The 144,179-nt window shown below is 42.2% G+C and overlaps 1 protein-coding gene across 1 annotated transcript; it reads right to left on the reverse strand.

The window, feature by feature from the left end:
• Positions 1 to 25,133: 25,133 nt before the first annotated feature.
• LOC126195635 (odorant receptor Or2-like) lies at positions 25,134 to 85,695 on the reverse strand. The gene is made up of 6 exons (XM_049934259.1): positions 85,369 to 85,695; positions 63,922 to 64,370; positions 50,856 to 50,955; positions 30,221 to 30,325; positions 29,337 to 29,498; positions 25,134 to 25,196 (listed from the first exon to the last, which is right to left on the reverse strand). Exons 1-6 carry the CDS (start codon positions 85,693 to 85,695, stop codon positions 25,134 to 25,136), a joined length of 1,206 nt encoding a protein of 401 aa, XP_049790216.1.
• Positions 85,696 to 144,179: the final 58,484 nt, after the last annotated feature.

The following is a 144,179-nucleotide window of genomic DNA, read 5'->3' on the forward strand; positions in this document are numbered from 1 at the left end:
AATTTGACGAATAGAACACAGATGTCCGGTCCTTTGCAGATGTATTAAGTCGACGTACAATGTGGATCATGTGTCAGTGAGGAGGTATAATGATCAAACTTGTATCCGCGGTCGACGTGTTGCTATTCTTTGAGGATGGACTTTGCCCGATATGCCAGGGTTAATAATCTACGAATGGGTGAACTCTTCTAAAGGTAATCACAATCGATTCAGGTTACATTATGTTCTTGGACGTTAACAATTTGTACGACAGCAATTTCTTTCTATGGTGTCTGACCCGATGATATACATTATTTTGCCATGTTTCTGGTGTAGAATATGTCATGACGTTTTCTTATAGATCGCTGCTGTCTATTTATGTGCTGCTTTCTCTCATAGAATATCAAAAACATCTGTTTATTAAAGAAATTTGGTTTCGTATATTTATAAAAGTATATTTATTTTACTGTAGCGTGATCTTACTGTTTTAAGAGCTAGTATTTAATCGTTACTTCGATCCATGTACTTCATAATTGGATGTACAGCTTAGATTGTTCTGTCTTTCCCATTTTGTAAATATTTCACTACATCGGTGCTACCACAAGGTGTTATAGAGCTGATGACCATTCCACGGCACAATTCAATAGAACACCCTGCATTAGTACAAGTGTGAGGGTCACTTTCTACATTGCAGTCCAGTTTGGGTTTCTGGTCATGGAGCTATAGCAGCTTCCTTGATGTTTTTTTTTCTACGTGTACCTGTGATACATATTTCGCCTAAATCAAGTCAATGTCCCTTAAACATTAATAAAGAAAGCTCGCGGCTGTCGCTAGTTAGTTAATGTTAATGACGTTTTTGTTTCCACTGCAGCCCACTCTGATGCCTCACGGCCGATTGCCGAAGCTATGGCTATGGCTGCATGTGTTGATAAGCCGTTCGTATTGTTTCCTTCATGCCGCTATTATACACTCCGATGGCAGACATCAAATGAAGATATACTATCTCGAAACGTTTTATTGCAATATTGTTATCCTTAGCTAAAACAACGATTGAAATTTAGAATGAGAGCGTTTGGAGAAGCCATTATCAGTTGTATTAAATATTTTATCCAGTTTTCTGTCTCTTGTGGATGTCGTGTGCGTACAAAATTGCATTATGTACTGGTGCCCTTATGTTATTAGCTTTGGTTTAGATATGTGTTTGTATTTGTAGCAACTTGTGATTTGCATCCTTCTTGTGTAATGATGTTACTGTACACGTTTTTGATTATATCTGTGGATCTTTGCTTTTGGGTGGTGTTGTTATATCTAGTTCCTTATCACAGTAGTGGTTCTCTACAGGCACTGAGTTTCATCTACAGAGCATTATATATAAGAGATGATGGTTATGGAGACTGGAGATGGTTCGATGTTCAATGCAGGTCTATGTCTGTTGTGCTGGTTTCCTGTAAAGGCTCAGAGGGTGTTATTTACTTGTCTTTGTATATCTGTATGTAGGAAGCTTCTTTGTCCTGCACGCCTTTTTCTAATGTGGACATTTGTTTTTATGAACCAGCTACCTACAAATCGAGTACTGCTGTACAGCTGTGTTGTATAACATACTTTACTTATATAACTATTTCCTTTAATCGTTTGAAATTAGCTGTGGCTACTCTAATGTACAATTTTTTTCATATTAGTGGTGGACATTCATGAGTGCATGCATGCAGGCACGTCCATTGGGCGATTAGTGGTGAGAAAGGTTCTCTGTCTCCTGCCCACTCCAGGTGAAAATTGAGCACAGCTGGTTAACCATGACTGCTTCATTAGCAGAAGAAAAATTATCATATTTGCTGTAAGCTTTTCGTTGGTCGCAATTCAGATCGTATACTGCTACTGTATACTGAGATTCTAATGCCGAAAAAACCAGCTAGATTTTACTGGGGAGAGCTGAAAAATACTTTGATTTAGGGCATGAGATACTACATGCTTCGTTGCAGGATCAGCTGACTTCATTTTAGAGCTGAACAGAGACAACGGGGCTGAACTAAGAATTCTCAGCCACTACTGCAGCCATCCTCCATACATTACTATCAGCAGAGTGTTAAAATGAACCGTACATGCATACATCGAGGCAAGCGGACCGTTAAGTTAGTCGTTTGAAGTCAAAAATTGGTTCGCGTACACTGAGTCTTAGCCGACTATCCGTACTCAGTTAGCGCTTCGGAGAGAGAACTGCTGCATCTTCGTACTTTTATGAGTCTTATCTTTAGGTGATCAACTTATCAGCAATCATTGGTGATATTTGTGGACTCAGTTTTTGTAGAAATCTATATCAAACACACTCACCAGTACCAAGACCTTCATACATGTTTTGCATTCTTGTGGCCTTTTGTAATTATCTGAAATGTTTATTCAGTGACTATAATCACATTAATGCATCTAGCAATGAACCAAACTACCTTAGAGAGTCTATATTTCGTTAAGTAGTTTGACTGAAACTGTGATCAGTATTTCTATGTGAGTTGTGGTACTCAGATTTCATATTCATTTTCAGCATCCATGTTCAATTCAGTCAATGAGTTATCTGTTGCGCAAATTTGCGTTTTGTTTCACACAATCTTATGGGGGACGATCAGTTCACTGATCTCATAGCTTATGCTAAGTTGCCTCCACACGTTGCCGGTAGCCATGTAATTTGACGTGGTGATGGTAAGTACGATTTCCAAATTCTTCCAAATTGAATAAGTTTAAAGTTATGTCTTAATTTCAACTGTACATTGCCTGATTGTAAGGCTTTATGGTAAAACTATCAATGCTATGTAGCAAAAACTTATACATTTACGCATTATTTTACATATTTTTTTATTTACTCGTCATGTTCCGTAGGGACAAATTGAAGAGCAAATCTCTAAGGTCACGGAATGTGTCAGTACGTGCAATTATAACATAAAAGTAATTACAGATAAAAATAAAATGTTTATGAAACCGAAAATAGTTTACTTTAGAAAGATTTAGGATTTCCCGCAATTGCTATTATTGTTGACAATGAACCTCAATGTATCATTGACGCCTGAGAGAAAGCACCCGAATCCCTTAAACCATATCCCTATAGTTTCACAATGTTTTGTGTTACGAGAATCATTCATTTTTAGAGACTATTGAAAGATAACTTCAACATTCGTTTGTGTACGCTACTTCTACTGAAAAATCAGAATTATGTCGTTTCCTGTTCGTTCCATCTTCTTGGTCTGTAGACGTACAACAACAGTGAGAAATTCCTCATTAACTAACACTCTACTTTTATACTGAAGCAAACGGCTTTGTCAAAGAGGGCGGAGGACCGGACAGAGGTACAGGGCACTCACCCGCCTTTAGAGTGTGAAACTGCCACTAAGATGGAAGAATCGTCAAAGATCAACCAAATTAGGACGCAGAAGACAATAGAAACCACTGATTTAAGATACACAACGCGTAACCACACGACATGTGGCTTGTAACTGATAATGTGTCGTGATGATCTCTCCATTGGCAAAAGATCCTGTAGTAGTCCCCAATTCGTATCTCTGGGAAGAGATGCCAAAGGGAAGGTGACCATGAAGAAAAGATCGAATAACGAACGGGGCCTGGAATGTCAGAAGCTTGAATATCGTAGGGAAATTATAAAATTAGAAAACGGAAATGCAAAGGCTTAATCTAGATATAGTAGAAGTCAGTGAAGTGAAACGGAAAGAAGACGAGGATTTCTGGTCAGATGAGTCTAGGAGTCATATCAACAGTAGTAGAAGAATGTATAACCGTAGGAGGATTCGTTATGAATAGCAACGCAGTGCTGAGAGTGTGTTACTGTGAACAGTTCAGTGATAGGGTTGTTCTTTTCAGAATCCACAGCAAACTAATACAGTTCAGCTACACAAGCCGACGTCGCACGCTGAAGATGAAGATATAGAGAAAGTATATGAGGATACTGACAGGGTAATACAGTACATAAAGGGAAATGAAAATCTAATAATCATGGGGGACTGGAATGCAGTTGTAGGGAAACGAGGACAAGAAAAAGTTGTTGGAGAATATGGGCTCCGAACAAAGAACGAGATACAATAAAGACTGATTGAGTTATCTAATACATAGGTAGTAATAGCGAATATTCTGTTCAAGAATCACAAAAGAAGGAGGTATACTTGGAAAATTCTGTGTGATACAAAAAGATTTCGGTTAGATTACATCATAGTCAGGCAGAGTTTCGGAAATCAGATACTGGATTGTAAGGCTTGCCCAGGAGCAGGTATAGACTCAGATCACATTGCCGTAGTGATTGAAGAACAGGTTGAAGTTTAATAAATTAGTTATGAAGAATATATACGCAGATAAATGAGATGCGAAAGTACTGAGGAATGACGAGATAGGCTTGAAGTTCTCTAGGGAAACTGATACAGCAACAAGAAATAGCTCCGTAAGTAGAACAGTTGAAGGAATGGACATCAGTAGAAAGGTCAATTACAGAATCTGAAAAGAGAAACATAGATACACAGATGGTAACTGCGACGAAACCGTGGGTAAGAGTTTAAATACATCAGTTGATCGATGACAGAATGAATACAAACATGTTCAGAGAAATTCAGGAATACAGAAATACAAGTCACATAGGAATGAAATAAAAATGAAGTGCATGGAGGAAAAGATGAAACGGCCGCATGAAATATGTGAAGAAATCAAAAAGGAAATGATTGTGGATAGGAAAAGTATCATCCAGTCAGTTTATCAGCTCAGGCATCCAAGTAGCTGACGAGGAGAGTATTCATAACAGTGGAAAAGACAATATAAAATGGTGCAATGTGTTCGAAATTCTTCGGAAAATATATGTAACCGGTAGGGAGAGACGGGTATTATTCAATACGTACAAGAGCTAAGAGAGAATAATAAAAGCGGACGTCCAAGTGCGAAGTGCTCGGATTAAAAACGATGTGAGACATGCATATACACTTTTGCCCCAGCTGCTCAAACCGTATTTCGAAGAAGCAATAATGGAAATAAAAGGAAGGTGAAAGGATATTAATGATACGATTCGGCGATGACATTGCTATCCTGAGCGAAAGTGAAGAAGAACTGCATGATCTGCTGAATGGAGTGAACAGTCTAATGAGTAACAATATGGATTGACAGTAAAACGAAGAAAGATGAAAATAATGAGAACTGACAGAAACGAGAAGAGCGACATACATAACATTGAGATTGGAAGTCAGGAAGTGGATCTAGGCAGCAAAATAACCAAACATAGGCCTTAACTGATGAAGAAATTTCTGAGAGTGTACGTTTAGAGCTCATCATTATATAGTAAACAAACTGGTCTCTGAGGAAACCGGAACAGAATAAAATCGAAGCATTTGACACGTGATGCTACAGACGAATGTTGAAAATTGGGTGGACTGATAAGATAAGGAATTAGGATGTTCTGTGCCGACTCGGAATGGAAAGTAATATGTGGAAAATAGTGTCAAGGAGAAGTGACAAGATGACAGGACACGTGTTAAGACATCAGGGAATAACTTTCATGGTACTAGAGGGAGATGTAGAGGGTAAAAACTGTAAGAGGACGACAGAGATTGGAACACATCCAGAAATTATTTGAGGACATAGCTTGCAAGTGCTATTCAGAAATGAAGAGATTGACACAGGAGAAGAGTTCGTGGCAGGCCGCATCAGACCAGTCAGAAGAATGATGATGAAAAAAAATTAAAAAAGTAACTACAATACATGATCGGACGTCAATATGAGCTGCATTAGGGGTGCAAAATTAATGATTGAGAGAACGACTGTAAATAAATATTTTCTGTGCCACATGTTTGTCGAGTCGTAATTATTTCTCTTAATTCATGCCATTGACTCTTGAATAGGGTCTTCACAAATTACCTTCATTACCACCTTGTGGTTTGTGGCAGATGTAACGTAGAATTCATATTCCATCTCTTTACTCCATTCCCGAATAGTACATGGGAACATCGTCACTTGGCACACACCGAAGTGTTCATAATTTCTGAACTGTCAGAACTGTGCTCGTTGTAAAAGAAACATACATGTTTGGTGGTTGTTAATAGTAAGACTCTCATCTCACCCACTTGGAGCTGTATTTGGATAATTGTGTATTACTTTATCGTGGTGAATAGTTATCCTGATAGGCTCAAACATTTAGTGATAAGCTCACCATATAACATAGGATAAAAAACTGGTGACCAAGAAATACACAACTGCGTATATTATTAGTACTATGACAACAGTTCATTCCCCAGCACAATGTAGGTGCCGAGATTTCTAAACATTAAAACATTTTTAGTTTAGTAATACACCCAGTATAATAGTAATTAAGAAGTGAAGTAGATGTAAGTACATTTTTGAAGAGTACAGTAATGTAATAGATTAAGAAATTAACATAACTATCAGTAGCCCCAAAGGCACAGCTATAAGGAATTCATACACTCATTTCATGATAGCCTATAACAAGCAAGAAAAATACCTTGTCTTATGTTTTGTTTCAATTTGAGCTCACCATATCCAGGTTAAATTAGCATCTTATGTAACGCACTGACAATATAATATTAGTAGGATAAAGAATACACGTAGAGAACTAAAGGACAAATAAACCTACAACAGGTAAGCAGAGGACTCTTAAAGGTATATAATCTATACTCCCTTTACATTCATCATAAAGTGTATGGGATAGATGGTTCATAATTATGCAGTATTGAAGATATAGTCAAATGAGTACATGCTCCAAGAATATTTATGAGTGGAGTGACTTCCTAAAACCAAACGTAACTGCATGATCGGTCAAGTGCAAAGTCCTACAAGCAGAACCATCTTGGAACACATAGTGACCAAGGCAATTGTGTTATCACATGAACTGGGGAGTACTGGATGCCACAACTCTCATAGTTAAAGGGAATACAAAGTAAAAGGAAATATGAGTATGCATGGGAGGAACCATTTATCTCAAAAAAAGGGAACAAAAGAATTTTACAATATTCTTATAATTTCATGGAAATGATTGAAGAAAACTTTTCCAAAATGTTTCTGCTCTGTCAGCGCTTTCTCCGGGTGTGTAATCAAGTTTGATAAAGTTTCTCTCCTTCCCAACAAACTGATTCCAACCCCGTTGCCTAACATTATCAGGTTATGTTCCATACTGACAAAGCAGTGTCAAAAGTGTTCTTGTGCATCTAAAGCAGATGAGTTACTTGTGTGAAAATAGTCTTTGTACATTGTGCCAAGTTTTCTGCCCGTTTGGACTACATAACACTTGTCACACTGCAAGCATTCTGTTTCGTACGTGCCAGATGGATCCACCCTGTAAACTATGCCTTAGACTAGCACCAACATTATTCAGTATCTGAAATGATACCATGACATTACTTTTCCAGAACAGTTGGCTAAGTTTCTCGAAAAAAGTACCACAATAAAGAAGTTCTCTTTTCTTCTTCTATGCAATGTGATTTCAAGGTGTAAGGTCTTCTGGTTTACTTTGATTCTCTTAGTGCCTAATGTATATATGAGCAAAAGATTTTAACCATTCTGCAGTGTGTCATAGCATACAAGATTCAGCATTGGTATTATCTTCTGACAGTGGCACCCAATCAATCTACACAAAATTGTGTTTAGAAAAACTTGCTTATACATAATGGGGTAGCAAGAATTTTAATGTATTATGACGTAAGTGGTCGATGGCTATTTAAATTTATTGAAGTTATGTCTGTTTTCTTTTTTTAAAGTTGTTTGCTCCACGAAATTAACACTTCCATTGTGTTCTACCTCAACAGTACAGTTAATATTTGGATGTACACTGTTAAATAATTGATGTTATCAATGTATGTCAGAATGGTCCCCATGCAAAAGTATAATGGTGACATCAGCATACCTTTTGTAATGGACCAGGGCGCCAGCCAGACAACATCCAGTTCTTAACCATTACGATGTATCTAATTATCCCCCTTAAAAAAGTAACTGGAACAATATTACAGTAAGCAATTAAACATGTCCCATTACTGGTCGCACACTCTTCCTCTGGTACTTACTAATATTTTGCTTCCTACACTGAATGGATTCACTAATGCAGATTCACAGATTCACTGTGAAAAAAGAGCAAAGGGTGGTACCGTCTGGGATCTGGATGTCTTTTCCATAAGAAATCAACTAACTGGAACTTTTTATTGTGTTCTTCCCTTTATTGATATAATTGTATTTAATGGTTTGATTTCGTTTCAGGCGGTGAGTAGCCCAGGGTTTCAATATAACTGACAATGGTTCTCAGAGGAACACTTGATTTGTGGGTTTTCGGCTGGCCTTAAAGTGTGAGGGTCTCAGCATTTGTAACTAAACAATCTCTCTTCTGAGGGTCATCAAATAGGAACTGACAGTTATGCAAACTTCCTTTGACATTTTTCTGAAGACTTCTGTAGGATAGTTCGGTTATTTGTATATGTTGTTAGAGTCAAAGAACTCAAAAGTTCTCCTAATATATTCCTGGCTCTTCATGGTAATAACAGAGCTACTCATATCCGCTTTAAGAATCAGAGCCTGTTCTTCAGACGAACTGAAAATAAAACACTAATTGGAAACAATCCTAAAAAAGGGAGTAATGTAAACTTTATGTTTTGTACATCGTTAGATATTAAAAAAATTCTCAAGGACCCTTTCACTTGACCTGTCGTATAAGTATGTTCAACCCTAGGATGAGACACAGTAAGCCATAGTAAATGTGATGGGAATATAAATTTAATTTTTTTTTGTCTAGTCTGTTCTACTGTGCTTGGAATTTTGTCTGTTAGTTACTTTAGGATATACATATTTCTTAGCAATAGCATATCTAGAAAATACTAGTTTATTCTGAACGTTGGTTAGTATACAAATTGAAACAAAAAATAAGACAGAGTACCCGTAAGGCTTGGCGTGTTGATATCAGGTCAATTTTCATATTTATGCAGATAACTACGTCGACTACGAAGTTTCTCTATAACAGGATTCCAAGCAGAGTTTAGCTGATAACCACTATGTCGATTGATAAGAGTCTCGTTGTCAGACAATCTTATTTCTACAGATTCATTGAAAATCGAGCTCCAAAAGTTTGATGTATGGGCCAAAATTTTTGTGCCGTTGAAATTCATGGAATTGTCTGTGGAAATACAATGTTCGTCGATTGCGGACTTGGTGGGTTGGAGAAGGCGAGTATGCCGTTGGTGTTCCACAATACGTTCCTGCACAGTTCGTGTTGTTTGCCATGTATATGATTTGCCGCATTCACACGGAATTTTGTAAACACATGATTTACGCAGGCCCAGGTCGTCTTTAACGGATCCCAGCAGTGATGAAATTTTGGAAGGAGGGCGAAAGATGACTCTCACTTGAAACTTCCCAATAAATGATAGACCTGAAGGCCTCTTCCTCTTCCTTATTCCGTCGTTTTTAGGTTTGCGTCACTCTGTTCACTTGCCTAGTTGAAAATCCATTCTTCAGAAATACTTTTTGCAGGTGTTCCAGTTCCGCTTGAAGACTGTCGGCGTCAGAGATGGTATGGGCCCGGTGGATCAAGGTTTTGATAACGCCCATTGTTTGTGCCGGATGGTGGCAACTGGTAGCTTGTAGATACAGGTCGGTATGAGTGGGCTTTCTGTACACCGAGTGACCAAGTGTGCCATCACTCTTACGTCGCACCAAGACGTCTAAAAATGGCAAACAACCGTCTTTCTCTATCTCCATGGTAAGTTTTATGTTTTCATGTATGGAGTTCATGTGACGTAAAAATTCTAGGATACGGACCAGACCATGAGGCTACACTATAAAAGCGTCGTCAACGTATCGCCAAAATACTGTCGGTTTAAAAGTGGCAGAATCGAGTGCTCTGTCCTCAAAATCTCCCATAAAAAGAATGGCCACCAGGGGACACAAAGGACTCCTCATGGCGACACCGTCAGATTGTTCGTAAAATTTATTGTTAAATGCAAAATATGTAAAGGAGAGAGTGTGCTCAAACAACGCTGCCAATGAGGTATAGTGAGTCCATAAGAGGCACCTTTATGAAAAGAGAAACCACATCAAGACTGACCAATAAGTCGTTACTTAGTACGCCGGGATAGCTTTAAACATCACAAAACTGCAGTGGTTTGCGTGTCGTTGAAGATGAAATGATGATAATGGCAACACAGCACCCAGTACCCAAGCTGAGAAGATCTCTGAGACCGTCAGGAATAGAACCCAGGCCCCTATGCATGGAGTTCTGCCTTGTTGACGACTCTACTATGGAGCCAGACTTGTTCCTATAATAATGGGAATGAAGTGTCAGTTACGTTTATTATTTATGAAATAATCCCATTTGAGTATGAAGTAGTCCAACTGCAGGAAGGAAACAGAGAATTATTTTCACGTAACATATAGTTAGTCGATTTAAGACACACTTTTCAAAACGAATCTATGAAACAGTTGGTATCTTTCTATTATGCACAATTTAAAAAAAATAACCGGAGTTATGTTGTGCGTCTTTTATATTGAGACAAAGTGTAAATTAATGAGTAGACAGCTGAAGGGATGCTTAAGTGTTTGCTATTACCAGATGGTGATCTGTCTACTGACATTGTTAATGTGACGTGATGCCTGTGCTGCTTCTTGTAGGTAGGACCTATTGCTGGAAGTGAGGACTGTGTGTTGCAGTGAAGGTTGCTTTGGACTGAGAGAGATGGCTACTGGCCATCTCTCTCACAGGTTCATATCCCCCATAGAATTCCCAAAAAATTTATATCTGCATCCTGCATCTCATTAACTAACACAGTTTTTTCATCTTGGTAGTTAAATTATTTTGGAACAGTGTTTACACATGTTCCATGATAAACTCTTTTTTTCATGCTTAAGTACACAAAGTCAACAAGAATGCTTGTATCTAACCATTAATGTGTTATCTCGAGTTTATTTTATATTACATAAACGAGTTACAAGTCCTACGGAATCAGCAATGTGGCATATTCCTTTTTCATTCTCCATTGTATTATTATCACTGCTATGGAACAACAAGCTGTGGTTCTGTTACCTTGGAGATACAACTTCAATAGTGTTCTGGTAGGTGCGTGCAGCGACATTGTGCAACGATGTGATTTGAACTTTGTCGGCAAAGTCAGATGCGAACACTCACTCTCTTACTCTCTCTGAGCACATGGGATACCTTCTTCATTGCATATGACTATAGGACTATACTGAAATGAAACATTAAACTTAGCGTTAAATATCCCACTGCAAAAAAAAGATCATTTGGTATTGTTGGCTGGGAGGCCCCATTCGGGGGAGTTCGGCTGCCGTATTGCAAGTCCATTTTAGGTGACGCGACGTCGGCGACTTGCGAGCCAATGATGATGAAAATGATGGACACACAACACTCAGTCCCCTGCCGGGAATCCAACCCGGGCCCCCTGCATGGTAGGCGGTAACGCTACCGCTACGCTACGGATGCGATTCACTGATTTATTGACAGACGATCATACAAATACATCTCACATGTGTCGTGCAAGTTTCCCACAACATGCATGTACTGTTATAGATTCATACATACAAATCATGCGCTCATGAATGAACTTCTTACTAAGTTTTCACATTTATTATGATGTTTACTAAATGTGTTTACTGGGTGTTCCCCATTTCTACGAATTATGATTTTCATCGGTTATACACGATTCTCGCAATGAAATGAATGCATTGAGACACATTTCACCCTGGATCAAATCGCATCTACTATCTCTATGATAGTTACGCAACTTACTACCCATTTGGTCTCGCACTAATCTACAGAGTGTATCAAAAAGAAGCAGCCATTTTGGCACATCTATATTTCTGAAACTAATAAACATATACGTTGAATTTAATTATTTGATGAACGGGAAACTCAAAGTGCTTTCTGTAACAGCATTCTCGGCTTAGAAAAATTGATGATACACATGTTTCTGTGAAACTGCACAATACGCAATAAATGTAGGAGAGTCCCTCTCAAGTTGTAAAGCTTCATGTGGCTGTTTCGTAGCCCATATTCTCACATTATATCGGTTCCGCTTTCCATTTAAATGGAATGTGTCTCCTCACTAAAACTAGGCATGGAAGGAAACTGGCATCCTCCATCTTGCGAAGAATGAAATTATGGAACTTTACACGTTGTTGTTTGTCACCTTCATGAGGAGTTTGCAGTAGCTGAATTTTGTACGGTTTCATGCGTAAGCATCGATGCATCACAGGCCAGACGGACATCGATGATATGTTGAGGCGTCGAGCTGCATGGCGAACGGATTTCTGCGGACTTCTTGTAAAAATATGAAAGATGCATTCGACGTCTGTGTGAGATACTCGGGGACAGCCTGGCGATTTGTCTTTACACGAACAACCTTTTTCTCGGAATTGTTCATGCCATCGTCTAATCCTCTGTGCTGTAGGAGAATCCATACCATACCTAGTACTATAATCACGCTGTCCAGCTATTACTGACCCGCACTACGCAAACCGTAAAACAGTAAACGCCTTCTTTTGTCCCGACACCCTTTTTACTAGTACGGAACTGATCCCACACACCTCAAATAACACAATAGTAAGGTTTCTTTTATTTAGATGGTTTCATTTGACACACCTTTTATATTATGACCTATTTGACCGTATTTAAGTTTTTGATCAGTTACCTCCCTCTTCCAAGAATGACTTTAGAAGATATTGTAAATCGATCATGACTTCATCCATGCTTCATTTCTCTGAATAATTAATGTATCCTGTTATAATTGTGTTATTCCTTCTATGCCCAGGTTAAAACCTCTTTTAGGAACAATTGTTACTTAGCGTTTTGGTATATGTTTCTTCCATTTAAGATTACGTGTGGTTCTTTCTTCGGTCACTGCCGTGGCGAATTCGCATTTTATATTCTATGCAGCCCAATGTGTCTGTTTTCTGTGTTATCGTCCTTATTTTAAAATCTCCACTTCACATGTTAACTGATATATTTTTAAATGTGTTTTTCGGCCTGTTGACTTTGCAACTGCTGCAGTGAATGCTTCTGTCGTCTGTCCGTCTTTTTCCTGTATCCTAGCGTCACATGTGTGCTGTACTTCGCTTCTTTGTAGCGTAGGAGCACTAGTGTCTTTACAGTGTTTGCGGTGGCTCGATGGGCTGTGGCAAAATCGTTTACAACAGAAAATCGATGATATTCATTTCCAAAGCACTATATACATCTTCTTTTTTTAAAAAATCTGCCTGTGACAGTTTGTTTCTTTGGTCGTCCTTTCGTATGGCCATGACATTTTGCTCCATATTTCATGGGATATGGCTGTACTTTATAAGGTTCCCAGTGAATGCAGTATGATTTTTCGCATTTCCAGCTTCTTACGTGCTATTAGCATTTAGGAATTTCTAGCTCACAACCTGCAGGTACACTGACCTTCATTTTTGACCCTCGAAAACTAGTTTTAGTAATCTGTTTGATTTTCTATGTTAATGACCAGAGTGTGTTTCCCTTTCGGTGTGATACATGAATGATTTGTTTCTTTAAGGTATTAACGTAATTTTTTAATAAGGCTTTAGAAGGGACAGTTGTATCATTAGAGTATTACTGTTGGTGAATGAAGTAGATTACTTTTTACTGACAATCAGAAGCAAAAATATTTAAAATGATCCTGCTTAGTGACAGTGATAAAAATTACAAATGATAATTCTTCATTTCGTACTTTGTTCCTCCATACATGCGAGCCATGATACCTGCCGCTGTTTACTTGTGATTCAGTAATCAAAGGTAGCTTTTAGCAAATAGTTCTCTGTAATTGACATTCGTTTCTACCTTATGCCAAACAGCAGACAGTTAAATATCCTTGTAGCTTTTTCATGCACAATAAAAACTGTCAACTTACCTCCCATACTAATGAGCAACACCACCTAACATGCTGTTCGTATGTCATATAATGCACCGTTAAAATTCTTACGTACGGTGTACTAGACACCCATATTCTGCTGAAGGAGCGTGTGTTCTTTGCCGCTACCCAATCGTGTCCCACGAGAGTACTAAAGGGCTAGAAAAGAGACGGTAAAACGCTTCCAACATATACACTCCTGGAAATGGAAAAAAGAACACATTGACAACGGTGTGTCAGACCCACCATACTTGCTCCGGACACTGCGAGAGGGCTGTACAAGCAATGATCACACGCACGGCACAGCGGACACACCAGGAACCGCGGTGTTGGCCGTCGAATGGCGCTAGCTGCGCAGCATTTGTGCACCGCCGCCGTCAGTGTCAGCCAGTTTGCGGTGGCATACGGAGCTCCATCGCAGTCTTTAACACTGGTAGCATGCCGCGACAGCGTGGACGTGAACCGTATGTGCAGTTGACGGACTTTGAGCGAGGGCGTATAGTGGGCATGCGGGAGGCCGGGTGGACGTACCGCCGAATTGCGCAACACGTGGGGCGTGAGGTCTCCACAGTACATCGATGTTGTCGCCAGTGGTCGGCGGAAGGTGCACGTGCCCGTCGACCTGGGACCGGACCGCAGCGACGCACGGATGCACGCCAAGACCGTAGGATCCTACGCAGTGCCGTAGGGGACCGCACCGCCACTTCCCAGCAAATTAGGGACACTGTTGCTCCTGGGGTATCGGCGAGGACCATTCGCAACCGTCTCCATGAAGCTGGGCTACGGTCCCGCACACCGTTAGGCCGTCTTCCGCTCACGCCCCAACATCGTGCAGCCCGCCTCCAGTGGTGTCGCGACAGGCGTGAATGGAGGGACGAATGGAGACGTGTCGTCTTCAGCGATGAGAGTCGCTTCTGCCTTGGTGCCAATGATGGTCGTATGCGTGTTTGGCGCCGTGCAGGTGAGCGCCACAATCAGGACTGCATACGACCGAGGCACACAGGGCGAACACCTGGCATCATGGTGTGGGGAGCGATCTCCTACACTGGCCGTACACCACTGGTGATCGTCGAGGGGACACTGAATAGTGCACAGTACATCCAAACCGTCATCGAACCCATCGTTCTACCATTCCTAGACCGGCAAGGGAACTTGCTGTTCCAACAGGACAATGCACGTCCGCATGTATCCCGTGCCACCCAACGTGCTCTAGAAGGTGTAAGTCAACTACCCTGGCCAGCAAGATCTCCGGATCTGTCCCCCATTGAGCATGTTTGGGACTGGATGAAGCGTCGTCTCACGCGGTCTGCACGTCCAGCACGAACGCTGGTCCAACTGAGGCGCCAGGTGGAAATGGCATGGCAAGCCGTTCCACAGGACTACATCCAGCATCTCTACGATCGTCTCCATGGGAGAATAGCAGCCTGCATTGCTGCGAAAGGTGGATATACACTGTACTAGTGCCGGCATTGTGCATGCTCTGTTGCCTGTGTCTATGTGCCTGTGGTTGTGTCAGTGTGATCATGTGATGTATCTGACCCCAGGAATGTGTCAATAAAGTTTCCCCTTCCTGGGACAATGAATTCACGGTGTTCTTATTTCAATTTCCAGGAGTGTACATTATGTTCTAGTTCCCGTTAAGTTTGAGGACCAGCTATACCTTCCTACAGATTAATGTAACAATATTTTTCATAGGCTGCTATAGAAGAAATATGCGACATGGATGAATTAACCATTCGTCAGTTTCCTTGTAATAAATAGCAGTGACGATAGGAATGTGTAACGGAATAACTGTAAACTCATGGTGAGTTGTGTCGCTCACCAGTATCTGTACTACAGAAGGGCTCTTATTTTTCACATTTCGAATAGTTCAGCTCCCACACATTCATTTTGGTCGAATCCACAATCAAGGTATCTGCATCAAATATTAGCGTCATCAAACAAGTGTACGGCAGCCCCAGCAACATTGATGTTCTGAAACTTTTAGTTGGCAGGCGGTTACTCAGTAAATTCTTTTTTCCAGGTTTTCCATTCACAATAATCTTAGCATCAGTTACGGAAATTAATGTAAGCAGCAATTAATTTAGTTGAATGTGATCTTAATTTCCAGTAGTAAGTGGATTGCTATTCTAACACATCAAAAATAGTTTTGCATCACCTCGGTTCCGAGAGTTTCAGATCCTGTACAGAAAATTGGAATAGAGATCAACATCAACATCATTTCCGCCCTTTTTATTGCTCATAAACACCACACATTCTATGTTGTACCACCGTACAGCGAGACCTTCAGAGGTGGTGGTCCAGACTGCTGTACACACCCGTATCTCTCATTCGCAGTAGCTAGTCGTCTTGCATTGTGCATGCTTGTGTTCGTCGTGGAATACTATCCACAATTTCATCAAGGCACTGTTGGTCCAGATTATCGCACTCCTCAATGGCGATTCCGCGTAGATCCCGCAGAGTGGTTGGTGGGACACGTCGTCCATAAACAGCCCTTTTAAATCTATCCCATTCATGTTCCATTGAGTTCATGTCTGGATAACATGTTGGCAACTCTAGTCGCGGGATGTCGTTATCCTGAAGGAGGTCATTCACAAGATGTTCACGACAGGGGGGCGAACTGTCGTCCATGAAGCCGAATAACTCGCCAATATGCTGCCGATATGATTGTACTCTCTGTCGGAGGATGACATTCATGTATCGTACAGCCGTTACGGCGCCTTCTATAGTCCCCAGCGGCTTACGTCGGCCCCACATAATGCCACCCCGAAACAGCAGGGAACCTTCACCTTGCTGCACTCGCTGTACAGTGTCTCTAAGGAGTTCAGCCTGACCAGATAGCCTCCAAACATGTCTCCAACAATTGTCTGGTTGATAGCACATGCGACACTCATCGGTGAATAGAACCTGATGTGAATCCTGAATGGTCCATTCGACATTTTGTTGGGCTCATCTGTACCGCACTGTATGGTGTCGTGGTTGCAAATATGGAAATCGCCATGGACGTCGGGAGTGAAGTTGCGCATCAAATAGCCTATTGCGCACAGTTTGAGTCGTAAGACGACGTCCTGTGGCTGCACGAAAAGCATTATTCAACATGGTGGCGTTGTTCTCAGGGTTCCTCCAAGCCATAATCCGTAGGTAACGGTCATTCACTGCCTTGGGCGCCATGAGCGAAGCACGTTATCGACAGTTCCTGGCTGTTTGAATCTCCTCCATGTCCTATCAACATATCTTTGGTTCACTGCGAGACGATCGGACACTTCCCTTGTTGACAGCCCTACGTGGCACAAAGTAACAATGCTGAGCGATAGAACCGCGATATTTACCGTCTAGGCATGGTTGAACTACAGAAAACACCAGCCGTGTACCTCCTTCCTGGTGGAATGACTGGAACTGATCGGCTGTCGGATCCCCTCCGTCTAATAGGCGCTGATCATGCTTGGTTGTTTATATCATTGGGCGGGTTTAGTCACATCTCCGAACAGTCGAAGGGTCTGTGTCTGTGATACAATATCCACAGTCAACGTCTATCTTCAGGAGTTCCGGGACCGGAGTTGATGCAAAACTTTTGGTGATGGGTGTATATGAAACAAAACAGAAAGTTTCTGATGTGAATTACCTTACATGAGTTTCCTGAAAAAGAATCATTCGATTTAAATAAAAATCATAACTACTTGTTATTTAAGATATGTGCATGAACAATGTACTGTTGAAAAGAGCAAATTCTCGACTCTTACATGGTTCCCCCTAGGTATCAGCAGTGTGCGCCCACTTCAGTTATAGTAAGAATGGTGTCGGGACGCAGCGCTAGTCAGTAATAACTGTTGAGCGTGATTTTCGTACAAGGATCCTCCTACAGCACAGAGCAGTAGACAGTGCTGTGAACAATTCCGAGAAACAGAGTGTTTGTGTCCCCGAATATCTGATGCAGATGTCGAACGCATGCACCATATTCTGTCAAGAAGTCCACATACATCCGTTCGCCGTGCAGCTCGACAGCTCAACATGTCCCCATAGCCCGCGTGGAGTGTGTTTTGTCGACGTTTACACAAGAAATCAAAGAAAATTCAGGTACTGCAAGTTCTTCATGAAGGTGACAAACAACAGCGTGTAGAATTATATAATTTCGTTCCTGCCAAGATGGAGGATGACAGTTTCCTCCCATGGTCAGTGTTTAGTGAGGAGACAACATTCCATTTAAATGGAAAGGTGAGCAGGTATAATCTGCGAATTGGGCTACGGAACAACCACATGAAGTTGTGCAACATGAGATGGACTATCCAAAATTTTTATGTTATTGTGTAGTTTCACGGGTAAATACATGTTGTCCATTTTCCTTTGCCTAGAACACTGTTACAGGAAGCACATATGTCGATACGTTCGAGAAATTTCTTTTCCCACTGTTGGAGACTGATTTGAAGGACTTCATTTACCATCAGGATGGTACACCGCCACTCTGGCGTCTGGAAGTGCGAGAATTTTTAAATCCAAGAATTACTGAATGATGCACAGGTGATACTGGACCAAATGATTCAGCCTTACCTTACTGGTATCCAAGGTGTCTGGGTCTTACTGTATGCGATTATTTCTTGTGAGGGTTTGGAAAGACTCTGTTTATGTGTCTCCAGTACCAAAGACAATGAATGAACTAAGACATCGCACAACAACAACTGCGGTAGCTGTAACTTAAGACATACTCGCTGCAGTGTGGGAACAATTTAAATTCCGCACTGACATATTCCGTGGTTCTCGAGGGGGGACATGTTGGAACACCTATGAAAAGGTATAAAAAATCTTTTCGAGTTTCCCTTTTTCAGTTTTCCGTTCATCAAAAAACAAAATTAATTGAATTCATTGTGTATGTTTATTAGTTTCAGAAATTTAGACGTGCCAAGTTGTTTACTTCTTTATGATACACCCTGTATTATTAGGTAAACTTGGAAAGTAGCCTGTTCATTTGACAGTTTCTTTACTCCTACCATATTTCTGCTTTTTATAAATCGCAACATCATCTTTGCTATATATTTAATTTTTTTCTACACTCATCTTCGATTGATGGAAATTGTAAGGTGTCAGGCAAATCCAACACCTTCCATGAAACCCCTTACATGATAAGCAAATCCGGCAGTATATCACATAGCTCCGGATAAATCCTGACATTAAATTAACCAAAGTAATACGATCAACGAGTGAGCAAATGGAATACCACAGACTAACACAAGAACGCCTAATTCATGTCATACCTTCCCACCATGAAACAGACGCAGTTCCGAGGGGAGAAACGAGAACAGAAGCCGAGAGCAGAATCGTGTAGGTTAGGAGGCCATACGATAAGGGACGGACACCCACGTCGCCAGCTGACCGCAAAAACCATCCCCCAGTCCATGTTAAAAGATAGAGCCCCCCAGAAGAACAGTATAGATCTTACGATAACACTAAAAGGGCCACACCAGCTGCATGTTTTAGCGTGAGACTTTTTGGCGTCTCTGTTACGTTGCAAACGTTAAAAGCATTGCCCCACCACGAAAAGTATAACGTTTCCTATTGGATTGACAGAATTTTGTAGGCGGAGCTTAAGGTTAGCATTGAGACCCTGAGTGGTCAGTTGAAAACACAGCCAGATAGCTTTTTTTAAACTAACTTCGGTAAATTGTAGTAAGGAGAAGTTGGGGAGAGTTGCTTCCGAGACGGCGAGGCGTGGAGCTTCACCGCCCGCCGCCCCCTGATGCTGCCTAAACACTGACAAGGTAATGAACGCGCGCGATGCCGCATTTTTGAGCGCATAAGGCTTCACTCAGAACTGCAGAGGTCTCATCTGTTACATCCCCTTTTTACGTAATACTAGTGTCGATCACCAATTAAATCTCATGGTGTTCACATTCGCTACTTGAAGTAAAAATCTGAAATACGATGATTTTTCTGTTATATAATTATTGAGAAGCCACATCATCCACTGTAATTTACGACAAGTTAGATAAGTAATTAAGGATAATTGAGGGACACTGTAGATCATTTTGATAGTTTTCTCTTTTATGAAACTTAAATCTAGATTATAGATGTGATATGGCATAGGTCATCCTTAGATCCATTGTAGAACTTGGAAACCCACTCAGGGAATATTCGTTCACATTTTTGTTGAACGCAGTTGGTTTTTACCATCCTGTATTAAAACATTTCCTTTTATCAATGGTGCAATTTATAAACAGTGTTTTGTGAGTGGAATAAAATTTCCAATGGTAAACTTAACTGCATTTCGACGTTATTTTACCAGCTAACTAAAAATAGGAAAGCCTTGAACCCCTTCCTCTAAATTTACTTAGTATTAAGATTCTTTTACAGGGAGTGCAGTGGAGCTGACGCTGAAATCATTAAGTATTTGATTATATCATCGCTACTCTCACTGAACTCTTCTGAACTCTACATGTCATGTGTGGTCTGGCGCCTCCTTACCAGCAACAGGTCCCAGGTTCAAACTAGTCATTCCCTAAAAAATACGCTCAGAGCGTCGTTGCGCGAAAGTGGTGGGGAGATACGACTTAGAACAAACAAACAGCACGCAAAATGTTAGAAAATCACTTCACTGAATAACCTCTTTGTATGTCCACTGACGCATTTTCGCATTTTTCAGATATCAGTTTGCTGATCAGTCAAAGGGAACCAATTGAAGGTTTGAGGCTATGAACTTTTCCTTATTGGAATGTGCATCTGACACTCTGGTGGTAGTACGTTTCTTCGTGTTCAGTTATATTTTGATTAGGGGGAAGTCTGTGTGTGCCCGGTGCCAGCTGCAGCGCGTTTCCTACGACGAATAATCCCATGAGATCATTTCAATTGCTCTCATTGGTGAATATTAAGCGAATGATTGAATTATTTCTAAATTTCTGTCCAGTTTAAATCGAGATTATTCAGCGTTTGAGCTAGCAGGAATATTCTTCTGCAGGGCGAAATGGAACCTCATAGGTTCCTCCTCATTGATTTCATGGAAGATGATTATGAAAACTCGTCGTTCTGTAGATTCAAAGTTAAGATCCTCATCTGAAAATTGACAGAGTCGTTGCTTCGTTTAAAGTTGCTAATTGAAAACATATTCCTCGGATTACTTTTTTTTTTTTAGATTCGATTTTATATTTACTGCTTTGAGGACGTGTGCCGACTTAAGTCAGCTGCGTTCTTTTGGTAACATATTCACTTATTAATTAGTTATCTGTGTGCATTGTTTACGCCTACACCAAGCCATTTCTAGGCTTTTTCGTGCAAGACACAGAGGAACACTTCCGGGTCGCTATACTGCTATAATCTATTGATCTCAACCTTGGCACTTAAACATTCTTATGTACCAGAGACCACTCACTGAATTAAGTGTGAAATTGGAAAATATTACGATTAGTTATTCTTCCTTTGCATGAAATTAGATTTCAGTCACAAAAAGTAAGTCTACGGCAGCTGTTACGGACAACCTGTGCTATTTCAGTATACTACAGAATGATCTGGCACTTTAGTGAAACATTAGATGAAAGCAGCTAACTAAAAATAGGAAAGCCTTGAACCCCTTCCTCTAAATTTACTTAGTATTAAGATTGTTTTACAGGGAGTGCAGTGGAGCTGACGCTGAAATCATTAAGTATTTGATTATATCATCGCTACTCTCACTGAACTCTTCTGAACTCTACATGTCATGTGTGGTCTGGCGCCTCCTTACCAGCAACAGGTCCCAGGTGCTGATCTTAATGGTTTGAGTATTCCTTCAAACTTGGAATCAATGGTTACATGCTTGAGGGGATATCCTTGTCCGCTCTGCAGGAAGAAGCTATAAGATGGAAGTCAAGACATTATTTTTGGTCAATTTCTCTATGAATCAAATATCTATTAATGTTTGAACAGAAACTACGCAAAATGCCTAATCGTTGCGTTTAGCTTATGTGTGTGTGTCTGTGTTTGTGTTTGTGTGTATGTGTGTGTGTGTGTGTGTGTGTGTGTGTGTGTGTGTGTGTGTGTGTGTGTCTGTGTGTGTGTATCGTCATTTCTTCATTTTTCCTCTTAAATATAACTAGTCGGATTGCGTTCCGAAATTAATTTCAGCGATATAAAGGTTTATACTTACTACATAGCTTAACAATTTGTTGGTTTACTGTCACTGCTCATGGGAGGAGCTGTTTCCTATCATGGCTTACAAATTATACTACCATAGTTATTATTATTATTATTATTAATTATTTTATAGCACAAAAGAAGAATGGAAAAATTAGTCCACTTAGATACAATTATCAATTGTTCGTGTCATGACCCAACAGGATTACCGGCGTCCATTGTTCCTTTTTCATTAAGGAAAAGCCAGCAAATTTAACAGATATATCAATTTCCCTCAGAGGACTGCACTAACTCAAGAAGAATGGCTTAAAATAGCATTAGAAATACTGAGAAGAAAATCTGAAAAGAGAAAATATCTACGTGACAGAATTGTGAAGCAAACTAGTACAAAACAAGTGACCGGGTCTTCATTACAATGCGTACTATGTCCTGTAGCATCAACGAAGAAATAAATTATGTCACTAATATCATGATTCATTGAAATTCAGGATGATTGTGCACCCAAGGTTTGTTGAGCTCAACACCATGATTCTGGAAAATATTATAGAGTTCATCATATTGAGAATATTGAATTATTTCAGTAGTGTAAGGACATTAAATTATACCATAGTCAAGAAAAGTTATTAGAGCGTGTGAATTAGTAAATAACAATTTCCTTTCAATGAGCGTGAGATTTACTACGAATTAAAAGATAGTGGTCATTAGCTACTGTGAACATACTCTATTAGACTTTAGTACATAGATTTTGTAAATGTTTAAGTGATGGTAGAAGCTACCTGATATTGCCTTAGGACAGTATACTCCAAGATAAGCTCCACCTGAAAGTATGGAAGTGTGTTCAGTCAATGTTCTGTTTCTGAAGTTAAAATATTCTGCGTTATTAGGCCGCGTCATATTTCTTCTAAAATGATCGACGTTTCGACCCCTCTGCTGGGATCTTCCTGGTGTCCGCTAATGAAAGAACATCAGAAGATTGCGAGGAATATCCCAGATCAGGGGTCGAAACGTCGATCATTTGAGAAGAAATATGACGGGGCCTAATAACCGAGAAGATTTTAACTTCAGTGACAACGGCCACGAAAGCCTGCAGACTTACACTATGTTTTGTTTGTCAGTTTCGTACAGGCAGCCGCAGACAAAGGATGGTGCACCCGCAGTGTGAATGTGTATCGCTCACAACACTGCCTCACTTTTATCTTTCCATGTTGGTGAGATGCTATGCAGTATACGGGCACAGGAGGCTAACGTGATCGGCTTTGTCTCGGGCTGCACTTATAACCAAACGAGTGGCACACAGGGTCAGCTCTTAAGACGCTACCATTGTACCAGACATCTCTGGCTCCACAACAACGCACTCTTTAGTCCCTGGCAGTCTCAGTGCTGCAACCCCAGCAATTAGGAAATTTTCTGATTGCAAGTGTTGGCATTGTATTAAAAACAGAGGTGTAAAACTACCGTAAGTTCCAGTAACCGACCATAACGAAGGGTAGGCTACCGTAGTTTTCCTGGTAGCTATGGTCACTTTAAATCATACCCACATTACCCATATATTGAATGTGGTGCATGTCATCGAACACTACCTCATAACAATCACTTTCATTAGATATGTGATCAGTATGTTAGTGGATTCCAAGACTGGAAGCAGTGAACCGTCTGCAGACAGAGTAAAGGATATCTAAAGTGTTAGGTAACTTGCTGAACGTTTTAGTTCTACATAGCTATCCTCCTGCCTGTCACTTAAGAATAAATATTTAAAGCAAAACTGAAATGCTTAATCCAGGTTTTATTCGAAAATTTGTTGATTTGTAACATGAAAGAGGGGGATGCTGAGTAAAAATAATGAAAAGGCAATCCAGATCAATCACATAGAAGTAAAAAATGTCATTTTCTAAAAAAAAATTTAATCTGAAAAAACCAGAAACGAAAACGCACCAGATATCACTTCAGTACTTCATCGACATTTTCTGTTATTCATAAACAACTTTAGGACTTATCAGTAATAACAGGATACTCCTGCCTTTGATAACGTTGGAGAACATACTGTCGAGTAAAGAAAACAACAATAATAATATAGATTTTTCTGTATATGTTCATTTCAACTGTATTTGCACCAAAATTAATCCCTCTACTTACATAAAAGCGCAGAAGTTATGAGAACAACCAATTTTTAATACATGGAAATTGCAATTTATATTTTATAATGGTATAAAATACATAATGGACTAGGACCGATCGAAGTGCAACTCTCATTGTCTGCAAAGAGAACCGACCAAACTAAGACATGAAGGGAAATCTTCGGCTCTAATTTCACCTTTTACACATTCAGTTACGTTTCCTCCCTACAGAGTTTACAAATACTACTAGTAATCCTACGATTTTGGTACGTCATTTATTTAGTGTACCAAAACTACCGAATCATAATTTTGTTTCATTATGACTAATTAAAAGCAGAACATCAGTGCTGTATTTATGAAGTTTTTTATATCTTCTCTAGTCTCCAGTCGTGTAGATGTGATCAGTGATTTAGGAAATTCTCTCACTGCATGTTGAGTGCAGTTCAGCATCAAGCCGAAGCATTAAAAGCAGAGTAACTAATGACTTGTTTACAGTTTCACAGTGCTATCCACCAAACGCTAGAGATTCATTATGTATGAAAAAACGGTTAATATTTGTTTGTTACCTGTATGTGACTGGACCAAATCAACATATGAAAATAAACGTAAATGTTACAGTCGAAATAGGATGTAACTCATGTAGCATCACCTCAAGGTACGCGGACCCTATGTTGAAAACCATCCTGTGAACAGTTACTAATTGGACTGGCATGAGTGTTATCAGCAATGATACCTCAAACTTCTTCCTAATACATTTTGAAATACAAGTACCGGTTAGAATAAAGGAACTTCCTGTACTGAGTAGACGTGTTTATGACTCTATCAGCTCCAGTTAGGCGTTTTTGATTAAACACTCACTTCCCATGTTAATTAAAGGAATTATTTTCGAACGCTATACTATTTTATAGAACTGTTTCACGTAACTGGTGATTCCAGAAAGAAGGTATGCTATTTTTCACTATCGAAAATAAAGCGCCATTGATAATCATTAATCGTAATCATTAATCCCATATTCTTCTGCAACAGAAAAGAACGATGCAACAGTGGTAGAAACAGAAGCGTGCTACAGTTCTTCATTCTTGAAATTTCGTAAAATGGCGTAGAATGAGTAAGACACGTTTAGCACCTGCAAAAAGGAGAAATATCATAAGCAATGAAATTAAAATTCATTACGTTACTAGCAGAGTCGCTGGCAACCAGGCTTCACAGAGGTAGCACTAAGTTCTTTACTAAGTTTGTTTACGGGTCGCTGCTTGGAATAATACATAAAATTCAGAGAACATTGTTAGAAAATCGAATATCATCGGTTTCGTACAACTCAAACTACTTAAGCAGTGTACGACAGAAAACCACTCAGGAGGCATGAACGTTATTTGTTGTACAGGTAATTATCATTTGGACTGACAGCTTACGGCAGTGATGGAAGTATAGGATGACTTAATTGTAAGTTTATATGCTTATAACCAATGTTAATAGTCTAAGCGAATTATGGCTGTATGTGTGTATGTGACCGGATCTATCTCTGAAACTGTAGCATATCATATATCGGAGTATGGCTGACGGTCATAACCAAAGGCCACTAATAAAGATAACTGAAACAGACAAGCATGCGTGATGTAGATGTGTGGTCCGTGACATCGCTCCTCTTGTCAACTTTAGCAATTGATTCATTGTTCACACCCATTGCCGCATTTCTTAGGAGACTGTCTGTGTGAGTCTTATTCGGCTTGCCACCATAAGAATCGTATCCACACCTTATTTTGATTCATGAAGAGATGAAAGTTGTCATCCGCTTCGAGGCTGAAGAAAACTTTCTGTATGTAAACGAATTATAGGTGCATACCTCGCTGGTCTGAAAAGGTTTTGTTTTCGCATTACAAAATTTAAAACAGCAGATTCTGGAATTACATGTTTTTCCAGTATGCAGTTTTCCTGAAACGATTGCTTACGATACATGAAAGTTAAATCTTCTTATTCTTCTTCTTCTTCTTCTTCTTCTTCTTGGGTTACGGCCTCTGTAGGACCACGGGTAGCACCTTCGTGGACTGCATTTTCCTCTTTTTCTCTCAGAACCTCTTCATTCTTTCGTTTCTTCTCTCCCGCTCTTCTTCCGAGATCTTCAGTGTCCTTTTCTCCTGTCGGCTCTACTGGTGCAACTCTAATCTTTTCCTGTATTCTTCTCTGTCATTGATGTCCGGCATATTGGTCGGTGTATATTTGTTCCTCCAATTTTCCTTTCCTTCGATCTTGATCCCCAATTCAAACCAGTCCTTCCGAATTTCAACAACCCTCTTGGTTCCTGCCTTTCCTGTTGTCCACACCCTGTTGTTTCCCACACTCGCTTCGTTATTCTGTCCCTACTCATCCTAACTAAATGTCCAGAAAACCTTGCCGTTTTGAGTCTGATTTCCACGGATATTGTTCTCATGTTCTGGCACAGTTCTTCCCTAGGTCTTCGCATCCACCTCTCTCCACCTCTTTTGTGACCTAGTATTGTTCTCAGTATTTTTCTCCCTTCTTTCTCTAGTTGTTCTTCTGTGTATATTTTTTATGTTTGTTTGGGCATAACTGCTCAACGTGTCTATTTATTCTGGAGGAATTTGATAGAGGGAGACTTCTCGATAGTCTATAACCACAGTCTACCGATATGAGCCTAGTATTGGGCTTATCTCAACACAAGACCACTTTTTAATATTCGTGGAAGCCATGAAAGACAGTCGTTTCGTGGACTGCCTTCTAGCCACAGAGTAAACATGCTGATCCAGGAGTGTAAGTTGTATTTCGGTTACATCTTTGGTAAAGGAAATATTTGTTTCTTCCCCCAGTTTAAATGCGACTTGAGATAAGTCAGCCAATTTTCTTGGTATATACATTACTTTAATTTTGTTACCAAAAGTATGTGCAAGAACTTTGCATTCCTTATGATTAGTCGAGAATTAAGAATACTCTACAGTGCTTAGTATGACTGACCAATGTGAAGGTCATAATGAAGCTAAACTAGCAGGACAACTATTCCAAATGAATTTTCACTCTGCAGCGACGTGTGCGCTGAAGTGAAACTTCTGGCAGATTAAAACTGCGTCGGAAAGGGACAAAGACGTCACGTAAGGGCTCAGCCATGTCCTCGCATTTCTTTTTCTTTTGGGAGCGCTGGTTATGAAGGACAAATTCCGTGAAGTAAAGGGGGAAATGAGGACTGGGGAAAGTAGAGCTGTGCTGGGTCGTTCTTGGACGTCTCCACGGGTAGCACACATCTCTGCAGAGGTAAATCTCTCACGTTGGAGTCTTGGTCCTGTACATATTTTCATCTTGTCAGTGAGTTTCAATGCGAATATTGTATCACTGCCTGGGTGTAGGTATTTCTTTCTTATGGATGAGATGTACATCAAGAAATAGAATGAGATCTCTTTTGAAAAACATCTTCATTGAAGACCATATGACACTGAACCTTTCGGCCCATACTTTGCAAACATTTATTTTTCTCATCATTAACTTTGTGTAGAATTATCTGACGTTTATGGTTTTGCACCAAAGGTAACAGACATACATTTTACTCAGCAGAGGCGTGTACTACATTGAGTCAATGAGAACGTTACTTACTTTAACGTGATAGGCTTTCATGTACTACACTGAGTCAGTGATCTCTCATGGGAGAGAAAAGTATGTAGTAAATACAGAAGACGTACTATTTTAAAGATAATTTCTCAACGTAATCTAGAAATAACATACTCGCACTTTCAGAGAGCGTTTGTTCATGTATGCATTTACTTTCTTCACTACACTTCATTGCTTGTACCATATCACTCTTTTAAACGCTGTACCTCTTCTTGCCAACGACGTCTTTTTCATTACAAACAAAAATATGTGAATGGTAACAACGCAATAAAACTATCATATAAGAAATTTTAGGACGAAGCTGACTTTGAAAATAAATCACATACAGAAAGCAAAGTACGATATAATTCTCCTCTCAACATGTATCTTTTCTTTTGTGTGGTAATTTACTACACAGTTTGGATAAAACCAGACTTTTGAAAGTATACATGTAATTAATAGCAACAAAAAAAATTCCAAATTTTGAATGAATTAGCACAGAGAATTGTTCATACCACCATAAAATCACGTTTTTAAGATAAGTGGTTCTTTCAGTAACTTGACAAATACATTCATCATCTTGGTATCATTAGAGACTCGTATATGACCGTTATAACCAAGGATGATGATGTGTAAACTTTACTTGTTTGATTAACAAGCTTTGGAGATATAAATCAGTATTTCCAAAAGAATATTAGAGCGTCGCAATCGTCAAATATAAATGCAGTTTCATTACCATTCTGCCTATTAGGTTGGGCAAATATTTTGAGAACTTTGAAAGTACAGGACCAACTGCACTACCAAACAAATCAAACCACTGTAATTTAAAGTTATGGCTTGCAGGAAAGGAAGAAAGTCTGCAGTCTACTGACTGAATTTTAGACTGGAGTGGCTTGGACACATGATGCTGACAGTATTTCTCCACAGAGAACTGGGGGCTCAAAAACCGTAAGCAGTAAAGATGCAGTAGAGTAATAAAGGCGAAGGATTCCTTTACTATTAGGGCACCTTGGTTTATCATACATACAGGTTAAATATATTAGTTAGCGTATTATTGATACACTATCAAAAAATAATATGCCAATGTGCTGATTGCAACTAACGTAAAATTAAATGATTGTATGGCTGTTATTGGAACACATATTTTCGTAGAGAGAAATCAGTACATAAAATGCAGCCTGTCACAGACATGTACATTTGATTACATTATGGCAATAAATAAAGAAAAGTAAATATCATGGTATATTTTCAAAGGGTACAGAGCATGAATATATTTAGCCGCACTATTCTGATGTTAAGAAGAATCAGTGTGCCACATAGGGACACAATTCCCAAAGAATTTCTGCAGCCGAACTGAAAGAATTTGTGAAAAAATTTTACCTATAGACCTTCAAACAACATTAATATTTGGGCCAATGCGGCAGTTAATAATAATAACATCACTTATGCATGTTCTGTTTGCGAATTAGGAAGAAATTTTATATTTTTGCGTGTACTAAATACTACCATAGCTGACCTAGACAGGTTTGTGGGAGGTTACTGATGACGAGCATTGTGCACAAGTGTTTTCTATGAGGGAAAGATTAATCTGTGTCACACATCTGCCGCATCCATCGCAGTTTATTGGGGCCGAGCATGAATAACAAACGACTACAGCCACACGGTTACTCACCGCAACAAAGGACTCCCTGGAGAGGGGGAAGAACCCTCCGGCGGTGATGCACAGTGGTCTCTGGGCGCGGTGCATGAGCAGCAGCAGCGACCGTTTGATGGACAGGGGGCATCCCTGCAGAGAAGTCACCGCATCGTACGCCGCCAGAGATAGGTTCTCGCTCTGCAACAGACCACCAGCACTTACTATCTGCCACAGTAATTGCATTTATAACGGTTTCAAACATGTCATGGATATATGTTGACAGATATTTGTTGAAAAATTTTTGGAAATGTGATAACCAAGTGTGAGACAGTGTAATATTTGTTTAGTAATCCAAAATACAACGGAAATTTTATCTTCATTATTCTGTGATAAAAAGATCCACGTAAGCCTTATAGACTGTCTAACACTAGTAATCGATTGGTGTAATGCAACAGAAAATAGTTTTAAAGGGACATACTTCTCTGTTCCCCCATTTTAGGGAAGCGTGCCTTGCACACATTAATCTGGCACAAAATTTCTTAGTGTCTCATTCAACATGTCATTGTTCCAGTATTATATGATACACGACGGTGTCAAACGTTCTATTACCATCATGAGTAGCAGTTAATTACAACATAGTTAGGTTTATATTGCATCATGGTGTAGGGATTAACATTTGTAGCAATTTAGATATGTTTATAAATATCGACAACTCCCAAACATTTCTAGTATAATTTATTAAGACAGGTATCTGCATTGGATTTATTTTTCTGAAAATCAAAAGAATTCGAAAATGAATCGGGGGATTCGTAAGGGGTGCAGCTTTATGCAGTGTATGCTGTGTCTGTTACTGTGAACAGAAATGAGCTGATTTAAAACAATGTGATATCGCTTACCGATATTTTTCGATTGAAACTCACTTCTGTAATGAGGTCATCACCAAACCAGCAGTTAACGAAGAGCTCCGAAAGCATGGTAGATAGGTAGCAGCCGAATTTCCCGATCTGTTGCAGGCCGTCTGCACTCTGTTAGTAGAAAAGGAAAAACTAAATAAGACGTACGTTGCATATTCTTTTTCATCAATTTTGTATGTTACAGTCAAATTAGAAGCGAATATCTCCAGCAAAAAACAACGATAATTTAAGTTTGGATTACTACTGAGTCACAAATTTAAGTCTATTTTTACTACAATGTTATTTTACTCGAACGTGTCTGGTGTGTAACTAGCCATCCATCTTGAAAATCTCTTCATGTTTAGCTTCAGCTTGAACGTAGAGAATTAAGTAATGCCACAGTTTAACTAACCCTGGCATTACTATCGAGGAAGGGCTTTGTAGGCCCAGTGACTCAATATTTATGTGTTGTACCTGCGTACTTTCATACATAAGCTTCAAATCAGATCTAATTTTTCATTACTGCGTTTACATATGATTTACTATAGAATTTGTTAATGGAAATTCATTTACTTGATTTTACTGCCAAAAGCTTTATTACACTCATCCTACCCGCCCCCCTGCCCCTCCATCGGTAATATCAAGGGAAGATTTCGGTTATTCAGATGGCTGAGACGTTGATTTAAAATATTTAGAACCAAACAAACTTTTGCATTGTTGTCTTCAAACAAATATTAGGAAGTTTACCGTTTTTATTTTCATTGTTTCTGCTGCTTTCGAGCAAGTAACAGTAGTAAACAACGTTTACGTGATATTCCTATTGGAATAGTGCTTGAAGAAGTTCAGCCTAATTCAGAAGATGGTAATAATACCAAATGCGATAAATTTACTGCCACAAATGGACACGAGTATGTTATGGAGACATCTAGAGAATATCGGCGTTCTCTACAAGACACAGAGAGGGGAAGAATGGGGTTAAGACAACAAGGAGACACTGGATCTCCGAAAGAGTCTAGAGAGCTCTTTTCTTTACATCTCATTAATGCATCTAGAAAACAATCCTGTTGGAGGAACATCCACAACTGAGCATTATACCAGAGGTTGAAAATACCGTTACAGTTGTAAAGTTCTGATATTATCACACGACCGGTTTCGGGACTCCCTGTTCTGCGCTCGTAGGTAGCACACTGAGCCTTGTACACGTCTACCGCGGCGCTCTGGGTCACAGCACCAAGTTACGACCCCTGAAGATGGACTTATAAGAGCCTGAAGCCGGTCGTGTGATAATAAAAGACCTATACAACCGTAGCGGTACTTTCAGCCTCTGGAATCAAGAAAACCTACACTAAGAAAAACAAAAAAAAACTATAAAACTATGAAACTATGAAACTTCTCAACATGCTACTAGTTAGCCCAGTAGTCACTATGTCGGGTTGCTACACAAACATGTAGCTGGTTTACCTTCTGTATATGACTAAGGGGGAGTGACTCTTTAGAGGCTTTTATTTACACTGGGCTACATCTTTTTAACCCTATTTTCAGTGCTTTCCATGGGCCTCGTGGATGCAAAGATACTCAGGAAGTGAAACGGGTTTTTATCGTTAAGCTACTAAATTATTTCAAGAGCTCGAACTGTTGCTCTCTCATTTATAGAGAAAATGTTCTACTGAAACACTAATTCTGGCTTAATATTTAGATGATTGCAGTGGCAACTATTAATGAATGACAGTTATCTGCACGATGTGAGAACCATGACGAATTCACAATCACTTACATGTTGCTCGCGATGAAACTCAATCCTTTAATCTACAAAAATTATATGAACAAGTGGATGACGAGATAATCTTCATATTTAGATTTCTGTCTGTAGGCAACATACGAAAGACTTCTCCATTACAGCGCAGAACCCACAATTTATTGCACTATAATAAGTCTGCAGAGCTTATGTGGAAATTCCTATCGCGTACTGTGAATATGTACATCAGAGCTCATTTGAAGTTTGTTTTCATTTCTAGCAACAAATATCGACAAAGGGTAGATAGGCTTGTGTGGGTCCAAGACCTTTGTAAACGGCTGCTAAGTAAGGTTATAAACAGCGCTGATGAGGTTAGAAAGTACAGCAGCATTTTCAACAGAGGCCAAGGTTCACGTTTAGTAGGGCATGGAGGCGGGCTTCGGATGTCGAAAGGAAGCAAAGACGGATGTTTGACGATTGTAGGTAGGCGAGAGCGTCTCCACTAGCTCCACCTACCTTCACTGATCCCACGGTGGCCCTGAGTTGCTATGAGCTGCCCAACTCGCCTTCTGTGTGCGAATCGTTTCAGCCCACACTGATTGGTGCCGAAAGCTGCATCAACGTGGAACTGTGCTAACTCCAGCCCTACTCCCAACTATCCCATCCTACACAACAGCAAACCACTTCCAGACAACCCCAAAAAAGCCACCTGCTTCCCATCCTACCTGGGAGACATCCACTATACCATATGATTACACGATGAGTTCTTATGTGTAACAACATACCAACACAGCTATCCCACCTTTCACCCTTATTTCCATTTCTTACACAGCACGCCAAGGAAAGCACTCAACATGCCCATAACAGCTGTCAACATTACACAAATGCTCACTAAAAATCTATGCACTGTGCCCTGTCACGATACAATGGCCCAGAGCCTATCACGAAACTAAGGCTATCGTTTACAATATCATCTTGTACACAGGTTATTACTCAGAGCACTGGAAACATCCAAAATCCCCCTCTTCCTGAAACCTGAAAAACCACCCTCACAGACCTCATCATATCGACCTGGCAGCCTCAAGTCAGTTCTTTGCAAAATCTTTGAAGCGATTCTTGTCCATTGAATCCATCAGCACCTTGTAATCCGCGTACCTATTCCTAATCCCCAACGTAGTTATCGTCCCAACTATTACATGGACGACCAGCTTCTTTACTTTACCCACCTAATCTCCCATCGAATCTACAAACGGAAGTCGACCATATTTTTCTTTGATGTCCAAAACGCCTTCGGCCGGGTACGGCATTTGGACCACTTCTCAAACTACAAACCTATACACTCCCAGTTAATTATGTCCACATTAAAGGACATTTCCTTTGTGCTACATATGTCAGTCAGTCATGCCTGTTCCTGCATCTCTAACTTTGCTGCAAGGTGTGACTCAAGGCTGTGTTCTCTCATCCCTCCTTTAATTCTTATGTCCTGTGCACTGCAGACATTCCGAAACCACTCTCTCCTCAGACGTACCTCCTGCAATATACTGGCAACACTGCCTACTTTGCCACTTATCACACCCTTCGGCTCTCCCATGCATATCTCCACCGCCATCTGAATCTCCTAGACGAGTGGTGTAATACGTGGGAACTTCATGTAAATCAACATGAAAGCCAAGCTGCCATCTTCGGTCGCAAAACTCGGTGTTTCCGTTGTTTCAGATTTCCATCTCTCCATCTATTACCAACGCATCCCTCTACTTAACACAGTAAAGCATCTAGGACTAACTCTCAACATTATGCTAACATGGAATGCACATCTCCTTACCATCCGACACCAAGCCCAAGACCGGCTAAAACTACTAAAACTGTAGCTTTTTACAGTTATCTTAACATATAAGTGCCACATCTCTCAAATCTAACTAATGACAACGTGACCTGGACCTCTCCCTCACCTAAATTCTGTGAGTCCCTTCTAATTCTAGAAAGACATATTGTCTGTCTCACTTTTCACGACCACCTACCTTCCCCAAATCGCATCCTGTACCAGCTCATCCACTTCTGACAATATTTTTCTTCCTATAGTACCTTCGGATGCAATACATTAACCGAAAAAATTCAGTCCCAACACCCAATTCCCCTTTCACTTATAACCAATAAAGGTGCTGTGCTGTCACTACATCTACACTCCTGGAAATGGAAAAAAGAACACATTGACACCGGTATGTCAGACCCACCATACTTGCTCCGGACACTGCGAGAGGGCTGCACAAGCAATGATCACACGCACGGCACAGCGGACACACCAGGACCCGCGGTGTTGGCCGTCGAATGGCGCTAGCTGCGCAGCATTTGTGCACCGCCGCCGTCAGTGTCAGCCAGATTGCCGTGGCATACGGAGCTCCATCGCAAACACTGGTAGCATGCCGCGACAGCGTGGACGTGAACCGTATGTGCAGTTGACGGACTTTGAGCGAGGGCGTATAGTGGGCATGCGGGAGGCCGGGTGGACGTACCGCCGAATTGCTCAACACGTGGGGCGTGAGGTCTCCACAGTACATCGATGTTGTCGCCAGTGGTCGGCGGAAGGTGCACGTGCCCGTCGACCTGGGACCGGACCGCAGCGACGCACGGATGCACGCCAAGACCGTAGGATCCTACGCAGTGCCGTAGGGGACCGCACCGCCACTTCTCAGCAAATTAGGGACACTGTTGCTCCTGGGGTATCGGCGAGTACCATTCGCAACCGTCTCCATGAAGCTGGGCTACGGTCCCGCACACCGTTTGGCCGTCTTCCGCTCACGCCCCAACATCGTGCAGCCCGTCTCCAGTGGTGTCGCGACAGGCGTGAATGGAGGGACGAATGGAGACGTGTCGTCTTTAGCGATGAGAGTCGCTTCTGCCTTGGTGCCAATGATGGTCGTATGCGTGTTTGGCGCCGTGCAGGTGAGCGCCACAATCAGGACTGCATACGACCGAGGCACACAGGGCCAACACCCGGCATCATGGTGTGGGGAGCGATCTCCTACACTGGCCGTACACCACTGGTGATCGTCGAGGGGACACTGAATAGTGCACGGTACATCCAAACCGTCATCGAACCCATCGTTCTACCATTCCTAGACCGGCAAGGGAACTTGCTGTTCCAACAGGACAATGCACGTCCGCATGTATCCCGTGCCACCCAACGTGCTCTACAAGGTGTAAGTCAACTACCCTGGCCAGCAATATCTCCGGATCTGTCCCCCATTGAGCATGTTTGGGACTGGATGAAGCGTCGTCTCACGCGGTCTGCACGTCCAGCACGAACGCTGGTCCAACTGAGGCGCCAGGTGGAAATGGCATGGCAAGCCGTTCCACAGGACTACATCCAGCATCTCTACGACCGTCTCCATGGGAGAATAGCAGCCTGCATTGCTGCGGAAGGTGGATATACACTGTACTAGTGCCGACATTGTGCATGCTCTGTTGGCTGTGTCTATGTGCCTGTGGTTCTGTCAGTGTGATCATGTGATGTATCTGACCCCAGGAATGTGTCAATAAAGTTTCCCCTTCCTGGGACAATGAATTCACGGTGTTCTTATTTCAATTTCCAGGAGTGTATATTCCACCCCCCCCCCCCATGCACCTCCATGCACTATGTATCCTCTCCCACCGGAATTATAACCAACTTCCACTTCCCACGGACTAAATCTGTCCCACGATGTACTCCTCTTTCCAGCCCGAATCACAGCTCTCCACCACGCACCCATTTGCTCCCTCACTTCATCCACTTATTGGGTTGCAGAAGCTACACATTGTTCTACAGCTCCATCATGACAAAATTTCCATCACCATTTCGCGATGACATCATTCACATTCATCAATGATATATTTTAACTGTAATATAAAGTCGTCAAACAAGTTTTGTAAAGCATCAATATTTTTCATCTATGTGTATTTTACAGAATCCTCATTTATTGTCACCCACTTTCCAGTACTCCGGATGAAGATGTGTGGAGATAGATCTCAGGGATTGTTACTTTTTTTGTTCCTTCCTTTATCGTCATTTCATTCACCAGCACCATTGGGACAGATGTGGGCTGGCAACAGCACGCTCCGACGCTCTTCATCCAAATGGTTACGTAGAATACCTCAGGGGAACATTAAATCTATAAATATGGGCATAAAACGTGAAATGTACACATGAGAGGGGGGGGGGGCGGAGCAATTGGATTTAAAAGATAGTAAAAAGGAGGTTATCGGAATAGGCACATTCACATAAGAGCCACATAAAGTTAAAATGGCACTAGTGAAGACATAGCATGGAGACACTGGCGGCACAAATAGCACAATTAAAACCGATTTTCACAGTATTGAAAGACGACAATGAACACACACTACATTGATGGTACATACATAGCGAGCTCTACAAGAAAACAAAGTAACTGCAACAGAATTTTAAGGCCACGCCAAGGGAGAGAGAAAGAGAGGAAAGAGAGATGTGAGATCGACAGAGGAGGGAGGTAGGAATGGGAGGAAGGAGGGGAGTCGGTAACACACCAAGGGGCAAGAGATGTGGAGGGAGCGCAAGGACCGAGAAAGGAGATGTGAGATGGACAGTGCTAAGAGGGGAGGAAAATAGCAGAGGGGGGAGGGGAAGAAGAGGGAGCCTAAAGGAGGAGAGGAGGATAAAAATGATGCAAGGCACATCATCTGGGATTGCGAGACATTGGAAGTTCCTTTGTGAGAAGAGTTGGAGGGTGTAGACTTGGGGAGAGGGTCAGGATACATTGATAAAGGCGCAAGAGCAGATGGGGAGCCGAGAGGAATGGATACGCCAGGAGGTGAGGAGGATCAAAGCGGTGGTTGCTGTACAGGATACCAAGATACATTTGTGTTCAAGGAAAAGGAGAAGACGTGGGAAGGGGGTGAGGTCATAGAGGATCCATGTGGGGGATGGGAGACAGAGCGAGGCAGAGTGCATTGTGTTCAAGGATTTGGAGGGCTTTATAGAATTTAGGAAAGGCGGAGATCCATGCAACACTGATGTGCATGGATGGTAGGGATCAAGGATTTGTAGGTATGGAGGGCGCTGGAAGGGTGGAATTTCCATGTCCGACTGGACAGGAGTTTCAGGAGGCAGAGTCTCCTGTGAGTTTTGTGTTTGATGGTAAGGAGATGGGGACTGCAGGTGAGGCGATGGTCAAAGGTGAGGCCATGGTATATCAAGGTGGGGGAAGTTGGATATGGTGATCATAGATGGCGTGGTAGAAATCGTTGAGGCGGAAGGAATGGGTTGTACTTCCTACAATGATTGCCTGCATTGTGGAAGGATTGATTTGAAGGAGCCACAGGTTGCACCAAGTGGTGAACTGGTTTAGGTGGCAGCGCTGGGACTGTTGAAGGGTAGGACTGAGCGTAGGAACGGCGGTGTCATCAGCATATTGAAGAAGATGGAAGGGGGTGTTTGGTATGGGCATATCTACAGTGTACAAAAGATATAGGCGAGGGGAAAGGTTGGAGCCTTGGGGTGCACCTGCAGTAGGGTAAAAGGTACAGGAATTGGTGTTATGAATGGTGAAATAGGAATGATAGTGGGAGAGGAAGGAGGCAGTGAGATGGATAAAGCTGATAGGAAGGGCGCATGTCTGTGTGGTATCGATAGCTACGATGCCATGGCGTAGGTTGGCACTACGACTCGGACACCGACGACAGCGCACTCTGCCCATTTCATCGAGAGCAGACGGCCTGGAACATCGCTTAAACTACAGTGTGTGTTTACTTGCTATTGAGACCTTGTACTACTCACGACGGGATGTACGCAAAGTTACATAACCATTCACTAACGTGTTTTTGCCTATAGTAAACATCTATAAACTGAAACGCAGTACCGACGTGTTTTACCTCACCTGCTCCTACTCGCTTCTTTCATTCGGCCAACATTTCAGTTTCCAGGAGCAGACCCACGCGTCGCCTTCCAGGCGGGATACATCAGTCTGGAGTTTTAAAAGGAACCCAGAATACCATACACAGTCATAGGCATTCTGGAGGTGAACAAAAATAACAGAGAGGTGGGAGTTAAGTTGGATGGAGAGAAGATGGGTGAGGTTAAGGACCTGGTCTTCAGCATGGAAGGAGGGCGAGAAACAACACTGGGTAAGAGGGAGGAAGTGGTGTTGAGTTAGGAGGTTATGGATCAGCAGGAGACGATGGACTCGAAGATCTTACTGAGGTGAGAGGAAAGGTGTGGTGTTAGGATGAGGTGTTAGAAGGGGGTTTGTTAGGTTTAAGGAATAACAGGACGTGGGAAATCTTCCACACTTTAGGGCAGAAGCCAGTGGAGAGGATGGTGTTGTACAGGGAGCAAGGGAAGCGAGGAAGGAGAGAGGGCATTCCCTGACGTGGTGGTATGTAATGCAATCGTGACCAGGTGCAGTGTTGTGTTTGGAGTAGAGGAAGAGTTTTATGTTGTGTGCTGTGATAGGCATGTTCAATTCTGAGGGCAGTAACTGGTCTAAATACTGGAAACTGGGAGCAAGTGGCGGGACAGGGATGTAGGTGCAGTCAAGGACATTGGGAAAGAGGGAGAATCGAAGTGAGGGTCATCAGATATAGAGAAGCCTTCGGAGAGGTGGGAAGCAAGGTAGTTAGCTGTGCTGAGGTAGTCAGGGAACAGGCCGTTGTCATGAAGGAGTGGGTAATACGGGACAGGATGGTTACCAGTCAGACGGTGGAAGGTGGATCATTACTTGGAGAAGTATACAGGGAGGGCGACAATGAGTGTTATGCATTTAAGGCGCCACTCCCAGCGTTTCTGTGCTGTCAGCTGGTTTTGAAAGTGTCTTTATAATTGCTAGTGGCGGAGGAGTGCAGAGGAAGGAATGGTAGAGCCAGTGGGATTCACAGAGAAGGAGGATGGCCTGTGGAGGAAGGGGAGGACGGTGGGGGTGGATAAGTTTCGCAGGAATATGATCCAACACAGCATCAGAGACATTCTTCTCGAGGAGGGACGAGGCGCATGCAACGTGGCCGCTGTCCGCTAGCCCCATCCGACGGTGTCGTGTTTTACCTGCACTAACAAGGAGACCACATGGTAGTCGCAGTTTTCTATATTTTGTATGTATGAATGCCGCGTGAAGTTTAGAAATTAAGTATCAGTCCAAAGCAGCATTTTGAAGCAAATCGCAAATTTTATCGAGAAAGTGGACTTTTTTCCGAGTGTCTTTAAGAAGATCGGTTTCATTGACAGGAAGGGCGACATTTTTCGGAAAAGCAGCATGCACCATGAGCATATGCATGAAGGATGAAAAAACTTAATTCGTAATGTTTCTTATTTTTAATTTAAACAATATTATCAGTGAAAAAGAGGTTATTAAGAAATTATATTTGCAGTGATAACTGGATCTTTGTGTACGATGTTTAATTATAAATAAGAAGATGGTTCAAAAGACTCTGAGCACTATGGGACTTACCTGCTGAGGTCATCACTCCCCTAGAACTCAGAACTACTTAAACCGAACTAACCTAAGGACATCACACACATCCATGACCTCGGCAGGATTCGAACCTGCAACCGCAGCGGTAGCGCGGTTCCAGACTGTAGCGCTTAGAACCGCTCGGCCACTCCGGCCGGCAAATAAGAAGATTTTTATTTTCATAAAGAGAATTGGATTTGTGTTAACTTGCATATGCGAGGAACATTACATAAATAATGCACATTGCATATGCGAGGAACATTACATAAATAATGCACAGGATCATTACATAAATAATGCACAGTTTGTTAACTTGCATATGCGAGGAACATTACATAAATAATGCACAGGTTGGTGTTACGGCGGATTGTTTGATGCAACAACAATGAAAATTACATCTGATATAGTCGGGAGCTTCAGGAAGAAGCACGTCTTTTTTTCCTCTTTGTGCTCTAACATATCTTCGGCTAGAAGTACAAACGGACTCTCCAGTGGTCTCGGGTACTGTGAATGTTGAATACCAGAGGTCTTACATTAGGATCGAAATATTACTTTACAAAAATGCAACACAAATCCACAGTGCGTTAAGTAAAATTATTGGTGAGTTTAAACCGGATCGCAGTATTGTTTCACGTTGGGTTAACGGTTGTAGTGTTGGTTGTATGACCACAGACTCTCTGAAGCCACGGGAATTCCTCCAACATCACTATTCCGTATTTTGCCGGCTGGAGTGGCCGAGCGGTTCTAGGTGCTACAGTCTGGAACGGCACTACCGCTACGACCGCAGGTTCGAACCCTGCCTCGGGCATGGATGTGTGTGATGTCCTTAGGTTAGTTAGGTTTAAGTAGTTCTAAGTTCTAGGGGACTGATGACCTCAGAAGTTAAGTCCCATAGTGCTCAGAGCCATTTGAACCATTTTATTCCGTATTTTAACAAATGATTTGAAGAAGAGAAAAATTTCAGCAAGATAGGTCCACACCGTGTGACTGCTGAGAAGAAGCTGAAACTGCTGTATATCGCAACCTTGCTCAAACAACGATTCAACCGTGACGTTCAAGGATTCTGATGTCAAATTTTCTCTATTGATGGAACGTGGATAAGAGACTTTGGACCCGACTTGCAGTCAAATTCAGCGATTGGAGAACTTCGATTTCTCTACTTCCAAACAAATTTCGACGGGTTCAGTCAATGTTAAAGAAAATAATGATTTTGGGTTTATGATCACCAGGGTATCATCATGATAGATAGTCCCATGTGGAACAGATGTCACTACCGGATATTATTGTGTCTTCCTGCAAATACTGCACAAAAACCTTACCTCAGTTGCTCGAGGATGGGCTACTCTTTCTCGACGGCAGCGCTCGCTCTCGTATCGGCAATGTCGTAGCCCAAAATCTGTGCCATAACAGATGGTATGTGTTGCCACATCCTGCCTACTGCCCGGATATGAGTCCACCAGACTTCAGCTTGCTCCCGAAGTTCCAAAACCCTATGTGTGGACCTCGTTAGGTTCCTCTGGAAGACCTTTCTACCACTGTTATCCAAGCCATTCGACAAATAAACAGAAATGGTGTCTAGCGTAGAAAGAGCTTCCAGGACATTGTGATTCAGTCATAGAGCAACAGGGAAACTAAGCTGAAGCACTGTAAAGTGATACTGGAAGAAATAAAACGCGAAAGTAAAAAACATTGTGTGCTCTATTTATCAAACGTTCCCCATATGTAATGATTTTGGTATTTATGTCCCTTAGCTACTGGAACAGAACAGAAAAAGGTACAAAAATAATGATTGAAACAAGACTCGAATCTGTGATTACTAGTTCCGAGGGCCACAGATTTCTTTCCACATCTGAATGTAATTTACGCTTCACAGAAACGTTAGTAGAACAAGCACATCTGTTTAAAAACTCACATCACCTGGCAAATGAAACGAGAACTCCTACGTAACAGGCGAAAGTTGTACCACGAAACAATGCTGCCGGTAGAAGGTATTAACGTTCCTTTAGGGTTCTGGACTGTTAAATTTACTAGAGAATTTTTGAGACCCGCATCAACTTTTGAACGATAGATGTTGGGCTTCCAGACTTCACATACTTCATATATAAAAAATTACAAAAATGTGATTGACGTGTGGTCTCCCTGAGGTGTGGCGGTTTTCTCTGAAGTAACCAGTTTTCGGTTATATCGCTTCTTCCATGCCAGTTAAAAGTGACTGTTAAACCTTTCAATACAATCGATCTCTGAAATATCCGGTTTTCGGTTCTTGTTCCTATTACACTGTTGGCCACCGTAAATGCAACACCAAGAAAGACAAGAGGTAGCACAACAATATTTGTTTTGTAGATAACATGTTGACCAAGTATCAAATGATTACGTTTACAGACGTCTGTGACATGTGGTTCCTGCCAGAATCAGTAACCAGAGTAGCCGCCATTGTTGGAGATCACCGCTGCCACACGTCTCGGCATTGAGTCAAAGAGACGTTGGATGTGTTCCTGGGGTACAGCAGCCCAAGCAGCTTCCACACGTTGCCAAAGATCATCTAGTGTGGCAGCTGGGGATGTAATCTGGGTCACTCGTTGAGCAACCATGGACCACATGTTTTCTATCGGTGAAACATCCGTAGAGCGAGCCGGCCAGGGAAGCACTTCAATCCGGTTATTGACGAAGAACCTTTCGACAATGCGTGCCACGTGTGGTCGCGCATTATCCTGTTGAAATATGGCTGTGGCCGAGCCCTGAAGATAAGGAAGGACAACTGGCTCCAGCACCTCAGATATGTAGCGCCGGCTATTTAAAGTACCGGCAATGCGTACTAGAGGCGTGCGAGAGTAATATCCAATACCGCCGCATACCATAATACCCGGTGCAAGACCAGTGTGGCGGTGAATAATGCCGCTGTCCAGCAACCTCTCTCCACGGTGTCTCCACACTCGAATCCGACCATCGAGGTGCTGCAGACAGAAGCGTGTCTCGTCAGTAAAGACAACGTCATTCCTTTCTGCCGTCCACATCCGTCTGTCATCACACCATTGGCGACGGAGACGTCAGTGGTTCTGCGTCAATGGGAGACGAAGCAATGGACGTCTTGCGGACAGACCACTCTGCTGTAATCGGCGTCGAATGGTACGCGCAGACACTGGATGATGCGTTACAGACGCAATGTGTTGTGCTATGGTTCGGGATGTCACTGAGCGATCCGTCACTGCCATGCGCACAATTTGCCTATCAGCACGTGCAGTGGTGCACCGAGGTGAATGCGATCGACCACGTCGGTCCGTCGTTCCCTCCTGCATCCAACGGTCACATATCCGCATTACAGTTGTTTGGTTTCGTCCAACACGACTAGCGATTTCTCTGTATGATAATCCACAATCTCGGTAAGCCACTATCCTTCCTCTGTCGAACTCGGATACTTGATCAAACGATGTTCGCTGTTGTCTACGAGGCATAACTGATCGTCCTGTGAAACAACCACAAGGTAAACACACGTGCCGAACGTACACTCGTCGAAATCGCCAAGCCTTAAATGGCGCTATGAGGTGGCGCCACAGGCGCGCGTGATGTGCGTCCGCGCTGAAATTCTAATCAGTTGCATATCTCATCGCTGCAAACCCATGGTGTAAATTTCACTTGATTCGGATGCTTCCTTCAGGGTGCTGCATTTACGGTGGCCAGCAATGTGTTTCCTGTGATAAAGACAGAAATCGAGCCAAAACTGAAAAATTTTCATTCCGACAGTTTGAACATAATAAAAACATTTAAGTAAATAGGAAGAATCAGAGAACTTAATCCATTCACCGTTCATTGATTTTCTCGAGAAGTCATCAGTGGTTGAATACTACACTCCTGGAAATGGAAAAAAGAACACATTGACACCGGTGTGTCAGACCCACCATACTTGCTCCGGACACTGCGAGAGGGCTGTACAAGCAATGATTACACGCACGGCACAGCGGACACACCAGGAACCGCGGTGTTGGCCGTCGAATGGCGCTAGCTGCGCAGCATTTGTGCACCGCCGCCGTCAGTGTCAGCCAGTTTGCCGTGGCATACGGAGCTCCATCGCAGTCTTTAACACTGGTAGCATGCCGCGACAGCGTGGACGTGAACCGTATGTGCAGTTGACGGACTTTGAGCGGGGGCGTATAGTGGGCATGCGGGAGGCCGGGTGGACGTACCGCCCAATTGCTCAACACGTGGGGCGTGAGGTCTCCACAGTACATCGATGTTGTCGCCAGTGGTCGGCGGAAGGTGCACTTGCCCGTCGACCTGGGACCGGACCGCAGCGACGCACGGATGCACGCCAAGACCGTAGGATCCTACGCAGTGCCGTAGGGGACCGCACCGCCACTTCCCAGCAAATTAGGGACACTGTTGCTCCTGGGGTATCGGCGAGGACCATTCGCAACCGTCTCCATGAAGCTGGGCTACGGTCCCGCACACCGTTAGGCCGTCTTCCGCTCACGCCCCAACATCGTGCAGCCCGCCTCCAGTGGTGTCGCGACAGGCGTGAATGGAGGGACGAATGGAGACGTGTCGTCTTCAGCGATGAGAGTCGCTTCTGCCTTGGTGCCAATGATGGTCGTATGCGTGTTTGGCGCCGTGCAGGTGAGCGCCACAATCAGGACTGCATACGACCGAGGCACACAGGGCCAACACCCGGCATCATGGTGTGGGGAGCGATCTCCTACACTGGCCGTACACCACTGGTGATCGTCGAGGAGACATTGAATAGTGCACGGTACATCCAAACCGTCATCGAACCCATCGTTCTACCATTCCTAGACCGGCAAGGGAACTTGCTGTTCCAACAGGACAATGCACGTCCGCATGTATCTCGTGCCACCCAACGTGCTCTAGAAGGTGTAAGTCAACTACCCTGGCCAGCAAGATCTCCGGATCTGTCCCCCATTGAGCATGTTTGGGACTGGATGAAGCGTCGTCTCACGCGGTCTGCACGTCCAGCAGAAACGCTGGTCCAACTGAGGCGCCAGGTGGAAGTGGCATGGCAAGCCGTTCCACAGGACTACATCCAGCATCTGTACGATCGTCTCCATGGGAGAATATCAGCCTGCATTGCTGCGAAAGGTGGATATACACTGTACTATTGCCGACATTGTGCATGCTCTGTTGCCTGTGTCTATGTGCCTGTGGTTCTGTCAGTGTGATCATGTGATGTATCTGACCCCAGGAATGTGTCAATAAAGTTTCCCCTTCCTGGGACAATGAATTCACGGTGTTCTTATTTCAATTTCCAGGAGTGTATAAAAAAATCACTAGTCTCCTCCCGTTGATTCAACGTTTTGATATTGTGCTCAAAAATAAAGTTGTAATCGGGGATCATACTACTATTTAGGCATTACAAACATTACAAATAGTCATTGCTAAAGGGTGAAAGCTGAGGTTGTAGAACTCTATTTCTCGTGTTAATTTGTCGGTCTTCAAAGGCTAGAAACATATAAATGCATATGACGTACATACGGGGAGTAGATCAGCTATTTTCTAATTTTATTGTATACTGAGAATGAATTGTTAATTTTTTTAGTTTATTACTACTGCCATAATTTCCTTCCTCTTTTATTATTTCAAAGAAATGGCGTACTAATTTTTTATCTTTTAAAGTGAATGGACTTCTGCACTTCATTGATGTGTCACTTCCAGATTAGGATTGCTGCCTTTGTGGAGAACGACGGATTTTCGGCAACGTTAGAGAGAAACTACCGTATACACCATGTGCGGACAAGTTTTGCACAATGCACGTACAAACATACCTCAATCCACTGCACATGGCAACAAGGACATTGCTGCTTCAACAATGCTGTATCAATTCTTATGCCACGTGTTTTCCTCTCGTTTCTATCGGCATTATTACTGAAATAGCATTGATCGCTTTTCCCATTTCTATAATAACGTAATATTTCAAACCAAAATAAATTTTACGTATAAAAGTTGATTTTTAATTTTTTATGTAGAAATGAAAAATTCCAGCACTGCTTTCTGGTTGGAGGACACTTCGGTTTTTTTTTACTCGGTTATTAATAAAAAATGAAAAATCCTCTGATAACTGAGACCAAACAAATACAGAAAAATACCGGTTATTCAGAAATACACTCCTGGAAATGGAAAAAAGAACACATTGACACCGGTGTGTCAGACCCACCATACTTGCTCCGGACACTGCGAGAGGGCTGTACAAGCAATGATAACACGCACGGCACAACGGACACACCAGGAACCGCGGTGTTGGCCGTCGAATGGCGCTAGCTGCGCAGCATTTGTGCACCGCCGCCGTCAGTGTCAGCCAGTTTGCCGTGGCATACGGAGCTCCATCGCAGTCTTTAACACTGGTAGCATGCCGCGACAGCGTGGACGTGAACCGTATGTGCAGTTGACGGACTTTGAGCGAGGGCGTATAGTGGGCATGCGGGAGGCCGGGTGGACGTACCGCCGAATTGCTCAACACGTGGGGCGTGAGGTCTCCACAGTACATCGATGTTGTCGCCAGTGGTCGGCGGAAGGTGCACGTGCCCGTCGACCTGGGACCGGACCGCAGCGACGCACGGATGCACGCCAAGACCGTAGGATCCTACGCAGTGCCGTATGGGACCGCACCGCCACTTCCCAGCAAATTAGGGACACTGTTGCTCCTGGGGTATCGGCGAGGACCATTCGCAACCGTCTCCATGAAGCTGGGCTACGGTCCCGCACACCGTTAGGCCGTCTTCCGCTCACGCCCCAACATCGTGCAGCCCGCCTCCAGTGGTGTCGCGACAGGCGTGAATGGAGGGACGAATGGAAACGTGTCGTCTTCAGCGATGAGAGTCGCTTCTGCCTTGGTGCCAATGATGGTCGTATGCGTGTTTGGCGCCGTGCAGGTGAGCGCCACAATCAGGACTGCATACGACCGAGGCACACATGGCCAACACCCGGCATCATGGTGTGGGGAGCGATCTCCTACACTGGCCGTACACCACTGGTGATCGTCGAGGAGACACTGAATAGTGCACGGTACATCCAAACCGTCATCGAACCCATCGTTCTACCATTCCTAGACCGGCAAGGGACCTTGCTGTTCCAACAGGACAATGCACGTCCGCATGTATCCCGTGCCACCCAACGTGCTCTAGAAGGTGTAAGTCAACTACCCTGGCCAGCAAGATCTCCGGATCTGTCCCCCATTGAGCATGTTTGGGACTGGATGAAGCGTCGTCTCACGCGGTCTGCACGTCCAGCACGAACGCTGGTCCAACTGAGGCGCCAGGTGGAAATGGCATGGCAAGCCGTTCCACAGGACTACATCCAGCATCTGTACGATCGTCTCCATGGGAGAATAGCAGCCTGCATTGCTGCGAAAGGTGGATATACACTGTACTATTGCCGACATTGTGCATGCTCTGTTGCCTGTGTCTATGTGCCTGTGGTTCTGTCAGTGTGATCATGTGATGTATCTGACCTCAGGAATGTGTCAATAAAGTTTCCCCTTCCTGGGACAATGAATTCACGGTGTTCTTATTTCAATTTCCAGGAGTGTAGAATACCGGTATCGGTTTTAACCTGTCTGTTTTTCACATATCTAGTCTCCCTGTAAGACTTACTTGCTCTGGATCTGCGAATACTACTGCTGCAGCGAGAGGCCATCTTATGGAGAGTGTTCGTTTGTGCGCTACAGAGTTAAGACTGTACAGCGGTATCATGATACGAATTTATCTTAAGCACATTGCGAAAAAGATAAAGTAGTGACGTGCTGAAACTGGTAACTTATTCGAAGTCGAGGATATGAAGTTCACGGCTGTGTTTAATAGTATGAAAAGTTCTAATACATTTCGGATGATGCATAAATACAAAAAGATACAGTGGAGAGATACAGTGATTTTGAATGAGAGGAAGAGCTCATATCTGAAGTTGGTTAGTCCAGCAGTTGAATACATATATCTCCAAAGGGACAGGAACTTTCAAGTAGAAGTGAGTACGAACTACCTTCACCTAAAATGTCGATTGACAGTATATTACTAAGTACTGATGACAACATACTGGAGAGTTTCTGTGAAGACTATTACAATCGTGATTTCAGTTCCTACAGCAAACTCATGTGTCACTGTAAGTGCATTCAGGGTAAATCAGACTGCAAATTAATTTTAAGATATGTGACTAGCAAACGGCGAGGCTGGGCTTGTGAACCTGAGGCTTTTCCAGGATGGATACCATACACATGGAGGGGTCTCAGTGACAGTTTCATCCACTCCATTATAAAGGAAAAGTTCTTAATTAACTGAAATTTAATGTTTCCCATTAAGAATCAGTACGGACAGCAAAATTAAGAATCCAGAAACAGTAAGCCCTGTCCAAACTGATGAGTGTAGAATCTCAAAATTTGGAGATGGTGTTGTTGGTCCTATACCGCAAACAACTTTGAAGAATGGATTCATTGAAATTCCAAACCTAAGGAGTTAAGATAGGAGATAGAAAGTTTTTTGAATATATGTCGCCATAAAGGCAATTTTGAGCCAGAACTACGAACATGGGTGTTTGGTTTCTTGGTCACAAATAAGGACATAAATTTTTAAGCAATTTTTAAAATTCAGTCCCTAAGAGGACGAAATAGTGAGAAAAAGATTATTTTTGAACATACGTCATTATTAAAGAACTACTAAAGCATTTTAAAGCTATATCTATGAAAACTGGCATTTGACTTCTTGGTCAGAAATAAAAGCATATGCCTTTCACTTCTTTCGAAAATTCAACCTTTAAGGAGGTGAATTAGGGCATGAAAATTTATCTGGTGTTATTTTCCTAGATTAAAAAAGTGTACAGCTAAATCTATGAAACTTAATATTTAATCTCTCGATTAGAAATGAACAATATATTTCAGGGGATGCAAGTTTTTGAGGAAATATCATCACATGTACTCAAAAGGCTATCCAAATCGCTTTTTGATTAGAAGTGCATTCGGAAAAGACTATGCGTCTAGGGCTTTAATTAGCGTGAAAGTTTAGAAGGTGTTGCAATCTGTGAATAAATCAATGGAAGCTATTGAACAGTCACTATGATGAAATGGTTTTGTCAGAATGACGTAGAAAAAAACAGCTCTAGATTACACAAATTTTTTAGTTGTTCGAGCATATTTTCATAAATTCTGTTACCTTCTAACAAAGACATATTTTGACAAGTATAACACTACTGACAAAGCATCTATTCGTTCACCTTCTTGTATCTGTGTTACTAGTTTGTCTTTAAAACTCACTAAGTTTCTTGAATGACTGCTATGAAATGTTTTTCCATGTGCATGTATTTGTAAAAGCTGATACATCTTGCTATGCTCGTAGGTATTCAACCTTTAGTTATATTCCCTTCGCAGCTCTCATTTTCAGAAGATTTTTACATAACTAAAATCATGGGAAGGAATGAAACGACTCGGAGTGGACGGCTATAATCACTTTGAGTGATTCAGACAATTAGCCCTGTTAGTAGTTTGTTTTTTTCAGAAGCACTGAAATGTAGATTTTACCATGTATGAGATGCATTCATATGAGGGTGGAAGGTACCCAGTTCTGCAATTTCCACCTTACCATCTTCTCTGAATGCTACAACCCATACTGATTAAATAAGCGACATGATATTCTTTGTAATGAGGTAAGCATTCTCTGACGTGTGCCTCAGCACTACCAACTCTTATTACACGTTCCACACCAAGAACCTTGCCGAAAGTTCCCAGATCACAAGCGACCTCACTGAACCTGGCACTTCGGTAAGGATACTGATAATAGAAATCCTTGAAATCCATATGTGGCATATAGCAAACCAGTGCTTAACAGTATTGGTTAAAAACAGTCTTGGTTGCAATTTTAGTTTTTTTATGTTTTTCAACAAGGTTTGTTGAAAAATAAAAAATAAAATTGCAACGAAAACTGATAATAGAGTAGCAGTTGTGACAATGGCCTCCCGTGTCTGCTACCTGCGAATACAACAGCTTTTGTCATTATAACAGTTTCTTCTCCAGTTCTAGTTGCATCTTATGCCCTGTTCTGTCAAAGAGCTTTTTAGCGTGTTGTTTTCCCGTCAGCTGCCAGCATCATTAATTCTTTTACCTCTGCATAATGCCTAGCACGACGTTTCTGACATTAGAGACATTCGGAATTCATCATGTATACAACAACATAAAATACCAGGATGGCAGCAATACCAACTAAAATATTTAACTTTTGTGGATAACTGTTATCTCATACACGAATTTTTGACGAACAACATGTAACGTCTCTGGTACAGAAGATTCTGATGTTCACATACGTAATCAGATTGAAAAAGTTACGTTGCGGAGGAAAACATACGATTAATACTGGAAAAGGCAGGGATCTAGGAGAGTCTCGATCCAGGACATTGGTTTGTCCTGTACACTTAAGCGTAAAGAAAATATTACACTGAGACTAAAGAAACCAGGTTCCGTGAATATTTTCGCTACTAAAATGATGTTGAAATGTAGTATTGGGATGTGACATTGAAGATCGCAATGTCTGTTTTTGTATAGCGTCTGTATCTTCATATTACAATGCATGCACGTCTGGAGGACATTGTATTGTGAAGGAACAGGCACTGCAATAAAACAGCCATTCTAACCATCAATGATGTATCCATGCCTCAACGGGTTAAAATGACGATAAATGTTGGTATCTTCCTTTAAAGGAATCACGAAATGTCTGAGAGCAAGAGTTGCGGACTCCATGCCATATAGAAGTCTGGATCAGTCCGAGAGGCGTGCACGGATAGCCGAAGTGGTTAAGGCGGCCTCTCACGATAGGCGGGAATTCCAGTATCGAGACTCATTCTGGCACAGAGTTTCATGTGTTACAAACATCTGAAGGCAATCAAGACGGGCAAAATTCTAATGTCTTTCGTAGTATTAGGAACCTAGAAATGGCCAAAACATAAATCTGCGTACTGTAATCAATGATATTGTGAAGAAGAAAGGTTGGAGGGACGGCTTATAACCGAATAGAGAAGATGTATATGCGGAATTATAGGATTCAGGGAGCAGTTGTAATACTCTATAGTTATGTTATAGACGATTCTTGTGATGTAAAGGCCCTCTCTGTAAAACTTGTACTTTGGACACCACACACAAGTAAAGGATGCTGAATCTGCGAATTTTAAATTTTAAGGTTTCAAGTTTATGCACAAACCTTACGCGCAATCCTGGTCGACCTAAGACAGAGATCGGATCAACTTTTTCAATTACTCAAACGCTCATTTTATTTAAGTGTGATAATAAATGGTAGTACCTTCATAATATATAATCATTCTAAAAATTGAGTCGTTGCCGTATCATTAGAAACAAATTTTAAGCTAAGGACGAAGGATGCAATGAAGTATCTAATACCATGTGTAGAAAAACAAATAAATTCGTTCTTTATACATTTAAAGGGAAACCTATGCTTATATCAGATCTGTTATTGTATAGAGATTTGCCATGCTCACTCACTGTGGCAATTTGGAACATCTGGAAGCAGGCGGCAGCTCCTATGGATATGCTCTGCCCCAGTAACATCGTACCTAGGCACTTCTCCAGGAGGTCTGCGTTCCTGTTAAAACATATAGCAGAAGACAATCACTATATGAGACCACTCGAGAAATATCAAAAAGTAACCAGTACCAAACAACACCAAGAATAGGAGGAGCTGAAGCCACCAGTACTTGCTCTGTTATAATCACAGATTTTTAACTGCATACATAGCCGAAAACGAATATCGAATCCTTTCACAAACAGGTACTTGTGTGAAAATCTGGAACATCAAAAGATATGTATCTGCATAAAATGAATAAACAACGAACTAGGTATATGGCAAATGGTGGAGAAATGATAGTTGAGTTGAGAGTGGTATGAAGACCCCACGTGCTGTAGTATGAGTTCCTAAACGTCGTGGTGAGGAATCTGGAAGGTCCTGACCAAATGCCGAACTGTCTCCTTGAACGCGATTTGTAATCGCGTCGTATAAGCAACAGTAGTTTCAGATGGAGCTTGACGCACAAGTTACATTCTTACAAAATACCAGACATTGGCGGCATTTTTAGAAGAATGTGCAAGCCACAGAAACAGTGTTCTATGGCTTTCTTCGTAGAAGTTCAGTAACGCAGCGTAAACGAGGAACACAACATGGTCTCAAGCAGATTGCAGATCCTGACAACCACCAATCATTTGCAACGTAGACGTAGCAAAAGTCTGGTATCTAGTAGCTCAACTGCAAGGCTTTTATCAAACTTTATAGCCTGGTGACTGGCAGGACGTTTGACGCAAGCTGTAAGGAACACATCAAGCCACAGAAGTAAAACACTCAACAATTGCAAACAACGTTAAGTAGTAATGTCATGCTCCAAGCTCAACACAAATTGATGTAAACGTAACAATTATATACATGTAAGAGTCGACAAAAAATTAATTTTCATAATTTTAACTTCTGATGACGAGCTGTGAGTTACCCCATCCCCGTAACGCTAACATCGACAGAAAGTATCTTGTCACTTAATTTAATTCCATTACATCACGATTTATTGAGGAAAACACGCCTGCTTAGTTGCGTGGTAACGTGCTCGCCTCCTATGCAACCGGGCCTGGGTTCCATTCCCGACCGGATTGGAGATTTTCTACGCTCGTGGACTGGGTGTTGTGTTGTTCCCATCGTCATTTCATCTTCATCACCGGCGCGCAAGTCGCCCAATGTGGCGTCGTCTGAAATAAGACTTACATCTGGCGGCAGAATTTCACCGGTTGGAGCCTCCCCGCCAACCAGAATTTCACCGGTTGGAGCCTCCCCGCCAACCATGCTATACACTCATTTCATTTCATATTGAGGAAAACCCAATTCCGACATAAGAACTGAGAAATTGCATACTAAATAGGAGACTTTCTATCAACAACAGAAGTAAAGACATTAAACATACATGGTTAAAGATAGTCAGAGTGTCATGAACGACCACAGATTTGAGGCCATAGCATATGATATGAAAATCTGTACTATTCGAGAAAAGTGACAGATATTGTGTAGTGAAAGTTTTAATAGATCGTCGAGGGTCATACACGGAATCGATCACCAATCTGTGAGAAACAGAGCTTCTCAGTGAGCAGATACAGATGTAAAGAAGAGGAACGAAGTAAATATAAAATTGAACAAATCAGTAAGTCATAATTAACGACTTATAATAAAATTTTATATGTAAATCTGTTTGAAAATTAAATGTAAATCCATCATCTATTCAATTCTAGTAATTTTACGATCTCGACCTTTTAACTACTATGGAAAGCAGAAGGTGAGTGTTATAGCTGAAACCCTCGTTCAATAGGGTTTGCAGTCCAACATGAAAGCGTTAGCTTGAGACAAAACAGTTCCAACTGTCTGAACTTGTAGAAGTTCGTGGGTGGGTTTTGAGTGAAAAGTCTGAGATAAAATTCTCGCATTTACCGTGCAGGTGTCAGTTATGCGAAACAGAAACACAATTACGACAATAACAACATGGAAAAAAGCTGAAAACACTCGGTGTGCAATAAATGGCAAACTTAAAATCAGAAATCCGCACCGAACAGCCAAGAAACACTTCGATCAAGTAAATCTGTCCCTAAGTCACAAGTTTCTCTGAAATTAGTTGATCAATAGTCTACACAGCATTACATTAAATTTTTATAATTAACGGTGCTTTATCTGGTCGTAGTACCAATTAGCAATATACCTTCCTGTGCTCCATTGTACATGGAGGATGTCCAAAGGTTTTGCTTGATAAACAGAAATTCTGTGACCATTTTAAATTATCACAATAAGAAGATTAACATATTTCTTCTCCCTGTGTTGACAGGAGCATGATTATGTGCCCCTTCTGCAGCCAGACCGCCGGACTTGGGTTTTAGTATTCTTTCAGATCTTAACTAACATTAATTTCTGAATGGTGATATATGTAGTGGGAATTCACTAAAAGTAAAGTATATTTTATGATAAGCGTGTGTTATTGAGTCACTTTTACCATCTTCGATCCTAATTTGTCTTCTGAATAAATAAAAAAATATATATATACTGAAGTCTTTCAATAGTGAGGTAAAACCCTGAAACGAAAACATTAAAAGTTTTTCAAATAGTTCTTTCTTAATTAAATAGAAGTTCTTTTTTATCAAATTTGACTAGAACGATGAGCTCCTTAAGAAAGTGGCATGACAGTGAAGATTTTTTCAACGCTCTATGCCCACGTATTTAACGGAAGGTGCAAGTAGTAAATGATCCTCTAGCAAGAAGAATCAAATATATGAAGGACTACAATGAATAATTAACACTAATCATGAAACAAGATCATTACGTATTTCAGATTATTTATATGTATCACCGTAAGCTTCCAGGGAATACAAAGAGTCTTCACAAAATAGTAAGAACTTTGGAAGAATTAATTTTGTCGTCACGATGTCTCAAAAACTTTCTACTGAACTGTTTCAAGACTACGTTACTGAAGTTAATACGACAGCATCAATAATTTAGGGAAAAGTAATAACTTTAATGCTTGATCAGCAGCCTCTGAACAATATCTTTTTGCGATTAAGAGAGTAGGAAAATTTTATGTATTCCTTTTCATTCTCTACTTCACGTACCAGGAAGCAGCTATCCCCCTTTTTCCTACTGAGCACCAATTACACCTTTATTTCTACTTGGCAACACATGCAAACCAGCTTCACTAAAAGTTATTAACAGTTTTCAATAGTTCATTAAACTATTATGCCGATATCTTAGAAAAATACAAGAAATAGCACATCGAAGGTAACCGGTACAACAATTTTATCATTAGATTACATGAGCAATATAGGTGCATCAATTGAACTTCAGGAATCGAGAGGTGACACCAACTGTAGTTATGAGACAGCTCCGCAAAGAAAATGCAACATCGATTGGAGAACACATAGAGTGTTGCTAATGTAATTGCTGATAATACAATAAAAATATATATTAAAGTGTGAAGTAACACTGGAAGATGTAAAATTCGTGATTACAATAATAATCTCATTTTATATGTTATAGGAAAGACAAAACTAATGAGAATAAGCAAAACAGAATCTCTGGTTAATATCCGCTTCGACGACAAAAAGACAAAATAAGAATGGCCAAGGTTTTGATTTTTGAACCGTGCGCAGACACAAGTGCCGAAGTGGTCAGCCTTACTGCATACGTTCCCCACCAGCATACCACACTATCAGACCACAAAGAGAGCGAGCACGCCTCATTTAAATGGCAGAGCAGCCACACTGCTTACGACTTGGTTTCTTATTTCACATTTCCCAACAACATATATCACAAGTAAAACTAATTTTCAATATTACTTAATTATTTTTGGCTCGCTGAAGACATAACGTTTCTCTGGTATAAACTGTCAGCATACTGGCAGGCGCAGATAATTTCAGTGTGTTTCACATTCTAATTGCCAGGTAATCGTGACTTATTTGGTTTCATAATCGAAAAGAGGTCTTTCACACAATTATGTTACCCGAAATGCCGCAACATTTTAGCAACATGATTTTGGAGGCCCCGAAAATTCACATGAGAAAAGCAATGTAGACGTTCGGGACACTTTTAACGCAAAAAAATGTGTCAGTAAAACTGGAGGTACCTTGTAAGTCAATCAGTTACATTTGCACATTCGTAGGGGCTTTTCAACTGAAATGTCAAACAGTCTCGATAGTGCCCTCAAAAGCTTTATGAAAATATCCTCATAATTACCTGAAGGCCACAATAAATTCATCAACCCTCACGTTCTCTTTGCCGCCACTGAACTTAGGGAACTGGGCTATCTTTGTCACAATGCGTGCTTCCCAGAGCGTGATTTTCTTTTTAATAGCATCCCCATCTCATAAGAAACAAGTTACCTTGTAATGTCTTAACTGTGAGCAGTGTGAAATCAAGTCTACTTAAAATGCGAAGCCTGAAGTCCATTATTGATGTTATAATTTTCATTCCTGTACTCCTTTGCACTTCATAAACTCAACAATAGTGATTTTTAAATAGTAATATCCTTTCAGACATGCCCCATGACTTACGCATTGTGCTTTTCAGTAAGATACGAGGTCTCCACACTTTGCTCAGTTCAATTGAAAGCTATTGCAACTGACAATGGAATAATGCCTACGATTTCAGGAATTTTACTATTCATACCACCAGTTTCTTCACGTGCTCCATGCCTGAAAATTTAGCACAAAGTTCTTCCTGATGTAGAGAACAATGAGTTCCGTTTCTCGATCGTTGTAATCACTTGCTTTTTCACTGTCGATTCAGTCCATAAATTCTTTCTACATGATATTGTGATGCCGTTTCACAGCACACGTGCAGTACCCTGTGTTCTGTTATATCTATTCATTTTAAAGGATTGTGACGATACATCGCTAACTGCCTCTTTTTGTGCAAAAATCTACTAGACTTGCAAATATCCTGCATACGATGAAGAAACAGCGAAGGGCAAACAGAGCCGACGCCATGATTCTGCCCAACTCAGAGCTGAGCCGAGCGAAAAATGCCGCATCACGATGCTAAATCGAATGTCGCAGTGTTTCAGTGGCTTCCGAGAAGGACCGAACAAAGCAGAGTGAGAGGCGGGCCTTGCCGCACACGTGGCCAGCACACGCTGCACGCATTGAATTTGGCACGCTGTTCCTGGCCCTGAGATCAAGTAACATCCTTTCTGGACCTGAGAAGTTTAATGATATGGAACTGAAGGAGTACAGAAGAAATTATAATGAAAATATCTGTCGGAAAGCATCTTGAAGCGTGAAGCAGTTACTAAAACCTAGATAAATCTAATAGAGCGGAGGAAAAGATTTGGTGAAAGATATGTCTTCGGTGTAGTGTTAAAGAGCATTGAATAATGGACAGAAAGAAGAAAGACATTTAGAATTTTTTAAAATGTGGCCGTGTACAAGAACGCTTAAGGTGAAGAGTACAAATAGACTTAAAAATTAAGAAATAAGGAAGAAAATAAGGGTAGAAAGAAGATTATTGGAAGTGATCAGGAAGAGGAAAAAACCATGATAGTGACATATACTGCTTATGAATTACCTAAAGGGAAAGAACAGTAGAGTGTAAAGTGGAAGGAATGAAACGAACACGTAGCAAGAGAATGGATGGCTGCCATTAGACGAAGAGCCAATGGCCTTGAAGCACTGGTAATACCGGTTCCCGTCAGGTCACCGTAATTAAGTGTTGTCGGGCTGGGCTAGCTCTTGGATGGGTGACCATCCGGTGTGCCGAGCGCTGTTGGCAAGCAGGATGCATTCAGCCCTTGTGAGGCAAACTGAGGAGCTATTTGATTGAGAAGTAGCGGCCCTGGTATCGTAAACTGACATACGGCCGTCAGAGCGATGTGCTGACCACATGCCCCTCCATACTCGCACACTACGGTCGCAGGTTCGAATGCTGCCTCGGGCATGGATGTGTGTGATGTCCTTAGGTTAGTTAGGTTTAAGTAGTTCTAAGTTCTAGAGGACTGATGACCATAGTGCTCAGAGACATTTGAACCATTTAAACCATTTAAACCATCCATACTCGCATCCAGTGATTCCTTTGGGATGAGGATGACACGGTGGCCGGTCGGTACCGTTGGTCATTCCAAGGCCTGTTCGAATGAAGTTTATTAGAAGAGGACGAACAAACACACAGAGGTAGAACAATCGCGTCCTACCCACACACTATTAATTATTTCATACATCCACTGAAAAATTCTTCAGAACTAAATATGAGAAGAATAAGTCTTCTAAACCTACTAGAGTGCAACGTTCAAACTAAAGCTAAAAGTCATTAAAATTAGACGATGATTTATCATTTATTTTTAAATATAGAAATGTTTGTAACAGACAGCTGAATATGGTCATAGAATCCGACTACCTAGTTGATATTGCCTTTTAAGAAACTATTAAAAAAAGCTATAGACTCAGATTAGTGTACCATACTGTCGTTTAAGTAACAACAAAAAATTTATAAACAACATCAGTGTACCATATCACATCAAAAACATGCTTTTTTTAATATTTTGAAGAAACATTAAGGTCAAATAGAAAAGAATACCAGCTCCATTCATTAAAATGAATATAATTCATGATGGTACTTGCAGAAAGAAGGTGTTAATATACTCTGATCAGCCGGGACATCATAACCACCGATCTACCATCAATACAGACCCTCCGAGGTGACATCAACGTCGCCTGGCGAGGAATGACTGCAGACACACGGACGATGCATGTAGTATCACTGACCGTCCTCTCCGTGTGCAGAGTTGGAAAGCCGAACGATCTATTTGAGTCTGACCGAGAGTAGATTGTCACGGCCTAGAGGATCGGCAGGAGCATTTCAAAAACTGCACGATTTGCAAGGCGTTCGAAGAGTACTGTGGTGAAACCATGTCCAGAGGGCGGAAGTATTCTACAGTGCACCTTAGACCGGTGTGATCCGAACAAAGTTTGAGGGATGGGAATGGCCTGCCGTAGTCCTAAAGCCATGATAGTGAGCTTCACTGCCGATTTAAATGGAGCCAAAAGCTCACAACAAACACCAGCTGAATGAAGCCACTTGTAAGGATAGCTATATGTCAAATGTTCAACTAATCAGAAAATAAAGTTCTGTGTAACAATAAGACAGGATATCATAAAAGTTTTGGCCTTTTGCTAAATCTGTCTGTCTATACACTTTGTGACCAAAATGGCACTGAGACGGTGGCTGACAGTGAGAAGGCCGGAATACTAGATTTCTTTTAATGAAATTGTTTCACTGAGTCCTCTTCAAAACAGACCACGAATGGCAAAACGCAGGAAGAACTGCACGAGATCGACGGTTGGTGCAGGTAACCCTCAACATAAGCAAATGTGTGATGAGTGTAAGCTTTCCTATGAATTAATATTTGTATCAGAGTGAGGTTTCGAACCCGGGTCTCCTGCTAACTAGGCAGATGCTCTAGCCATAACGCCTCACTGCCACTGCAACTATCAGAGTTGCGCGAACTACCCTAGTATATTTCCTTGGCTTATAGAAATTCCAACTCACGTCTCAGCCCATTCCTATTCCTCTTCTAAACTCGTATCAGTATTGCCGAGGTTCTACAATATTGGAACAGCACCTTATCAATGAGCGAAATGGGATTGATCCCACCCATACATCACGCGTAGGTGACACATTAATCGCTAGCTGCAGTACACGGCGTTCCCTGGGATGTTTAATATCTGCCCCACGAGGTGACTGATCCTGTGCTTTGTTGACACTCACAGTGAATACAAGCAGCGTAAAAATCTTCAGTCGCTTTAAATCAAAGGGCATATCTGAAGCGGTGGGTACCAACATAATGCGACAAATGATTACATATTCACACGTATGAGAACATCATTAGTGGGCCGTCTGTTCTTACATTTTGCAATGAGTATCTCGTTATGTTTTTGGAGAATTCGTATTCCGTTGTTTCACCTCAGTTTTCGCTGTTTCAAGTAGGGCTGTGTTTGAGCACGACTCGAACTATTCGATCAGTTTAAGTCACTGTTCGGCAGATCTCAGGTTCCATTCGATCTTTTCATCGGCCCACTGTCTATAGACTTTTGTTGGTGATATATACGCGCCAGAACCTACTTCGACAGGTTATTTACAGGTTGGGAAAGTTTTTGTTTGCAGTTTGGGATTATAGTTGCACTCACATTACTAATCATAGCTAATTTCCTGTTCTTTATATCACAAATACGAGCACACATTTTGACGATCATAAACATCAATCTTACGTGGGTGTAACTTCGATGTGATAGCCATATGTACCTCTTTTAGGGGGTTGCACACGTCGTCACGAACACGGTATCATTTCTTCATTTACTCCTTTATCCACTTGTAACGTGCAACCTCAATGGCTTTATTTGCAGTGGCAGATGATCCTCTTTACTTTACGGTGACCTAGTTTGGCGTAATTTTGCACTGTGAACACTAATTGTTAAACGAAAGATTTTGTGTTGACTCTGCGTTTTCTCTCAGTAGCCCATTGTAAATAACATATAATTGTGTTTTGGTGGCACATTTCATCATGTTAACTGAATCTTCCGGCAGTTCTTGGTAGAACAGCATTATAATAAATGAAAAGCACTAGTTTTCTTTCGTTCTGCGGTATTAATTAATTGTTTTCTGCTTACAAGGCCATCATTAGATATTTACAGTCGATTGTCGCCAAAGAAGCTACAGTTTTTGTAAACGACATTGGAAAAGTAATCACACATCCCGATTGAATTACAAGTGCACAGTAAATGACACTTTGTGTGATGCTGATGCAACGTAAAAAGCAAAAAGATGAGCAACTCAGTACATTCTCAACAAATGTGGTGTCAGAATTCTGCTGCCCCCAGCTGTGTTCATGCTCAGCCAGATGGACTATACGCTTTTATTCACAGGTATCATCACACAAACAGCAGGTGTGATTATTCATATGATAGTTCGCCGTCTCCACTACGGTAGATCTAATCACGATCGTAAATGAATTCGATTATAAATAAATTACATTATCGTTTCGGTAGCGAGAGCACATTGGAGAAAGAGCCGAATTTGAAAACAGTAGTTACTGGAGTGGAGTGACGTCCATCATTAACGGTATAAACACCTTATTAAACACTTCATGTGCTCACTTTAGTAGCAACGAAGTGTAGATGCTGTTTACGTGGGAAGGGAACTGAGCAAACGTACAGTACTGCACAGCGATCGACTGACGACTCTATACGTGAGTTAGAGACCTAATGTCCGGCAGATGGAAGTGTTTGTTGAGTGTTAGGACAATCAATCTGAGTAATCAAGCTTTGCATGAATTGTAGGATTATTAATGCTCTTTCAAAAAAAAAAAAAAGGCGCGATTTTAAGACGCCAGGTTCTTTATTTAAAGTGGAAGACGAATAATTACATGAAAACATATATAACTCTGCCGAATAATACATAAAGATAAAACTGCCAGTGTAACACAGAGACATTTTGTGGACCCGTAATGAGGCGGGAGCGGGGACAACGGTTTAGCCACCTAGTCCACATCACAAAGTAAGATAAAAATATTAAGTTAAATTCGAGGTGGATACAAATTTCCTAATTCATTTGTATAATCTTACACCGATTAGATATTAATAAAAAATTCATCAAAGTAAGTCAATAATTTTATGCCGTTAGATTAATTTTTCCCAGATAATTAGTATCACCGAGGGAATGCCTACTTGGACGACTATCAAATGGAGAAGGGTAATTTTCACATTCTCAATTTGTTTGATATAGAAAATGTTCAGAATGGTGGATTTAGTTTACAGTTCCTGGCCGTTCGCTGAGCTACACGGTGGCGTAGAACTATCATTTGTTCCTAATTCGGAGAATTGGCTCCCAAAGAGGTGTCCCAGTCCAAGAGACACAGCCACTCGTCTGGGCTAGAGTGCACCACGGTGCGTCCCCACCTTCCGTCACGATGGTTGCGGGTCTTGCTTGTTCCCTGTGGACGCACACTACGGTTCAGTACACGAATTTAGATAGAGGTCTGATAGCCGCGCTCCGGGGTCTTTCTGTTGTTGACCTCACAGGCCTTAATATCGTGGAGAGTGGTATTGCGGAAGTTGCCGCCATTTTGTGACACACCTTGTGAGCTGCCTTGTATTATGGTCGTCCGTATGGGATAGGATAGTTTGTGTCCGGAAACTTGTAGCAGTCACGTTGGTTGGTACCGTGTCATTACACCGGAATCGCGACCTAACAAAATGTAATGAGGTAACCGTTTCCGTAATTCGGATCTCATGGCTAGCATCGTGTCATTCTCTCGTTCAACCACTTGTCACTCTTTCTAGGTAGTGCTCTTTTACCAAAAGGTGCTCTTTTAATTTGATTTCATGTATTATTTCTTGTCCTGCAGCAAGGTAGTTTCGTGCCAGATCTCTCACATTAGAGCGTACATGGTAGATGACATGTAACAGGACTACTTCCCATTGGTGTGTCTTACCGAAAAATATATGCCTAAATTATCTCATTTCAGCAAATCTTGTTCTGCAACTCTTCCACTGTTCCATTGTTACTAAACGAAGTTTTCGTTTGGGCTACGAAACACCTGCCGGGAAAAGGAGTGCGATCCCTTTTTCGTCCACGGACAGCAGATCAGCAGGTGACTGTAACTTCCCGTCTGATAGGGAAACGTTATAGGCAGCAGAACATCATAGCTTCCCAGTCTCATTGGCTTACCTACAGACCAGACCAGACAAGCTACAATAAAACGGTGAAATTACGTATCTGACGTACGCGTAGCCTATAACAGCAAGGAAACGGTGATACAAAGAACTTACACAACGATACAGCGCAGAGTAGACAAAGATGTGTGCAATATTCAGGCTCGTGGACACATTGACGTTACAGAACTATGTAGCAGGTTGCCTACTTCATTGGAGGGCCTGATCATCGTACAGTGGCTAACTACATACTTCATGTTATTAAGTATTGCGACGATGCAGCTTGCGACTGGTAAGAGTTTACAATACAGAAGATTGACGCAGCATGTTTATTATTAACAAGCGCTACCATTTTGAATTACGTATGTTGTGCCTTTTTTAGGCTCTGGAACGACGTGGTGACAACATTATGGGACCGGCTAATCTAGATAAGTGAGCCAAATCAAGTCCGGGCTCTTTGATTTCATGATACGGTGCTCACTCCAGCCCTCTCTTGTGATGTTAGTGCCATAAAGATGTAGCAGTAAGCAATATAATATTGTCAGTGTAATATTTGTTTTACTGTTGACTTACTTTTCATGCTCCGGCAATTTTATACTACGAAAGCTTTGTTAAATTTTAGTCTTCACACTAATTCATCCTGTACATTTGTGGAAAATATTGTCCATTGAGTATGTAATGTCACCCGGCTTGTGTAGAGGGCAACGGGAATACGTGGCCAGAGTGCAACAGTTCAAATATTTTTGCAAGGGAATTCAATATCTATAAACGGAGCGTACTGTTTGCTATGTTAACTTCAATCATATGAATTAAATTATACGTGAGCGAATTATTACATATCCAAAAGAGGGACTATATCCTGAAGGTATTCCCAACGTTAGTCTGTTGGTGCATAACACTTGTAAGAATTTCGCGTTTGTCCTTTTCAAATTACATTTAAAATACGTATTTCAGATGTTGGTTAATTCAGTAGGGGTTATGAAACTTAATACATGCAGAGGATATTCTGAAAATCATTTTCATAATGAGTTAACGATGCAGTTCTTATTGAAGTCTCAAGTTATTAGGAATGTTAAAAAATCATTAATTGACTACATGGATATTTTCCTATTAAAATATAAATGTGAAATACGTAGTTTCTCCTTTTAAATAATTCAACTGAGAGTTTTCCGTGAAACACTGTATAGAATGTTAACTAAACGAAACACCTTTTTAGCACTACTTCAATAACCGTATTATTACTGTACGACCTAGGTTTGAGTTGTAAGCCCATTTCCTAGTAGAAAACTTGTTCAGATTATTGTATCACTGAAAGGAGATACTGTGGAGTGCATTAACATCATTTCTATGTTGTCTAATGATTTATTCAAGGAAATGACTGAACGTAGTTAAACAGAGGATTATTTTTTCAAGACTGGTTTCACATCGAGTATAACAAAGACAGAATACTACCACAATCAAAGTGGAATATGTGGCTGTTTTAACGTCGAATCCTCACGAAAATACAATTTTAAACATTAGAAAAATACAGTGACTTTAGATTATCACTACTTGCTAGTTTTATACTTTTTAGCTTTTAAAGTATTGAGCTTGGGGGGAAATGCACACTCCCGACGAGAAAGCTGGCAGAGATTGCGTAATCGTTTGCCAAAATAGCTCTCTATAATAAGGAGTGACACAAAATGTTCATCAAGTTTACAATTTTATGATGTAACATTGAAGTTCAATTTCGTGCGAGAGTTTCACATGTTCAGTAAATTAATACAAAATATGTGGTTAAATAATTTCAGAAGAGTGTGATATTCACAGATACACCTCCTCTAATCTCATCTAAAAAGTAAAATCAACACACACGTAACCTTCCCCTAAAACGGAAAAAATTGTAAAAATTAGCACCTACGCCATGATATGATTGAGACAGAATTTAAAAAAAGCGTGCATCAAAAACTTAAGAAGATCTCAATCATTTTTTTCTACTTTAGAGATGCTAATTTGCAGTTCCGACATACCAAATTGCGTACAAGTGTAAAATGTGATGTCTGTCAATGACTTTGCAGTGTCAGAGTCTAGTTTTGCGTATTATGAAATGCCAGGCGGTACTCAGAGACACGTCATCAATTAATGTGTTCAGGTTATTATCTTAATATTATGTTTTTATATTCACTGCTTCAGTTATATCACTCCAGAATAATTACTGGGAACATGCAAATCATAGTCGACTATTGCCTCCCAACCGTAACTTACAACTGAACACTTCACCTTCACGCACTAGACCGCAAACAAACTTCTTAAACCATTAGGAATCACTGCCATTCTATCTAGTTTCTAGTGGTCTTACTTGATGATTGCTTGGTGGTGAAGAACGCACTTTTCCAGACGGCTGCGGAGGTCACTGTAGGCAGACGCTTCTGAACAGTATTCGAGTTTCTCAGACATGTCTCTGGCGAGACTGACTATTTTCCGGTTCAGTAGCATGATCTGCATACGTAGCTGAGCGATGATGCTCACGTTGAAAGAGTCGAGCACCATTGTCATCACCACGGCGTGCATCGTTACAATAAAACAGTAAAGCCACGCGATGGCATAGCCTATGGGTTGCGACGCATCAAATGGTAGGGCCAGAATAAAGGGCAGGCCCTCAGCGCTGACTGGTGAGAACAGATAGTAGGTGCAGGCGGTTATGCCGAACCAGATGTACATCAGCAAGAAACGACGCACCAAACGCCCTTGTGCGCGTAGCACAGGAACGTCATCCCAGGTCACGAACTCAGCGAAGTCATGTCCCACCTGTTGGCAGAAAAGCGGTATATGGTCAACACTCTAAATGCCTTGATGTGCCTTAAATGACATTATAAGGCTTCTTAGCTAAAAGTACTAATTGTTACTTCACAATGAAAATGGCCTTGAAAACAGTGATCGAAGGAAAGACGAGAAGGCTACGTCTAGACTCAACAGTGAAGTGACAAATGTCGTGGGATAGCAATACACACATATACAGATGGCAGTAGTATCGCGGACACAAGGTAAAAAAAAAGGGGGGTAACGCACTGTCGGAGCTGTGTTTCGAACTCAGGTGATTCACGCGAAAAGTTTCCTTCGTAATTATGGCAACACGACGGAAATTAATAGACTTTGAATGCGGAATGATAGTTGCAGTTAGACGCATGGGATATTCCATTTCGAAAATCGTTAGGAAATTTAATATTCCGAGGTCCACAGCGTCAAGAGTGTGGAGAGATTACAAAATTTGGGTATTATCTGTCGCCAAAGACAACACAGTGGCCGACGTGCTTCACTTAACTACCGAGGAGTTCGCGTAGAGCTGTCAGTGCTAACAGACAAGTAACGCAGCAAAAATTGTCTCAGAAATCAATGTGGGACGTACGACGAACGCTTCCGTTAAGATAGTATGACGAGATTAGGTTTTCCTGAGGTATGCCAGGTATGCCTTTGTTAACAGCACGACATCGCCTGTAATGCCTTTGGTGGGCTCGTAACAATATGGGTGGGACCCTAGACGACTGTAAAACTGTGTCCTTGTCAGATGAGTCCCGATTTCGGATGGTAGGAACCGACATTAGGGTTCGAGTGTAGCTCAAATCCTACGAAGCTGGTGATGGATGCATAATGGTTTGAACTGTGTTTACATGGAATGGACTTTGTTCTCTGGTGCTACTGAAACGTACATTTACTGGAAGTGGTTATATTGGGCTGCTTGGAGACGATTTGCAGCCATTAATGGATTTCACGTACCCAAACAATGATGGAATTTCTGTGGAAGCCAACGCGACTGGTTTGAAGAATATTCTGGACAATTCGAGCAAATAATTTGAACACCCAGATCGCCAGACATGAATCCTGTGGAATAATCATGGGACATAATCGAGAGGTCAGTTCCTCCGCAAAATCCGGCACCAGCAACACTTTCGCAGTTACTGACGGCTGTAGAGATAGCATGGCTCAGTATTTCTGCGTGAGTTTAAAATGACTTGTTGAGTGGATGCCACACGATATTAGGTGCTATTCGGTAGCTTTTGTTACATCAGTGTACATGGACAGTGAGGTCGAAGGACATTGAGCATTTTCATTGCCGGCACCCCCCCCCCCACTTTACTCCCCCCCCACAAAAAAGAAAAAAAAGAGAACAAGGCTACTGGAATGCCTCCTACTACGAGTATTACTTCTATGCCGAAATCTAAACGCAACTTACGTCCCAGCAAAACCCATCGGCAGTAACACAAAAATCGAGTCTCAAACATAGATACGCCTTGATTTGCGACTGACATCTACATAATATAAAACCACATAGCCTATGTGGTCAACAAAATGCGCGAAGTATTCCACCACCTTACCAAAGCAAATCCCTCAAGACCTTATCTTCAGTTGTGTGGCAGTCAATAACGACCAGACACATTAAAAATAATATAAATTCTTGAAACGAATCCTCAATAATGATTAACTTTCCTGAATATTACAATCAAATTTTTGTATATAGCCCATTGTTAAAGTGGTTTGGTACAGTAATCATCATGTCCTGTAAATGATATCTAAAGTAACATGAGACTGAAAGTGTTATTCATAAATTATTAGTTACGTACTGCAAAACACACTGGCCAAGGATATAAAGCAACCAAAGTAACTCCAGTCTCTTTGCATTACGCCTTGAAGATGTACACATTGTTTTAAGTGGAGTAGGACGTCAAGCGGGCCGACATGTGGCAGGAGAGGCACCACAGGACATTTCAATTTCCACTGTCTATACTTTTACAAGTAAATTCATAAAACTTTGTCATCATGACCAGGAAGGATTCCGAATTCACACTCATAGCAGTGGAAGTTCGAAAACATAACTAACTATTTTTTTTTACGTATGAAATTTCATCATTTTTTCACTTACTAATGGCAGCATTTGTTGCTATAGGTACACTTTTCTTCATAAGTAAGAAAGATTCTGTGGTGTCACCGCTAGACACCACACTTGCTAGGTGGTAGCTTTAAATCGGCCGCGGTCCATTAGTACATGTCGGACCCGCGTGTCGCCACTGTGTGATCGTAGACCGAGCGCCACCACACGGCAGGTCTAGAGAGACGTACGAGCACTCGCCCCAGTTGTACGGACGACATTGCTAGCGACTACACGTACGAAGCTTTTCTCTCAATTGCCGAGAGACAGTTAGAATAGCCTTCAGCTAAGTCCATGGCTACGACCTAGCAAGGCGCATTAACCATATCTGGAGAGAGTCTCACTTGTATTATCAAGAGAAATGTACAACAAGAAATTAAAGTTAAGTATAGGAGAAGCTCCGTTCTTTTCTTTATAGCATTCATAAAGTATCCTGTTTCAGACTTAACGCAAGACGGCGTGAGTTGACGCGTGCCCTTTCGGCTACTTCAGTGTGGCGTAGCTAGCTTGTTACGCCACAACAGATTCTTCGATGAATTTTGTACTGCATACAAACGATACTTAAAGGTGTATGCGACTCTAGAATTTTCCAAATTTATTAAAAACTGTGGTAAAAATTGAGGTAATTAACTATAAAATTTGTGTTTTTTCTAAACATGAAGTTAAAAATACAACAGTTCATTCGTTTTCTCATAATTTCAATAAATTCTAGAGTTTCATACACCTGTGAGTATGGTATATTTGCTGTGCAAAATTCATCCAAGAATCTGTCTAGCTTATGAAGGAAAGTGTACCTACAGCAACAAAAATTGATTCAAATGGCTCTGAGCACTATGATAATATCTGAGGTCATCAGTCCCCTAGAACTTAGAACTACGTAAACTTAACTAACCTAAGGACATCACACACATCCATGCCCGAGGCAGGATTCGAACTTGCGACCGTAGCGGTCGCGCGGTTCCAGACTAAAGCGCCTAGAACCGCTCGGCCACAACTGCCGGCCCTATAGCAACTAATGCAGCCATTAGTAAGTGAAAAAAATGATGAAATTTCGCACGTAAAATAAATTATTTTGTTATTTTTTCGACCTTCCACTGCAATGGGTGTGAATCCTGAATCCTTCCTGGTGGTGCTAACAAAGTTTTATGAATTTATTTGTAAAAGTATAGACACTGGAAATTAAAATGTCCTGAGATGCCTCTCCTGCTCCAAGTCGGCTCGTTTGACGTCCTACCCCCCTTAAGCGATCTAAACCTAGACCATCCCATGGTTCCCTATGTCCACCAGTGTACAGCTTCAGACACTTCACATACAAAGCCACATACTAAATTAAATACACCAATTTACGACACAAAATATTAAAATAATCTTCTCCTGAAAACGCAATATATTATCTGGTCATAACTACGTTAGTCATCTTCACCCTAAAACATCACTCTGCTTCCGGCAAGCCTTAGCCACAATGGATCAGGTCATTACAGGGGACCAGACAAAGTTATCTCATATTTTTATACGAGACAGTACTCGACAAAGTTACAAACAAAGTACTATATACTTGAGTCAAGAGGAAAACTTCTTGATATATAAATAATTTTATTTGTGGCTTAAAGAGTCGGTATTCCTTGATGTAGACTGTCTCAGTTGGCCTTCATTCATCATCCACATGGGTTATGCTGGGCTTTGTACTTAGTTCTTTGACTGTAACGTTATTGTCAGGCTTAGCGTTAAGAAATGGCTCGTGCATTATGTACACCAGCCCATCTATTTTCAGTTTTCGCTACTATCAGAACGGGATTAGTGACTGCGTTGAGTATGGACAACGTGAAGAGAGAAATGCACGTCTAGTATTTCTAATGGGAATTGGCTATAAACAGCCGACAGTCCCAAGCCACGTAATCCCATCCGTATGTTCGATCATGCCAACGGCTGCCGCATCCCGTTCCATGTAACCCTCGAAGTTTTTAACAGAACTTCCGTCATTCCATGTCGCTGCCCCTGGTGTACCTGAGACAAGCCCTTAAAATTCCAAACAATGATGAAAGTACTTAATAACCGTCGTATCTGTCTGGTTTTCACTTCGTCATCCATAACAATCTCATGAGTACATATTACTAAGAAACATAAATACTTTGGACTAACCGTGAGCCGCACCGAGTGGCCGTGTGGTTTGAGTCGCCATGTCACGGATTGCGCGGCCCCTCCGGCCGGAGGTTCGAGTCCTCCCTTCGTCATGGGTGTGTGTGTTGTTCTTAGCATAAGTTAGTTTAAGTAGTGTGTGAGTCTAGGGACCGATGACCTCAGCAGTTTGGTCCCTTACGAATTCACACACATTTGAACACTGGACTAACCCTAGTCTGCAGGTGATATCTGCAAACCATCTATCAAAGGACCCACTTTAGTCTAATTTTACTAAAACTACTAACAGGCTCTACATAGGGATTATAAAACTCCATTATCCTCTAAATTTTCAAAAGCCATATCCAACCCAACCTTACCTTCACGAACATCTCTGAACACACATAATTTTAACTTGTTTTCATTCCTGCACACATCACCTATAATCTAATCACTTCTCCCACTTCTCAAATTTCTCAACTGTCTTCACAAATCTATGTACCCTGTAGGGTTGATCTAAGCTCCATTATCACCCCAACACTCCCCAATCGTGTACTGCTGCTACATCTACACCCCAAATGATATCAAAATGTCCCTCCTTTCTCATCCACCACATCACCCACGTTTTTATGTAAAGGAAACTTTAGCAGACTCCCTCGTTCTTACTCAACTGTACACCATGAATTTGTACTTATGCTGTCATTTGTGGCTATAATCCCCACATCCCCAGATCAAGGCTCCAATGCCCATCTCCTGCCCACTACAACCTTAGTCTTGTCCTTACCGATTTCACTTTCATGCCCTGCGGCATCATTCACTTACCCTTCCCTCTCTTAAGCCATTGGCGTCTGACTTCTATGAATTTGCCATTACCAGTATATTTTCTTCCACTGTAGCCCCGGACACACAGATGATTCTATAGCAATTTTTTTTTGGTGGTGGTGGGGCGGGGGGGTCATCAGGCTCCTGACGTATTTGGTGCGGCTCGCCACCACTTTCTCCTCTGCGGAAACTCATCACCTCAAAGCAAATCGTACGTCCTCATGTTTATTTGCCCTATGTATTCCACTCTCTGACTTCCTCTACAGATTTTACCATCTATAATAGTTACTTCTAGTATCACAGAAGTTACTACCTGATGCCGTAAACATGCTCTATCATCCTGTCCGTCCTTCTCCTCAGTGTTTTGCAAACGTCCTCTTCTTCGCCGATTCTGTGGAGAACGTTTTGAAACCTTGATTTTTAAGTTCACGTGATTTTCAACATTCTACCGTAACACAACATCTCATATGCTTTGATTCTCTTCTGTTCTGGTTTTTCCACAGTCCATGCCTCATTACAACTCTCTGCTCGCAGCATGCACTCTCAGAAATTTCTTCCTGAAATTAAGGCCTGTATTTGAACCAGTAGGTTTTTCTCTGTCAGGAATTCGCTATTTCCACGTGCCAGTTTGCTTTTTACGTCCTCCTTGCTTCACCCAACTTGAGTTACTTTGCTCCCCAGGCAATAATTCCTTAAATTCGTCTACTTCAAGATCACTAATTTTGCTGTTAAGTTTCTCCCTATTCTCATTTCTTTCACTCTTCATTGTTTTTGGCTCAATCCATATTCCGTATTCATTAGTCTGTTAAGTCCATTCAACAGATTCGACAGTTATTCATTATTTTGACTGAGGATAGCAGTATCATCAGCGCATCTTGCGATTAGTAACCTTTTGCCTTGAATTTGAATCTGACTTTTGAACCTTCCTTCCAGTTCCGTCTTTGCTTCTTCGAGGTGAATTATTTTATTTTATTTTATTTTTTTTTTTTTTTTTTTTTTTTGTCATCGGTCTACTGACTGGTTTCATGCGGCCCGCCACGAATTCCTTTCCTGTGCTAACCTCTTCATCTCAGAGTAGCACTTGCAACCTACGTCCTCAATTATTTGCTTGACGTATTCCAATCTCTGTCTTCCTCTACAGTTTCTGCCCTCAACAGCTCCCTCTAGTACCATGGAAGTCATTCCCTCATGTCTTAGCAGATGTCCTATCATCCTGTCCCTTCTCCTTATCAGTGCTTTCCACATATTCCTTTCCTCTCCGATTCTGCGTAGAACCTCCTCATTCCTTACCTTATCAGTCCACCTAATTTTCAACATTCGTCTATAGCACCACATCCCAAATGCTTCGATTCTCTTCTGTTCCGGTTTTCCCACAGTCCATGTTTCACTTCCATACAATGCTGTACTCCAGACGTACATCGTCAGAAATTTCTTCCTCAAATTAAGGCCGGTATTTGATATTAGTAATCTTCTCTTGGCCAGAAATGCCTTTTTTGACATAGCGAGTCTACTTTTGATGTCCTCCTTGCTCCATTCGTCATTGGTTATTTTACTGCCTAGGTAGCAGAATTCCTTAAATTCATTGACTTCGTGACCATCAATTCTGATGTTAAGTTTCTCGCTGTTGTCATTTCTACTACTTCTCATTACCTTCGTCGTTATCCGATTTACTCTCAAACCACACTGTGTACTCATTAGACTGTTCATTCCGTTCAGCAGATCATTTAATTCTTCTTCACTTTCACTCAGGATAGCAATGTCATCATCGAATCGTATCATTGATATCCTTTCACCATGTATTTTAATTCCACTCCTGAACCTTTCTTTTAATTCCAACATTGCTTCCTCGATGTACAGATTGAAGAGTAGGGGCGAAAGGCTACAGCCTTGTCTTACACCCTTCTTCATACGAGCACTTCGTTCCTGATCGTCCACTCTTATTATTCCCTCTTGGTTGTTGTACATGTTGTATATGACCCGTATCTCCCTATAGCTTACCCCGTCTTTTTTCAGCATCTCGAACAGCTTGCACCATTTTATATTGTCGAACGCTTTTTCCAGGTCGACAAATCCTATGAAAGTGTCTTGATTTTTCTTTAGCCTTGCTTCCATTATTAGCCGCAACGTCGGAATTGCCTCTCTCGTCCCTTTACTTTTCCTATAGCCAAACTGATCGTCACCTAGCGCATTCTCAATTTTCTTTTCCATTCTTCTGTATATTATTCTTGTAAGCAGCTTCGATGCATGAGCTGTTAAGCTGATTGTGCGATAATTCTAGCACTTGTCAGCTCTTGTCGTCTTCGGAATTGTGTGGATGATGCTTTTCCGAAAGTCAGATGGTATGTCGCCAGACTCATATATTCTACACACCAACGTGAATAGTCGTTTTATTGCCACTTCCCCCAATGATTTTAGAAATTCTGCCTTATTTGGCCGTAAGTCCTCCAAAGCACTTTTAAATTCCGATTCTAATACTGGGTCCCTTATCTCTTCTAAATCGACTCCTGTTTCTTCTTCTATCATATCAGACAAATCTTCACCCTCATAGAGGCTTTCAATGTATTCTTTCCACCTATCTGCTCTCTCCTCTGCATTTAACAGTGGAATTCCCGTTGCACTCTTAATGTTACCACCGTTGCTTTTAATGTCACCAAAGGTTGTTTTGACTTTCCTGTATGCTGAGTCTGTCCTTCCGACAATCATATCTTTTTCGATGTCTTCACATTTTTCCTGCAGCCATTTCTTCTTAGCTTCCCTGCACTTTCTATTTATTTCATTCCTCAGCGACTTGTACTTCCGTATTACTGATTTTCCCGGAACATGTTTGTACTTCCTCCTTTCATCAATCTACTGATTTATTTCTTCTGTAACCCATGGTTTCTTCGCAGCAACCTTCTTTGTACCTATGTTTTCCTTCCCAACTCCTGTGATGGCCCTTTTTAGAGATGTCCATTCCTCTTCAACTGTACTGCCTACTGCGCTATTCCTTTTTGCTCTATCTATAGCGTTAGAGAACTTCAAACGTATCTCGTCATTCCTTAGTACTTCCGTATCCCACTTCTTTGCGTATTGATTCTTCCTGACTAATGTCTTGAACTTTAGCCTACTCTTCATCACTAGTATATTGTGATCTGAGTCTATATCTGCTCCTGGGTACGCCTTACAATCCAGTATCTGATTTCGGAATCTTTGTCTGACCAAGATGTAATCTAATTGAAATCTTCCCGTATCTCCCGGCCTTTTCCAAGTATACCTCCTCCTCTTGTGGTTCTTGAACAGGGTATTCCCTATTACTAGCTGAAACTTGTTACGGAACTCAATTAGTCTTTCTCCTCTTTCATTCCTTGTCCCAAGCCCATATTCTCCTGTAGCATTTTCTTCTACTCCTTCCCCTACAACTGCATTCCAGTCGCCCATGACTATTAGATTTTCGTCCCCGTTTACATACTGCATTACCCTTTCAATATCCTCATACCCTTTCTCTATCTGTTCATCTTCAGCTTGCGACGTCGGCATGTATACCTGAACTATCGTTGTCGGTGTTGGTCTGCTGTCGATATGATTAGAACAACCTGGTCACTGAACTGTTCGCAGTAACACACCCTCTGCCCTACCTTCCTATTCATAACGAATCCTACACCTGTTATACCATTTTCTCCTGCTGTTGATATTACCCAATACTCATCTGACCAGAAATCCTTGTCTTCCTTCCACTTCACTTCACTGACCCCTACTATATCTAGATTGAGCCTTTGCATTTCCCTTTGCAGATTTTCTAGTTTCCCTACCACGTTCAAGCTTCTGACATTCCACGCCCCAACTCGTAGAACGTTATCCTCTCGTTGATTATTCAATCTTTTTCTCATGGTAACCTCCCCCTTGGCAGTCCCCTCCCGGAAATCCGAATGGGGTACTTTTGCCAATGGAGAGATCATCATGAGACTTCTTCAATTACAGGCCACATGTCCTGTGGATACACGTAACGTGTCTTTAATGCAGTGGTTTCCATTGCCTTCTGCATCCTCATGTCGTTGATCATTGCTGATTCTTCCGCCTTTAGGGGCAATTTCCCACCCCTAGGACAAGAGAGTGCCCTGAACCTCTATCCACTCCTCCGCTCTCTTTGACAAGGCCGTTGGCAGGATAAGGCTGACTTCTTATGCCGGAAGTCTTCGGCCGCCAATGTTGATTATTTATCAAAATTTAGGCAGTGGCGGGGATCGAACCCGGGACCGAAAACGTTTTGATTATGAATCAAAGACGCTACCCTTTTTTTTACGCTGACCACTTTTTTTTTCTCTTTGAACAGGGACGTAAATTTTCAGTCGAGGGAAGACTTTTTTTTTGTAGTGGCGACGGTGGGGGCTCGGGGGGCAAAGTGGGCAGGGGTCTAAACCTGAGGCCTGGCCACAGTGTCCCCCTCACCACCACCAAGCCTGTGGTGCTTAGGGAAATGGGAGACACAGGAATCAACAGTAGTGGAAGGCGTTGTTATTTATTTATTTGCATGTGCTTTTGTAAGATTCACTAATATAATGAAATTATGGGAGCACATCGTCGAAAAAGAAAAGAAATATAAATTATGGTTAAAGAAAAAGAAAGGAAACAGGAAAAGCAAAAAAGAAATAAAATCCGCGCAATCTGCGACGCGTTCTCCCATCCGCGGAGGTCAGAAGGAGAATAGATAGTAGGCGGTTGAAACTCAGACACCGCCGGGTGAGGAGGGGTGTGTGCCCTCTGAGCCAGGCACCCCCCAACTCAGTGGAGGTCTAACAAAGACCGCTCGAAGATAGTTAGCAAATAATGTTCGGTAACGTGGCGTGTTTTCGAGAGCTGCATGGGCTGTTCGTAAATAGGTCCAGAAGTCGAGGCGGGATTTAGGTCCCTCATGAAAGAGATAAGCTACCGCCCACCCTTTGACCCACGTAATAGCATGACATTTGGCGGCGGGAAAATGTCGGTCCTCCGGGTATAGAAACATCCGAGGTTCGAGTGTGTCTCGTGGCACCTGGAGATAGCAGGCAATGATTTGCTGCACGAAGCACCATACATCTTGCGATGAGGCGCATGTCAGACGGTGTTCATCAGTGTCCAGTTGCTGGCAAAGGAGACAAAGGGGGGATTCTGACAAGCCAATGTTGTGCAGGCGCTGCTTCGTGGCAAATTTCCTGTTGGCTATGTGATACCACAGTGCCCGGACGTTCGTAGGGAGGAAGGGCTGGTGGACGGTAGTCCACACTATGGGCCACTGGATGGGGGGATGTTTGGTCTCCATCACATTCCGGGGAACACAGCGCAGCAACAGGCTGTAGAAATCGTTAGTCCTAGGTGGGCGTGTATCTGGGAAACTGGTATGTATGTAACTGTAGTCGACGAAAAAGGTCGAAATATGGGAAAAATAAGGCACGATATGGCCGACAGACACCGGTGGTGAGGTGGAAGCAGGTGGGAGGACCTCAAGCAAGCTGCGTGTTAGAGATGTACCCTGGCCCATTCAGTGTTTTCTCATGGTACTCATGTACAAGGCCGCAGCTCGCATACGGACATTGACGAGCCCGACGCCACCATACCGTGAGGGCGGGGTAAGTGTCTCATAACGGACTTTAAACATTGAACCAGCCGCGAGATAATAGCCAAAAGCCGCCTGAAGGTTGCGCCTAATTGCAGTTGGCAGAGGGAGAACTTGCGCGATGTGAACCAATTTTGATGCCACATAAAGATTAATAAACTCAACCCGTTGAAGTGTGTCCTGGTGGCGCAAGAGGTTCTGGCGGACGTCGTTGCCGATGAAGTGTACCAGGCGACGGAAATTCGTTGCCGCTGTGCGTGTGACCGTGGGGGTAAAGGTAACGCCCAGGTATCGGAAAGTCCGCACAAGCGGCAGGGGTGTCACTTCACCCTCCAGGAGGCCTCGTCCAATGAGCATTGCAGAAGATTTGGTGACATTCATGGCACTGCCAGCGGCAGCCCCATAACGGGTAATCAATTCGAGGACTTCCCGAATCTCAGAGCCGGAGCGAATTAGGAGGAGGAGGTCATCAGCATATGCCCGACAGCGTAAGTGTGTTGGCGTAGGGTGAGGCCAGAGAGCTTGGTCGTCAAGCTACCAATAAGGGGCTCAAGGGCAATGGCATACAGGAGGGTAGATAGGGGGCACCCCTGCCGTATCGAACGGCAGATAGGTACCGGCCCTTATAAACGTCCATTGACTTGGACACGTGAACTGGCACTGTCGTAAAGACGCCGGATGACGTCGAGAAACGGAGGGGGGAATGCCCATTCGGGCTGCCACCGAAAACAGGAAACGATGACGCACTTTATCGAAGGCGCTGTCGAAGTCTATAGCGACGACCGCTGCCCGGAGTCTGCAGGCCGCCGCTATCGCAATTAAGTCACGGCATTCCCCCGTGGCAGTCTGTATGTTGACCTGTCCCCCAGGCGTCGTTTGCTCTGGCGAGAGGATATGAGGGAGTGTAGTTCGGAGCCGCATTGCCAGTAAGCGCGCGAAAATCTTGTAATCGGCATTGACGAGGGTGAGCGGTCTGTAACTCGTGACCATCGAACCTCGGGCTGGTTTGTGGACCGGTATAATGATGCCCTCAGCAAAGGCGGGTGGGATTGCTTGGTCAGATGTCATCAGTTCTTGATACATAATCGTCCACCGTGGTGCAATGAGGTCCCGAAAAGTACGGTAAAACTCAATCGGTAAGCCGTCAAAGCCGGGCGATCTGTTGACTGCACCCTTGGCGATGGCGTGGTTGACTTCGTCTAGCGTGACCGGCACTGTCAAAGCATCCGCCTCCGTGTGGGGGAGGGTGCGCGTGACGTAATGCAAAATGGAGTCGTCTGCTGCAGTTTCAGCGTCTTCATCACTATAAGTACGACGGTAGTGCTCGACGAATGCGTGGACGATGTCATTCTGAGTGGTCACCTGCGTTCCATGAGGCGTGGTCAGAGTGCTGATGATCTGCCGACGACGCCTTCGTTTGTCGGACACTATATCATGCTTGGATGGAATTTCTAAATCCGCGTGATCGTGGCGCCGCGTCCGTATCACGACCCCTTGCAGTTTCCGGCGTGCCAGCGCAATTATCTTCGCCTTAGTTCCTTGCCGTTCCAACTGGTTGTCCGGGGTTGGCGGTTGAGCATCCAGATCTCGGAGAATCGCGTAATAGTAGTCAACAGTGGTGCAATGCCAGTCGGCCATGTCCTTCCCGTATCTCATCAGTGTCCTCCGGATCGCCGGCTTGGCGCCGTCCAACAACCATGTCAATGTTGGCGACACGCCAGGTCATGCAAGTGTGAGGTATTGAGTTTCCACGGCGCACGGCTGCGCCATACTGATTGCGGCAGAAGGAGGACCGTACAGATGTAAGCGCAATGGTCGGAAAAGGCCTGCGGCCAGCGTTCGGCGCCCCGTATCGCAGATCTAAGAGTTTGTGAGACATATATCCTGTCTAGTCGGCTTGCGGAATGACTTGTAAGAAAGGTATGGCCTGAAATGTCGCCGTGTTGAACATCCCAGGTATCGTGAAGCAGGAGGTCTCGCACCACTATACGTAACTCCTGGCATGTAGTATAGTGGGGAATCTGATCTTTAGGATGCAGAACGCAGTTAAAATCACCTCCTAGTAGGCAATGGTCATAACGCCCTAAAAACAGGGGAGCGATTTCCTCGGAATAAAACTGGGCTCTTTCATGCCGTCGGTCGGTGCCTGAGGGAGCGTAGACATTAATGATGCGTGTCCCCTCGGCAGTGAGTGCCATGCCCCGAGCTGATGGAAGGAAGGCGACATCGGTCACAGCAATCCCGTGGCGGACGTAGATGGCCACCCCGCGGCCCATAGGATCACTCGCGGAGGCGTGGGCGGTATAGCCATTGATATCCGAGAGACTAGCCAAGTGAACTTCCTGCAGAAGGGCGAAATCAATATCCGAAGCCCAGAACATCCCCTGCATAGGGCGGATTTTCACCCTGGAACGGATGTTGCTGGTGTTGATGGTTGCTATCCGGTAGGCCTGGTGTCGGATTGCTGGAGGTTGGTCCACTCCGCCGTCCGCACAAGGGTGTGGGCGTCGCAGCGGAACGTTATCCCGCTGGCCCGCAGGGGAGTCTGGGGAGAGTATGATTAGTGGTGCGGCCGTTGAGGCGCAGGGTCCCGTAACGGGTCCTGCTCCTTGACCTCCTCCTCGTGCCACGCCGTGGAAGCGGAAACTGGTGTATCGTCCATTTTGTCTGCAGACGATGTTGTAATTGTGCGTGGTGTAGTTTCGCCTGTGATACGTTCATGATTTAGTTCAGCGTCAGCACGGGGCGCAGGCACACCGATAGATGTCTCCGCGCTCATTACGTCTTCGTCAGCTGTAGCGGGTTCTGAGGCTTCGTGCTGGTCGACGGTTGCGTCCTCCTCGGCTTGTAACGTCTCCTCTTGGCCGGAAACGGTGCGACGTCTTCGCTTGCGACGTTTCGGGGAACGTTGTTTCCTTGTGCGACCCTCCATGTCCGACGACGCAAGGGAGTCGTGTCGGTCTGGCAGAAAGGCCGCTGTAGGAACGATGAGCGAGTCGATCTCCATCGTGTTTCCGAGGCCAGGGTCAGCGTCTGGTTGCGCCGGCATCTTCGGAGCGGCGTCGATGGCCGGCCGAGGCGGCGGGTCGTCCGAGGCGCTCTCCGTCGGTGTCTGGTCGGGATCGTTGGTGGCGTCGTTTGTGGTGAACGGGTGACGTTGCAAAGCGGTAGGAGAAGCTAGAGCAGCGGCATAGGTCACCGGTAGCACTGTAGGTTGCGACGTGGGTGGTTCTTCGGCAGCTGGAAGTTGCGTAATACGCCGTTGTAGGCACTCGGATCTAAGGTGGCCTTCTTGGCCGCACCCGGAACAGGTCCAAGGCTGGCCGTCGTATATAATTACTGCACGGCATCCGCCGATCTGTAAGTAGGACGGGACGTGGCTTCGGAGATATATGGTGACCTGTCGGACCCCGTTTAGGACAGGATACGTCCGAAACTGTGTTCACTTCTCCGCAGTGTGGCCATGGACTGTGCCGTATCGGCGTAGTGCAGCGACGACTTCCTTAGCAGGAAGTTAGAATGGCAATTCGAAAATGCGTATCGTTCGCATACCTAAGCCTGCGTGGTCGACGGTTACCTCCCCCACATTTCCATCAGCGTGACAGAAGCGGAGCAGCCGGCCGAAGTGGCCGTGCGGTTAAAGGCGCTGCAGTCTGGAACCGCAAGACCGCTACGGTCGCAGGTTCGAATCCTGCCTCGGGCATGGATGTTTGTGATGTCCTTAGGTTAGTTAGGTTTAACTAGTTCTAAGTTCTAGGGGACTAATGACCTCAGCAGTTGAGTCCCATAGTGCTCAGAGCCATTTGAACCATTTTTTTAGAAGCGGAGCCCCTGTTTGGTCTCACGTAGTATGCGTCCGCACGCCGCGTCGTTAATGATTTTCACATAGACCGTGCTGCTCACGATGGACAAATGTATGCCGATTATATCGGTCACCGGGATCTTCACTTCCTCTCGCAGAAAACGCTCCCCCTAGAGTGCTTTGGGTCGGGCATAATCGTTGCAGAAAGTAAATCGTAGTGTTGATTTACGGTAACGGTTCGCCATGGATCGTACAAGGTAAGCCGGCACTTAAGCAACGGCCGTCAGAAAGTAAACAAGGCGAGCTCGCGCGCCGCACGAAGTCAACACGTAACGCGTCCGCTCTGTTGCCCTGCCGAAGGCAGACTGACTCCTAGACCACGTGCAATAGTATAGCGATGCTACTAAACGGAGTATCACTAGCCCGAAGTGCAGCTATGTGGTTGGCAGCCACCCCCATAAAGAACTAGATATCGTGGAGATGGTGGGAGGTGTTGGAACGGACGAAATGTGCAATAAAATATCGAAAATTTTAAAACTGCAAAAATCTATTTCTAACACATAATAGAGTCACCTGATCACTGACGATGTTTCTTCCTACGTTCGGCAATGCCATTTGTTTTCATTAATTCTGTCAGGCAATGAATTTCGCTTCACTCTCAGCATCTGATTTTCATAGTGTTCGAGATCTGATTTCATTCGCTGTGAGTCTACTCTGATTTCCATAGTGAATTAGACTGTAACCACATTGCTGTTGGTTTTGACGAAGAAATTAATCTTACAGGTATTGAATTAGACGATGAACTGGCAAACAGGTACATGAAAACAGTGGCTGTTTTCCCATCATGAAGTAACAGATTTCGATCCACGAAGCAACAGCAGACAGTGCTGCTGATGCAGTGCAGCAGAACTTGCAGAAGCAGCTCATCGGCCACAGCGACTAGCACCAACGCTGCGAGCAAATACAGGCTACCCTGTTTTTGAGATTTATGCCACGCTGCAGGCCATGATTTTATTATGTCGTATCGAACTGCTTACGCCGATGTAGCTATGAGAGCTGACAGGTTATCCACTTCACAAGTGAGAGATGATCATTCCGTACGGACTGCGAGTGAAGGAAAGTGTTGAGGACAATCAGAGTGTTCGCTAAGCAATGACATACAGCAGAGAATACCGTATCACATTTGTTACGAAGGGCCATTCCTTCTAATATTAACATTTAATGTTTAATGATTAAGAAACAAATTTGACAATGCTTGACACACTACTAACACTCATGTCTATGTTACTAAAAAATCAGTTATGAAAAATCGATCTGTAAATGTTAAGAAAATAATCAATGTAATATTATGAATGTTAGGCGGACGTAGCGGAACACTCACGAATGTGTGCCTAGGATGTGTAAGCTGGAAATAAAAAGCCTACATCTAACTGAGTCTAAAACTACCCTTCATGCAGGCCGTATATGTGCTCTACGAGTATCTACACTCCTGGAAATTGAAATAAGAACACCGTGAATTCATTGTCCCAGGAAGGGGAAACTTTATTGACACATTCCTGGAGTCAGATACATCACATGATCACACTGACAGAACCACAGGCATATAGACACAGGCAACAGAGCATGCACAATGTCGGCACTAGTACAGTGTATATCCACCTTTCGCAGCAATGCAGGCTGCTATTCTCCCATGGAGACGATCGTAGAGATGCTGGATGTAGTCCTGTGGAACGGCTTGCCATGCCATTTCCACCTGGCGCCTCAGTTGGACCAGCGTTCGTGCTGGACGTGCATACCGCGTGAGACGACGCTTCATCCAGTCCCAAACATGCTCAATGGGGGACAGATCCGGAGATCTTGCTGGCCAGGGTAGTTGACTTACACCTTCTGGAGCACGTTGGGTGTTGGCCCTGTGTGCCTCGGTCGTATGCAGTCCTGATTGTGGCGCTCACCTGCACGGCGCCAAACACGCATACGACCATCATTGGCACCAAGGCAGAAGCGACTCTCATCGCTGAAGACGACACGTCTCCATTCGTCCCTCCATTCACGCCTGTCGCGACACAACTGGAGGCGGGCTGCACGATGTTGGGGCGTGAGCGGAAGACGGCCTAACGGTGTGCGGGACCGTAGCCCAGCTTCATGGAGACGGTTGCGAATGGTCCTCGCCGATACCCCAGGAGCAACAGTGTCCCTAATTTGCTGCGAAGTGGCGCTGCGGTCCCCTACGGCACTGCGTAGGATCCTACGGTCTTGGCGTGCATCCGTGCGTCGCTGCGGTCCGGTCCCAGGTCGACGGGCACGTGCACCTTCCGCCGACCACTGGCGACAACATCGATGTACTGTGGAGACCTCACGCCCCACGTGTTGAGCAATTGGGCGGTACGTCCACCCGGCCTCCCGCATGCCCACTATACGCCCTCGCTCAAAGTCCATCAACTGCACATACGGTTCACGTCCACGCTGTCGCGGCATGCTACCAGTGTTAAAGACTGCGATGGAGCTCCGTATGCCACGGCAAACTGGCTGTCACTGACGGCGGCGGTGCACAAATGCTGCGCAGCTAGCGCCATTCGACGGCCAACATCGCGGTTCCTGGTGTGTCCGCTGTGCCGTGCGTGTGATCATTGCTTGTACAGCCCTCTCGCAGTGTCCGGAGCAAGTATGGTGGGTCTGACACACCGGTGTCAATGTGTTCTTTTTTCCATTTCCAGGAGTGTATTTCGTTTGATTACAAATGAGTTAAGGTTTAACGTGTCCTCACGAGATTGTCATACCTCCACTGGTGGGAGAGCGGGCTCGAAGGAGATGGGGACAGGGGTATCAGGGCTTTTGGAAGGAGCTTTACCTTGTCATCGTAGGAGGAGTTCAGGTAGGAAAAGTTACGCGTACTACATTTGAGTTAGGATTCCACTTTAGGGTACCGTTTTAGGAGGTGATTGGATTTACAATGGAAACGGGTGTGATGTGTTTACATTCTTGAGTTTAGGTCTTCATTATATATAACGACTGTTTGGGAGCAGTATACTCAAGTCAGTGATTAGAAATGACGTATGTAATACCTGTGTAAGTAAATGAGAGTGTCAGGTAACTAGATAAATAATTGTTTATAGTATTTCTGAAAATGCACGAAAAACGAATGTGAGAGCTATTGTCGACGCACATAGCTTTATGCATCCAGATTTTGTGTTACGAGGATGTGCTGAAAAGTAATTCCACTGATCTTTTTATGTGAATATTCGTAAAGCTTATTTAACGAAACAAACTTTCTTAATATTTTAGGTCTTTATTTTTCACGTTGGCTTATTTATTTCTCAACATGGTCACGAGAGGCCAATTTGTTCATACCGTTACTGTAGAATGTTTCACTCTGTCGATAGTGCCCAATCTAATCTCTGCTTGCACCACTTCATCACTATGAAAGTGAGGTCCTAGAAAGTGTTCTTTAAGTTTTGGAAGCAAATGAAAATGGGATGGTGCAAGTGGGGACTGTACGGAAGACGACCAATGACAGTGAACGCAAGGCATTGGTTTTTGAAGCTGTCGCTGCGCTCGTGTGTGGTCTGGCATTTTAATACCGATTGGGAGGAAGCTCCACGTGTGGACGAACTCTTCGAATTCTAAGCTCGATTACAGCACACTGTTTCTCAGCTGCCGACATGGTTACTTTACACACGAGCATGTTACAAACTACAGTTCCGAGCCTTCTAGCGTCAGAGGGTTGCAAATATATAGACATGGAGAATAAAAGTAAAGATCCTCTTGATTATACTGGGAAGAGTTAGTGAGTGGCAAGGTGGCTCCGTTGATAGACGGATGTGCGGGTGACTGGTATGGGGATGCATGGTCATATACTGTATAACACGGTAGTTCGGATGTCACATTCTGGTAAGATAATTTTGCGTGGTAGAATTTGAGTGACACTGAGTTCATGAAGATGATGTTTAATTTAAAAAGATCAAGTTCCTCGTGTTAAGAAATGTTTGGTCAGAATGGGACAGGAAGAAAGAATGGCTTGCCATAGGGGTTTATGAAGTGGGTAGATTTCACTGATTGGACCCTGTCTGCTTTATGTCAAATATGATTTGGGTTCTGTATCGGATGAGGTGCCATACCTTATTCTTTTGGGAGTTAAGGAACAGAGACTTTTTATGGCAAACCGTCTTACCTGGAACATGGTCGGGTTGATGAGGTAGTGACGAAGGTATAGAGGAAGCTGGTGAGGAAGCTAGAAAACCATTCAGAGACTATGGATTTTTCATACCTCGAAACAGGAAAATATGTGTGTGGCGCTTGGGACGGAGGCCACAGTGCATGATGAGCTGTCTGTGACTGCGACTGGAGAGGATCATTTTTAATGTCCTGCTTGTTTGGTTAGAATGTATGTCACTAGTAGAACGATGAGACATTTCAAAAGCCGCATAGCTGTGTACGGGTCCTTTATTCGCGTCTACCCGTCTCACTTCAGTATAAACGCATATTCAGTTTTATAATTGTAATGTTTTCATAATGTAGATGGAGAATATGTTGTACCAGCGTTTGGAAAGTCATCCAAGTCAAGAGTCAAACGACAGTGGTGGGTTGAAATAATAAAACTGACTACAATGCAGCTGAGCTGTGGTTGCTCTTCCCAGAGCGTTGACTGTATACCAGCAGAAGGCAAACTTCCGAAGTAGTAGTAGATATGAGCCTGTTATTTACGTGACCGGTAGACGTTAAGAACACAGAAGAGTAGAAAACGAAGGTATTTTACATTTCAGTGTTTTGTAAATAGGTTTACCTTTATCTGTGGAGGACTGAAAATTTAGCTTGTTGAATGTGAAACAGTTTTCCTCCATTCCTAAGTGATCAGTGTATCTTTTCCGCTGAGGACACAGGTTCCCTTCCCGTTAATGTTAAGGGTATTTCGTTGGTGCTACGAGTGAGGCAGGTTGCACTCAATCTCGCATTGCCTATTGAGTAGCTATCTCAGTGATAAGTACTGGTTCAAAGGTCTGGAGTGTGTATAAAACTTACTTCAGCTTATGAATTTTAGACTTATTATGAGGAAACTCTTTATCAAGTCATAGGTAATCAACACTCATTTCAACATACAGTTTTGATATTGTATATAGTGTTATAAACACGTTGTATAAAATGTGCACATTATATGTAGACACTTATAAATTATGATCAAAGAAGCCACTGCTAGTACTAATGTAGAAATAAAACAAAATATTCAAAAATAATCAAATAAAAATATCATAATATGAAATGAAATTAATGTAAGTTCTAAGTGAATACTTCCAGCCTATATTGCTTCATATGTCACTGGCAGCTTTGAAAGAACTGGAGGTTTTCCGGCTTATGAGACGACCGCTACATACACATCTGAATGACGCCATTGTCAGAGGATGACATTACAGCCAGGAACTGACAATACTCAGAACTAGTACAGGGTGACTCGGCGATGATGTGGCAACCTTTCATGGAAACGGAGAATAATAAACGTAACAGTTTCAGGTAAGCGATCATGGTCCGGAAACGAACGAGTCGAGAGTGTAAAATATAACTATCAGATCAATCTCGTACCTCTGTCACCGTATCTATTCAACTGCAAGAAATTTGCTTGCCATATTTTGGGAGGAGGAAGCGTTGATCAAAATAAGAAAAAATGTACAGCAAACACGGGCTCTAACATGCATACCTTACGAGCTGCGACCACTGGCCCATCAGAAGAGATGTGTTTCATAGTAACAAAGATGAAAAAGTTCTTATACCCCTTAAGGGATGCACTGTAGGGCCCATGTTTACTGGACATTTTTTATTGTTTTGGTCTGTACACAAACATTGAAAACAAGGAGCTTGCAGTAGACGAGATACACTGTCAGAGGTATCAGAACGAATTTCACTTACAACTATCGATTCGGTCATCTTCGGGCCTGTGTCCCTTACATCTAACTTATATATTTACCCTTCTCCACTATCCCTGAAAGGTTGTAACATCATTTCAGTATCTCCCTGTATACATGGTGGTCAGAAACAGTCTCAAAAGCTTGTAAGAGTGCTGAGGATATGTTGTGATGAGCAACGATTATTAAGAAGAAAATCGATACTTTGCGCGTTTCCCAGTCATTCAGCATCTAAGTCAGCCACTCAGGCCATTGCGTGGGAAATTCAAGCTGTCCGCCAGAGACCGTGTCGCCAAATGTATTCTTCGTATGGTTTCGTAAAATCGAAGATGCGAGCGATACAAAAACTGTATATGGGAACGACAGTAAGGAGTGAACCCTACAAAAATCGGGGCAGTCTTGTGCACTATCACCTATACCATGACAGCAACTGACACTAACTGTATCTGGCAGCTAAGTTGAATTTGCACTAACAGTGGTCTGGTTCGCTAATTTCGATGCTAATTAACTGGGAAACGGTGCAACGTATCGATTTTTTTTCTCAAGAATTATTTCTGAGCGTAACCTATACGGCAATACTCTTACAAGCTTTTCAGACTGTTTCTGACCACCATGTGTATTTAAAATGACGTGCCGCGACTTATAGTAGTACCATCCACTTTAAATATCTTTCCACCACTAACCTGTAGAGCGAGTTTATGGAAGTGGCGCTCACATACAGCAGTGTGTGCTATACGGAAGAGCCAGATGAAGCCTGTGTCTGCGATACTAATCATCAGTATGAAGACGTCCAGGTCTGCAATGCCTTCTCGCCACAGTACGGCAATCTCTGAGCTGATGAAAGATACGATGATGGACACTACGGTGATGGTACACAGCCGGAACAGAAGTGGTGATCTGGCGGCGCTGTGTGGGTGACGCAAGATGGCCGTCCAGTGCAGCGCCCTCAGCAGGTAGTTAAGGTCGCTGGCAGACTCTGCTGCCGCTGCAGCCGAGTGAGGCGGTGCCATGCCCACCGGAGTGTGGTACTTCCTGCACACAGCAACGGAGTCACGGGTTTTCGTGTAATGTTAATACTGAATGTTCTGCCAAGGTGAATGGTCAACTATTAGACGTCTAGCGTGCGGAAGGTAATACTCTCCCCATATGTAACAGGAGCACACGACAAAGAAAATATCTGGAAAAGTGAGAGAGAGTGAAAGGTATGTGGAATAGATTTTTTTGTGGCGTGATCTAATGAAAATTTCCTACTAGAAACTGAACATCACATTTTGTCCCTTGTAATGCTTTGCAGCCCAAGTGTACATAAACTTTTTTCTAAATATGGAAATAAATAGCATGATACATTAAAAAAACTAAAAACCCGCCTCTATTGCGAAGAAAGCATCTAGTTTAAGTGTTAACCCAGGTTCTTGTAATCATTGACAAAGGTCTTCTTAGGCACTTGTGCGTTTTATTGTTGTTCTGAAGGAGGTGTAGTTATCTACGCCGAAACCGGAGTTAACACTTAACACTAGTGGCTTTTTTCGCAATCGAGGCGGGTTTTTAGTTTTTTAGTATATTAACCAACGATTGCTGACGCGCTGCGATGTTGGAGGTCCCTAAATAGCAGGGACCCTAGTAGTTCCGGGTCATTCAACCCAGATCAGAGATAATGTCACTTGCTACCTCTCTGTTTAACGACAAAGAATTCGATTTACTGCAAGAAATTAGACTAAATGGAGAAAGAATAAATCTCCCATATTTTTAAAGAAGGAATGATGATTTATGTTTAACGTCATTAAAGACCGAGCTTAAGCTCTGAATGTGTGAAGGGTGGGGAAGGTAATCAGCCGTGTCCTATCCAAGGACCCGTCCCAGCATTTGCCTCGAGTGATTTAACCACATGACGTAAAATTTTAACCATCATGTCTGGTCGTTGATATGAACCTTCGTCCTGTCGAATGGACGTCCCGTGTACTATCCTTTGCTCCACCTCTCGCGGCCACATGTTGCTTTGCAACAAAGCACATAACCTTTTGAACCTCCATAAACTTCGGGTTTCATCTCTAAAATTGCGGCTTCTTTGCCTTATTCACTAGAAGCGCTACCTACTCTTCAGCGTAGTATTTTTTACTCTGGGCACCCTAACACAGAAAAGAACCAGCAGATTGCACACTTCTCTAATTTGGACAAACGTAACATGGCCTATAACACTTAAATTCGCTGTTTCAAGTTTCCAAAGTAGTATGAAACAAATTTAGTTCAATCACACAGCGGGAAAAAGTGCAACATTGCCAATGTCTGGATTCAGTGGCCCAACATGTGCTTATCGTACGGGGTTGTTAGGGACTTTGGCAATCAGACGGTGCTCAGGAAGCTTGTCTGTGTGACCTCTCTTTTGACTATGTGGTCAGTAACTGTGCTGAGATTAAAGGTGAACACTATTTTCAACGTTAGTTCTAGGGTACAACCATGCACTGCAGACGATTACGTACGCCTGTTGGACAACATAAGCCATTTGCATGGCGTCACGCACTGGACCTGCGGAAAACAGTTAAAAAATGGTTCAAATGGCTCTGAGCACTATGGGACTCAACTTTAGCAGTCCCCTAGAACTTAGAACGAGTTAAACCTAACTAACCCAAGGACATCACACACATCCATACTCGAGGCAGGATTCGAACCTGCGACCGTAGCGGTGTCGCGGCTCCAGACTGCAGCGCCTAGATCCGCACGGATACTTCGGCCGGCCGGAAAGCAGTACCGGCGCATCGACGGATTGCTTTGTATAACACAATGCGTCAGCTGTGTGTCGCTGGTTTTAGCTGTGGTCTCTGCAGCGTTCTCACAGCCGCACGGCCGACAGACATTAGTCCAGGGAAGAAGTATTGACACACGTTGCACCTTATGCGTTACTAAGGATCATTTGAAACAGTCTGCTTGTAGCAGGGCTAACATCACATGTGCCTCAGGCTTGGACAACACTAGCACAACGTCACCGCCAAACACAGCTACATTGGTGTCGTGAAGTGTGTAGTAGATAGTAGGATAGCGATAAGATATCTTTAGCAATGAGAATTCGTTCTGTATACATGCTAGTGATGGTCAGACACCACGCATAAAACTGAATAGTGATCTATTCTGTAATGCATTCACCCACAACACACAGGTCCCCTCGGAGGTTTAGTAGTATTTAAGGCCCTCAGTTACAATATGCGGTCACATGTGGTGTTTCTGCAAAGTAAGCAGGATAAAGTAACCACTGCTCGCTACGTTGCACAGGTGCTACGGCCATTTCTGCGACAGGAAGTGGATGCACTTTTTCAGTAGGACAATGTACACCCGCACAGGGCTGCTGAGATGCAGTGCTCTTCATGATGTACAACTACTGCCCTGGCCAGCAAGATCACCCGCTCTCTCTCCAAATGAACACGTACAGGACGTGATAAGCAGGAACTGACATTCCCAGAGCCTGCAACAACCATTGCTGATTTGGCATGAAAGGTACGAGATGCTTCGGACTCTGTCGCAGGATGCCATTTTGTGGCACCTTTATGATCGTTAACATGCGAGTTTCAAACACCTGCACTGCAGCTAAAGATGAGTACACTGTGCGCTGATGTAACTATTTCCGCTTCCTTTACTGTGACGTGTGTGTTTCGTTTCGTCTCAATCTGTTATCATACACTTCTACAGTATGCTGTCATATCTATATAACATAATGAAATCTACATAATGAACATAATGAAAAATGAAAAAAAGTCTGTGCAGGAAATTTTTGCAGTATCACTGTCTTAATATAGTCAGTTTAATACTGAAATAACTTGGTGATCAGCGGAATTGACAGTTTAGTGCATTTCATTCAAATTTGTATGGTTCGCAGAATACCTAATGAAGTGTAAGACTTTAAAATGACCTGTTGTGAAATATCGCTGACTCCAAGCTGACGTAGGCTACTACCTCAAAGTCTATTTCTCTTGGCACAAATTAATTAAAAGGAAATCATAACATGTTCTTGACAAGGGAGCTGGATTCTGTCAGTCTCCTGTGAACACACTAAAAATCTTCTATCGTTTAGAAGTTTTTCATGAGCACAGGTTTCAATCATATGGACACTGAAATGGGTTTTCATCAGTTTTAGTTAAATACCTTTTAACAGTGATATAAAGCTAATACACATTCATTGCAGCCATTCGAATTTGTTTGAAATAGAAATACCACAGCATTTAGGTGAACGTAGAACTTCCGTCAGAATCTTAACTTTAAATCTCCGCAACACAAATTAATCTGCGTCCACTGTTGTGAACAAATCAATTTTATAGTAACTTCGGCGTACAGCAGTGGGAAACTACTTCGACTCAAATGGAATGTCGATAGTTTGTGGAAAACTAAGTATATTTCGAACGCAGACACATTGTCCTCCTCCTCAAGCAACAGAGTTTGCGCCAACTCTCTATGGAATTCTCATGTAAGTATTCCCTCACAATCATTGGTTACTTGTTTAGAGTACCGGCGTTTGATGCTGAGTGTCGAACGACTCTACTGCTGGCAACATACATCGCACGTAAGGACAACCAAGATCAGATGTGAGAAATTAAGGCTCATACGGAGGCGTACAGACAGCCGTTTTTCCCTCGTTCTGTTTGCGAGTGGAACAGGAGGGGAAATGTGGTGCTGCAGGGCACCATCCGCCACATACCGTACGGTGGCTTGCGGAATATCCATGTTGATGTAGACGTAGATATTTGTTGTGCTTTTACTGTTAACCAATTTCACGTACACATAACTTTTCTACTGAAGCTGTACACTGGTGATTCAAAACATTATATTCACTGCCCACGATGATACTGAAACCCGCCTGGTCGTCGTGCGGTCTGACGACGTAGTAAGAAATGTGTCTGAGCATAGCAGAGACGCATGGAGTGTCATTCAAGGGACGATATAGTTTGCAAACAAATGGGGATTCATTGACATAAACGACTTCAACCAAGGCTACATTGTTATGGCCCATTGGCTGGGATGAACATCTCGGAAACGGTGGAGCTTGTCAGCAGTTGCTGCACTGCTGTCGTCAGTATTTGTGGTAAGTGGTTCAAACATGGTAAAATAATGAATATGCCGTAAGGTGGTGGACGTCCACGCCACTCACAGAGCCTGGAAGTCCAAGGCTTGTCCAGGGCAGGAGACACACTGCAGTACATTTGACTAGAGAGTACGATACAGGTAAAGGTACAGGTCTTTTCGAGCATACTTGTCGGCGCACACTGTTGTTTCATAATTGCTGTTGTATCAGAAAATTGTTTCTGTTTTTTCAGACATGTTTGAAACAACAGACAACACGTACATACATATAATTAAGGCGACAGAATCAATTGCCCCTTCAGTGCAGATGCACACCAGGCTTGAACTATTACAGTAATTGGTGAAACACCCCTTTCCTTATTGATCTCAATCAACGCCAACTCACAGGCAGTGTCTGTAATTCGTTTGTGTCTTAGTACATCTAAGCCGACGTTCTTTTGAACTTCAAGCTCATCACATGATCATTAAGGTCATCGCAACTCATCATTTGCATGGATTAACTCATGAACTGCATCGATTAGATGATGTCATCAAGATGGCAGATAGAGGGAAATTTTTAAAAAGTTGAGAATGGCTCATCGCACTAAATTTAAGAAGGCAAGATTTCACACAAATTTTAAAATAACTGAAGGTGGTGGAATATTTAAAAATTCGGTGTGGTAAAATTAGCACACTTGTTCTGGAAGCCCAGTACTTTTAGCCAGATGTTGTACTACTTAGTTAGCAATCAAATATGAATTGGTTACATGAATTTGGCGCTCACAGTAGTAACTTCTGAGGGTGTAACAAACGAAGCCAGCCTTCTTTGCTTTATGCAAAGACCTTTCTTGCAAACTGCAAGTGATTTTGAGAATTAATGCAGTTTTATTGATGAGCAATGAGCTCATTTTCTTTTAAGTGGGTCTATCAACAACCAAAATCTGCGTTGCTGGGCTGCTGAGCATCTCCGCCTTACTAACCAGCATCCTTCACAATCTCAAAAAGTCACAGTCTGCTGTGCTCTTGGCTCTTTTGGCATTGTTGGAACCTATGTTTTCGAAGAAAACGGATCTCAGTCACTGTCAGTTAAGCCCGATACATTCATATACCAGAGGAGTTCTTGCATCCACAACTGAGAAAATTAAGATTCCCTATAAAAGAGTGAGGATGCAGCAGGAAGGTGCTACATCACACACTACAAATGTTTCAGTGGCAGTTCTTCGACACATTTGTCCTGGATAGATTACATCACGTTTTGCCATTGTTCCTTTGCCTCCCAGAGCTCCAGACTTCCCAGTGTATGACTTTTTTCTGTGGTGGTACCCCTGGAGCTATGACTATAATCACATACCACGAAATTTGGACCAGCTGAAGAACGCTTTCATTCAAGAAACTTCTACCTTCCCTTCAGAGATGTTGGTCCATGTGGTGCGGTATTTGGACTAGAGCCTTGAATCATGAATTCGAAATGTAGATATCACTTTAACACCATTACTTTTCACAGATAAGCGTGGCCTATATAAAACGGCCAGTAATTACTTAGCAATATTATGATATGCATAGGTGATAGTCACCATATAGTAGGATGCTGAGTCTAAGGTAGTCACAAGAGAAAGCCTGTCACAACATATACTATCGGTCAACAAGGTCTTTGTCAAAAATAGATGACTGATATACAGACTAACTCACACAAACGCAACTCACACATGACGAAAGTCTGTGGCAGCTGAAGCCACACTATGAGCAGAAGCGGCAGTGCCTGATGGGAGAGGCAACTGAGTGGGGGTAAGAAGGAGGCGGGAGGAGGGTGGGAGAAGGTTAGCAGGGTAGGGGTGGCCAATGGTTAAGTGCTGCAGGGGAGCATGCAGGGATGAGAGGATCCTTCCCATCACCAACAACTTTTCTGAATGGTTCAGGTTGGAACTCTCCCAGCAATAAAAATCAAAAATGGCTCTGAGCACTATGGGACTTAACTTCTGAGGTCATCAGTCCCCTAGAACTTAGAACTACTTAAACCTAACTAACCTAAGGACATCACACACATCCATGCCCGAGGCAGTATTCGAACCTGCGACTGTAATGGTCGCGCGGTTCCAAACTGTAGCGCCTAGAACCGCTTGGCCACACTGGCTGGCTCCCTGCAATACACTCTATGTTCCCATAACCCTTCTGACCTTAACCTTTGTTAGTCATTGTCCTCACCCATCCAGCCCCTTTGCTGTTGCCATTCCAGAACTACACAGCTATCTATTCCACCAATGCACTCACTATTTTTACTTCTCTCCTTTACTGCTAATCCCCACCCCCCATTCACTTTTCCTCAATCTTCCATCTAACCTCTCAACAGCACCTAGCTGACCTGTCCTCTCTCCACCTCGTCCTTACATGCTCCCAGGCCGCGCTTAACCGTCCCCTACCCCTGCCTTGCTATCCCCCCCCCCCATCCCACCCTCCTCCTTACCCCACCCAGTTGTGTGTGTTGTGTGTGTGTGTGTGTGTGTGTGTGTGTGTGTCAGTCGTCTATTTTTCACAAGGGCTTATTTGGCTGAAAGCTTATGTGGTGGTACTCGTTTACGTTGTGCCCATCTGCAACTCAGCGTCTTTGCGATATGGTGAGTAGCAACTACCTCTTTCATATTATTGTTGTATTCCACCCTGGATTCACAGTAGTTATCTTCGATTTAATGTCAATAAATATATATTAGTCATAAAATTTATATAGTGTTATTTCTATAAAAACCATAGGTCTCCCATGTATCACTCCATATAATACAGACAGAATGAAATGAAAAACAAACACTTGAGAGATGCATATTTAATTATAAGTTTTTTCACAATGTTCCATAACATTTTACAGTAACACAGACAGTGGAAAGGTACGAATTTAATACAGATTCTCCTTTGTCTTCAATAGTTTAGATTATCATCAGTTAGAGTCTGGGAGTTGTTACAATTTGAGTAGATATTTGGGTTGTCTCCTTCAGAGAATTAAGTTTTGTCTTCTGCTGTAACTGATTTAATAAATCGAAATTTCGATGAACTGTATTTTGTGGGCAAAATGTATACAGTATGAGCAATATATCATTGATGTGAAAATAAGCCAGTTAGTTTATTGGAAAAGAAACATTTCAGTGCAACAGATATATTGATACGTGTAGTAGACTTCATCAACAAGAAATCCTCAGAATCTGTAAAACACTCTCTTAGCAGGTGTACTGTCTTTGCATTCGCTCCTGAAGAAGCATTTAGATCATCAGTATCTTTATATGTAAGAACTCAACTCATTTACAAATTAGAAAAGCAGCCACAATAATCTTCTTTCCGAGATCTAACATTAATATCTATTTTTCCTGCAATACATCATATTTTGTGGACAGCAACTGATATTTTTACAGACACAGTTTATTTCTATTACAGTACAGAGAATTACGCAACAATATTTTCGAATCGACTGTGTCAGTGTTATTCACTCTTCCATGGTGTATCACACACATGCTGTAACAGTTCAGAATGTCATTCTCACAAATAATGTCTTTTATGCAGTATATATACAATATATTTTCTCTATCAAATAAAAGTTGACATTAACAGTGTTGTGCAACATGACTATTTATGAGGAAAATTGTTATAATTTTGGTGTAACATCACGTTCGCTACTGCTGAAACATGGAGGGCCATTTCTTACAATTTTGATATTGCTTTGGACAATTAGTTACAGTATTGATGCGTCCTGGAGGTTAATTTTTTACATTTTTGTTGTAACATGAGTAAACTTGTTACATGGGGACAAGTTTTTATCATTTTTGCTGTTACTTGAACATTTTTCTACAATTTTGCTGTAACAATGGTGGTAATTTTTTAATACATAGCAGCAAATTTGAGGGTATTTGTTACAGTTTTGCTGTACCATGGACAGTGTGCTGTAAGTTCACAGTAATGTGGATAAGGATTTATTACAGTATCACTGTAACATGGAGGGCTGTTTGTTAGAACTTCGGTGTTACTTAGAGGAAAGATTGTTACACTTTTATTTTATGCTTATCTGTAACCAAATATACATAGATAGGGCAAAGTAACTGTTACACTTGCCTAATACCTTGTAGGGCCCGTGCGAGCACACAAAAGTGCGGCAACACGACGTGGCATGGACCCGACTAAAGTCTGAAGTAGTGCTGGAGCAACTGATATCGTGAATCCAGCAGGGCTGTACATAAAGTCTGTCCATAAATCTGTAAGAGTACGACAGGTGGAGATCTCTTCTGAACAGCACCTTGCAAGGCAGATGTGTTCAATAATGTTCATATCTGAGGAGTTTGGTGGCCAGCTCCAGTGTTTGAGCCCAGAAGAGATTTTCTGGAGTCACTCTAGCAATTGTGGGCGTGTGGGGTGTCGCATTCTCCTGCTGGAATTGCCCACGTCGGTCGGAATGCACAAAGGACGTGGATAGATGCAGGTGATCAAACAGGATGCTTACATACATGTCACCTGTCAGAGTCGTATCTAGACATATCAGGGGTCCCATATCACTCTGACTGCACAAGCCCTATACCATTACAGAGCCTCTGCGAGTTTGAACAGTCCTCTGCTGATGAGACTCGTCCGACAAAGCAACATGTTTCCAGTCATGAACTGTCCAGTTCCGGTGCTCACGGGCCCATGCGAGTCATAAAGCCTTCGGCAGGGAAAGCCCATATCGATGATGTTTCGTTGAATGGTTCGCACGCTGACACTTGTCGATGGCCCAACATTGAAGTCTGCAGCAATTTGCTGAAGGGTTGCACTTCTGTCACGTTGAACGATTCTCTTCAGTCGTCGCTAGTCCCGTTCTTGCAGTATCTTTTTCCGACCACAGTGATGTCGGAGGTTTGATGTTTTACCGGATATTCACAGTACACTTCTGAAATTGTCGTGCGGGAGAATCCTCACTTCACCGCCACCTCGGCGCTTATATGTACGATCGCTCGTGCGGCGACTATAACACCACATTCAAACTCACGTAATTCTTGATAACCTGAAATTGTAGCAGCATTAACTGATCTAACTCTGCGCCAGATAGTTGTTGTCTTAGACAGGCGTTGCCGACCGCAGTACCGTATTCTGTCTGTTTACATATCTCTGTATTTGAATACGAATGCCTATACAGTTCCTTGGGCGCTTCAGTGTACAAATGGATAGTATATGGCGTGATTGTTACAGTTTGTTGCAGTATTTTTAATTTCATTTCAGCACCATCTTGCTTTTTTTAATTTGATGCCTTGAATTTCTTAAATGTTCTGCCATCCGCTGTCTTGATGAAATGATGTGTTCTGTGTGATTTGTGACGTCATGTTTCCATACAATAGGCGTATGATGCGTTTCCTTATCAATTAATAACCATGAAATTGGAACTGTCCTTAAATCTATGTAGGTACACTACTATTAGTGTTGGAAACATGCACGTAACTTTGGACACAGGTGGATGGGGGCAATATTACGCTATGGAGTTATTCGTCTGAAATTCAGTGGGTCTTGTGGTAGTAATGGTAGGCACTGTGACAGCTGAGGACTATGTGTAAGATTGACTTTAAATACCATCTATTTTATTTACTAAGTTCGTTGTTTACCATCCTCCTAACAGTTTTTAGAGCTAACCAAGCGTCCTCTAACCAAATTGCTTGCCTACGGAGTATCGCCTCAGTTGCGCGACTGCATTCGTGATTTCCTGTCAGAAAGGTCACAGTTCGTAGTAATAGACGGAAAGTCATCGAGTAAAACAGAAGTTCAAATGGTTCAAATGGCTCTGAGCACTATGGCACTTAACATCTGTGGTCATCAGTCCCCTAGAACTTAGAACTGCTTAAACCTAACTAACCTAAGGACATCACGCCCGTCCATGCCCGAGGCAGGATTTGAACCTGCGACCGTAGCGGTCACGCGGTTCCAGACTGACGCGCCTAGAACCGCACGGCCACACCGGCCCGCAAAACAGAAGTAATATCCGGCGTTCCCCAAGGAAGTGTTATAGTTCCTCTATTGTTCCTGATCTATATTAACGGCACAGGCGACAATCTGAGAAGCCGTCTAGATTGTTTACAGATGATGCTGTCATTTACAGTCTTGTAAAGTCTTCAGATGATCAGACCGGCTTGCAAAATGATTTAGATAAGATATCTGTATGGTGCGAAAAGTGGCAATTGACCCTCAACAAGGAAAAGTGTGAAGTTATTCACCTGAGTACTAAGAGAAATCAGCTAAATTTCGATTACGCGATGTCACACAAATCTGAAGGCTGTAAAGTCAAGTAAATACTTAGGGATTACAATTACAAATAACCTAAATTGGCACGATCACATAGGTAATATTGTGGGTAGAGCAAATCAAAGACTGCGGTTCATTGGCAGAACACTTAGAAGGTGCAACAGGTCTACTAAAGAGACTGCTTACACCACGCATGTCCGCCATATTCTGGAGTATTGCTGTGCGGTGTGGGATCTGCATCAGGTGGGACTGACGAATGACAGGTAAAAAGTAGGGCAGCTCGTTTTGTATTATCGCGAAATAGGGGAGATAGTGTCACAGACATGATACGTGAATTGAAGTGGCAATCCATAAAACAAAAGCTTTTTCGTTGCGACGGGATCATCTCATGAAATTTCAATCACTAGTTTTCTCCTCCGATTGCGAGAACATTCTGTTGGCACCCACCTACATAGGGGAAATGATTATCACGATAAGAGAAGAGAAATCAGGGCTCGCACAGAGGAATTTAACTGCTCGTTGTCCCCGCGTGCCGTTCGAGAGCAGAACGGTAGAGAGGCAGCTTGAAGGTGGTTCGTTGGACCCTCTGCCAGGCACTTCATTGTGAATAGCACAGTAATCACGTAGCTGTAGATGTAGCCAGTCAAATTTCGTTCCAGCTTCGCTCTGACTTTAGCCATTGGAGTATTGCTATTCCATATTAAACTACTCTCTATGACAATTCATTGCATCCGTAATCACTGTCATTGTTGTTGCTGTTGTTGTTGTTGTTATATTCGGTTCGAAGAACGGTTTTATGTAGCTCTCCATGCTGCCCTATCCTGTGAAAGCCTTTATATCACTGAATAACTGCTGCAACCTATACCCTTCGTAATCTGCTTACTGCATTCATCTACCGGTCTCCCTCTACCCGTTTCATCCACACCCTTCACATTTCCCCACAACACTAAAGTGGTGGTCCCATGATGTATAAGAATGTGTCACATGGACCGATCCCCATTAGTTATGTGATCTACTCATCTAATCTTAAGCATTGTATTTTTAGCACCACATACATGGCTATACTCCAGAAAAATTTCTTCAGAAAAGACTTCCTAACACATAAATCATTGTTGTATGTTAACAAATTTCTTTTCTTCAGAAACGATTTTCTTCACATTGTCTGTCTCCAAATCAATATCCTCCTTACTCTGCCCATGACCAATCATTTTGCTGTCCAAATAGAAAACTCATCTAATAATTTTACTGCCTCGTTTCCTAATCTAACTGCCTCATTTTCATCTGATTTAATTCGATTACTTCATTATCCTTGGTTAGCTTTTATTGATGTTCTTCTTCAATCCTCTTTTCAAGACGCTGTGCTGTGTCTGACAGAATTACAATGCCATTGGAAAATTTCAAAGTCATTATTTCTTCACCGTGAACTTTAAACCCTGCTCCAAATTTTTCTTTCGTTTTCCTTACTTCCAGGTGAGTATACAGATAATAACATCGGGGACAGTCTACAACCCTGTCTCACTCCATTCTTAACCACTGCATCCATATTATGCTTCTTAACTCTTACAACTACATCCTAGTTTCTGTACGAGTTTTAAATTACATTTCTGCTACCTTCATAATGTCAAAGGGAGTATTTAACTCAACATTGTCAGAAGATTTATAACTGTTGAAATAATAATAGGGCCCGCCTACAGATGCTACTAATAATGACGACCCAATCTGTGTGTGATTTCGTGTGTAATTACGCGCATTCTCCACGAATAAACCGGTTAATCAGTCGCTGTTGCTATACCGTTCGGTGAGAAACTTCAGAAATAAAAAACAGCAAACTGTTCGCTTTTTTTGGTACGACATAACGGCATTGGACCGTTCCCCGGAAAACTTAAATGACTGCCCTCGCATCGCATAACTGAGCGTGCATAAAGGACCTTGTCAAATCTATGCCATGCAGAATCGCCACTGTACTGAGTTCCAAAGGTGGACCAACACGCCAATAAGAAGGCGGTAATAATGTTTTGGCTCGTCACTGTTTAATTCACATGATTAAATATTAACTCAGGCGAGCTTCATTAAAACAGAAAGCAGGCTGCACCTCCTTGAGTCAGTTAGCTAGATGAGCCTCACAGTCCGGTACAGTTGATAACAGCATTCAGTTACAATACAGTCTCGAATCTCTCAGTATCCACCAACGCTCATTATATTTCACCCATATATTTCTCCCGAGTAATTGTTGGTGCTCTAGTCTGGAAATGGTTTCCACGTTCTGAAAAGAATTTTTACTGGAAGAAAGAGGATTTATATTGCTAGTTATGTCATGTACAGCGTCCAATACTACAAACGTGTGTGTTTGTGAGGTTGAGAACTGGTAAAATCTAGAAAATTATTTACCTGAGTTACAGAAACTCTTAACAAATTTCTTTAAATGATCATGTTATCGAAAGCAAGGAAAGTGAATGTACAACTCTTATTTAAGTTATTGAAATAGAACCTAAAGACAAAAGCATATATAAGATTATATTGAAATGATCGAGAAAAGGTTTTACTGAAAGGAAGGAGAGAAATGAAAAGGTCTATCGCTCGTTCAAGATACTAAGTTAGAAGTGCAAAGTCCGTGATCGCTTGTTGATTCTGAGCACACGTCACCTTTCCACCAAACTGCGATCTTGATTTCATTCCCTACAATTCCGTCTAGTACCGTGCCAATTATTCCCTGATGTGTTAACACAGGCGTTATCACTTTGCCTGCCCTGCCGTTACTATTTTCAAATGTTCCTTTCTTCGGTGATTCTGTGGGGAACCTCCTCATTTCTTACCTTATCATTCCACCTCATCTTAACGATTCTCTGCAGCACTGCAACACAAACGCTTCGTTTCTCTTCTTTTCCTCTTTCCCTACAGTCAGTAGTTAACTGTTATCATGCAATGCTTTGCTCGAGTCGTACACACTTAGATATCTCCTCATCGAATTAAGGCCCATATCTGTTACTAGTACACTCCATTGGCCTGCAATACCCTATTTGCGTATGTTAGTGTGTTTTATACGTGCACTTTCCATCATTCGTCATATGCTGTTTCACATCCACAGCAGCACAATTTCTTAAAATCATCCACTTCGTGATCACCAATGTTGATGCTATTGTTCATTTCAGCTACACCTCATAACTTCCATTTCTCTTCGGTTTACTTGCAATTTAGTCTTCTGTACTCATCAGACTGTTCATTCCATTCAACACGTCTTTTAACGACTCTTTGAATCCACTGAGGGTAGCCATGATGTCAGTGTCTTTTTTCACTGATATCGTGTCACCCTGAATTTTAATCCCGCTGTTGAGCCTTTCCTTCGTTTCCGTTATTGCATCTTCGAAGTACTCGTACAGGTTGAACAGTGGGGACGAAAAGCTGCATCCCTATTTTAATAAGAGCTCTTTGTTCATTGTATTCCTTTCTTATTGTTCCCTCTTGGTTCCTATACACTGCAAAATACTCATTACCAGAATATCGAATATCTTGCATCATTTCACTAAAATACTCATCATCAGATTTTCCAGTATCTCCTACTATTTCACGTTATGGATCGCTCGTTACAGGTTCGCATAATAAGGACGAAAGTTTTTGCTACCAGCTCCAATGCATAAAAGTCGATTGGCGTGGTGTTAATTTCACACAAGTATTTATCTAAGTTGCCATCAACAGAAGTTGACTTCACCTCCAGCTTAGAGGCAAAGCCTAAGCGGATAGCGTGTCTGAATACAGACCCCAAAGTCTTGTCAACTTTGCAGAGACGATTATGAGAGAATGACCTGCTTCACCTCCAAACCATAATAAATTTACGTGAACTGTTGAAAGTGATGGTAGATTGTGAACATACTGTCATCTATCAACAGTCATGACCGTTTTCTCCGGCACAACGAGGAACCATACCTTCACGTTCAGATTTTGCGTAATTTCAGAGTATATGCAGTGATATTAGACTAAATCAAGTCCACCGGTCTTTGACGGAGGAACAAAGAATTGAAAATACAGAACGGCATAGTGTCGTGAGGAAACTGACACTCCAGTGGAGGGTCATTTATTGTGTTTGAAAAGGAAAAGAATGATCAAGAAAGTTTGGATTGACATGGCTGCTGCATTTGGAGGGAACGCAGAAATTGATAACGGTATGGTTGAGTGGTACATACATATCACTGTGAAATAATGGCCTCATAGATGAACCAACTAGTGGCTGCCCACCCGGAAATCGCCAGCAAGCTAAGGCCCTGGCTCTCACCACCCGCCACATTTCTCTCGAGTTATTCATGCATACCGTGTGCGTACCTCATGCGCCAGGCAGTATTCACATTCAGTTAAAGATCTCGGTTCCGTGACTATGGATCTTTCTTGGACTGAACAAAAACTTTCAAAGTAATTTTTAAATCATTGTTCTAAAATAAATTTGTGGCTGCCTGTACTTCAAGGACGAATGTCACATTCATTACCACAGCCCCAAAGTCGATATACTGAAATCCATTGAAACACTTCACATCATCACATTCAATGATAACAGCATACTACGCAAATTTTGAAACGTTCTGCTGCCCTTGTGAGTGTGGCCAATAGTGAGAAATGGTAGACTACTATTATCTCTTAAAGGCCTACCAGAAGACTTCGAAGGAAAGGCACTGTAGGAAGTTGTCAAAGAATGTTTCTTAGCTGCATGAAAAAATGGTAGCAATTCCCTCCCAGCTGTTACAACCCCAGCTACGGTTGTTTTGTAATCAGGAATTCGAACGAAGAGCAGGGGTGAGTGACCTTGTGTAGCCACAGGTCGCTAATAATCATTTAATCAACAATAATCTGAAAGTAATACGATCAGTCTTCTTCCCGGCGCTGCCAAGAAGCGACCGCGCTTATTCTGTGCTGCTTGAATGCTCGAAGTGGCACGTTAGTGCACATCGAGGAACATGTTATCGCAAGTCCTGGCGTTGTTTGCACTCAGTGCCTCGGCTCGTAAGATGATGCAGCGTCCGTGCGTCTTGGTAACCCAATGTGACTGCGAACTTCTGTTGGAACTTCAGCACTCTAGATGAATACTGCAGAAATCTGCAGTCACTTGCTAAGAGGGATTGGAGGCTAAAAACCGAACAGCTACACGAATAATTGCTCGAGAGGTAGTCCCAGCATGCAGCACGTAAGTTGGTACTTAGCCTGCTCCAGTTATGGCCACGAAAGTGCCTAGCACTTAAGTTTAAGACCTTGTAGAAGGCAGATCCGTTCTTAATCCATAGAAGATCAGCGCATCCTTCATCATCAGTTAGCCACCAGTGTGAGAGAGGCAGGACTGTGGCCTGCAGAATAGGAGTACCATCGGCGGCTGGATGGCTGTGGATTTCTTGAAGTGTATTCCAAGTTGGAGGCAGCTTGTAGACGTTTATTGAATTCATCAGAGCATCCTGGAACTTAACGGGACTGGTATTTCATGAGTGTCTGCGATGCAGATGGAATGGCCTCACTCTGAGAATGAGCTTGACGAGGAGTTCTGTTTTATAGCAGGTGACGACTTGATCTCCCCCGCATCCCACACTAGTGACCGAATGTGATCTCATTAACTGTGTCTGTGAGCACTCTCTTATGCTCTAATATTTAAGGTATGGGTTTGAGGGTGTTCCTTTATCTGAAGTTATGCTTATGCAAAGGCGTTCTTATATATCTGGGTGAAGTTACTAGAAAATTTGTAAACTTGTGGTAAGATCCTATGGGACCAAACTGCTTAGGTCATCGGTCCCTAAGCTTACACACTACTTAATCTAACTTAAACTAACTGACGCTATGGACAACACACACACCCATGCCGGAGGGAGGACTGGGACCGCCGACTGGACGAGCCGCGCGGACAATGACAAGACGCCCAGACAGCGCGGCTACACCGCGCGGCAGAAGTTACTAGAATTAGCTTCACTGCATTGGAACGTTCTGTCTGCTCCGCACTGTTGTCAAACTGCTGAATCTGTGGTTCCTGGTTTCCTCCTCACATAGTGTGATGAAATGAGCTCCTAACTTATTTGTATTTTGGTCTCCCATATTGATATTCGGTTAAGTCCCCGTTGCGTAGCTGGCAGATGCGTCCCCTTAAAGGATGCCTCGATCGGTTTCTAACAAGATGTTATTCCAACACGTCCTTACTATTTTACTGTGAAATACAGCAGACCGAGTTTTCAGACGTTAAATGTTATTATATTCTCCTTTTTCCACCTTGTCTGATATGCAGTGGCCATGTCCTCATTCCTGAAATGAAGAACCAACTGAGTTTGACGCATTTTACAAGGCGACCGCCGTGATGAGGGAAGTGCAGCAATTCCTTGGTAGCCGCAGTGAACATTTCCTCACTCATCTACCTGGTGGTGAAAGAAATGTCTCAAGTTAAGTTGCGAATGATTGGAGTTGAAGTAACTTTGGAGTTCAGCCTCTCGACTGAAGAGTGTATTCGTTCAGAGAGATAAAGCGAACTTGCACTAATATACCATCACGTCCAGTGATTTGGGAACAGAGAGCACAGGTACTTAATTCCTTGTACGTCACATACTTCCACTATCACCTGTTGCGAGCAAAGGTATCGCATAAAAGCAGGTCACAATAGAATGTATTTTAGCCCTCTATAGGAAAGAAATATCCTATCCGGCTGGTGGACAGACATTTCGTATACGGTCAGAGAAAACTTCGTTAGCTCATACTGTAATTCTACTTTTCAATCGTGGGCGTTGACTTACAATTATGTATGACTCTGTGGTATTGTGTCAGACGATTATGGATTTTTGATCAGTTCGTACATGGGCTTACATCATTTGCAGTCATAAAACATGTTCTCCACCATGGACCACGGATCTTGCCTTACGTTATTGAATGATGCAGGCCATACGTTGGGGGCAATCTCAGCGAAGGGCTATCCATGTGGAGGTCAATCAAACTTATTGTTCCAATGTGTGTGAAATCTTATGAGACTTAACTGCTGAGGTCATCAGTACCTACGCTTTCACACTACTCAACCTAAATTAGTCTAAGGACAAACACACACACCCATGCCCGAGGGAGGACTCGAACCTCCACCGGGACCAGCCACGCAGTCCATGACTGCAGCGCCTTAGACGGCTCGGCTAATCCCGTGCGGCTCAAACTTATTATTACAGAAGATTACCAGCAGGACCTCAGTAGTTTCAGAGACAACCGTTTGGGTGACTGACTGAACTTTACCTTGTACATTTACCTAATATGGCTTTCCCATGTTGGTACTGCTAGTGGTTGGAAGCAATGAATAAACTACAGCCTTTATTTTTCTGGAGGTTAAGCTGCTCTACTTTATGGCTTCATGAGTGCAACCTCTTGAGGGAGGGGGAAGAGAAGGGGGAATAGTCCCCAATTCGGATTTCTGGGAGGGGTCTACTCATGGGACTATCGTCATCAAGGAAATCAAAAGTGGAATGTTACATCCATCAACTTGACAAGTGGATTAGGAAACTTAAAAAGCGAAATTAATATACTGAAGTAAGGTATAGCAGGATATAGTGAAGTTTTGGTGACAGGAAGAAAAGGACTTATGATCAAGTGAGTAGAAGTTGACCAACACAGAATTAAATAGGGGTAGGTTTAAGAATTATTAAAAAACTAGGAATGTAATTAAGCAGCAGTGAAGCAAATGATGAACGCTTTAACATTGCCACATTAATAATGACGACAAAACTTACCACAGCAGTACTGGTATGCAAACTGTTCCGAATATGATAAAGAGATTGAAACACAAAAAGGCTGGTTAAATGAAATAGTTCAGATTAAGGAAAAAAGTGTGCTGGTGACTGGAACTAGATAGTAGGTGGTGAAGGAAAACTGGTAAGAAGATATGGACCGCGCTAAAGGAATGGAAGGGGAAGCTGTCGGGTAGAATATTGCCCAGAGAATAGTTAAATGGCTGAAGAAATTAGTCTTAGGCTAACGAAGTTTTTATAAGTTGAAGAGATCTGAAGACTCCGTAAGGTTTCAGATGAGCAGGTGAGACATGCATAGGTATGGACTCCGATCGTAATTCCCTAGTAATCAAAAGCTGAACACGTTGCAGAAAAGTAGAGAATTACGGAGATGGGACTTGAAAAAAGGAAAGAGTCAGACGTCGTTGAGAGCTTCATGGGGAAAATTAGGGAAAGTAGAAGAGGATTTGGTAGCTCTGAGAAATAAAGTAGTGACGGAATCAGAAGACGAAATAAGCAAAACAGTCACAGTGGAAATTTACCGACAACAAACGACATAGGCCTATAGAATTTAACTGGCGAAAAGTAGCGAATAAAGCAAGCGAAAGGGAATAGAAACGTTTACAAAATTAAACAGAGTGTGCCAAATGGCCAAGCAGGAGCGGCTACAGGACAAGTACAAGTGTTGGAACTTTAATAGTGGCAACTATTTATTTACAGCTCGTACAAAATAGATACGTGCTTCAAAGTTTTACTGGCCATCAAAGTAGTCACCATCGTTGTGTATAATCCGTTTCCAGCGATGTGGAAGTCATAGGGTACTCTTAGCAGTGTCAGTCATGTTGACAGTTCGATCGGCGCGGTCTATTGCCCGACGAATTTGTAGCAGTTCTGAAGCGAATGCCGTGAAGTGTTTCCTTCAGTTAAGAAATCGAGTTGAACTCACGAGGGCTTAAGTCAGGGGAGTGCAGTAGGTAGTATGGCATTTAGCAACATCATCAAACAAACAAATCAGTAACAGCTTGCACTGTATGTGCTTGAGCATTGTCCCGCAAAATGATGACCAGGACCTGCAGAAAGTGTCATCACTTCTGTCTATAAGCTGGTGGTAGGTTGTGTTCCAAAAATGAACAGCACAGAGAATTTTCGCGTAACAACGAAATAACAGCGAATCCACTGATGGAAATCAAGAGCTAGAATGACAATTACTATTAAGAAACGATGAGAAAGCTGAAAGGTAAAAGGTATATTCAGAAGGGCTATAAAAGAGTAGTAAACGTGAAGACAGCCATAAAAAAATTATACTGCCATCTGTGCATTGCATGTGAACAGGCGATATACACTAAGATGTATTGAAGAATGTAATATCCCTAATTTCAATCTAGCAAATGTTGACTAATGTGAATAGAAGCGAACCATCAGTTTGATAAGTCATGGTTGCAAAGACACGTATTACTCAAAGAAGGATGTTATAAAATGTAGAAGATCTATAGATTCAAATCGTTCACGAACTTTTCGAGAATTTTGATAACGTTTCCATTATAGATTTTATTTACCATAGAAATTTTGAAGTCTAACGATGGAAATTTTAAAAAATTTATTACTTGATGTTCATGTCTTTTCGGCAAGCGAGAAATTTCTCGTTATTGAAGTTAAATGTTGAGAATGAAGACCACAGCAACAGCACAAAGAAACATGTGCTTAGCGGACGAATAATGTAGATATTAAGAAAAAGAGTAACAAACATATTTTCTAATGATCTACTTATTAAAATACATCCAGAAACATTTTTTATTATAAATGGTGCAAATACATTGCCAAATATAAAAAGCAGAAGTTCTTACCCGACCGCTGTGCCGGATGACAGGGAATGTCGAGGATTTCGCTGCAGGTGCAACTGTGCCACGTCTTAGTGCTTCCTCGAGTACGGCTATTTAAGAGCTCCGGTGCGTGAGAGTGCTTGATTCCCTTGCGTGATTGAATCATTTTTTTATAAAATTGGCTCACAAATGCTGCTCATCCAACTATCATTTCTACATTACAACGAGGACCGTTTCCTGGCGATCTCCGAAAATCCAGAGCCACGCCTGTGTTCCTCTGCATTATTAAAGGCAACTCAATCAGTTCTCTGTCCCATAATTAACACACGAATCAAATTTTAAGAATAGTCTCCGTCTTTGCTTTGTCCAGTGCTCGGTGGAGACAATTATAATATTTTTTTTATCTGAACTGAGAGGAGAAGATTTACTGCGGTGCTTGTTCCCTGTCCTATAGCTTTTACTTAATACAGATTAAAAAACGAAGTCGAAGGCTATCCCTTTACGTTACATTTCGTTCTTCTTACTATCATTAACAAGCTGACATTAAAGAGGTCGAATATTTCTGCCATTGTCTTGCTGCATCAGGAACGTGATGTACATGCAGTATGATGCTTAAGGACTCGTGTTAACGAACGTGACGCCGTCACCTCCATCCTGGATTTACAGCAGGAGTAGAGCGCCTGAACAAAGTGTCATTCACATCCCAGATTTGTGAAAAGCTTTAACTGGTCACCACTTCTGAGGCTTGAGAGTCTGTTTAGTGACTGTTTACGCAACTGGCTTCTCATCTGCCTTGATATCAGGACATCCCTTTCGGCAGCCATTGATGCTAGCTGCTAGATCATAAGGGAAGCTTATGGCCCGTGACTATGATCCCTTGCCTTTCTGTTAATGGCAGATGTTTGTCATCCTCATGTCACGTCTGTGCATTAGCTCTTCCCTTTCCAAAAGAGTTCAAAAGAGATCAATATATGTAACGGATTATTTTATTGCACTTAATTTCGTTCTTTAAAAATTTGGCGAAGCTTCTTTAAGGTGGGGGGGAGGGGGGGGGGATGGAAACGACCCACAGATGCCATTTTCGGAATACTGGAATACGATCCTGAAAGAATAAGATACATGATGTCAAGCCTAGATCCTTCTGATAAAATACCTTTAAGAAGCTTTATACGCCACAGAAACTGGTACGCCTTCCTAATATGGTGCAGGGCCCCGCAACACGATATAGCATAGATTCGTCTAATGTCTGAAGTAGTGCTGGAGGGAAATGACACCATGAATCCTGAAGGGCTGTCCAGGTACCCGTAAGACTACGAGGGGGTGGAAATCTCTTCTGAATAGCACGTTGCAAGACATCCCAGATATGCTGAATAATGTTCACATCTGGCGAGTCAGGGGTCAGCGGAGGTGTTTAAACTCAGAAAGGTGTTCCTGGAGCCACTGTGTAGCAATTCTGGACTTGAGGGTATCGCACTGTCCTGCTGGAATTGCCAAAGTCAGTCGTAATGTACAATGGACATGAATGGATGCGGGTGATCACGCAGGATGCTTACGTACGTGTCACCCGTCAAAGTCTTACCTAGACGCATCAGGAGTCCCATATGACTCCAGCTGCACACGCCACCCCACCGTTACAGAGCCTCCACCAGTCTGAACAGTCCTCTGCTGACATTCAGGTTCGTGGATTCATGAGGTTGTCTCCATACCCGGTCACGTCCATCCACTCGATACAATTTGAGACGATACTCGTCCGACCAGGAAACATGGTTCGTCATCAACAGTCCAATGCAGGTGTTGACGGGCCCAGGCTAGGCGTAAAATTGTGTATCCATTAAGAGTCCGCGAGTGGGCCTTCAGCTCCGAAAGCCTATATCGATGGTGTTTCGTTCAATGGTTTGTACGCTGACGCTTGTTGATGGCATAGAATTGAGATCTGCAGAAATTTGCTGAAGGGTTGCATTTCTATCACTCTGAACGATTCTCTTCAGTCCTCGTTTGTCCCGCTCTTGCAGAATCTTTTTCCGGCCGCAGCGAAGTCGGAGATTTGATGTTTTACCCGATTCCTGATACGGTACACTCATGAAATTGTCGTACGGGAAAATCTCTACTTCATGGCTACCACGGAGATTCTGTGTCCAACCGCTTGTGTTCATACTCAAATCTTGATAACCTGCCATTGGAACAGCAGTAACCGATCTAACAACTACCCAATACACTTGTTGTGTTATTTACTCGATGCTGAACCCAGTGCCGTTTTCTGCCTACCTTCTGTATTTGGAAACGCATGCCTATACCAGTTTCTTTGGCACTTCAGTATAATACGAATAGTAAGCCAGTCTCTACGAATATTTATAAATGTCATAAATGTATACCAAAGCATGTTAAATGTAATGCTGGTAATAAGAACGAAGTCAGAAAATGAATAGAAGAATTTCAAGTTTGCAATATCCTTTTTACCACTGAAGAAAATTTTCCCAGGGATTCTTAAAGCCAGCGTATTAGGTTGCATCTAATACACATTAACATGATATTATATTAAAGATATTGACTCTCTACACTGTACTGCAGATAAATAAATCATTAGTCTTTGATTCCACGTCCACAATCTAGAGGTATATGACTCAGCGTCATATATCCATCGTACAGAAATCTGACGATGGGCAGCAGTTTCATCCAGGTGGTGAGGCACAACTACATCCTGACAGATGTTTCTTTGCATAATGCAGTCTTTTGTTGCTAGTGGGGGCTCTGGCCGAGAGATGCCATCTTGTGCAGGAAAAGAAGTTCTGAGCATGCTACTTTATAATTAATTGCTACATGAAGGGATACATGACGAACGTGATATGTCAATATTTGTGTAGGTTTTAAGTGAGTATATGGTACCGTTGGAATATGTATCTGAATCGGTTGTGCGAGTGTTACAGATCTACATCGCAGAAATTTGTGTTATATAATTCACCAGTTTGTAATACAGGGGAAACGAGATATATTCCAGTAATTCAGTAATGTAAAGAAGAGATTAATTTGTTACTATTGGGGTCACCAAATTCTTTTTTAATAAATTGGTCTAGAGGTATACTGATGATGTAATTGGTGCAAAGTAAAAGACGCAGCATCACGAAGCTTACATGTGCTAAATTGGCTATAATGGGTCTCAGTCAACCTGAAGAGCGAGCATGGACAGTCTGTAGAACATCGAGCGAGCATTGTGTCCACAAACTTTTCCCGTAACAAGTTAATGTGTATACCGTAAACTGACTGTAGAGAGTGGTTGTGATTACGTATGAAAGTGGCTTCACCTCCAAAGTACACTCCTGGAAATGGAAAAAAGAACACATTGACACCGGTGTGTCAGACCCACCATACTTGCTCCGGACACTGCGAGAGGGCTGTACAAGCAATGATCACACGCACGGCACAGCGGACACACCAGGAACCGCGGTGTTGGCCGTCGAATGGCGCTAGCTGCGCAGCATTTGTGCACCGCCGCCGTCAGTGTCAGCCAGTTTGCCGTGGCATACGGAGCTCCATCGCAGTCTTTAACACTGGTAGCATGCCGCGACAGCGTGGACGTGAACCGTATGTGCAGTTGATGGACTTTGAGCGAGGGCGTATAGTGGGCATGCGGGAGGCCAGGTGGACGTACCGCCGAATTGCTCAACACGTGGGGCGTGAGGTCTCCACAGTACATCGATGTTGTCGCCAGTGGTCGGCGGAAGGTGCACGTGCCCGTCGACCTGGGACCGGACTGCAGCGACGCACGGATGCACGCCAAGACCGTAGGATCCTACACAGTGCCGTAGGGGACCGCACCGCCACTTCGCAGCAAATTAGGGACACTGTTGCTCCTGGGGTATCGGCGAGGACCATTCGCAACCGTCTCCATGAAGCTGGGCTACGGTCCCGCACACCGTTAGGCCGTCTTCCGCTCACGCCCCAACATCGTGCAGCCCGCCTCCAGTGGTGTCGCGACAGGCGTGAATGGAGGGACGAATGGAGACGTGTCGTCTTCAGCGATGAGAGTCGCTTCTGCCTTGGTGCCAATGATGGTCGTATGCGTGTTTGGCGCCGTGCAGGTGAGCGCCACAATCAGGACTGCATACGACCGAGGCAGACAGGGCCAACACCCGGCATCATGGTGTGGGGAGCGAACTCCTACACTGGCCGTACACCACTGGTGATCGTCGAGGGGACACTGAATAGTGCACGGTACATCCATACCGTCATCGAACCCATCGTTCTACCATTCCTAGACCGGCAAGGGAACTTGCTGTTCCAACAGGACAATGCACGTCCGCATGTATCCCGTGCCACCCAACGTGCTCTAGAAGGTGTAAGTCAACTACCCTGGCCAGCAAGATCTCCGGATCTGTCCCCCATTGAGCATGTTTGGGACTGGATGAAGCGTCGTCTCACGCGGTCTGCACGTCCAGCACGAACGCTGGTCCAACTGAGGCGCCAGGTGGAAATGGCATGGCAAGCCGTTCCACAGGACTACATCCAGCATCTCTACGATCGTCTCCATGGGAGAATAGCGGCCTGCATTGCTGCGAAAGGTGGATATACACTGTACTAGTGCCGACATTGCGCATGCTCTGTTGCCTGTGTCTATGTGCCTGTGGTTCTGTCAGTGTGATCATGTGATGTATCTGACCCCAGGAATGTGTCAATAAAGTTTCCCCTTCCTGGGACAATGAATTCACGGTGTTCTTATTTCAATTTCCAGGAGTGTAATTTGGACTTGTTAGTGAAATTGTGCCCAAGGAGTGACAATCCTCGTATATGCGAATTTTCATTTGTTGATTAATCTCAGTTAGTGGCCACCGGGAATTGGTACTAGAAAACGCTTTATGCAGCGTGTTGTTACGTTAAGTGAGACTATTTTCTGCTAGAGCATCTCTAGCCGAGAGAAGATTGATCTTCGCAGAAGGCGAGGTCTGTTGTGCATAGGAAGAACACCGAAATTTGAGCGGATGTCCTGTGAAGGCGAAACAGGTTGCGGCACTGTAAACTCCTACCTGTGAAGTCCCTGAATAGTTATTCATGTGATGCGAAACATAATTAAAGCTTCAATTTGGCTCTTTTACAGATATTTTAGGTCGTGGATTAGGTAGTTATTCTTTTACCCCAATCTTTATTCATCGTTCAAGTGAAACCCCTTCATTATTGTTATACGGCTAAAATTCTTTGAGTCAAATAGTCTATGGCTCAATAAATATGATGGGAATATGCTGGGCGCGCAATTACCTCCTAGTCGTCGTCTGATCTGTATATACGATTTGCCCAGTACGTATTAACTTTGACAGTGTGTACGACTTAAGTGAAGTTATGAAATTCGGCACATTTTCAACTGAGTGTAGCTGTCAATGGAGATGTCAGTTTAAGTATGGCGCAAGCAAATTGAAGTCCCAATTCCGCTTCATGTAATGCGTATATAAAGTGGGTAACATTAACGACAAGTTTTTGGAAAGACAGCACTCTTCTGACGATTTAACAGACCCGTCCCAATTTTTTCACGCGTCTCCATTGCGGAATCGTATTTAAGCCGAACGCTCTCAGTGTTGGAAGTGTTCTGATGTCTTCTGCTACAGATTTTGCTGTTTATGGCTCCATTTATCGGCACGAGAAGTGTTCCATGAATCATGACACACATCTTGTCATCCGGATACTTATTTTACTCACTGATTCGGTGAAAAGTCTCCTCATTTCTGTTCTAACTGATCAGCTTCACCTACAAAATATTCTAACCGTCACCTCAAACGATTCGATTATCTTTATTTCTGGTTTTCCTGAAGTTCACGATTCAATTCAATATGCTTTCGTATTACAGACCTATATTCTCAGCTATTTCTCCTTGAAGTTAAAGTTTAAACTAGATACCAGTAGACTTCCTTTGCCGAGGAAAGCATTCAATGACGGTGCTGAAATGGTCCAAATGTCCTCTTTGCTTCGTTCATCATTCGTTGCCTTGGTTCCAAGTTATCTGAATATATTTACCTCTTATGCTACAAAACTCCAATTTTTATGTTAAGTTTAGCGCCAATCGCAAGTTTGCTCCCCCTCAATAATTTTTTCTCTCAAATCACATCTGTTCTCAGTGGATTGTTCATTTTATTCAACTTATTCGATAATTTCGTCTCTCCGTGACGAAGGATACTGGTGTTATAAGTGAATCTCGTTACTGATATCCTTTCACCCTGAATTTTTAATCCTTTCCTTTTGAAGGTTTTTCGGTATCTTTGTCGAACAGAACGAGAGAAAGGATTTGTTCCTGCCGTATTTCCTTTTTATTTCGAGCTGTTCTCTCTCGGTCTTGCATTCTTATTGCGACCTTCTGTGCACGCTAACGTATGCCTGTGTAATGGCACTCAATTCAGAGGAAAGCTGGTTCGAATTCTGGTGGTGGATGAAACTTTCGCCGCCAGTATTTGGCCAGCCAGTATAGCAGAGGTGTTCCTGATCACCAGACTTCTTTGTACCACCATCCTGGCTTAAATTCCAACAACCCTCCACAGTTTCTCATCAATGGAGGGCATGTGACATTTTTCCATGGTGATCCTTCCGTAGGACGGGGACATAAGAGAGGAGGTAAGCTTTGTGCTACTCAGTGAAGAAAGTGGTGTGTCTTCTCCCTTCTCTCATCATCATCATACAACAAAGGTATAACACCACACTATGCACACAATTACTACACTCACCCACATTAAACTGCTACACATAAGACACAACCCTCACATATTCGCAGGGTGAGGGGCTTACAATGCCATTCGATTTTATTTTTCATTTTAGTTCTTATTTCTCCACTGCGTGTAGCGCATACTGCCTACTAACCATCTTCCGTTATAGCCCACATCTATTTTTCAAAGTGTTTGAAACTGCTTCTACGATTTTCCATTATCAAATTCTTTCCTGCTTCGAATAATCGTATGCGAGTGTTTTGGTTTTCCCAGTTCTTGCTGCCGTAATTCAACCACAACTTCAGAATTCCATTTTCTGAAGCTAAAATAATAGCCACCTACCAAATCCTCAGTTTTCTCATCTTATGCATTTTATTTTTTCAACAACCTGAATGCATGAGCTGTGAAAATGATAATGTGCAGTTCACTTACCTGTTCATGACATGTTCGGGACTGTGTGACTGATATTCTTCTGGAAAAACGGTCGTATTTTTGCGCTTCTTAGAGTTTCCACAATAACCTTAATAATCGTTTGGAGGCCCTGTCTAACACCGATCGTAGAAATTGCTTAGGGACTTATTTTCCTCCTTCTACCTTGTTTGATTGCAAACTTTCCAAACTTGTGCTAAACTCTGACCCTATAATTCGAACACTTATGGCTTCCATTCCGACTTGTATCACATCAGCAGACAGTTTCAACCCTTCGAAGATTCCCTCTAAGCACCATTTCCATTTATCTGCTTTCCTTTCCAGTATTAACAGTGGAGTTATTGTTTTTTCTCCCTGTGTTAACACTCCACTTTCAATTTTTTCTTACGTTATTTTGACTGTTCTATATGTTAAATCAGTTCCTCCTTTTAGATTTCTTCACTGTTTTCCTGCCGCTATTTACCGCCGTGGCATATCCAACTAATTTGCGGTTGTTCATTCCGTTCCTCAACATCTTCATATTTCCTTTTTCTATCAATTACTTGAAGTACCTCTTCTGTTACTCAAGATATCTTCTCAGTCATCTTCCCTGTACCTATATTATTCCGATCAGCTTTTGTGACTCTTTTTATTCACGTTATCTATCTTTGAACTGCAATGGCTATTGTGATACTTATTATCAAAATATATAGAGCCTCAAAGATCTTCAAACGCACGCCATCATTAACCCATAGGATAGAGTAACGCTTCTCTACACAAATGTTCTTCTGAAATTTCAGTCTCAATTCATCGTTACTAAATGGAGAGCTAAACCTAGCTATGGATAGCTTTACACTCCATTACCTGACTGCAGACTCACTGTCTCACCAGGATGTAATCTGGCTTGTATGCTACTTTGTCTCCAAGCCTTTCTTTGTACACCTCTTTCTCTTAGGATCCTTGAAGAGCACATTTTTATTAATATCTGTAACCTATTGCAGAAGTAAAAAAGTCTAGCACCTTTTTCAACCCATCTACTGATACCGTATTCTACTATGACCCTGGCTTCTATTCCTTACGTATTATAAACTTCCAACCTCCGTGATTATATTTTCATCTCACTTTACATACTGAGTTACAATTTCTGCTCCATTCTATACTTTCCGTCTCAAAGTCTGTTTGTAACGTCCTTATGTATAACTTAAGAATAATTGTTGGTTTTAGCATCGTGAATCAAGTACATGTTTTGTCACACAGTGCCGGCCATAGTGGCTGAGCGGTTCTAGGCGCTTCAGTCTGGAACCGCGCGACCGCTACGGTCGCAGGTTCGAATCCTGCCTCGGGCATGGATGTGTGTCATGTCCTTAGGTTAGTTAGGTTTAAGTAGTTCTAAGTTCTAGGGGACTGATGACCTCAGATGTTAATTCCCAAACTGTTCAGAGCCATTTGTCGCACAGCTTAAGGCATATCTGCTAACAGATCAGGTAAAACACTCACTACAAAATTATCATAACTTTGTCCGTACAACCTGGGTGGAAGAAAGTGAGGCCCTGCCAAACAGTCACCAACATTATCGTCCCCATCACTGACAGAAAATCATTGTTGATGACTTGCTTCAACAATTCTCTCCCGGTCACAGCCTAGTATTTTATCGCTGTAAAAAAATGAAACAGGCAATCAGTACAAACCAAAGCCACCATCTTGCTCTTTTAGTGTGGTGTCTGACCGCACTCAACTATATTTTTGTTGTAGTTGGTTGTATGTATCCCAGAGCAGCCATCTTACTCAGACATATAGCGATTGTGTGAACCCCATGGTTAATGAGTTCGAGAAAATAACATAAAAAATGCTTTTTCAGACCCGTGTTCTTATAAGATAATTTCCTTGTCTGCATGTGAGAAACGTGCCCTACAGTTTGTGCTGAACATTTTTCTTACATCATGTCTCGATCGCGACTTAATGTGGGAAAGGAGATGCTATTCGCCGATATTTGAATATTTGTTAATGAAAAGCAAGTTCATCCTTCCACTGATTCTGTTGCAAGGATAAGGTGAAAAATTGATTAGCTCGTGTTGCATCAACAGTTAATAAAAAAGTAACTACTGTTATTAATTTTTTTCTAAACTGAAGTTGGATCTGATGTGCCGAAGGAGCCGAGAATGATCATGTTCTGCTCAAGGGAGCCAGAGGTTCAGGAGAAATTATGCTTTCGCCTTGATATCGTGTCTTGCAGAGGTAAACTTGGGAGATTTACCTCTTAGGTAGCCGTTAATGCCACCAATAATTCCCTTCAGACATTTCTTCCTATAACATTACAGACATTACAGGGAGGCCCCAGTTCTAAATGTTCTTGGCAGTCCACTTGATCACAGATTTTATCCAGCATAATGTTGTACAATAAGGGTTCTGTAATAAATGTCCGCATATTTTAATTTGTTTGGCTAGGGAGTGTACTATTTACGGTGTAATTTACGTTACTGATGTTAGTAACAAGACCATGTTCACCAGTAGGATCGTGACGTCAGTTTCAGTTATGTTCCCAATTTTTAGATGACTGATGAGTGCTGTTCCTCACGTTGCACCCACATGCTGGTGTGCCTATGGGACAGTATTATGAGGTATCTAGATTATTCGACACAGGGAGGTGAACCATTACTGAAAAATTCCTAAAATATGTCAGGTAATGAAAGTTCCTTTATTGGATCCGGCATTCGTTGAACATTACTTGCAATAAAAGGAAATGCCTGCCCCCTGGAAGAACAAAAGTAACGTTTTATTCCAGTCTGTTTTACATTGAAAAGAGCAAAACTCTACTATACCCTAAGAAGCAAACCGAATTACATTTCGTTCACAAATACTTCTAAATATGACAAAAGGAAAACAGGTTACTTATTTCACGGCGGAAAAGGACGAAAATTCATTTTTTTCTCCTCGCAAGACTTTTAAATATGAAATAAACCTACTATCTTCTTATGAAAACTGCATGATTAACACGCCACGGTTTAGATACATACTGTCATATCGAAAACAGAAAATTTAGCAAAGACTCTGCATTAGCACATACACTCGACCTGATCATTAGACTCTCGCAGATGAATGTTGAATGTACCAATTTATGTCAGGCACTGTGCGAGGTCTAGTAGCGGGGAGGTAGGCTCTGATCTCTGAGCGCCCCGATCATCACACATTTGATCTCTGCATATGCTGCGCCTCGATCATCACGTATTGTGAGGTGGTGTATTAGTTTCAGACCAACTAAAACCAGTTATACGTGAGTTTAGAAAATTGTTGATTAGTCGCAGTTGAATGTGTAATTCGTTCCAAGCTACGTACATTTTCCGTTATATTGGAATATAACTTGGTATTAGCGCAAAAGACGATAGATGTTTCATGCGCGATGATAAAGTGACTGCTGTACCGTGGGAATGAGAGCTCGTGTTAGCCTCGAAAGCTAAACAATAGCCGCTAACGAGTTTATACAGTGTAAAATGTACGATAGAATTACGAAAACAATGATAGCGTAGCAGAGGATCAGAGATTGAAGTACAAGAACAAATCTGGTGGAGCAGGGGGTCAGAGAACTGGCAGAGGAAGATGACGGCACTGAGGTACATAGAACAAACTAACAAGAACAGTATGGTTCACTGAAGTCCAGTGTTCGTACTAGCAGAGCAAGATGATGGCTTTAGTACATACTGATTCTCTTTTTCACTGTTGACAGCAATAAAATACTGAGCTGTGATCAGGAAAAATGTGTGTGTGTGTGTGTGTGTGTGTGTGTTTTTTGTTGTGTGCGCGCTCATGAATATAAAATGGCTTCTGCCAATGCTGACAAAGAGTGTTGCCGCCGCTGCCTACACAGCAGTTCTGCCCTCCCCTCCACCTGCCACAGTTCATACGGGATATGTATAACAGATCCTAAGAGTGATTTGACTTCCTACTTGTGTGCTTCTCACTAGGAAACCAACTGTTTCAAAAAATGCGGAATGTGAAGGGATAGCTCTGTTGCTAGGTGGCAGCCATGGTAGAGGTGTGGGCTAGATTTTGCAGGAAAAATTAGGTGACAGGCACCAGGTCACAAACTTTTTCAAGCCAAGTGCAAGTCTTAGCCAGTTGGTAGAGGATATAGGTTCCTTGTGCAAGGGTCTCACAAAGCAGGATCATGTGATGGTAGTGGGTGGAGTGGGAAACAGTATTGATAGGGATCAGGTCTACAGTATTGAGTCTGACCTGGTGAAAAGAGCATCGGCAACGACCCATACGAATGTTGAGCTGGTGCCTTCTTTCGTGCGGCATGATCAGCCCCAGTTGAACCGCTCTGTCAGAAGGGCAAATGTGGAGTTGGATCAGTTGCGTAGGGCGGCCACTCTGACATTGGATTCGTTCCTATCGAGGCTATTCATAGGGGGAATTTTACAAGGCATGGCCTACACCTCTATAGGAAAGGGAAGGGTAAACTCTCAGGGTTGTTAGCGAAATCCATAAGGGGGGACACTAGTACTCATGGATGTACCCCTTTTTTATGCTAATATCAGTGTCCAATGAGAAGTTCAGACAGGCAGGTGCTAAATAGGTCCAAAACTCACAAAATTCTCGCAACAGGAAAGTAAATAATAATGTTAGCATTTTTCACCAAAATATTCCAGGACTGAAGAATAAAATAGATGACCTACTGGTTTGTTTAGATGACATTGAATCTGATAATGTACTAGATATACTATGCCTGTCTGTGCATCTCATTGTGTCTGATATGGAAAAGCTAACTATCAGTGGTTATAAACTATCTGCACATATGAGTAGAGAGAATAAGGTGAGAGGAGGAGTTGCCATATATGTCAAAAGTTATCACTGTGTAGAAATCATAGATACAAAAAGTTTTGTCTAAAGCAACATATAGAAGCATATGCCTGTCATCTTAAACTGAAGGAGAGTTCTTTTATAATTGTAACAGTATATAGGTCCCCTTCAGGAAACTTTCATTTATTCCTGGAAAACTTGGATGCTTAGTTGTGCTATCTGTCAGATAGGGGAAGGCAAATTATTATTTGTGGGGACTTCAATGTTGATTCACTGAAAGAGTATAATAGGAAGAATGACCAGGAAGTCTTGCTCGGTTCTTTCAATTTGACATCTGTCATTAATTTTCCTACTTGGGTAGTAAAGGACAGCAACACGTTGACATATAACACTTTTGTAGACCAAGATAGGTTTATAAACATAAATTCTTGTCCTGTTGTGAATGGCCTTTCTGATCATGATTCTCAGCTAGTTACCGTATATGACATAGCTCCATTCAGTAATTCAAAACTACCCTCCAAAGTTGTATGTTCAATTAATGACCAAACAATTAGAAATTTCAGAGAAAATCTTCAGCAATTAGACTGGGATGAGGTGTACAAGGAAACCTATGCTAATTTAAAATATAACTTATTTCATGATACACTTGTAAGAGAATTTTAAAACAGTTTCCCCAAGAAAGTAGTTAAATCTAATTATAAGAAACCATGCAAAAAACCTTTGCTTACTAAAGGAATAAAAATATCTTCTAACCACAACAGGGAACAGTATTTAACAACAAGAAAGAGAAATGACCCACAAACAGCCAAATATTATAAAAACTACTGTTATTAAAAAGTCCAGAACCATGTGCATCATGTCTGAAATTAATACCTCTGATAGCAATATCAAAACATTTTAGAATGTTATTACAAGGGAGACAGGCCAACCAAGAGTACAGGATGACGGCATCACCATCAAAGCGAATGGAAACTTGATAAACAACAATCTGGAAGTCGAAAACATTTTCAATAATCATTTCTTAAATGTTGTAGAGAAAATAGGATCTAAATGTTCATTAGAAGAAGCAAGGCAGTTAATGGGAGACACCTTACCCACACCATTTGATACAACTGAAATTCCACCCAACTATCCTTCTGAAATTAGGAAGATAATAAACTCTCTCAAGAATAAAAGCTCACATGGAATTGATGGCATTTCCAGCATGATAATAAAAGTTTGTTCTCCAGAAAGAAGTGGGATTCCTAGCCACTTATGTAATAGCTCTCTAAAGCGGGGTATTTTCCCAGATAGACTGAAGTATGCCATTGTTAAACCACTGCATAAAAAAGGGGATACGTCTGATGTCAACTACCGCTCACTGTCTCTTCTGACTGCCTTATCCAAAATTCTTGAAAAAGTAATGTATTGTAGAGTAACTTCACACCTTTGTAAAAATAAAGTCTTAACAAAATGTCAGTTCGATTTCCAGAAGGGTTTTTCAACGGAAAATGCTATATATACCTTCACTAATGAAATATTAAATGCTCTGCATAACTGGAAGTCACCCGTTGGAACTGTTTCAATGAGCTGCAGATAAGTTACTGAATTAAGACTGTCGCATGCTTATCCAAAGAAATTCATAAAAAACTGTTACTCCTGTTAACTAACCATATGAAAGTAATTAATCAAACCAGTCTATTACACGGTACTAATTGCTTGTTAGTTCTGAGTACCTGTTGTTTTTGCAAAGTTCACTTAGTTAAGAACTAGGCGAGGCCTATAGACTTGTCGTTAGTTATATAGGACGACATTAGAGGGTGTTCCAAATGAACGTCTGTTTCACGTCTAGGTATTTCAACATTCGTTAATGGGAGAGAGAAATGAGGGTCGTTTGAATGTGCTTGCGTTTCTCAGTTTGCAACATTCCACATGAGTTCTGAATTTCAGCAGAACACAGTACAAAACACTGTTCCCAGACTGTATTTCAATTGTTCGGTGGTACCTCGCCATAAGCAAAACGTGGTTTATTTATTTGCAGGAGTTTCGATGGACACATCACTCAGGCTCTGAGTTTGATCCCTTTAAGTATGTGAAGGAACCAGTCGAGATTCATTTCGTCCAACGATTCTTCTCTGAACAGTTTCCAAGAGCTGCGGCTAGCTACCGTCAGAAAGACCTACAATTTTTGGTTCAACTACGAGGATTTCTCTAATTCAATTAATAATTTCTGCATATGCATCTTAAGGCACTGTTCATCACCTCCAAGTTACAGGAGAGGAAAGGAAGCTCTCAATTGTGTATTTTCAACTATTTATTGGGTATCCTTTACAACTAGCCCTTAACGCAATAAATTTAAAATTCTGCCTTGTTTTTTAATTCAAAGTATTTCATTTACAGCGGTGTGTGTGCGTGTGTGTGTGTGCGTGTGTGTGTGTGCGTGTGTGTGTGGGGGGCATTCATTTCATTGAGTATAAAGAACCATTTTTTCCGATAGTACTTTATTGATCAGTGTGATTCGTAATACAGCTGCTGGTAAGTAGTTATGTCAGTCGGAAGTAGAAATGTAAACAAATACCAGGCACTTCTAATCGTCCTTGAAATTACGAAGAATGGCGAAGTATGAATATGATACATTGAAAATATGCAAGAAAAGAAGAATTCCTTAGAAACAACATATTTATTAATAAAGATTAATGAAGAAATATTTATGTCTCTTGATATAAGAACCCTATATGCTAGGATAAAGGCAAGTAACCAGTGTGTTGGGCTAATGTTTTCCCTAAGCTATTGTTCACTCTGATGTTTATGGTTGTTTATAGCAGTTACGTCACTTATAGAGTTACAGGGTGTTCACCTAAAATGTCATCAATTAAACAGGTGTCACCCAAAGCTTAGATCTGGTGAAAAACTGAAAATGGTCAATACACATGCCATACAGCATCGCTTCCTGACATTAAGGTTTAATTTAATCAGTTCCATCTCGCAGCTATCTGACGTCACAGGTTAAATAATTTAACCCCCCCCCCCATCAACTACCTTTAGTTTCAAACCCAAAGACCTACTTCCCTTAAGTTTAAGAAGACGTAGAAAATTCACAACATTTTCTTCTTCCCCTACGTTTAATCATGGCAAGAAATTTAAAGTCTCTTCAGCCTAAGTTTAAAATGATGGGAGATCTATAGAGTGACAGTTGTTGGGACCCCACTGGATGGGGAGGTGTAGAGCACTTGTACTACCCTGATAACTGTATAATTCACTGATGCAGCGTATAAGGTTGTCACACACTCCTCACTGTGGTGTATTGTGGAGTAGAAGGATTTGGAGAAGGGTTCACTTGTTTCTTTATTAAAACAAACGCTACACATGGGAGAGTCTCTTCAGCATACCCTGCAAAATTGACCATGGGCCACAAGCACCACTGTACCATCGTCAGTTGGGAGGTGTGCAAGCAGCACTAGGCCAAGTCCACCACCACCACCGCCATAGACCACACCGCACTGTGTGATCTCATCGAGACTATTACAGCCCGCATGCTAACACTGGGACTGCCTTTGATGCTCTTTGTTCCCTTCTCCGCCTCCATTCACCAACAACAGTACTGTGAACATGTATTTATCTCTTGGAGTTACTCCCTGTTGAACATTTCAATGGAGGACCTCAAGGTGGCTGCATTTTTACTACAGAGCGCTACTTCCATCTGATGGACGGGATATGGGTGCTAGAACTTGAGAGTCCAGCCAAAAGCCTAACGTAAAATCACGCAGCTATGTCATGCATCACTACTGCAGCAGAGATCTATTTTATGCCAGCACAGTAACTCAAACTGCCAAGTGGTCAATCAGCATGCAATATTCGTATACATGATAGTTTGTGTCAATCTCTAAGATGTCCAGACGTCCTATACCTCTTCATAGTTATTTGGGAGTGTTAGTAGGGCAAAGGTAAGATTTGGAAGATTTACCGAGACATAAGAGCTTGTTAATATTTATCACAATTAGAGATAATGACAGGAAATGTGACGATCCCGAAAACAGTTCCTTCATCTACGATAGTATAACACTTCGTAAAGTAACAATTGAAGAAACTAACAAATCACTGAACCATCGTGCCAGATTTATACAGAAACTAACGAAGGTTACGACTATTCTCCCAACAACATTGAATTTTGCTTTGAAAACAGCAAATGTAATACCGACAACAATTACATTAGTACCCACTGCTAAGGGTAACATGCTGTTTGCTAGGAACCCTTGAATCTAAACATAAAAACTAAATTTTTTGTCCAAGATGGCCACCGAGTGATTTCACAGGTATTTTCTTCGTTCACTAAAAGACTCATTCAAGAGGAAACAGTGTCAAATTTAAATTTTCTTTTGTTATGTATACTTGCTGTAGTGTCCGTTCTTGTCACGCAACTGAATATTAGCGTCCCAGCACAGCTTGTTCTTGAAAAAACTTGTTCTTTAGCTGATGTCCCGATAACCGCGACATAAACACAAAAAATTATATTCAAGTTTTCTTGATAGTGCAAAAAGACAGCTACTAGTTTCATCAGTGTCTATTTTCGCAATAAAAGTGTAATGAAACGTTTCGAAATGGTATTTAACTATCACTTTTCGTATTGTCTACTAGTTACATAGACGCGATCTAGGCCTAAATTTTCCTAGTTATAAATGTTTAAAAACCTGGCCGAACACGCCTGATAACGTTAATTCTCTAAAAGCAAAGTATTTACAAATTCATTCTTCTGCCATTGATCTCTAAATCAGTACAAAAACAACAACCACCTCACATATGACGTTTGTCGTTTCTTGTTTACACAGAGCCCATCTAGCGTCCTTGACAAATTTAAAACATTCTTTAAAGTTAATTATTCTTTCGAAACAGACCATGAGTGATAAACGTGGGAGCTGTTATAGTGTAGTGAGTAGAAGGATTTGTTGCCAATCGTGTTGGAAATATTTTCACTGGGGGGGGGGGGGATGCAGTAGGGAGAATTTTGGGAGAATAAAAGAGGTTCTCACCTGGAACTGCAGACTAAGAAGTAGGAACATTTTGAGTGGGGGACAGGAAAGGAAAATCTGTGCCTTTCTGGCACAGTTGGAGGAAGCAAGGAAGGAGCACATAAGGATCAAGGGAGATAGAGGGAGGAGAGTGGTTGGGAACTGGCAGCTGGTAGGGGGATAGGAAGAAAGAGAACGCCTTCTGACAGTTTTATCATCAACACCAAAACCAGGTACCTACCACGTCCAGACTTAAGTGGAGAAGAGCTTCAGGTAGAACGAGGAGCAGGAAATGTGCAGCACACTTCAACTGAGGACAGGAAGCCTAGGAATATACACAATTTTCGGATGAAGGAAGTGCTGCGGCTAGGTAGTAGCCTTGGGCGAGGTGTAGGCCCTCACTTACAGGAAATTTTAGGGACAGCGTACCAGGCCACCACTACCTTCAAGCCAAATGGAGGGCTAAGTCTTGTGATAGAGGACCTAGGGTCTTTATGTAAGGACTTTACAAAAGAGGACGATATAGTGGGGTGGGAAACAGTTTGGACAGGGATGGGGCATATCAATTAGGTGGCGATCTGGACAAGGTAGCTTCCCTGACTCATGGCACCAACGTACACTTTTTGAGATGTTCCGGCGTCATGATCGACCGCACTTTGATGGATTTGTGAGGTGAACCAGTGTGGGGTTAGGGATGACTCTGAGAACAGCCAAATTAGCTCATGTTTCTCTGGTGCCCATCGGAACTATCAGGAGATAAGATTTCACTAGTCATGGACTACACCTAAACAGGACTGGGAAGGGATGTTTAGTACAGCTGATTCATGAAAGTATAGGGGGTGGAACTCAGGCCACACATGGTCAAATACCTGTTGTCATAGGGAGGAAAAGTAGGTCTTTTTTAGGATAAATCCCGACAACATGTTCCCCTGCCTAAAGAGTATCTCCAGCAGTTTAAAAAATACTGAAACGGTCAGTCACAAGACAGATTTTAACACTTGAATTATCACACATACTAAGAAAGATAACCCACTGGAAACAAACCAAACATGTAGTCTTATCATTCTATGAAAGGGCAAAACGTTTTAGAAAAAATATCTGAATGGTGCGAAAGTGGCAGTTGACCCTAAATAACGAAAAGTGTGATGTCATCCACATTAGAACTAAAAGGAACTCGTTAAACTTCGGTTACACAATAAAACCGTATAATGTACGAAATACCTAGGTCTTACAATTACGAACAACTTAAATTGGAAAGAATACAAAGAAAATGTTGTGGGGAAGGCTAACCAAATGCTGCGTTTTTTTGCAGGACACTTAGAATATGTAACAGACCCACTACATACACTCCTGGAAATGGAAAAAAGAACACATTGACACCGGTGTGTCAGACCCACCATACTTGCTCCGGACACTGCGAGAGGGCTGTACAAGCAATGATCACACGCACGGCACAGCGGACACACCAGGAACCGCGGTGTTGGCCGTCGAATGGCGCTAGCTGCGCAGCATTTGTGCACCGCCGCCGTCAGTGTCAGCCAGTTTGCCGTGGCATACGGAGCTCCATCGCAGTCTTTAACACTGGTAGCATGCCGCGACAGCGTGGACGTGAACCGTATGTGCAGTTGACGGACTTTGAGCGAGGGCGTATAGTGGGCATGCGGGAGGCCGGGTGGACGTACCGCCGAATTGCTCAACACGTGGGGCGTGAGGTCTCCACAGTACATCGATGTTGTCGCCAGTGGTCGGCGGAAGGTGCACGTGCCCGTCGACCTGGGACCGGACCGCAGCGACGCACGGATGCACGCCAAGACCGTAGGATCCTACGCAGTGCCGTAGGGGACCGCACCGCCACTTCCCAGCAAATTAGGGACACTGTAGCTCCTGGGGTATCGGCGAGGACCATTCGCAACCGTCTCCATGAAGCTGGGCTACGGTCCCGCACACCGTTAGGCCGTCTTCCGCTCACGCCCCAACATCGTGCAGCCCGCCTCCAGTGGTGTCGCGACAGGCGTGAATGGAGGGACGAATGGAGACGTGTCGTCTTCAGCGATGAGAGTCGCTTCTGCCTTGGTGCCAATGATGGTTGTATGCGTGTTTGGCGCCGTGCAGGTGAGCGCCACAATCAGGACTGCATACGACCGAGGCACACAGGGCCAACAGCCGGCATCATGGTGTGGGGAGCGATCTCCTACACTGGCCGTACACCACTGGTGATCGTCGAGGGGACACTGAATAGTGCACGGTACATCCAAACCGTCATCGAACCCATCGTTCTACCATTCCTAGACCGGCAAGGGAACTTGCTGTTCCAACAGGACAATGCACGTCCGCATGTATCCCGTGCCACCCAACGTGCTCTAGAAGGTGTAAGTCAACTACCCTGGCCAGCAAGATCTCCGGATGTGTCCCCCATTGAGCATGTTTGGGACTGGATGAAGCGTCGTCTCACGCGGTCTGCACGTCTAGCACGAACGCTGGTCCAACTGAGGCGCCAGGTGGAAATGGCATGGCAAGCCGTTCCACAGGACTACATCCAGCATCTCTACGATCGTCTCCATGGGAGAATAGCAGCCTGCATTGCTGCGAAAGGTGGATATACACTGTACTAGTGCCGACATTGTGCATGCTCTGTTGCCTGTGTCTATGTGCCTGTGGTTCTGTCAGTGTGATCATGTGATGTATCTGACCCCAGGAATGTGTCAATAAAGTTTCCCCTTCCTGGGACAATGAATTCACGGTGTTCTTATTTCAATTTCCAGGAGTGTAGATTGCCTACACTACGCTTGTCCGTCCCTCTTAGAATATTGCTGCGTGGTGTGGGATCCTTACCAGGTAGGACTGACGGAGTACATCGAAAAAGTTCAAAGAAAGGCTGCACGTTTTGTATTATCGCGAAATAAGGGAGAGAGTTTCACAGAAATGATACAGGATTTGGGCTGGAAATCATTAAAAGAAAGGCGTTTTTCGTTGCGACGGAATCTTCTCACAAAATTCGAATCACCAACTTTCTCCTCCGAATGCGAAAATATTTTCTTGACACCGACCAACATAGGGCGGAACGATCACCACGATAAAATAAGGGAAATCAGAGCTCGTACAGAAAGGTAGAGGTGTTAATTCCTTCTGCGTGCTGTACTAGATTGTGAAGGTGGTTTGATGAACCCTCTGCCTGGCACTTAAAAGTGATTTGCTGAGTACCCATGTAGATGTAGATGTCTAACTTGCAGAACTACTTCAAGGAGTGGAGGGTTATGCATTTATATCAGAAAAGGAACACAGTTCAATTCAAGACATGACCTAAGTACGGTAAGTGAAGACAAAAACTTTGAAATATCAACTATTGAATTATCAGGACTTGATATAAGCAAGAAATTATTAATTTTTGTGTTTATATATCTCCTAGTGGTAGTGTGTACACTTTTTTCAATAAATTAACAGAACATATAGATAATGTCTCAAGTACAAAAGTCAATGTAGTTCTGTGTGGGGACATTAACATCAACACTAATATCATAAATGAGTCCAGCAGCACCTTCATAAACATCCTTCAAAGTTTCTGGCATGTCCCTATTGGTCAATAGTGCAACAAGGGTTACTACAGTACTGCATCAGTAATTGACCATGTAGCCACAAATATTGGCAGGGAAAAATGTGATGTAGCTGTAAGAGATCTCAGACGATAAGACCATCTCTGTCAAATAACAACAGTAAAATCAGGCATCGAATCATTCCCTAAACTACTAGCCTACAAACGACGTAATTCAGAAATCGAAATCAAAGATTTTTGAAAACAAATAGAGGAACAAAAGCTGAGATGAAGTGTATAAGGAGACCAATGTGAATATGAAGTTCTCTAAATTCTCCACTTTGTTTAAACTGTACTTCGAAAAGGCAGTTCCAAAACTATGCATGTCTGTATCAACATCTCACAAAAACAGATGGATAACAGCAGGTATTAAGAAGTCATCCCAAACGCTTAAACACCTCAGTTCATGAAAAAGATTCGCAATGATACAGAATTCTTAGATTTCTATCATAGATACAAAATAGGAAGATACTGATTGCTGCATAAAGTCATTGAATGACAAAATAGTACATACTACAGAGAATAAAAGCAAAGCAATCTGGTATGTAATAAAAAAAAGGAAATGGGGAGGGGCAAACAAATGCAGAATAACAAACTGCTAATGGCGGGGGATAAGGTAATAAATGATCCACAACACTTAGCAAACAATGAAACCGAGCATTTATCAATTATTGCAGAGAAGTTACACCAAAACTTCCCCAAAAGAAAAATTACACCTGTGAATAATGTTGCACAAAATACAATAACGCTACTTCCAACCACAGAGAATGAAGTCAATAAAACTGTTCAAAACTAAATAATTAAATGTCAGTTGGTCTTAGATAAAGTACCATGTGTGTACTGAAACAGTGCATAGGGATTATACAAGGCACCTTAACAAATATAATAAATGAATCCTTCACATCAGGAGCATTTCCAGAGCAGTTAAAACAGGCAAGAGTTGTAAGGTAATGCAGAAGACATAGAAACTACCAGCTTGTTTCCCTGCTATTAGCATTCTCAAAAATAGTAAAAGCAATTACGAAAGACAGATTAATGAATTACCTGAATAAATACAATCTTTTAAGCAAATCACAGTGTGGTTTTTGAAGTGGCAAAAATACGGAATCAGCCATAATAGAATTCACAAAAATTGTACTTGATGCTCTTGATAAAGATGAGTGTCTCACAGGCATGGATCATTCTAAGGTGTTGGATACAGTCGACCACAATATTCTGTTAAATAAATTAGAAGCATTAGGAGCAAGAGGGGTAGCTAATGACTGGTTTCGATCATACCTAGCCAATAGGGTAGTAAGAGTATAGATAACACATACTTCACATACATCGAAACATTTAGTAAAACACTTACCAGAACCAAAATCCATTAACATAGGTGCTCCACAAGGTAGCATATTAGGACCAATACTATTCCCGATATCCATCAATGACTTTCCCAGTAGTGAAACAATCTCTTCACTGATGACAGCAATATTATAATTACTGAGATAACAAGAGAATTCCTTGCCGAGAAAGCAAATGAAACTCTTAGGGAAGTTTATGATTGGTCAATAAGCAATAAAATGCCATTGAGCATAATGAAAACTAGTGCCATGAATTTCAGCTGAAGTGGTGTGAACACACAAAGGTACTTGTAAACAGAATGTCATCAGCATGTTATGCACTTCGAATTCTGTCATCTGTATGTAACATGCACTGTCTTTTAGATGCATATTATTCATATGTACACTCAATTCTTATCCATACCATTCTTTTTGGGTAACAAATGCACAAAATATGAACTCAATTTTCAAACTCCAGAAAAAATCCGTAAGAATAATAAACAAATATACTAGTCGAGCTCATTGTAAAGATCTGATCAAAACATGGGATTTTAACTGCTCCATGTGAATTTTTCCAGTCAGTACTACACATCAAAAATAACATTGGTAATTGCTGTACAGATAGCTCTGTCCATGTCTATGCAATACGACATAGACTCAATTTATATTTACCAAGAAAAAGTAAACATAAAACTCAAAACACCATTTTCTACCAAGCAGTAAAACTGTACAATAAATTACCAAAGGAGATTAAAGAAATTGCCAAAATACACTTATTTAAAAGGGCTTGTGAAAAGTACTTGTTATGCAATACATTTTATACACTGATGTATTACTTATATAATACAGAGCAGGGGTTTGATAAAAAGTATTATACAATTAAATAATAATAATAATGATTATAAAACATTCAATTTTTCACATAACACCTTCACTTTATATTTTTCCCTTATCACCAAGCTATGCATGGCGCAATACTAACACCTCTTCCACTTTCTGAACCTAACATATCGCTCATTATGGAGGGATGCTGACTCAGTTTTTCTGGATAGCAAATGGGACGTTGCGGTACAGAATATGGCTCAGAGATCACCGTTTTGTGTGTGTGTGTGTGTGTGTGTGTGTGTGTGTGTGTGTGTGTGTGTGTGTAGTGAGTGAAGTGTTATGAAACAACGTGTGTATAGTGTGTGCAGTGACTGATAGTGAGATATGAGTAAACAATGCTGCATTACATTATTTAACGAGTTATTTGGAAACAAAAGTATTATATACCAGGAGTAAATCTAATGATTGTTTCTTACTAGAAGTCTGTAAATGTATGTGTACACGAATTAGCTTATTTTAAATTGGTCTAAACTTGTAAGTATTTCGACACTTCCTATATCCTTGTAAAGAGATATCTACAGATGAATTAAGCTACTACTACTGCTACAAGCTCATCTCGTGACACCTCGGAACTACACTGAATCCCAATCAGAACGCGGGAACCTGAACTTTCATGTTGGAACAACACAGACTGATGACGACTGAATACATACCGTAAGTCAGATTGTACGCTAAGATTGTAAAACAATACACTGTTATGTTGCTTGTAATGCTGTAACATCTTGTCAGGAGCGTTTTCAAGCAACATCTCTTAAACCTTGTGCCATCTTTCCAGAATGACATTTTTACTCTGCAGTGGAGTGTGCGCCGATACGAAATTACCGGACATTAAAACTGCGTGCCGCACCGAGACTTGAATTCGATCACTTTAGCCTTTCTCGGGCAAGTGCTCTACCATCTGAGCTACCCAAGCTCGACTCGCGCTCCATCCTCACCGCTTTACTTCTACCAGTACCCCGTCTCCAGCCTTCCTAACTTCACAGAAGCTCTGCTGCGAAACTTGCAGAACTAGCAGTCTTATAAGAAAGGATATTGCGGAGACAAGTCTTAGCCACAGCCTGGGGGATGTTTCCTAAATGACATTTTCACTCTGCAGCGTAGTGTGCGCTGATACTTATGCCACCCTTGATCGGCATCGTGAGAATTTTCCTTATTCTTGCACATGCCTAAATAGTATTGTCTGTGAATGTGTTCCTTTATCAATAGAACCTTAATATCTGATGTCTGTTCTACCAACTCTGAAAATTCAGGTAATCCTTGAGGAACTTGCGGTAATGCATCGAGGATTATATTGTATCTTTTTCCTCATTAATGTGAATTATCTTGAAAAAACACTCCAGAAATGACAGACGCCTTTGGGCAAGGCGTTAGTGCAGTAATTTAAGGCTGTGTAGGACGTTTAACACCAGCTGACCACAATACACTTCAACATGATTTCTATATACATAATAGTGGAGCATTTGAAAAGTCCTTACAACCATTAGAAGTTTCTCATGGAGCAGCAGGCCCCTCACATTCCAACAAAATTCGGCTACCAAATCTTTTTACCTGATTACTAGATTCGGCATCTGATTCATGGGTCTGAAATAGATAAGAGCCCAGATCTGAGAATGACACGTCAGTTGCAATCTAGGAATCCTTCGTAATATTAAGGTAGTAGAAAATCTTTGAATTGACTGATTTATGTTGAATAACATCAAAAGAACTCCTCAGACGAAACCATGGTACATTCTTTCTTAACAACTTTAATTGTACTTCACTGTTATCAACTCATCCAGCACAAAATGCCTAAAAATTATGGCAGTTCCAAAAGTACTTTAGTCTGTTCTTTTGCACATGCTGCAGGAAAATTCTTTATGGCACTGATTGTCTCCAGATCTGGCAGCCATTTGGTTACATTATGTAAGCTAGAAACTTAATTTGGCCCCTGACAAGCTCATATATCATGAGATTAGCCATTACACCTGCCTCCAAAATGTTTTTCATTATCTTCTCTACAAACTAAGATGATCCTCACATTAGGACACTGTTATCAGCTATTAGGTATCAGGTATTACCCATATATGTATGAACTTGTTCCAGAAGTTCAAGTCGTCAAATTGTATCAAAGTCAATAAAAAAGCAGCTACATTTACATTTAATCTGACAGGTAATACTTGAAATTGAAAACTTCCACCAGTGAATTATCTTAAAAGTTTCTGGTTTGAATCTGTCAGTAAGAATGATTCAAATACATTCTAGTCAAAAAATTCACATAGTGAAATATTTCTGTTTAATCATTCAGGTTTTCTGGCCTTGTGCACACAGAGACTATGATTTGATTTACTGTCTGGGCATCGATCACTAGATGAATATTTCCTACAGGAATGGCTACTGCTAGTAGTGGGCTGTTGTATGGCGATTAGAATGGTTCTATTATGTTACATTGTAACATTTTATGAGTTCCTTCCTTGAGTGCTTCACTTTTGAACTGTGGGATTGGTTAAATGATATGGCAGTATGTTTTGTGAGGCATTACCTATACGTTGTAATCACAGCCTATAATATTGCAAACTTGTTTAGCAAATACATTTATATGCATGGTTAAGAAATTAACTATTTCTGCTTGCTGTGCCACTTTTACACATTGTGATTTAGAAACCTTTTTTCTTTTTTAATCTGAATTTGTTTGATTGCATTTCACTAAACTGAAGTTATTGATTTCATTGTATCAAATGGGATGACTGGCAGCTATTTTGCAGCACTTTAATTCCTATAACTTTGACCTTGACTTTCTAAATAGTTTGCCATTCTTGGCTTTTTTTCTCATTAAGTTCACTACGGTTTCCTTCACTTTAATACACAAGTACCATCTGCAATTAAAGAGGTAGTTTTTGCTGTCCTCTGTCACAAAAAAATGATCCGTAGAATGAAATTCGCAGTTGTAGTTAATATTACCATGAATGTGCATCTCATAGCTTCATATCTCATATTTATAATAACTTGTGCTCGTATGTGAATGCCTTGCTACTTAGTAACAATTTTGTATAAGTGCGGTCAGTACCTTAAAGATCTCATTTACTCTCGTGAATAAGCTCACATTGACTAAAGTTCCAATGTCTAAAACAACAGTAATGCGGATATTTGCGACTACTGCTTTCATTACAAACTACACCAACTCTTCACACGGCTCCTCGCATGTACCAAGATACCCTCTAAGGTCTATACATGCGCAGTTTCGCCCTCTTCCCATAACTAAAATTCGAGGCTAATTGGGGTCACCATTACACGATTTCACCTGACACTGCCGACTGACCATGTGAAGCGCTTTGATTTCCCTTTCCACTTGATTCTGATTGTGTTAACGTGACTTTGCCATGTTAGGTTGTATCTGATGATAGCTTTGATGGCCCAGATTCCTATTAGGTCGTGACGTTTGACTATATCTGAGTCCATCTATTATGATTATTGTTGTCCCATGTATTCATATGATTCTACCTATTTTTCAAGCAGTATCCATGATTGTAACCATTATCACCACACCTTCTTTCACAAACTATGGAGAAGTGAGACCGTCTTGCGTACAGTTATATTTCATATCTTCAACCTGGCTATGGCATACAGTTTATTAAAATCAATAAAATGGGCCCATGTATAATCTAGGTATTTTACTAACCCACTTTCGTAAAATATTTGGCACTGAATCAAACAGAAGGTACTGTTTTGCCATTGTAGTTAACTGATAGTATCTAAAACTTCAGTGTAATCCTTGTACAAATATTGTTCTTGCTTAACTCGTAATTAGTAGTATACTTTTATGTGTGACAGCGTGAGGAGTGATTATAGTGTGTATCATGACTATAAGTTGCTGTGCAATCCAAAGCGACATAAGCAATATCGTTTGGAGACCTTCGCAAACACTCCAATACGGTCGAAGTTTTGTTTATTAATGATTTCAGAAAGTGTCAGTACATTTGCATGAACCAGTATTTTTCCGGGTACTTTAAATTTAGTTAGAGCACAGCATTTTGTAATCACACGCCCACGGTCACATTTTTGCATAATCAAATACTACTAAATTATAACACAGCGACAGGCGCATTACACTATATTTCGTTTTCATTTCTTGTGGCAAATTCCATTACTTTTGAAGTTCTACACCATTGTATAAGCCAACGAGTGTTCAGATGAGATAAGCTACCGTGCTGTCTGCTCTCATCGTAGTTCGACGATTTAAGATCCCTCCAGGGCGGCAGAAAATGGTATTCCATTTTACTCGAGACAATTCTTATTTATGATGTCATAGAAGTTTGGTGTAACCTAAATTACCTTTCGTAGATTCTTACTAATAAAAGATTAAAAAAAAGGAAAATAGATGGGCAGAGCAGTGCAGGGTTTGGGAAGGGAAGGGGTGTGGGTTGAAATGTAGCAATGGTGAAACAGACTTTTAAATACACAAGCATAACTAATCGACTTTCCGTTCTTGCCAAGGCGACATGTATCAAACGCATTTTAAGCTCGAATGCACATGGATTAAACTGCTTATTTAGAGTTACAAAGAACATTCAATGCCTAAATGGTTCAAATGGCTCTGAGCACAATGGGACTTAACATCTGAGGCCATCAGTCCCCTAGAACTTAGAACTACTTAAACCCAACTAACCTAAGGACATCACACACATCCATGTCCGAGGATTCGAACCTGTAACCGTAGCGGTCGCGTGGTTCCAGAGTGAAGCGCCTAGGACCGCGCTGCCACAACGGCCGGCTTTCAATGACTAGATTATTATAAATTTGAGAATATCGTAAGATTTGATATCTTTTACTAAAACCGTATGGAATTTCTCGTTGCGCCCCCATATACAGTGTGCCCAGAACACTCCACTGCAGCTCGCTTCAGATAGGGTGACTGGTAATTCTTCATCAAGATTAGCAACAATTAGCGACCTGCGCTGTGACGATACAGAGGGGCTGAAAAACACGTGCCCCACAGCGCAGTTGTCCGTTCATCAATCATGTAGAAGTAGTGACTCAGAATATACACCATGGTATCATTATCAAGATTTTATATAGATGACGCACATTCTTCGCTCTGAGCAGTTTTCATTTAAGACGCTACCCAATCTGAACGATGCATTCCTGTTCCGATATCAGTCCCAGTGTTGATTTGAGCTGAAAAGTTTCTAGAAATAGATGTCACTGCTTCAGGTCAGTTTACACTAAAGTGTCTGTACTGTCATGAGGTCATAGTCACAGACACTTCACAACTTTTCCTATGCTTCAACATGTTACAGCCAAATTGTAACAAATTGCTCCTTAAACCACTATTTATCTGCATAATTCTAACTAGTTGACTTGTACATCTCCATGTTATAGAGTATTTGTAACCAATCGCGTCGTAGTTCACTATATTACAACAAAAATTTAACAAACTGTCACTCACATAGCTGTATACTTTCTGCAGCTTCTGTCGCACTGTTCTCATTGTCACCTTTCTCTAGAAAAATATTAGCTATTGACATCACTTTTATAGCAGAAATCGGTCACAATATCCTATAACTTAATTTGGTTATTCTTTTAGCATTACATTTATTGGGTGAAGTTTCCTCATGCACCACATAGCTCATAATGCATAACACTATAAGTCTCTAAATGAGGAGCAACTAAAAGCTGATCAAATATTATGTTCAATAGAAATGATCCACAGTGGTCAATTGTTGAATGAAACTGAATGAATGTGTACCAGAAATTGTAAGAAGTTTCATACATGAGCATGGCCATATGTATTGAAAATAGTTCGCAGACTTCTCTAGGTAATGCTGTACAATATCATTTCAATAACACAGGAAAAACAATAAAATTCGCTGTATGTATGCACTATGCCGTGTAGTACACTTTCATTTTGAGTAGCCATAGTCACTCCTACAGGTGGGTCTTTCTTCCATCCTGAATTTCATATCCCCTCATGACTGATGTCTTCTAGGAAGATAACTGTTTGCCATACAATCCCAAATCGTGTTACAGTAGTCTGAGGCTGCATATATTTCACAGTAACAGTAGCCTAATACAGTCATGGCCCTCCAGCACTTCATACTGTGGTAAATGCATGCAGGTGGATGGAGGGTAAGTATAGTTGAAAAATCTTGTGGAGAAGGGATTCCTAAGCTGTTCTAAGATTCTAGCAGTGCATCTCTAAATCCGAAAACTGTTGTCATATCTTCCTGCTAATGTAATTACTTATTACTGTCCATAAGGAAAACGCTCGTCTACAATACGGCATCATCACCGAAAAATCATATAGTGCTGCCGATCCTATCTGCTAACATTTGCTACCCAGTATGGCACTTGGTATTGTGGTGTTATATTGACCATTTATTCGCGTCTTAATAGTTAAAATGTTACTATTAAAATGGTTTTAGATGATTCAGACTCATTCTGAACACTATACACAAAAAGAAAATAGCATTTGGGTGTTTAAGACCACACCTTAAACATTTTCAGCGTTTTCTTAAACCAACCCACAGAAGGTTTCACTCGACAGGCATGTATGACAACCAGTCTCAATTGTATAGTGGTAACTTATGATGACAGTTAGCTGCTGACGAGTGGCGTCTCTTCAGGAGATAGAAGGTTACCAAGCTCTCTGTTGGAGTGAAGGGAAAAATTCGCAATTGCCAAACCAAAATACGATGGTAATTTCGTAGAGATTTAATGTCATAAAGGAACGTGTAGTGGGCTAGTCCAATCCATGAGAAACATGATCGAGGCTGTATTGTGTGGAAACGTTAGGTCAACATGCTAATAATCACTGTTCCCTTGCACTACCCATTCTGCGAAATTAGAACTCTCCTCAGATACCAATACTGCCAAATTCCCACCAAATCAAAGCCTACCTAAAGAAAACATAAACGCTGAAAATGGAGAAAAGAGCAGCAATAGCTCTCGAAATCCGTCGTTTTATTGTAGTAGATCAAAATTAGTATTATGTCGTCATCTTTAGTACATATAAGGGGATCAAAATTAGTATTATGTCGTCATCTTTAGTACATATAAGGGGAACGGCGGTCCAATGTTTCACTTAGTAAACAGTATTGATGACCTGCCAGTACTGTTCACTAAGTGATACTTCGGATTAATGTCACCTGTTGTTATATGCACATAAGACGATTAAGTATGAGTTGAAATCTGGATCTGTTGTAATAACACAACGGCTTTCGTAATCGATTGCTGTTCTTTTTCCCTTGTCTATACTGAACTCCCGCTGCACACAGTGGGGTCAAATGAATTGCAATGTGATTAAAATTAATGTTAGTTAAAGAAAAATATTGGTACTGGTGAAACTCACCACTAGTCACAATATGTGAAAAGCATCTGTTCTCGTTTCATGTGCTTGACGTGGCAGACCTTTACTGTTGCATCATTTGATGTCATTGGACTTCACTGCCAGTCTTTGCAATATTCTCACTTAGCCTGGTGCTGGGACCTTAGCAAACCCATCAGGGTGCGGTGTGACTGTTAGAGCTGAGTGGTTGCTTTTGAGTTACTCATACCTATCTGGCTGGTGACGTGTCAGACTACGGGTGGGTGGCAAATGAACCACCTGATGATTGGTATGAAATGCTCAACAGCACAATCTCCATTGTTTAAATAAGTAAATAAAAGAATCCCCACCATATCGAAGTGATGGTGGAAATCGTTTAAATGTCAGAAGAGGGCTGGGAACTTGGATAGGAAAAAACTGATTTAACACGAACATAGTGCAAATGGACGGAAACTCAGGGCAAGCCATTTTCAGTCTTTAATTTTGAGCTAGATACACCATCTTGATTTCAGAACTTACAAGTCGACTGTCAAACATACACACTTTCATTTCCTTCTCTAAATCCTCGCAGAATGAAAAAATGGTTTACATCGAAATAAGTGTCCAAGGAATATAAAAGCAACTGGAATCACTCAAAAGAGGAAAGTCCACTGGACCTGGCGGGATACCAATTCGATTCTACACAGAGTACGCGAAAGAACTTGCCTCCTCCTAACAGCCGTGTACCGCAAGTCTCTAGAGGAACGGAAGGTTCCAAATGATTGGAAGAGCACAGGTAGTCCCAGTCTTCAAGAAGGGTCGTCGAGCAGATGCGCAAAACTATAGACCTATATCTCTGACGTCGATCTGTTGTAGAATTTTAGAACATGTTTTTTGCTCGCGTATCATGTCGTTTCCCGAAACCCAGAATCTACTCTGTAGGAATCAACATGGATTCCGGAAACAGCGATCGTGTGAGACCCAACTCGCTTTATTTGTTCATGAGACCCAGAAAATATTAGATATAGGCTCCCAGGTAGATGCTATTTTCCTTGACTTCCGGAAGGCGTTCGACACAGTTCCGCACTGTCGCCTGATAAACAAAGAGCCTACGGAATATCAGACCAGCTAAGTGGTTGGATTGAAGAGTTTTTAGCAAACAGAACACAGCATGTTGTTCTCAATGGAGAAACGTCTACAGACGTTAAAGTAACATCTGGCGTGCTACAGAGTAGTGCTATGGGACCATTGCTTTTCACAATATATATAAATGACCTAGTAGATAGTGTCGGAAGTTCCATGCGGCGTTTCGCGGATGATGCTGTAGTATACAGAGAAGTTGCAGCATTAGTAAATTTTAGCGAAATGCAGGAAGATCTGCAGCGGATAGCGAGTGGAAACTGACCCTTAACATAGACAAATGTAATGTATTGCGAATACATAGAAAGAAGGATCCTTTATTGTATGATTATATGATAGTGAAACAAACACTGGTAGCAGTTACTTCTGTAAAATATGTGGGAGTATGCGTGCGGAACGATTTGAAGTGTAATGATCATATAAAATTAATTGTTGGTAAGGCGGGTATCAGGTTGAGTTTCATTGGGAGAAAATGTAGTCCATCAACAAAGGAGGTGGCTTACAAAACACTTGTTCGACCTATACTTGAGTATTGCTCATCAGTGTGGGACCCGTACCAGATCGGGTTGTCGGAGGAGACAGAGAAGATCCAAAGAAGAGCGGCGCGTTTCGTCACTGGTTTATTTGGTAAGCGTGATAGCGTTACGGAGATGTTTAGCAAACTCAAGTGGCAGACTCTGCAAGAGAGGCGCTCAGCATCGCGGTGTAGCTTGCTGTCTATGTTTCGAGTGGGTGCGTTTTTGGATGAGGTATCGATTATATTGCTTCCCCCTACTTATACCTCCCGAGGAGATCACGAATGTAAAATTAGAGAGATTCGTGCGCGCACGGAGGCTTTCCGGCAGTCGTTCTTCCCGCGAACCATACGCGACTGCAACAGGAAAGGGAGGTAATGACAGTGGCACGTAAAGTGCCCTCCGCCACACACCGTTGGGTGGCTTGCGGAGTATAAATGTGACTGTAGATGTAGGTAACTGCACCATTTTTTTCACTATCTTCGATTCCATACTTGGAAAAAGTGACTTCACAACCAATCATGCTGTCTCACATTTTTCAGCTCCACCACCTTGGGTTGGATACTTCGAACAGGTGACTTAGTTCCACCACCTTTTATTTCTTCATTTTTCCACCAATTCACACTTAGGACGATTGGCCTGTTACCAAAAGGTGGTAGTGTTCTCAGCGAAAAGTTGAAAATCCAGGAATTTTTATTAAATTTTTCTGCATTTCTCTCTCTTTTTTTAAATTTTTCTGTGCTTTTATATATACGGCAATTGGTGTAGATCGGCCATTCTAGATTTTAGCGCCAGGGCTATTGGGGTGGAGGGGGGAGGAATTTGAAAATGTTTTGTATGTAATCAGGTGACATAGTCAGAAATGTGGCAACAGTGCACACTAAGGTTACGTAGCGCCCCACTACTATAGTACTGTTGATAAATTAATAGGGGCTCCTCAGAAGTAAAATTAAGCTTACGCTGGAAAATTAGGGATGCAGTAGCATTAGTGTCTTGAGTATACTACATGAAAACTAGGTGATCAGCATAGTTTCAATGTCTGACACACGGTGACATCTTCGAAATCTGTTGTTAACTAGAAGCAGCGGCATCAACCAAAATATAAGTGGTGTCTTTCAGGTATGTGAAACACAGATTATACGGTCTACATCTGACCTTTATACATAAAAGCAAATACGTGTGACTAACGCTTATAAACCAAAAGACGTTTCAAACGTACACAAGAAGTTAAGTAAGAAGTTTACGAGGAGTGTAGATAACGAACGCGAAACACACTAAAAGAAATTCATTGTACACAGTTGCAGAAAGAAAGCTTCTCAACAGATTGCGCATTCTTTCAGTAAGAACCAAACGAGAGTAGCCTCCTGCACTGACAGTCTCCATCGAAGTACAATTCTACTCAGAAATAAAAAGCTCACGGTAAATACTGAGTCAGCTCTTCATAAAACAAAACGTGACGACTGTCCGATATTTTACACATGACAACCGGGTAAGTCTTTTGATGCTGACCTTAGAGAACATTGATAACGTCTGTATGAAATAAAAGAGCTTTTGAGTTGCGTTTTGAGAAATTCGAAACTAAAGTAGCACGCATGGATCGGTATTTGGAAATGCGTGAAATGCCTGAGATCTTCACTAACAAAACATATAGCAGCAACTGTTGTTCACTGAACAAAGCGCTCTCGGTAACCATGTGTTTTTTGAAGTATTATATAATCTGTTATTGCGTCTCTTCTTTCTGATTTTTTCCTTTTCCTTTGTTGCGGTTCATTCTTCTGCTTGCTTGAACTTGATATATAGCAGTTTGATTAGATATTTGTTTGATTCTGGCTGCCCAGTGTATATTTGTGACCTCCAGTTACTAATTAGGTACTCACGGATAGGGCCTGCAGGTCGGTGTCATATACCCTGCTTCGATTTGCACGTCTATGTTAACGACATGAGTAGTTAACTAACTTTTTACTTGTTTTCAAGCTGAATAAAATTTATTTATCTGTTTTATAACGTGTATTTATTTAATTTCATATTTGTCATTTAAGTATTACCAGCTTTATACTATAAATTAGTTAATTGTTGTCTTGAGTGCAGATTCATTCACAGCGTCAGCAACTCTTCAGTCCTGTACAGTTATCTTGCCATTAAGGAACATATTCAAGAATATCCACTTGTGTATTATAAGGGCTGTGGTTTATGACGAGTGGTGGTAGAGTGTGAGTTCATGAATGACGGTGACGTGACCGATTGTACTTACCATATTCCAGTTGACTGAAATTGTCATTACTCTTACACCGATACATACATGTACGAGATCATTGCTCTGATAGCCTAGTAACTGATACACGTCACGGACGCGACTGGTGATAACTGTATCCGAACCGTCAGCTTTGTTTCCAAATGGACGTTTTTCATCCGCTGTCAGCGACCAGCAGTCGACGTGGGACTGGGTCTACTCACAGCCGTGGGGTGAACGGTGTCGCGTACTGCTTACCCGTCGCTTACAGAATACAAATTATTTTCCTTCGTGCCATATTTTCGTTCGGGTTTACTTTTTCCTCTTTTTAAGAATATTATCTGGCAATGACATGGTAATATCAAAATCTTTAATGATTCTATTTGAGTCACCAACACATGAAATAAACATACTAACAAAAGTTGGTAATGCGAAATTTAAAGTATATTGTCGCTAAAACTCGATGCAGCTGCAATAACGTCAGAGATACGACTCCAAATTTACGATGTTCTAATGTTGTAAATAAAAGTCGCTGTTCCCTCTATCTCGCTATCTCCACGCCAACAAACTGTAGAGAAGATTGTATCAAGTGGCCTGTTGACGTACCTTAAGTATATTTTACATTATATTAATCGTAATTTAGTCACACCCTATTTCTTATACGTATATCAGAGAACCTTAAGTGGTTCTTGTGGTGTCACCGCCAGACACCACACTTGCTAGGTGGTAGCTTAAATCGGCCGCGGTCCATTAGTACATGACGGACCCGCGTGTCGCCACTGTCAGGATCGCAGACCGAGCGCCACCACAAGGCAGGTCTCGAGAGACGTACTAGCACTCGCCCCAGGCCCCAGTTGTACGACGACTTTGCTAGCGACTACACTGACGAAGCCTTTCTCTCATTTGCCGAGAGACAGTTAGAATAGCCTTCAGCTAAGTCCATGGCTACGACCTAGCAAGGCGCCATTAACCATTTGTAACGTTGCATGTACCTCAAGATAGTCTCACTTGTATCATCAAGATTGCTGTATACCAAAGGACGATATAAAAGTTAAGTGTTCTAGTAGCTACGTTCTTTTCTTTATCACATTCATCACGTATCCTGTTCCAGACTTAACGCCAGACGGCGTGAGTTGACGCGTGCCCTTTCGGCTACTTCACTGTGGACTGGCTGCCTTAACAGTCCACTACAGTTCTCATATACTATTTAAGCCATCATGAATGTTTGAAATTTATCACGTTTTGAAATATGTAACAGTTACTAATGTAGATGTCTCCAGTAGACAATAATCTAAGCGTAAATGGTAACCTTTCTTCAGGTTATGTTCTCATGGGAAAGTATTGTCCTGTATTTACGAGGGCTATTCGTAAAGTGAGGAACGATTGATCGCGAAATGCAAACCACTGTCAAAATCCGGCGAGGCTTTTCACAGACGCTTGGGCAGTGTCTCTGGTACGCCTGTCGGTCGCACCAGTTGTGAGCGCACTGTGGGCGAGTAAAGGAGCCTAGAACAACAACGCCTCCCGCCAAGTAGGAGGGCCTGCTGAGACGCATCGCCTTAATGAATACAACCCACGTAACACAACTGCCACTCGCTTCCTCCTTCATGGCAATTCTCAGCCGCACTCTGCAGGGGCAGTGAAACCGCTCCTGCAGCCATTTCGATGGGAAGTGTTCCATTACCCACGATATAGCCCTAATTGGCTCATCCTCAGTATCATCTGTATTCACATGAAATGCTGGATACGAAGACAATACTTGGGCGCAGGCTACTCGCTATAGACCAGTGTAGAGAATTATTGGAAAGCATAGGCGGCTGCCTTCTATGATGATGGTGTTTGAAATTTGGTATAACGCTCCAGCAAATGTCTAGGACGGAGCGGCGACAATGTAGAGAAGTACCTGGAAGGTGTAGCTAAACGTGCAAAGAAAATAGATTTGATTTTCGCTTTGGTTTCTATTTCGCGGCCGATCGTTCGTTACTTTCCGAACAACCCTCGTAAATTTCCCCCTTAAATTGTTAGGAGAAGCCATTGGGAAGCACCAGGCGGTATATGTCCAGGGTTGTGCAACTGCTGAGGCTGGCTGGATGTGCAGTTCAATGATAAAATGTACAACCCAGACGCATCGAGACATCCGAGGTTTTCTAGATTATGCTTACTCTGTCACAATCAGAGTGTTGGCCATCCAGATTTTCTATGTGAATGTCACAGATGCCTTGGAGCGGATTCGTACCGCTCTAAATAACCAGGCCACGTAGAGCTACTGGAAAAGCTATTCGTGATCATGTGGCCCGTGAAGGCAAACAGGTACGTGTGGCCAGTGACTGCTGGCGGTGCACGCACTGATGCCTACGCGCATGGGCAGCATCCATGATTGAAATTGCAATGTTCGTTGACGTAACCCCGCTCCAGGTTAGGCTAATGGTATGCCACTGCTGTGAGAATAGTTGCCGGTGTATAGAGGATATGAAACATGTTTATAGAATCATTTGTCCCCCCCCCCACCCCCTGTCCTACTCCTTTGAAAGACGAGAGAGTGTGACAAACATCGATGTTCAAGAAACTGGCGCTTCTTCGTTGGACCCCCATGGAAGGAAGAGTGAGAGTGCTGCCGTCCAAGGATCTTTTCGGCGGGGCTGACGCCGTCCTGGGGGATGGAGCGAGAAGACGACATAAAGAGAGTAAGCTATTCATCTGAATCCCGATTGTTTTTCAGATTTGTTAATTGTGACTTAAACATGTGGAAAAACTTTCTTCTGATCAACTGGATGCCGCATAAAATGGCGCTGTGTCCATTAGGCTGACGTCACTGGGAAAGAAAGACGTAACTTCAGAAGGTATAAACTCAGGCCCATTGTTGGTGATAAAGGTCTCTTGGGGACATTCTATGAAGAAGATAATACGTGGCACAGCCTAGAAAGTCTATGCCGAGTACGTTGGAGACTTCTGAGAAATGTAGGGGAGTCCGGTTCGCGTGTCGACCACGATAAACAATGAACAGCCAGGGAAGGGGCCTGAAAAGTCTAAATATAATGACCAGAGCTCTGAAGCATCTAGCCTAGGAAAAAGTCTGACAGCAGGTATTTCCTGTTAGGTGTGGCAGCTTTCGCATGCTTCCATCATGTTTGCAATATGTGCATCAGTGCCTCGCCATTATACATGTTAACTGTCCTGCCTCTTCATGAATAATCGTCCACCACATCGTCCGAAGAGCGACTGGCGATAACCTTCGCATCCAGTGGAAAGGTGGCTACAGCTTCTTCTACCTCTGTGTGAATGGGTAAGAGACATCTAGTTTCGAATCTAACTGTGTATCTCGTGCTAGTGGTAAGTGGGCTGCTTCTTTGCATTGGATCGCTGATTGCGCTTTCTTTGTACGAGACTCAGTGGTTGGTCGAACTCGTTGTAAGTTAATAGGCAGAACTGTTGGACAGTTGGAAGTTAGTCGCCAGCAGTGATGGAAGTACTGTTAGCAGCTGGAGGTGAATAGCCAGCAGTGGTGGATGTTAAATGTGAGAAGTTAGCATTGATGTAGAGGTCTGAAGTGTTAGCGTAGGCTAATGATCTGTATATGTTACAATTGGAGATTGAATATTATTCATGATTATATACCTTTGAACTAGGTGTGAATAACGATTTATATTCGTGTTTGAAGTGGATGTCACATTATTAAAGTAAAAAAAATACATTATTTGGTTTGCAACAAAATTTTTCCTTTTCTAACCACATGCCTATTAGTAGTTAGTGGCTTTAGTAGTTAGAATCTTTTATTTAGGTGTCAGTGTTGACGCTCGCTGTATTGCAGTAGTTCGCGCACTGAAGATTTTTGTAAGTGCTCGATGAAATTGATAGGATTTATTTATAGTCAGGGCCATTCTTTTGAATTAATTATTTGAAGTCAGGTTGTAATTTTTTTCAGCAGTCACATTGCGTTGCGCAAGAATATTGTGTGTCAGTGTTGACATGATAAGAAAAAGTAAAGAGAAAGTAGGCTCAGTACGTTCAGTTTTACTCAGCTGTTTCAGAATCAAATATCGTAGAAGTTTCATCTTCTTAGTCAGTCGTAATTTAAGTACAGACACCATCATTTAAATAAAGAGGTTTCAGACAAAATAAATGGTCGACTCAGGAGGCGACGCGTTGAATTGGTCGGAATGCTGTAGTCGCCTTGAATAACGGTTAATGAAGTTTAAGGTACATCACTAACATTAAACATAGGCTGCACATGTAAACGCTTAGTTACCTGAGTATGGAAATAAAAGCCAGAGTTTCCTTTTCTATTTCGCTGTAGTTGCGTTACGCCCGTATCAGAATTTCGGATATGAATGCAATGGCATTTGTCATACCCTCTATTCTGCGGGCTATCACCAAGTTGAGTAATCAGCTGCTACAATGGAAGTTTTGATGTGTCTTATGCAGAAGAGGTCGTTTGAGATCATGGGAGGCCCTACCACAGACTAAGGTGAAATTCTGTTTTACATTATTATGCAACAGCTGATGGAAAAGCTCTGTTATGGCCGCAGCGTATCGAATGAACTTGTGATAATACTCAAGTTTGCTGAGCTCAGATTGTAGAAGCTTAATGTCCCTTGCGACTGGAAGCTGCTGAATGACGTGGATGTATTGTGCTGAATGCTGTATCCACGAAGGGCTGAGAATATGACAGGAAGGAATCCATCGAAGCAATTCGGAGGCGGCCTGCTACATCTTATACCAGTAAGTTAGAAAAACACCCAAGTATTACAGAGAAGCTTTTTGAATTAAAATGGGAAACACTGAATGGAAGCCAGCCTTCTTTCCGAGGAGCTCTATTGAGAAAATTTTGAGAATACGCGTTTCAGGCTGCCTGCAG

This window comes from Schistocerca nitens, chromosome 7, assembly GCF_023898315.1.
Source record: "Schistocerca nitens isolate TAMUIC-IGC-003100 chromosome 7, iqSchNite1.1, whole genome shotgun sequence".
NCBI classification, from domain to species: Eukaryota; Metazoa; Arthropoda; class Insecta; order Orthoptera; family Acrididae; genus Schistocerca; species Schistocerca nitens.

Excerpts from the sequence above, each read along its gene's own strand:
- LOC126195635 (XM_049934259.1), bottom strand. The coding sequence starts at position 85,695 with ATGGCACCGCCTCACTCGGCTGCAGCGGCAGCAGAGTCTGCCAGCGAC. Across the intron at positions 64,371-85,368 it reads TCCATAAACTCGCTCTACAG|GTGGGACATGACTTCGCTGA; the intron begins GTTAGTGGTGGA and ends TTCTGCCAACAG. Across the intron at positions 50,956-63,921 it reads CACCACCAAGCAATCATCAA|GAACGCAGACCTCCTGGAGA; the intron begins GTAAGACCACTA and ends ATGTTTTAACAG.